The 106,824-nt window shown below is 46.3% G+C and overlaps 1 protein-coding gene across 1 annotated transcript; it reads left to right on the top strand.

The window, feature by feature from the left end:
* The first annotated feature begins 40,468 nt into the window (after positions 1-40,468).
* On the top strand, positions 40,469-92,536 carry LOC142574737 (uncharacterized). The gene is made up of 9 exons (XM_075683760.1): positions 40,469-40,515; positions 42,397-42,604; positions 47,147-47,677; positions 51,394-51,714; positions 55,198-55,363; positions 64,823-64,939; positions 68,313-68,554; positions 89,386-89,523; positions 92,049-92,536. Exons 1-9 carry the CDS (start codon positions 40,469-40,471, stop codon positions 92,382-92,384), a joined length of 2,106 nt encoding a protein of 701 aa, XP_075539875.1. The 3' UTR covers positions 92,385-92,536.
* The last annotated feature ends 14,288 nt before the right edge of the window (positions 92,537-106,824 follow it).

Here is a 106,824-nt window from a genome sequence, read left to right as displayed (position 1 = left end):
TCAGTAATATGCTGCCTTTCCTCAACGGGCGCTCGAATAACGCTACAACAATTGGCAGCTTAATAAATTGCTGCTGAAGTAGAGCGACAAGCGACTTTGTCGAAATTATGTGGTGCAGTCTTATACAGTAACCGATTTGCGAGGGCGAATTAGAAAGTTTTGTCCCTATTTTGTGGCCAAATTGCGGCTGTAAATTCGAAGTCAACATATCCATTCCCAGCAGTGCACCTTTTTTGGACCGGCCCGGTTTTATCTGTCGGTAGGTCCGCGGCAAGGCGCTGCTGTCAGTTGAAGATGGCGGTTGTGCTTCACACGTCCACGGCGTGCAAGCAACAAAGTGTGATTCGTTTTCTATGGAGCAAGGGACGAACGCTCATCGAAATCAACAGGTAATTGCAGCCAACGTATGGGAAAAGGTGTCACACTTTGAGAAGTGTCAGGTGGTGGTGTTGTGAGTTTCGCAAAAGGCGGTGAAGACTTGCACGACAATCAGCGTTCTGGGAGGCCGCGAGCGTCCCTGACAGACTACAACATTTCCTGCGTAGATTTAATGGCGAAAGCGGATCGGCGTGTTGCACCTGAAGGACATTTTCTGGGAGCTTGGCGTTCCGTATGGGAGTGCATGCGACATCGTTCATGGATGCTCAAGGTACTGGAAGGTCTCATAACGGTGGTTGCCTAAGCTGTTGGATGACATGATGAAAGGCTGGAGAATGATTGCTTCTCTGAAACATCTGCAACGGTATGCCGAGGAGGGTGAAAGTTCCCTATACCGCATTGTTACTGACCAGGAAACGTGGACTCTGCATTACACGCGGGAATCGAAGCCGCAGAGCATGGTGTGGAAACATCCGGGTTTGCCTCCAACGAAAAAAATCCCTTCAGTGCCCTTTGTTGGGAAAATGATGTTAATAATCTTCTGAGATCGCCGAGGACTGTTCCTACTAGATTTCATGCCACAAGATGCAACCATCAATGCCGACAGTTATCGTTCCACACGGTCACGTCTGCTGGCTGCCATCAGGGGAAACCGCCTGGGTATTCTTGATGCGAACAATGCGGTTATCCTCGAAGACAAAGCGAGGCCACATGTGGAAATCAGAACCACCGACAAGCTCCGGTTATTTCAATGGGAGAGTCTCGACCACCCACCATATAAACCGGGCATCCCATCTAGTCATTTCCAGGTTTTCGGTCCCCTGAAGAAGTTCCTGGCAAGACAGCGATTCGCGTGCAACGATAAAGCCAAGAGAGTACACCGACGACGGTTCCACATTCAGCCGTGAAAATTCTACCAAAGGAAAATGCCAAAAGTAATGCTGCGATGGGACAGATGTCTGAACCGGTGTAGAAAGTGTGTTGTAAAATAGTGTAACGTACGTAGAATAGTACGCATATTCATAATTACGTGTATGTTCCTTATTTCGGCTAAACCAAAATAGGGGCAAAAATTTTCTTATTCGCACTCGTAAAAGTGCTTCGTCAAGTGACTGGCTCCAAATAGTACATTGCAATCGGCGCTCTTAAGCAATTTATTTTAAGTTCAGTTAAAGAAGTCTTCTTAACCGATAAATTAACCATTTCGGTTCCTCGTTATAGAAATTTCAAGCTCTTCCTCCAATGCAGAATGCGAAGTAAAATTCTGCAACCTGGAATAGGCTCGTTCAGTTTACTATTTGGGCATGTTGATACGACATGGATGCAGCGTTTTGCACACACTGTTGTAAGCCTTCTGTCGTGTGTCTGTGCTTCTTCTCTGCCGTCGTATTGTGCGCAACAAGCTGCACTGATGGCATAGCCTGTACTGAATACGTTTCTGTCATTTACAAAATAAAAAAAACGCCTCGTATATTATACCAGAATTGTTTGCTCTTGCGCACCTAATATTCACCCCCGTCGCCAGCTGTAGATGCCGCGCGCATTGGCCTGCACATTGGCCGCATTGAGCTGCACGTTCGATGACGAGCAAGCATAGAAAGCCTTGTTGAGCGATGACTGACGTTCAGGGCGCAGTAAGGAGAAACTGGGCGTTATCGCGGTTGTCGTTTCGTTCTTTCCACCAGTACCAGCATTACCCTGTAGAAGACTGTCACTATAGTATCGCCGCCAATTATTGGCCTGCATTCACAAAAATATCTTAAACTAGAAATGTTAAAGAAATTATGGGGTTTTATGAGCCAAAACCATGATCTGATTATGAGGCTCGCCGTAGTGGGGGGACTCTGGAAAATTAGACCACCTGTGGTTGTTTAGCAAGCACCTAAATCTAAGCAGACGGGTGTCTTCGTATTTTGCCCCCATCAAAATGCGGCCGCCGTGGCCGGGATCCGACCCCGCGACCTCGTACCTAGCAGCCCAACACTATAGCTACTAGGCGACCCCGGCGGTGTGCTAACATTGTTCGCAAGGGAAAATTCCAGCCAATGCAGATGCTTGACATATCATTGACGAAGGTCGCCTGTCAGTGGCAAAGATGATTTCCGGAAGAGAAGCTTTTTCAATTCGCCATCTGGTCTATATAGTTAGCCTGTTTAACCTCAGGAAGATTGAGAGCGAGAAAACATTCTACAGAATGCAGACGTCATACAGTGTCAAAAAACATTTGCCGTTAGGATGCTACGCATAAACTTGCTGCTCAGCGCACGTGCAGATGAGATTTCAAAATATATTGACGTCATTGTAGATTCTGCGCGTCTGTTATAAGCTAAAAACACGTGTGACAAGCTGTAGAAGCAACACCGTAGCTATGCGGCAGATCTGTTGACGCACGGCAGCCTTTTCTTGCAGCATGGCTACCTTCGACCATTGATTGGCTACGCCTTAATTGACCCTCCTATTGACGAACGCCTAGAAGCTATAATAAATGGGAATAAACTGAGAGCAGATACGTTCGTTCCATTAGGTAGACATGCATTGAATGTAAGCTGCAACATGGCGCCCGGGATCGAAGGGACTCCAGGTCTGCTGGGCGGTGTCCGCATATGAAAGATTGGTTTAATGAGTACCAGCAACTGGAACGTGGAACGCTGTTTAGATCTCCAATTTGTCGTATTACGGCGACGCCGTGCAGTCTTGAAACCCCCGTGAACACGGGCTCCGTGTTGTAGTGCATGTTAAACGCAACTATACATGACAATGCGCACAAAATTCGCTGTGAAAACAGCGAATATTGCGGAAAGAGTGTAAGATATCTTGTTATTATATTTTTCAGACATGGCTATACAAGCTACCAGCGAAGCTTGTTGCAGGCACGCTACCACCTAATCGACTACTTTAGCTTCATGCCTTGTCTACCTTAATGTAAACTTATAAACGGTCTTAGCTCTTTGAGATTTGTTGATTGCAAAATGCAATCAACACCGCTTGCAATTACGAAAAAAAGGTGTTAGGTAGCAACTGGAAAACTTGCTAGCAAAAAATTTACGGCCGAGTACTCGATGTTAACGGCGGATGTTTACCCTGTGTAGGTAATTGTGTTCAACCCATTTGACCACGTAGACCAATTGTTATTCGCTGCTAATCCCAACTGTGTACTATTGCTCACTCGCAATGGAAACAGGCATTTTTATTCAGATACCCTAAAGGCCCTTGCTAGCATTACAACGGATGGGGGGGATAACAACAAGATATTTCAAACACAATTGCAGGGGAAAGGCAATATAGAACACCGTAATAAAGCTTTCTGAGCACGACAAAAAGTTAAGAAGAAAGAAAAAGAAACAAATGCATACAAGATGAAAAAAAGAAGAAACTTGGTGCAAAATACGTAAATGCACTTACAATTGGTCAAAAGCACAAAATCCTGTGTTTACGTGACATACGTATGTAAACTACGCTTCAAATGGCTTACAAATGAGTCATGATCATGTATAGAAGCAATTTCTTTGGGCAACTTGTTCCAGTGACGAATTTATGCATATTGCGCGCATACGACTTTTAGTCGTACGCTACAATCACATCAGGCATAGGGTCTTCGTATGGCTCCGTTCAAGAGCGCTTTCTGGTTGTTGGAGATCAGGATGCCGCCTTCTTACGGTTTTGTTCTGCGTCGCACAGATACCGATTTGCGCTGGCGACAAGAAAACAAACCCAGTCCCAGGCAACGTGGAGGAAGTACTCGTTTTAGTAAAAATATAAGAAAGTCCCTTGATAAATTTCAGAAACAAACGTCAATTAAGTTGAAAGATTTTCAGACGACTCTCACAGATCTCAAACGGCGACTGTCGGAAATAAAATAGTGGCTTGATGTTGTAGACATCTTGCGCAAATGCGTTACCAACATGAACGAAGTCTTACAGAAATCACACGCCCGGTTTAAAAGCCTTCAGGTGTAAAAGACAAAGCAACCAGATCTACTAGTCGATGACGTCAATAACTGATTGCGAAGGGCTAACGTAGTTTTCAAGGTTATTCCAGAGAAGCCAGCAGAAAATGGCAGGACACAGAAAGAATAATCAGTTCATTTGCAACACAGCATCTTGGCATTGAACAGGATGAAATTGAATGTGCCCGCAAGTATAGGACGGGAGACGGAACCATGTTCGCCCGAGTGTCATAAAATGTTTGTTTGAATTTTAAGGATAAGTGTAACACTTTCAGAAACGGCAGCAAGCTGCAGAAATTATGTTTACCTCGAGTATGCATCGAAGGGGACTTTTCGCCCAGGACATAGATGATATGAAAAACTTTGCGACTTTGTAAAAGTTGAACGGAAGCCTGGTGAATAGTATAAGCTGCTTTTTGATAAGCTTCTCCGGGGAAACAGTCTGTACGGATTTGAACATACAAACGACACCATGATTGTCCAAATAAAAAGGCGCGAACCACGTTCCAGGAATGAATGACGCGGCAATCGTTGCGCGGATATATTGTCTATTGTATCAAATTTTCGAAGTGTTCTCAACAAACAAGACCAACCTTGCACGTTCACCTAATGCTGTAGCGCTCACTTAGTTTTCGGTACAGAGACGTCGTTGAACCGTGTTGTCTCTAACAGTGAGCAAACGCTGTCTACTGATTTCAATATGTTTAGGAAGGACAGGTCAGATAACGTGGTGGTGGCGTCGTGAAGTCTGTAAAAAGTAATTTGCAGGCATAACTTTTAGACACGAACAAACATTTATAGCTTTTGTTGTCTGTATTGCAACTGTCACTAGATGCAGCAACTTGTATCGACGGAGTGTGCTAGCGTCGGCCAGAAGCTTCTATTGAATTTGTCAATAATTTGAACAATTCACTTAGTTGTGTTGAGTAAAAAACATCTGACATTACCAACAATATTAGCTGGGGATCTTAATTATTCAGGAGTAGACTACCGGGCATGGACACTTGTGGAAGGTACGAGAAGAAATGATTCTACGAAATTCATTGATACAATTTCATAGTTCAACTTGATGCAAATAGGAGTAGACTACCGGGCATGGACACTTGTGGAAGGTACGAGAAGAAATGATTCTACGAAATTCATTGATACAATTTCATAGTTCAACTTGATGCAAATAGTTTCTCTCCCAACATGTAGAAATTCTGTTTTTGATTTAATGCTTACAACACAAGCAGAGAATATGCACGTTCATGTAATGGGATGTATTAGTGACCACAATGCTTTGTAGTGCGACGTCATGATAAATGTGAAAAAGCCAGAAAAAGTACTATACGACTACAAACGGGCGGACGTGGAGCCCCTTCTATCCGAGTTGTCAGCTTTCTCAGATCATTTTCTTTTTCCAGCTTCAGTAATCGAAATACTAAAGAAAACTGGCGAAAGGTTCTCGAGAAACTCTTACGACTAAAGCACCAGTCGATTCCTAAAATCACAATGACGTCTTCCTGTCATAGCTCATAGTTCAGCTCGCATGTAAAGTCGTGCATCCACAAGAAAAATCGCTTGTATTCAATAGCAAGGTTCTGAGACTCTTATGGCAATTGGGAAAATTATCAAAAAACAAGTTTGTGCAATGAAGAAATAGCAATAGCTCAATACCATTCTTTAATTATATGCTTTGTTAAGAAACAATGCGAAAAATTTTGGAGAGTAATTAATCCTCGGATTTCCTCTGAAAATTCCACCCTTTAACTAAGGATGGTGCGATTTTGTATGCATTGGAGGCTGTAGGAGTGTTAAACTTATCCTTTAATTTCGTTTTTACTGAGCAGGTCATTCCTGCTGATCGAAAATTTGACCCTATTAACGCCACTAAGAATGACGTCGTGATCACTCACGAAGGAATCCAATCAGCTGTGGAACGTGTCAAAAATAAGTCATCACGTGGTCCAGATGGTATATGCCCTAAATTATTTGAAGTTACTAAGCCGGTCCTATCACAGGTTTTGGCAGCTATATTTGAGCAATCTATTGATACAGAATGTGTACCCGAAGCCTGGAAAATTACTTGCGTGAGACCCTTATTGAACTTACGAGATCCCTCCATGCCATCAAATTGCACGCCCATTTTCCTAACCAGTAAACCTTGAGAACACATGACATCACTCGCTGTAATGAATTATTTAACTGAGCAGAACTATTTTGTTTCTAACCAACATGGTTTCCTGAGTGGTCGTCCACGTGAAATACAGTCATTGGAATTGACTACGAACCTCACTCATGCTGTTCACTCGTCCATAATAATTGATGTCATACTTATTGATTTTGCTAAAGCACTGGATATTTTCCCTTACATCCGTCTGATAGTGACAATAATGGTAATATTGATGATAATAATGATAATAATATTGTTCGTATTCATTCATTTAAGTTAAATGCGGGGTACCACAAGGCTCAGCACTTGAAACGATGCTCTTATCTACATTAACGGCATTATTACCCACCTGACATCTACTGCTCGCGTATTTGCAGACGACTACGTGATTTATAGAGATATTACTGACTGCGACGACAAAACAGCCTTAAAAAACACCTTGACAGCAATTTTACATTGTGTGATGAATGACAAGCGAAAATTAACGCTCTTAAAACCGACGTTATAAATTTTGTAACTGCTACTAACCCTTGACGCAAACCCTACACGATTAACGCAATGTCTGTAGGACACGTTTCTTTGAAAGCACTTAGGCATGCACCTATATGCCAACCTAACATGCAGTGGCGTAGCTAGGTCGTCCGGCACCCAGGGCCGATGGGTCTTCTGTTAGCCCTCCTCCTACCCTCTTCCCAGGTGTAGTCAGGAAGGCAAGGATACCAAAATTTCCGGGAAGGGGGGGGGGGTGTGATGTTTCAGCTCGAGCTAGCGGCCTTGGAGCCGCCTCCCCCCATCACTTTCGCTCCCAGAGGTCGTTAATGCAGCATGTATAGTGGATGTTTTATTTTCTGCCCCACAAAGCACAGCGTGCTGCACTGATAACTTGTGACAAGCGCATTTGCACATCTGCTGTCAGACTGTAAGGCTTGTCAGCCAATAAAAACAAAGTTTTAATTGGCGATTTTAGAGGCAATATTGTATTTGCAAAATTGAAGCTCAACAGTCATATGTCGCCCAACAACAACTTCAGAAATATCGTCATAGGTGGTACGACATGCACTATTTTGGCTGAGGCCAGCCCTGAAACCAAACAAAAGTAAATAGCGTGTCAGTGACGCTGATCTCGCCACCGTATCAGAAAACACCACCTACTTCCTTGCTGTGCAGACGCGAATGCTATGATGATTACAAGTTCTCTTCATTCTGATCCATAAAGCCCTTCTTTATTTGCTGCTGTTAGCAAATGAAGTCATCCGAGCTGTCGTACCACCACAAAATTGGAAACTGAATGAATCGCGCTCCGCGATGGTTCCTAGCCTCACCATGAAAAAAAAGCGAGAAGGCCGCGATGAAGTCCGTGCCTGCGAAAGCTTGCGCTACTGTCGGTATGCACTTGCAATGCACACGGCAAAGATGTGGACGTCAGTGGTGCACTATTTCATATTTTTTCGGTAGTGCCATTCCGTGCCGCCTGCAGTGCCAATGTACTGCAGGCACTAGCACCCGAGACCATTTTGTTTAGAGAAGTTCTTGTTCAGTTGGTAATATAAGTTTGGGTCCTCAATTCCCAAATTACAACGTTTCCTCTATAATTGGTAATTCAGTAGTAATATAAGATATCCTTATTAATTATGTGCCATATTTTCTACAGTATCGTGTTCATAGTGGTCACAAATACACATAAGCTGATAGAATATCGGGAAACATCCTCGCAAAATTCACCTTTTCGCAAAATATCGCGTAGCTGAAACAGGACACTATATGTGGGACGTGAAGTCACACAACAACAACAGGAGGAGGAAAAGAATGAAGAACAGGTAGAACAGTCAACGAGGCACACGTCCGCTTTGCTACCTTACACAGGGGTAGGGGCTTAAGGGAGGAGAATATAGGAGAGGGAAGGAAGAAGATACTATCAGTGTGAATACGTGCGGTTGTCCCTAACTCTACGCCTATAGTAGGTCACTGTAGCCAGTCGATTTCATGAAGCGTAGCAGTGCCCGCGTCGCTTTGTAAGCCTGCAATGCGTGAGGCCATGGTGCGATAATGTTAGTCTCTGAAAATGGCGTGCTATATAATCGATTTAACAACCTCCGAAGAACGTCGAGTTCCATCTGATAGAGAATGCAGAAACACAACACGTGCTCGATCCTTTCAACATTTGCACGAGTCACAAATCGGTGTGTCTGACATTCCAGTAACAAATGAGAAGTCTTTCGTAAAAGTCATCCCTAACAAGAGGCGCTACTGTAATGTTCCATCACGGCGGGAGAAGTTCGATGGAATATGCAGCTTCAATGTAGGATCCAGCAGGTGGAGACGGCAGTTGTAGAAAATCGGGGTCTTCCACAAAGTGTCAGTCTTGGTTTGAGCAAATAAACGAAGGCCCCTCGCAGCGTCTGTCCTTGATAATGCTATGGGAAGTGTTAGGGTTTGTTTATGGAATGACCGGGTGGCATCATCAACAAGGTCATTTCCGACGATGCCACAATGCCCCGGAAGCCACTGGAAGATGATGTCATGTCCGTTTATAAGGGCTTGATGGAGATCCTCTTTGGTCTCAAACACAGTTGTTCATGGGTCTCGCGTCGTAAGGGTGACTGCAGATTCGGGAGGGCTGCCTTGAAGTCACAAAGGCGACCCACTTTCGAGGTTTTACTTGTGCGATATAATTAACAGTTGCCCGTAGTGCGGCAAGTTGTCTTGCCATAGAGGTCATTGTATGGAGTACTTTGACCGTCATTGTGACTTGTAAGGCCGGGATGACAACAGTGCCTGATGAGGTGGTGGCGGAGACAGATCCATTGGTGCAACTGCGCTTTCATTGTTCATATGGCTCGCTCAGAAATGAGAATGTGAACTGACGTAGAACCACTGTTGAATGAGGGGTGTTCTTCGTAATTACTGGAATCATGATGCGTACTTGTGGCCGTCGTAGGCACCAGAGGCATAACAGTGGTCTTGCTGTTGGTGTAAAGCCCGACGGAAGATAGCCTTGATGAGTCGCAAAAATTTTGGAAAATGTGGCTCTTTGTGCTGGCAAAGCAGCAATATAATGACTGGGTACCCGTCACAGATGTAGAATGCGTGGCCTAAGGTTGTCGATTGTTACATATGTGTGAACTAAGTAGTCTCTAGCAATCATGATTGTTGCATGAGTAGGGGTGCATCGTGGTTGTACGAGACATATCCGTAGAGCCTAGCCTTGCAAACTTTCGAGGGTACGAATGTTTGCTTTACATGTGTTCACCAAAACAGGCAAGCTGTACCGTAAAAAGCCCAGAAACAGTGATCTCTACAACTGCAGCATGGACCGTACCGACGGGCCCCAGGGCGTTTCCGCATAGAAACTTCGTTATATGTGCAATTTAAGTTTGTCTGCACTTCAGGTAGATGCAGTGGGCGCTCCATGAAAGGTCCCTGTCAACAACCACATCTAAACAGCGGCAAGACTTCTGGCTTCTAGGTTTGCGCGTAAATGCGATTAACGCGCATTTTACAATGGACAGACTGAGGCCTTGTTTGCGGAGATACTGAAAGTTCCGGTGGCTACCCATTGAATTCTTGCGCGCACTTGAAGACATGCCACCGCAGACGACCAAAGGCAAATATCATCAGCGTACATTTATAGGTGAATTGTCTTGGGTAATATTTCAGCAAGGCCAACCATAGTTAGGCTAGAGAGAATAGGGCTCAATACCTTGCCCATTGGGACGCCACCGTAACAACAATAAAATGACAACGATATGGTAAGCTAGGACTAAGAAACAGTGCTTCTATTCAACACCGCGAAACTGATACAAAACTAATACAAACGATACAAAACTGATAAATGGAACAAAGTATACATACTGACGACACACAAATCATGGTGAAACATCAGCGCACCGCACGAGCGCCCGGCACATGAAACGTTCCGCTAAGGCGAGTTGTTTAGCGACCATTTGGCGAATTGAATTTTTCAGCCCGCACATTCGTGCAATTATTACGTAGGATGTTGACAAAACTGCAGGCAGCAATTCTGCGGCACTACACATATGGTGCATCGGGTACATGAACTCGGGCTGCTGGTTACGGAAGCATTCTTTGCCATTTACGCCCAATCAAGCCGGCGGAAGAAGGGGGTCTTCACACATATATGACACCCCCCACCTGACACCTTGCGCCCGGGGCCCATGGAGCCCCCCCCCCCCCTACCTTTAATACGCGTCTGCTGATATGGAATACCTAGATTGACGCAATCACTTCTAAAACGTCCAAAACACGCGGATTCATCAGACCTCGCTCACAGCAAGCTAACTCAAAGACAAAACTTATTGCGTACACCTCTCTGGTCACCCGCCGCGGTTGCTCAGTGGCTATGGTGTTAGGCTGCTGAGCACGAGGTCGCGGGATCGAATCCCGGCCACGGCGGCCGCATTTCGATGGCGGCGGAATGCGAAAACACCCGCGTACTTAGATTTAGGTGCACGTTCAAGAACCCCAGGTAGTCGAAATTTCCGGAGTCCTCCACTACGGCGTGCCTCATAATCAGAAAGTGGTTTTGGCACGTAAAACCCCATAATTTTTTACTTCTCTGTTTCGCTCCAAAATAGAACATGGCTTATTCATTTGCAAGTTACATTAAATGTATTCAATTAATAAACTAGAGTCTATCCAGAATAAAGCTGCCCGTTTTATAACAAGAAATTACGTCATTCAAGCGTCAATAATATCAAATTGTAACTAAACATTCCAACACTAGAGAAAAGAAGACTGCTGGCGCTGTTATCTCACTTTCACAGGTTTCACCAAAATAATGCGACATTTGCGGCCCTTTACATAGAGCCTATCCATTGCATTTTGCCGCGCTTAGATCACCCTTTCATAGTTGTAATCCAGATTACACGTACAAACCTCGTAAATAATTCGCCACTTTTTTATGTGATCCGTCATTGGAATAATCTAGCACGGGATGTCGAGTCTATAATATACTACGATTCATTTGTACATAAGCTGAATAGTTCTGTTCGTATAGTATGACATTTGTGTCTGAATCCTTATGACTACATCGTTGTTATATTTGTGTATACGCGAGTGCCTGTTTCATTGATGTCGCTGTTAATGACTAGTCAGCTGTTTCACTGTTACCCGCAATGTTTACTGTAACCCGGAGGGGCATTGAGGGTATTTAAGTGAGTGAACAGTATTGAAGATGTCCGTCGATTTAGGCGAAGTAGGGCCACAAGCACCCCAGCCTTAGTGACGGTCTCGAGTCCTTCGACACGTATGGCTTCCTCGGCGTGCCGGGCGGCCTACAGTTGATCGGCGAGGTTGTGGCTCAGCAGGGTCGCCTCCCATCAGGCTCCGCGGGGACTTTTGTGCTCGCTACCGGTTCCACAGTATGTGCTGCTGCATCGCTCTGGCTCCGCACGCTTTACACTCGTCAGATGAATAAAGCTCTGGGTAGCAGAGGCGAAGGATCCCCGGGCTCAGATACTTGTGGGTCTGCAATTGCCGCCAGGCAACCGCCTGCTTCCCGTTTAGTTTTGCGTGCGGTGGTGGGCATTTGCATGAGCTCAATCTGTTGTGTTGCGTGACGTCTGAATGAAACAAAGTTCAGCAATCCTGCTAATGAAAAGCGTATACCGCTCATGGCATTTATCTAACATTTATTTATTTATTTAGTTATTTATTTATTTATTTATTTATTTATTAGTACTGTCAATCGCATCAAGGAAGAAAGAATGGGACGGTTATCTTCACAAAAATATTCATTCGCTTGTAAAAATTATACAGGCTACAAATTATTGGGTATTATAAAGTTTACTGCGTTAAGAATACATAGCAAGGTATAAAAGATGGTAGGTTTCCCGACAGCAAGTGAAGATTCAAAAATAAAACCTCAAACGTGAGATGTAAGATAATCTCATTTATAAAATCCCTATGTCTTACCATGCTTAGATATCTTTTTCGTAGGATTCGTACCAAAAGGATGCGAATATATAGCCAGTTTATATCAATTTCTTGCAACTAATGTTAAACATGTATTGTTCAGCTACACTGTAGTATACATGTCGCCTGGCCCATCTAACTGGAGCCAACCTTAAAAAATATCCATATGCCACGTTGCTATACAGGGCCAAGGCAATGTACTTTGCCGTCGCTTGGAGGTACTCAGATTATCGTTTACATTCCGCCTAATTACACAATTAGTCCTCATTATATATTGAAGTTGTCAAATAGTATAACTGCGTGGAAAGTGTCAATGAGAAAATTGTAGAGCAACATGGAAAACTCCTGATGGAGCTTTCTTTTGCTCGATAGTGCTGCATAAAAATGTTTTTCCAACCATGAAAGAAGCCCGCAAAAACACGAGATATTGCCGCGCCACTGGCCGCTCCGGGCACTTTGCTTCTTTTCGCGGGATTCTCTCATGCTTGGAAAAACACGTTTACGTGGGACGTATTAATCAACACAGAGCTGTATCGCGAGTTTTTCGTGTTGCTCTACAATTTTATCAATAAGGCTTTTCATCTAATCATATTTTACGAGTTGATTACTTAATTAATACTTATTATTTAATTACACGGATTGCGCAAGAATAGTCTCAGCATCTCGAAGCCATGGCAAACAACGTTACCTTCGTTTGGTCCAGCTACGTGGCATTTGCATATATTTAAGTATATACAGGCAGGCTGTATTTGGTGTGTGTGTGTGTGTGTGTGTGTGTGTATGTGTGTGTGTGTGTGTGTGTGTGTGTGTGTGTGTGTGTGTGTGTAGCAACACACACACACACACAAATGAAGCGAAACTTCAAAGCAACTGCAGTAGTGAGCGGAGCCAGGGAGATTACATCAAATTTTTATCAAATGCATGGGTAATTTCTTAATGCGTCCTGTTACATTCCAGAGAAATCAGTGGTGGTCCCGTCAGTCCTATGGCGGACTTCTGTATTCGACGACGAGCCTGCATAATAATTAGGAGGGGTCGATCTCGCTGCCGAAATGACGCTAGCGTTCACGAATATTCCGATAAAGCAATCGCTGCTGGCATGTGCGAGTGCGATCACTCGATACCAGGGAAACTTCTAAGAACTCGATCGCCAGTCAGAAGCAGAGAGGCGAACTGTTTGGGTGAAGGCAAATGGTAAATAAACCTGCATAAGGTATCTAAAGGCATCACAGCTGCCGGATTCCAGACCCCGGATATGTAATGAATGTGAAGAAAGGACACCGAGGTGCCCGATTTTCATTAGTTTACGTAGCCGTGACGCGTGCGACAAAGAGACGTTCCACATCCGCTGACAAGGCGTCCAGTGGTGGCGCTGCCTTGACACTCCCGTGGCCAGTTGTAGTAGATAAATATAAATATCATGGAGTGTTGGACGGGCAAACTGCGCCACGGTAGCTCATTTGGCGAGAGCATCGCATGCGTAATGCGAAGACGTGGGTTGGTATCCCGCCTGCGGTCAATTGTTTTTTCATTCGCTTTTATTTCTACTTATTTATTGTTTCTTTAGGTCAATTTAGGTTATTGCCACTTCATCTTAAAGTCAACAATTATAAATAAGCCAAATACACATAACCTAAATTTCAAGCCACATACATAAATGACACATTGACTTCTTATGTCAAAACACGTGACTACATTAAAGTTGGTGCACAGAAGAAAGCACGGAATAGGATCAAAGAAAGCGACATGAAGTCACGAAGACAATGTGACAAAAGCAGGTGTTACTAGTGTTAAATACAGCGGTGTTTCAGATGCACCCATTCCCTACAACAAGGGCTTATGTCAAATAATCTACTATATTTCGCTTCAGTGTTGTAAGCCAAATGTTTCCGGAAATATTCGCTGTCAAGCTTGACACAGGAAGAAGTGCCTAAAGAAGGCAAATCCACTAAGACATCTGCCTTATTCAGCAGAAAAAAAAAGGCACAGCTTTCCGAGTCAACATCGAAAGTGCAGCTGCTCCCGGCTGTGCCCGACACGTGTAGATTGACGTGCTATATGGAAATATGTACGTAGCGCACCCGCTTTGTCTTCCAGTGTGTCGGTACTCCCGCCTAAGGAGGCGAAATTAACATTCTGAGCATCAAATATGATGGTGAATATTTCAGAAGAGAAGCAGTTGAGGTAAATCGAACATCTTGAAGTGGTCTTAAAATACAACGATTTTGAAGCCTGTAATATAAACGCTGACAGAAATTGCTAAGTTTAAACTAAAATTAGCAAAAGTTCATTAACTATGTATGCTCGCGAAAACTGCGTCCGCCTAACACCGTAAAGCACCAATGCAAGCACCTTTCCCCTATCACCCATAGCGTTATCATTAAAAGTACTGACGCTTCAACTTGAAGGATATTCTTGATGTAATTTATATATATATATATATATATATATATATATATATATATATATATATATACACACCTTTGCCGTTACGACAACGAAAGACTGAACTAAGAGCTTGTGGCAGTATACAAAGCCAATGCACGCCCCATTTACTAAAGGCTGCAAGCACGTGCGCTACAATTACGACGTAAAAACTCTTCCACTACCCGTTACACAGTTAGGCATAATAATATACCGGCGAAGCCTTCAGGCAGCTGAAGGCACCGCTCTGTTTCGTCGATGTCAAGAAAGCGAACAAGGTCGAGACTTTGGTGTCCTTGAACGTCTACTGTTTAGCACTGACTTAATATGCTTAAAATGTAAAAAGTGTGAAAGGGTATTGCGCTGACGCTACAAGAAGTTTCAACAAACTTGAGCACAGACGGTAAATTTAATTAAAGCAAAATAAAAGGCAATAGGCGCTTGACTGGATAGAAATGGCCGCCTCTGTGTTAGAAAGCCTTGCCCGATATCTGGCTTCAACAGGATCACAGAGTTGCTGAATTCTTTGCTTGTATACAGAGTCAAATATGTTCGCATTTCTTCGAAGTAGGGCGATAAGCACGTTACTTAAGCAAACTTGCCAGCGGTACCTAAAAAGTCTGTCAGTGGATAGGTCTTATATGAACGTGGGCCAAGATTTAGCATAAGACAAAGTGTATTAACCTTTGGCCGGGGAAAGGGCGCGTAAGCCAAGGACAATGAACGATCAGCAAACAGATGCACTAACATTGCTGGCTTTATTGCAACCAGTTAATATATAGAACCGGCACAGCCTCCTGCATGCGTCGAGCACACCGTCCCCCCCCCCCCAAAAAAAAAGAAATTCGACAAGAAGCTTTATGCAAAAGGGTCAATAAAAGACTTGTCCCTCAGAAACAGTCTACAGTGCACTTTCTAAGAATGCGATGTTTTTTTTTTTTGCTTATAGATATTGAAGTAGTCCTGACACATGCATTGCCTCCTTTGTTAATCGCATGTGCTCTGGCAATTAAACGCGCGTAAATTTGGAAGTATCTGCCGATAATCTTACATGCGCGAAAGTCCGGGTGAAAACACGTTTGCGACAATGTGGCGCCAAATTGCTTCCTTGCTTCTGGCGAAGGTTGTTTTCGTGTTCTCCAAGCCGAAAACTCAGGCACTGTCTGGTATGGCCTATGTACGCCTTCTTGTAGGACAGTGAAATTTTGTACACGACTCCGATTGTAGAGTTCACGTGCGCTATCGTGTGCCTGTTATCACGTTCATCGTTTTTCGTTCCTGCGGGGTTGACATGTCTGCAGAGCCGGCCTAACTTGTTTGGGGCTGAAGAAAAGACAGCAACTTGAAGTCGGGAGGCATTGCGTTAAAGGGTGCAGGCGGCACATGAAAAGCCGTCCTCCGTGAATTCATATGCACCTGCAGAAAAGAAATTTTGTTTAGTTCTTGTTTAGTAGCGAAATTCAATCAGCTCAATCGGCTGCCCGTTACGTATTTTCACAGTGCAACAGTTTACCTCTCACCCCGGCATGCATTCCCCGCATGCGTTCGTTCCAAGAAGGGGGAGCCTGGGCGGCTTGCGTCCTCATCCTGTACAGGAATGCGAGCTCAGCTTGACTAGGGGCTGTTGAAAAAAAAAGCAAGAAAAATTCTAGGAATGGTCTACTAATGCGTAAGCATTCCTTGGCTCCGGAAAAAGCGACGGGTGCAGATGCATAAGCTAGCAACATATGTAAACAAAAGCGCAGTAACAGCAGAGCCACAGAATGCTTATGCATTAGCAGAGAATTCTAAGAATTTGTGTAGGATATTATTGGGGGCTTAAGTCATTTCCTTATCCTGGTGTCCGCATACCCTCAGCGGTGAGTGCACAACATTTCATGTATCAAATTGCGGCTGCACCTCCAGTACAGCCTACCTGATCTTTTTTTTAACGTGCTGCGCCCGCTACGGGCTGCATCAAGCCTTTACGGGCTAAGAATGCACTGCAGCTCGACGCTCGACTGTCGCTGCTCAAGTAACGCGACCTTCAGAGACTGTCCCGCTGACAATTAGCGGTAAAAAACGCATACATGTGCATAGCGCACGGGGCGCTGAGCCGTTTAGAGAGCTTCATAATTCCAACATATAATCGGCACACAAGCGTAGAAAACGATGAATGTCACTTTTCTTTAGCTGTTAACGTCTGTATGCATATAAGTGCAAAATAAATGGGTTTTCTTAGCCTGGTAATTCATGACAGCAAGTGTATCCTTTTGCGCCGCAATTTCGAGAGTTTTCACTAAAGCTAAAACGCCTGCCCACCCGGAGGATCTCTTTAGAATTACAGATCGCTAACTATTTCCAAGCTTGTTATAGTGCAAACCATTGCAAGATTATGGGAAAATTGAGGGTCATCGTCTTTTCTTTACTTCAAGGAGACAATATATTACTAAATGCACGTGCCGTCCGATGACGCACATCTTCCATCGTGGGTAGGAGCCACACGTGTGACAGGCTACAACAACAACAACAGCTTATATGCTTTCAGCGTTGTAATTTACTTTCTATTTCATCATCTGACCAACAAAGGCAGAAAGTTGCTTAAAACCGCGTTCTGTTACAACGGTGCTTGAGCGCCGGTAACAAATATATCTCATAGCAAAAATAAAGTCTAATGACTCAATGTTGTCGCTTCCCTGCGAGAAATGGCCTTTAGCGATGTTGTATAATAAGGAATGGGATAAATACTACATGATACAATATATACTGGAATATGATTCCAAAAACAAAGCTTCGGGTCCACATCGGCCGTCTACATGGACGTGGTCGTGTTCCAAACAGCCAGTGCCAGAGCTTGCTCCGCCCAATCATCCGTCGCCTCTTGGGATGATTTTGTCTGCAGTGACTGCGTTTCACTATTCTCTTCATTCTCTGCGTCGCTGTCGATGGCGGCTTCATTGTCACCAGTAGCTACCTGCAGACACAATTGTTGCAATGAAGTCGCATGGCTACAGTGTCATGATAACGTTCGCCGGTTCTTTCACGCACCAATGTAAAGGCTTATGCCATTTCCTAATTTCAAACTGAATAATGACAGCAACATCCTTCGGGCCAACTACATAGCCATAGGAAAGAAGAAGGGCGAGGAGTTTAACCAGGCTGATGTCCGGTTGGTAACCCGGCACGGGGGTTAGAGAATAAGAGCCTGAAAAAAAAAAGAAATTGGCGGGACCCCAATATTTAGAGGGGAATGGATTACCAGCGAAGCTGTTTAAGCTGCACATATGGGCCGCATATTATTTGGAATCATAGTTTTTCATACAGCACCACACTACGCCGATACATCTGTCACCGCGATCACCGCACCTGCTGTGCATCTGCTGCAACTGCGGCTGCAGCCGCGCCAACATACCTGACGCGCGTGACGTTATAAGCAGAGAAGCGCAGGCCACGTGCACAAGAGCTGCTGCCACACTCTTTCCCCCTCCCCACTACCCGCCTCCATTCCAGCAGCGGCGGTACCTCCAACACGCGTGACGTTATAACGACAGATACGCAGGCCACGTACACAGGCGCCGTCGCCACACTCTTTCCCCCTCTCCCCCAAACGGTCGTCTGAGCCAACAGCCCCTAGTCAAGCTGAGCTCGCATTCCTGTACACGATGAAGACTCAAGCCGCCCAGGCTCCCCCTTCTTGGAACGAACGCATGCGGGGAATGCATGCCGGGGTGAGAGGTAAACTGCTGCACTGTGAAAATACGTACCGGGCAGCCGATTGAGCTGATTGAATTTCGCTTCTAAACAAGAACTAAACAAAATTTCTTTTCTGCAGGTGGATATGAATTCACGGAGGACGGCTTTTCATGTGCCGCCTGCACCCTTTAACGCAATGCCTCCCGACTTCAAGTTCAAGAGAGAGTTGGAAGCATGCCATTATTATACTAATCCATATGGAGGGAGAGGTTCGAGATCTGACGAATTATGGGCACATTAGCTAGCTTTCAGTATTCTTTAAAATATTCACCAAGCTATGTTCCCATAGAATCAGGGTAAGACGACTTCAACCAACGATGAGAACATGCTGGGATATTCTTGAATGGATCACATCCATATATAACGTAATTGAGAAATCTGGGGAGTACAATCAATTTCTCTACATGGCTTTCATAGATTATGAAAAGGCATTTGATTTGCTAGCGATAGTAGCGGTCCTGCAGGAATTGCGTAATAAAGGAGTAAAGGGGGCACATGGAAATATAATGGGAAATAGCGATTCCACAGCTACAATGATTCGGCACGAGAAAAATTTAAAAAAGCTAGAATAAACGCGTCAGAGAATAGCGCACAATCTCTACAATGCTGCTCAATCATGCTTAGACGTATTCAAGCCTGTATCTAGGAAAGTTCAAAAGTATCAGCGGCTAATATTTCAACAACTTTCGGTTTGTCGATATTGCCCTGTTCAACAACACTAGGGATATATTGCGGCGAGGGCTGTTCTTAACCGAGGAAATGTAGTATAGGGTTGAAGATTAATATGCAGAAGGCAAAATGAATGTTAAATAATCTGGCAAGGAAACAATTATTCATGATCGCCAGTCAGCCTCTAGAGTTTGCGTGAGAGGTCGTTTATCTAGGTCAATTACGCACAAGGGACCCTGGTCATGAGAAGGAAACTTGCGGAGGAATAAAAACGGAGTGTAGCAGATACGGAGGGCACTATCTAATCCTGACTGGGAGCTTTGCACTGTGCTTGAAAAGTGTACAGTCGTTGCAGCCTACGGGTGCTGTCACGTGAGTCAAAAACTAGCCGGTTAAAGGGACACTGAAGGCAAGTATTAAGTGAAGCTAAAGTGATCTAGATTAGTACTTGAGAACGTCTAAGGCATGAATATTATCCCAACCAGAGCTTTACTAAAGGAGAAATTGAGCGAAATGCCAGACACGATTAAGGACTCCCCCGGGACATTCAAGTACTAGATCGATGGCGAAGACACACCCCATCATGATTCTGTGGCGAGTTCTCTAGTAATAGAAATATAATTGTATTGTTTTATAAGACGAAAGAAAATGCTGCTTGTCCAGTTCTGTGTGATTTTTAGAGAAAAAAAATGACGTTACCCTTAAGGTTGACGCGGTCGATTGACAGGTTCCGTTTTCTCCACTCCGCGCCACCGGGGCTCTCACAAGTAGCTTCGTTATCGCATAGCGCTGCGTTAGTTTTGCTGGCTCGCGAAACACGTACAAACTGCCACTAGCGGAGGATACCACGTCTAGGTCATATCGCGGGATTCCAGAACGGACCATGCCACTTGACCAAGAGCAGCTGCAGCGCCGAATCCAACGCTCTGTCTTGGTTCGGTTTCTCCGTAGCCGCGCGCTTGCGTTTTGCGCAGAAAACTGTAGCGCCGTCTGACGGACGCCGTTTTACTCACCAATGGCACTAAACATCGCTGATGGCGTATGCAACGTCACCGCTCCCCTATCATGGGCGGGCTATTTGATTGGCGCTACAGGTATGATGACCCTCCAGGCGCAATTATCTCATGAACATGAAGCACTGCTAGATTTCAGGAATTATATTTTAGCAGTGCACGCCGACTTACTATTTACTTTTTAGTGCTCGTATAGCAAGGAATCTTCAGAACACGATAAGCGGCGCTATAACGCAAAACTATTCAAAACTTTTCTATTCCAATTCTGCAATCAGCCACCGCGATTGGTCAAAAACTTTTTTGGACCCCCCCCCGTTCACTTGTCTGTCATGCGACGTCACGAAAACTGCGATGGCTCCCCATCTGATATGACGTGTACACATTGGTTATGCATGCTTTGACCGAAAAAAACGGAAATTGTTATTTCTAATTCGGCGCCTTTTTGCCAATAGCCCTAGGCTATTCGTCAAAAGTTTTCGGGCTGTACCCATTTCACCTGCCTCTCACACGACGTCACAAAACCGCCAAAACTCCACGCGTCAAAGTGACGGGTACGCGACAAAGATGCATTAATATGCCGCACAAAACTGAATTTTCTTGTGAATGACCGCAGGCTGCCCCGTTCCGAAAGGAATAAAATATGGCTGCCGCTGATCGCTCCATCACTGGCTACTCGCCCCTAACCCAGAGCATGGGTTTATTTGCTTGTAATAAAACTTTTTGCGTGGCCGTGTAACGTTTTCGATAACTTTCGGCACATTTATGACCTCGTTCTACCAACTCTTCTTTGCTCAGGATCCGTTTTAGCGTCATTCTTAAGCTTTCGTAGCATGCCGCCGCGATTGTCGACGAGCCACTGCAAGCTTAGTAAGAGAAAGCGGACCAATCGCCGACGCCGGCACCACCTTCTTCACCCGGTTATCGATATTCAGTGCAGTGGCTCGGCCCCATCGAATCCCTTTCCACTTGAGCATGCTCCTCGCCTCTTGTGAGCCAATTAGATAAGACAAGCCGCTCAGTGCAGGCAATGTTATTCGTTTTTCAAGCAAACAAGAGTGACCTCCAATGAACAAGGAGATCGTTTGATTGGTTTGTTCAGACAACCCTGCGGGTGACTGCCCGATACTTGCGACCGTGGTTACGCAAATTTGACGTCAGGAAATTGGAATAAAAACATATTGGAATAGTTTTACGTTATACGGCCCAAGGATCGCGCAGGGAGCGGTGGAACAAAAGAAATGTTAGTCGTAAAGTTAATAAACACGCAGAAAGAGGTGGCTATCACAGAGCAAACGATAGTCGATATATATTCTAGTTCACATTAACAGAAAAAAAAATGGAGCTTGGCAGGCCATGCAATGCGTAGGGCAGGTAACTGGTGCGCCATTAGCGTTGCAGAATGGGTGCCAAGAGAAGGGAAGCGCATGAATGACAGTAGAAAATGTGGTGTGGTGATGTAGTTCAAAAATTTGCAGGTCAATATAAGAATCAACTAGCGCAAGACATCAGTAATTAGAGATCGCTGTGGGAGGCCTCCATCCTGCAGTGAACATAGAAATATAGAAGTGCTAATAATGATGCACATGATGGACAGGCTGAAAGCACTGATTGTAGGTTTTGACAAATGGAAAGCTAACGTATGATGCATTGGTGATTCACAAACAATAGGTGGATTATTATGAGCCCGCATGCACTCGACTGCCTTTATATCGAAGTGCTTGGGACCTCCGAAATCATTCGTTATACAGGTGACTTTACTGTAAAGATTGCGCTCCGAACAGCTAACAATATAAACGTGACAGAATTATTCCTTAACTATACAGATCATTTCGTTGGAGAGGCACGAAGATGTATACGTAAACAGTGAGCACATACAGTTCACTGCATACATTATAAAACATCCAATTCATTTTCAACATTCCGGCCGTATATATAATTATGACCGGCCTTGGCCAGGTGTCACATGCCTGTAATCACCGACTTTCACTGTCTGTCTGTCCACCAAGACTGGCGGGAAATCAAGCCAAGCTTTCACGTAAAAATCACGTGTTCCAGATAAGTAGCCCGTCATTCTACAACGACGTCTGCTACAAACCACGCAATACGTTTACCTTTGAGCCCAATCAATCGATCAATCGATCATTCAGCAAATCAATCAAGTTAATGTTCCATCCTAATTTGTATTGTAGCCACAGAGTACGCCCCGACCTGCTTTCCGCGTGCTGACTCGTCCGGGCGCATATTCACAACCGCCTCACGCGGTCTCTGCGCAGGGGTTGATGTGTGGGTCGTGACTGGTATGCGACTCGGCTCCTGACCATGTACGCGAATGGAAGGGAAGGCACCATAGCGGGCGAGTCCGGTAATGACTACGAGGAGCGCCAACAGCACCAGCAGCACACCGAGCGCCATGTAGCCAAAGCGCAAGGTGCGCTCCGCCTCCACTGCCATGTGGTCCTGGATTGTCGACTCGAGCATCGTGATGGGCAACACACCCTCGTATTCCGGCGAAGGCTCGTACGGGCCCAGTGCTGCATCCTCGACGGCTGGCGATGGTGCAGCAACTTGGCTTTGCTTCCCTGCCGGCCCCTTCCTATGCTTCAGGAAGCCGAGGACGCGCTTCCGTAGGGGCGGTCGCTCCGCCTTAAACTGTGCCGCATGCAACTTGCTGGGTTTCAGCACCGTTCGTGTCAAAGCTTGCTCGGCTTCTTCTTCTTCTAGTGCTACTCGTGCAGGCAATGATCCAGCCTCATCGATGCCCCTACCCACTGTGGATGAAAGGCGCAGGTAAATACGACAGCTGACTTCTGCTACCCTGCAGTATCACAACCCAATTTCCAGCGAAGCTACTTCTTCAGTGCAGTTACAATAACAAATCCAGTAAATCACATTCTTTCGTAATCACACAAATTAAAACGTTGCCCTTATATACATGGTCTGTTCGGAGCCTTGCTAGCATGAAACACCTTCTAGCACTTGTGGAATTTTTACGAAGGCAATGACTCATTGCCACAAGAGTTATTTCACCATAGCAGTGGCCACAGTGGAATAAATACGTCTGATGCCAACTTCTGTATATGGCTACGTGCAACTGTGTATGGGCCGCTCATCAATGAGCATCTCTGGCGCCAACGTAGCTCGAAAGATGATAACTACTGGGTATGCGCCGCTCTTGATAAAACATATTTCTGCACACTTGGTTCACTGGGTATGTGTCCCTGGGCATGTGCCAGCTCATACTATCGTTATATGTAACCCTCACAGATACTGCTAATTGCATTAATGTCGCTAATCATCTCGATAGGATGGATGACTGGCAGTCTTTTAGTTCACCGGAGAAACAAATTACGATCACCGCATAATACATAAATAAAGAAAACAAGGGATCATGAATTCGTTGCAAGGTTTCAAATCTGGCAAGGAACACTAATCTGTCGTCACACATTGTAGTTAAAGAGACCCCCTAGTTCCGCAAAACATTCACTTAGTATAGAATGGAGTTAGTTATTAATTTCTCAAACAGAGTTGATTAATTGCGAGTGACTTTGCTTAATTAGTAGGAAGTGTAAGGATTGAGTCATCCAGGAATGAGCGTGTGTATAGTAAAGAGCGTGTCACGCTCCGATTGACCGGTCCCGGCCACTACGTCAGAAGACGCGCTCACACTTCGTCGACATTGCCCAGACGCGCTGGGTCCCCAGAGAGCTTTCGGCAGCATTTTGCCGGCGAAACTATGGCCTTCACGTAGCTGCATAAAGCATAAATCTCGTTTCTTCAGTCCACAGCACGTAGCAAGCTTCAGCCTACAGCATGCATGGTGCGGTAACAGAGGAGGACACTTTTAAATATCTTAAAAAGAGTCTTCTCATGAACCTTGTAGTAGGGCAGACTGAAATTTGTCACAATTGATGGGGGTGGGGGAGGGGCTTAGGCGGAATACATCCGGAATAAAAAGGCCAAATAATAAAAACTACCGATATCGGCGAAATCTTAAAGCCAACTTTTTTGCTCTGCATGATTCACGTGCAGACTCTGTAAGATACGTGGGCGAGTGCTGCGTTCGGAAACCTCTCATTCTAGCTAATTATGAAGGAGGGCCCATAGACCTAATCATCGCCAATTCTACAAATCTTGAAGTTGACTACAACAACAACAGGTGCTTTAGCAGGTGGGCGAATTAGACAATAAAGTCAAGGAGAACACACTAAGCCATGAAGACCTTGAAAGAAGAATACGCAAGGTTGAGTTTGGCTCGCGCAAGCGGGTCGACGACGAGAGCAGCAACCCATGTATCAAGGCGTAAAGGCGCATAAACAACACGGGTGACGTCAGGGACGCCGACACTGCGACGGCGGTGGCATGAACGTCAGCAATGGCTAACACCGCACGCAGCGCACCCGACCACCTCGAGATCTGGCAGTGTAATTGTCGCTCGTTCATCAAGAAGGCAAGTTCACTCCACCTCTTCAACCAAAATCACCTATAACCCCCCCCCCCCCCGATGTCAACTGCCTTCATAAGGTCGGGAACCAGCCGATCAGGCTACGGGGTTACTGCGTAATTAAACGCGCGGGATCACCGAAGGTCGCGGTTTTAGTTCACAAAATGGTGACGGCCGTGAGACAACATTATCAGCATCATGACATTAATCACCTTCTAGGGGAAGTCCTCCCGCAGAAGAGGGGTAGACGTAGCACTTTCATCCTGAATTTGTACAGTCCGTCGAGGGCTGAGAAAGACGACTTCCGCAACATCATTTACGACAGCGTAAGAGCCGCTGGCTGCAACCAGCTGTTAGTGGTGGGAGACATGAACGCTAGACACACGACTTGGGGCTACCAACAAGACACGCAAAAGGGAAGGTCGCTCCTCGATGCGGTTGACCAAATGGGCCTTGAATTGATAACCAACCTCCTCCAACCAACCCGAGTAGGCAACAGTGTAAGTCGAGACACGTTTCCGGAACTGTCATTTGTCAAAAACGTACGGGAATACTCATGGGCGCACCTGGGCGAAACATTGGCAGCGATCACTACATCCTCAGCATCTCAGTATCCACGCCGAAACCCAAGAGAATAATTCGCGAAATTAGGCTTACGGACTGGGAGGCATTCAGCCAGTACCCCCCGCCCGAAAACGGCATAACGGGCATAGCGAAATGGATGCAGCACCTCCGGAACGCCCACATCCACACCACTAAAACTATCCAGCGCACGGTCGAGACGCCCGAAGTCGACCGCCGGCTTTTACACCTGTGGGAAGCCCGTGAGGGCCTCTTCAAACGGTGGAAGCGACAGCGGCTAAACCGGAAACTACTTCTACGAATCGAGAAAATAACAGACGAAGCCAGAAATTACGCAAACGAGCTGACGCAGCAAAATTGGGTACAGTTTTGCACCTTGCTCAAGGGTACCCTGAGTACGGCGCAGACGCGGGCCATCCTAGGTTGCCTGATCGAGCCCGACAAGGCGAAATAGACAACCAGTCGGACGCTTCTAGAAATCCCTCACAAGTTCCCCGGAAACGAGCAGGATCTGATTGACACCCTAAAAACCAGATACCTGGGTAGTGACCCCATACAACCCTGCCTGCTAAAATATGAAGGAGAACCAAGACCAGAACGAGAGGTGTATGCCGCGTCACGAGCCTCACATCGCAACACTACTCCCGGAGTCGACAAAATCACCAATGCCATGATTAGAAACCTGAGCCCGATGCACATCCAGGACTTGACCGAATACCTAAACGAGGAACTCTGGAGCAAGGGCCACGTACCGAACGAGTGGAAACACGCGGAAATCGTGACCATTCCCAAACCCGGCAAGAAGCCCGAGATCGACGCCCTGCGTCCCATCTCGCTCACTTCGTGCCTCGGCAAGCTGTACGAGAGGGTAATCGAAACCCGCCTCCAACATTACGTAGAGGACGGTGACCTCTTCCCGCACACCATGCTTGGCTTCAGGCCGGGACTATCTGCGGATGATGCGTTCCTAATCCTAAGGGAAGAAGTTCTCAAGGGCATCCCGAAGGGAGGAGAACACCTCCTGCTCGCACTCGACCTAAAAGGGACCTTCGATAACATCTCTCACGAGGCCATTCTCAAAGGACTGAACGACATCAGCTGCGGGGAGCGCATCTTTAATTACGTTAAATCGTTCCTGACGGGCCTGACGGCAACCATCGGAATAGGCCAGACTCTATCAGATACGATCGACGTGCCGAACAAAGGAACACCGCAAGGGGCGATAATCTCCCCGATTTTCTTCAACGTCGCGATGCTAGAGCTGACCAAAGAGCTGCGGAAGATCCCCGACCTAGGTTACGCTCTGTAGGGAGAGGACATCACGCTCTGGGCCACCAAGGGCTCCCTAGCGCGAAAAGAGGCGACCCCTCAAGAGGCCGCGACGGCCGTGGAGAGATTTGTGGCAGCGAGCGGGATGCGCTGCGCGCCCGAGAAGTCCGAGGTGATCCGGGTGCACGGAGGAGGAATCTACAAGTCCCTCGGCCCTATCGACCTCTATCTTGAGGGCCAGATGATCACGGAGGGCAATAAGACTCGGATTCTTGGTTTCTGGATCCAGAGGAACCTGAAAGCCTCCAACACCATCCAAACTCTAAGGTCTGCCACCCCAGATCTCGCGGATCATAAAACGAAGTACAAGAAGCCGCAAGGGCATGCGAGAAGAGGACACGCTTCGCCTCGTCGAGGCTCTGGTGATCAGCAGAATAACGTATAGCATGCCGTATCACTACTACTCGCTAAACAAACGCGACCAAGGACAAGTTGATGCCATCATCAGAGGCGCGTACAAAACGCCCCTGGGTCTCCCTGTCACCACCTCAAACGAGAAGTTAGCGGCCCTCGGGATCCACAATACCTTCGCTGAGCTGTCGGACGCGGTTATGGCTTCGCAAAAGGCCAGACTACAGAACACGGCGGCGGGCAGAGCCATCCTCCACCGGACCGGAACGGCAACGGAGCTCCGCGCCCTCGATGGGCAACGATCACTCCCGCCCGAGGTCAGATGCAAGATCAAGGCGAACCCGATACCGCAGCACATGAGTCATGAACTCCATGAAGGACGACGCAAGGCTCGCGTGGACAGAAAGCGCGTACAATTCAACGGTGACCCGTATGTAACGTCAATGGACGTGGCGGCGTACCCTGTAGGGGGCCCCTTCGTGGTAGCCGCCGTGCATGAGAAAGACAACTCCTTGGCCCTCGCGGCCTCCGTAAGGGCAGAGACCCCAGCTGCGGCTGAGACCATAGCCGCGGCGCTGGTAATAAAGCAAGAAGACAGGGTAGGCAAAGAATTCCATATCGCTACCGACTCACAGCAGGCCTGCCGTAACTTTGCCAACGGACGAACACCGCTGCTGGCGGCTCAGATTCTAGGTCCGAGGCTGCAAGAATACCATCAAATAGCGTGAACGCCGGGCCACGTGGGTCCGGAGGGGAACGAAAGGGCAAACGCCCTAGCTCGAGCGCTAATAAACAGAGCGGGGCAAGATCAATCGTCTCATCAATCCGCGCCCTTTACCTTCATGCCCCTGCCGTCCAATTACTGCGACCGACTCGAGATCCAGCGACTCAACCGCAAGATTTATCCTCCGCCTCAGAGAAAGCTCAGCACTGAAGATGCCGTAGCTCTTCGACTTATTCAGACCAACACATTTCCAAACCTACACAGATACAGTAAAATGCTCCCAAATACATATCGCGGCATCTGCCCCTGGTGCGGCGATAGACGCCCTAAACTCTTTCACATATCGTGGGGGTGCGGGTGCAAACCTTAACACTTAAAGATGCCTAGCACGTCATTTGAGCGGTGGGAGGTACAGCTGACCGGCGATACCCTGGTGGGACAAGAAGCTCTCGTCCAGCAAGTACGTCAAGCAGCCATGGCCAGTGGAGTCCTGGAATGAGGACACCACCCGCTCGACCTCAAGAGCAACCACCTCGATGGTACGAATAAATGTTTTCTCCCTCTCTCTCTCTCTCTCTTGAATTTGAGGAAATCAATGTTTATATACCTGGCGTAACACACGGTATTTCGACAGCGGAGCAGCCGGAAAGCTTTATCTCGGTTCTTTAGCCTTAAGGTAGAAATGTGGAGTTCCTTACACAGGAAGATCCGCCGTCTCCACCACTGCTTAGTTAGTAATGGCTCTGAAAATGGTCTTTTTTGTCAACTTAAAGGACCCCAGACGCTCAAAGTGAAGCTGCGAGGAGAGTTACACCTCAATAATGGCCTCTACATGGGCACAAAGGGGTCCATGACCAAACCGCAGTTTCTGAGCAGCAGGTGTGAACTCGAAAGTGGGAACATTTCCGAAACTGTAGATGTATTAGTGCGGAGACTAATGCGCCATTAGCTTCGTCTTTTGCGACAACCATTCACGTCGATCTGCGTACACAGTATCACGAGTGATTATTTGATCTGGGTGCCAGGAAGGAGCTGGGTAGTGCACAAAATCTGAGCCGAAAACTGGAAAAAGTCTTATTTTTTCTCTAACTATAACTGAATCGGAATGTTACAATTTCTTCCCTGCTGAGCGAAACCGCAAAAAAAATGGTTTGAATTCATGTTGGCCAGTTTTCCGGGAGCCTTTCATCCATGCATGGCCGGCACTTGGGATTCAATCGTGCTACCTGATTTCTAAATACACACTATGGGTGCTATAACGTAAAGCTGGGCCCTGTAACGTAAAACTATTCCCCTATATGTTTTTATTCCAATTTACCGACGTCAAATTTGCTTAACCGCCGACGCAAGCATCGAGCGGTGACCCGCAGCTTTGCCTCCACAGCCCAATCAAACGCTCTCCTACTAAATAGGAGGTTAGTTTTCATTGCTTTCAAAACCAATAACATTGCCTACATTGAGTGGTTTTTCGTTTTTAATTGGTTGCCAGGAGGCGAGGAGCATGCTCAAGTGGAAAGGGTTTCAATGGGACCGAGCCAGTGCACTGAAAATAGATCACCGAATGAAGAGGGTGGTGCCGGCGTCTGCGAGTGGTCCACTTTCCCTTACTTAGCTTGCGGTGGCTTGCCAAAAATCGCGCCGGCGTGCAAGGGACGGCTGACACTGCCGCCAAAACACATTCTCAGCAAAGAATAGTTGGCACAGCGAAGTCGTAGACGTGCCGAAAGTGCTCGAAAACGCTACAGGACCACGGAGAAAGGTTTATTATACGCAAATAAACTCATGCTCTCCGGCTGGTGCAAGTAGCCAGTGCCGGAGCGATCGCCGGCAACCACCTTTTGTTACTTTCGGAACGGGGCAACCTACGGCTATTCAGAAAAAAAAATTCAGTTTGGTTCGGCATATTAGTGCATATATAACGCGTTCACCTCACTTTGAGGCGGTGAGCTTTTGCAGTTTGGCGACGTCGCGCGACAGGCAGGTGAATTGGGTGCAGCCCGAAAAGTTCTGCCCAATAGCCGAGGGCTAATGGCGAAAAGGCGTCGAATGAGAAATAAAGGGTTTTTTATCGTTCATTGTTCTTTGACCGAACAAACCGAATCTTGTAGTACTGAATGTTGACCAATAAAAAATGGAAGTGATGACGCCTATGTTCTGTATAATAAAGCTATGAAGGACTACATCAACCTGGTATTTATATTATGGTTTCACAGGAATCTCCAAATAAATGAACCTGCTAAATACAACGAAATATATTTAATGGCGTCATTATGTTTATTCATTCTTCAATATCTGGTGCACGTACTTAGGAAGTCTAGGGCCAGTGAGGGTGCGTATATTCTGTATTTAAAAAATGCTAGCGACGTACAATGTTCCAATATAGTGATAAACAGTTGTATAAAAAGCAATGTCGCTGTAGCCAATGTCTCTACAACGGGGCGGGTTTTCATCAGCTTCGGGCTTAATTTACGCTGTCAGGGATTTCTAAAGCACGTGTACCTCTCAATGGATAGTGCATGGTTATCAACGACTTCGTTGATTTTATTAAATTTATTTGAACTACCCATGCGCGTGTATATTCCGCTATCTATGAGCCCATTATTGAACAGTACGCCAGGTTGAGTGTGTGAACTGCAACAGAACCACTATACATATCCTTAAATGTATTTGCATACTATGCGCGGTACTTACCTGTACATACACATTATCACCAATCTTCTCACTACAAATACTGTAAATCGCCTCAGTTCGCGCGACGTCACTCTGTCCACATTAAACAGAGTTATATCATGTGGATCACAATTCGAAATATAGCCTTTATTGAACCACTTCACTAAAGCTGCAAGTACTTCAATGCGTCATGACGCAAAACTATTACTATATTCCAGCTCTGGGTGTTTCGGAAGTCCATCCTATAGCTGAACTAAAATACCAGGTAAATCTGAACTCTGTCAACGGCATTCGGATGATCTCGCGGATTTAACTGCAAAAATGACCTCATTCGACGATAAGTAAAAGAGAACGAGAACTAAAAGGCGACCACACGAGGGCATGCTAACAACTAAAGGTTTATTGAGGGCCATGACAGGAAATATAGGAAAGCGAACAAAAGCACTTGGTCAAAATAGGAGGAACAGGCACAATGCAAAAATGTTACCACAGTATAAAGACCGGATAGTACGAGAAGGCACCTAAGCATTCTTTGTAAAATATCTCTTGATAAGCATGTAGTCAAGCCTTCAGCTGCTTCACACAAGGCATAGGTAGGCTTTCTAAAAGCACACCTTCACTCACCCTTGGGTTTCACTGATATTGCGTTGTATATTGTGTTGTCGCCTTCTCGTTCTCGTCTTTGATCTTTAGCGCTCTTTTATTTGTCATGCATTACCGAGGTCGCCCAGCAGTGTATCCTAATTAACCTAATGACGAAATACTTGTCCCCATTGTATTCTGAAGCCTAGTGTGTGATGGCTTTCAAACCGAGGCTATGTGGAAAGCCATGTCAGAGAAGAGCGTCAGAAGTTCATTGTGCACGGTGGGCGGCGAGCCTGAGGCGAGAAGGGCGATGGCCGATGAGCTGCTGACGAACGGGGCTGGTGACGGCGGAGTAACGACGAGAAACTGTTCCATGTAGCAGTTACGTCAGCGTTGGGCAGTTGCTTGTCCGATGGAGGCTGGAAACGGCGTGGAGTCAGTCTGGAACGGTATTGCCCATAAGTCGGCCGTGGCAGTGAAGAAGAGATACGGTTGCGGCAAAGGCGGGCAATGTGACCGATTCGACGGCAGCGAAAGCAGTTTGGTCAATCATCTGCAGCTCTTCATTCCGCAGGGTTTCGATAGTCTGGAGGTTACCGCTGCCTAGGTGAAGGACAAGCTCCATCAGAGCGCTGTGAAATTCTAATACAGCAGATGCAATGAACTCCGACATTTTGGAGTGCTTCGCGGACTATTGCTTGAGCAAGGGGCACCGTGGACAAGCTGCTGGGATCACCGACGCGTGGACCAAGGGTGCCAAGTGACATTTCTTCAATTTCGTCCCGAAAAGTTCGTGTCATGTCTTCTGAAGTCGATGGTCGCGGTATTCTGCTGCCTTCGCATGAGGAAGTCGCAGCTGTGTTCGGAATGTGGGCGAACGACGTCGAAATGCGCCGACTCTTTTCCTGCTCAAAGCGTTGGCCCTCCTCGATAATATCGCCGACTATTGCACAATTCTTACACATAAACAAGTTGAAAGTATCGTCAGCGATTCCCTTCAAAACATGGCCGACCTTGTCCGACCTACCCATGTCACTGTCAGTCTTCACTGACGGAGCAAGCACGTCCAGGCTGTAAGCGGCGTATGATTCCATGGATTACGCGCACAAGTCGCTAGATCTTTCTTAGAGGCGTTCTAGAGCCCGAATGGATGGCCAAACAAGTCCAGCTTCTGCATACAAGTTTGCCAGTAGGTAAGTTCCTCTTCGTGGTAGTGAAACCACACCTTCGCCGTGCCTTGCAAGAAGAATATCAGGTTGATCAACATTAAGGTTGTATTCCATCTGTTATGGCTACTCACACGCTCATACATGGCGATTCAATGTTCTACGTCGACGTTGTCAGTGCTGCAGTACGTTCCTGGATTTTTCGGACACGGCAGGAGAACGACTGGGATTGTCGTCGCTGACGCAGGCCCCGCCTCCTCCGTCATGATGTTAATACCGAGGTGACGACCGCTGCGGAGGTCCATGATCTTTCGTGGCTACCCCGCACCTCAAAGAAATTGCCACGGGCATAGTTATTGAAGCGCAGGTATATTTACAAGTATACAAAAGTTTCAGCCACAGTAAATGCACATGATGAAACCCTGAACGAGCTATCCGCAGCAGGCGTCATTGCTATCTACCGTTGCAATCGACTGGCAAATAACCAGAGGGTTCCGACAGAATCTGTAATTGCAACGTTTGTGGGCACATCATGTCCATCTGAAATAAAGGTGTGGCCTCTTGTGCTCCGTGTAGAGCCGCTTGCGTCACGTCCAATCCAGTGTAAGAATTGTTGGAAATTCTGGCACAGCGCAGGAGGATGTAAGTCTAGCTTGCGTTGCTGCACCTGTGGCGATGGTCATTCTTCAAGTAAATGCTCTACTCAATCTCAAAAGTGCTGCCTCTGTGGGGGAGAACAACCAGCAGACTATTCGAACTGCTCAGCTCACGCTCAAGAAATACAAATTCTTGAAATAATCGACCGCCATAGCTGCTCCCGAAGAGATGCAATTTCAGATATCAAAGACAGGGCCTTCGGATACTCTGGCGTTACATCGCGCAACACTCGAAGCATGTATCTTAATCGCTCAGAAGCAATTGACTCTGCCGTGGAAAAAGCAATGGCTAAAGCTATGGATAAATCGACATCCAGTCTCTCTGATTGCTTAGCGCAAATCGTTTCCAGCCACATGATGCAAATAATGCAGACCACTAAGACACCAATGCAGTCCCCAGTATCTAACGCTACACCTCGAATGACTAGCAACGAGGTACAGACGCCTTCTACATTTGCAGAACATTCCACCGACACTACTTCGCTAGTCAAAGCACGCGAGGATGAGCCCTCTTATTCAGACACTGTTAGTGTCACAGATATGGAACCTGACACTCGAGCTCCCAAACGCTTGGGGTCCTTTTAAAAAATATGAAACAAAAATCAAAGAAGAGTCAACCAACTCCTGTGCTTACAGAAAGTATTCTAAAGGCGGCATTTGCCGCTGCTCTGCGTTCAACACCATTGGACAGTTGAAAGTGCTGCAGTGGAACTGTCGTTCTATATTTTCAGCTTTAACAGATTTATCTTGCCTATCTATTCACTTTAATCCCGATATCTTACTTCTTCAGGAAACGTGGCTTTCACCAGAGAAAAATTTTCATTTAAAAGGTTTTCGGTCTTTCCGATTAGGTCGAGAGTCGCGAGGTGGAGGATTAATGATACTTGTTTTCAATAAAATCTGTCTCAAGACAAAAATTTCTTTTCAAATCATGGACCGAGACTGCGAAATTTTGGCCATAGATTTATGTCCCCCAGGATACCGTTCATTCTCAATTATAAATGCTTATTTCCCCACCGGTGTGCAAAGTACACGTCAACTTGATAGGGCTGTGGCTGCCTGTAGAAAAGAAATTTTGTTTGTAGGGGATTGTATTTCGCATCACGTGTCGTGGGGGCTAAAAACAGATTTGTGTGGTAAGCGACTTTGGGAGTGGACTACTGATAGTCACCTTTCATGTCAGAACACAGGACAAGTAACGTTTGCTAGAGAACCCTTTCGTTCAGTGTTAGATTTGACATTTTGTGGCGCTGGCATCAAGGTTTTGTCGTGGGTAGCGGTTGACTTCGCAACCAACAGTGATTATCTTCCTGTGTCATTTGAAATCAATTATCCAATAACATCTTTAGAATACCAGGCATGCACATTTGTGGACCATACGAAATTTAAGACTTTCTTGCGTTCTGCCGTTTCGAAACTTGCCAACGCCAATGATAGGGAAAAAGGCCGCTTGGAAAATGCTTCTGCAATCAGCGCCCGACAAATTGGAAAAATCAGTTTCACGCTGGTGTATTTAGGCGTGCTGTTAATCGAGCCAAAGAGGAATACGATATTAGACATTACGATTATCTATCTAATTCAAAAAATAGGGTGCTTTATTTGCATTCGTTCCTGCTAGGAAGGTGCTTCCAACACCCTTAACATTAGACTCAATTGTTTTGACCCCGCAGGAACTGAGCGCCTCCCTAAAAGAGATTGCCGAAGGCTTAGAAAATCGATTTACGGCCAGGCTTCCGGCTATTCCTTCTACATTAGATCCTTGGGATGGCTTTACTCCTATTTCTTTAGCTGACCTAAATGAGACTGCGCTATGTTTACCGAATTCAGCCCCTGGCCCTGATTGTGTCGCAAATTCAATGTTAAAAATATTGTTACAGGAATCGCCTAACGTTCTTTTAGACCTGGTGAATAATTCAATTGAATATGCTTGGATTCCGTTGCACTGGAAGCTTGCCAAAGTAATATTGATGCTTAAGCAACAAGAAGGACGGTATGTTTTGGAGAACATTAGGCCCATTGCGCTTACATCAAACGTAGTAAAATTCATTGAGAGACTTCTTCACCCTCGTATCATGAAATTTATTAATGATAATTCCATTCTTAGTCCCTGTCAGATTGGTTTCAGGGCCGGTTTCTCCATCTGGCATGCCCACGTCGTCTTAGAAAGCGGAATACAACGCGCTCGACGTCATGAGCAATACGCTGCCTTAGTGACGCTCGATATCGCTAAAGCATACATCACTGTGGAGCACACATCAATCGGTTAACTTCCTGTGGTGCTCCTAGGATTATAATAGCTTGGATTCAGTCATTCTTAGGTGAAAGAGAATTCTATTGCTAGGAAAGCGGCGTTTCTTCTTCTAAACACAAACAAACGAGAGGCGTACCGCAGGGCTCAGTTCTTTCCCCGGTGTTCTTTTAATATTCTCATGAGCACACTACCTTGTCATCAAGAAATAACTACTTATGTTTATGCAGACGTTATTGCATTTTTTGCATCTGCAAACGACGTCTACATGCTATGCCAACAACTGCAAACTTACCTTTATGATCTGGAGAGGTGGTTAGATGTTAGTCACTTTACACTCAATGACAGCAAATTTGCTGTTTTCGTTTTTGCGATACGTGACATGGTGCACATTTCATTGTCTTACCACCTTCAAGACATACCACAGGTGGAATCTGTTAAATACCTCGCAATTATTTATAACGGCTCTCTCAACTGGCGCTCACACATCGATCATGTGACTGGGAAAGGTACCATGCAATTGGCATAATGCGTAGGCTGAGCAGTCGTCGAATACGATTGAGAAGAGATACACTCCTAATGATATATCGTATGTACGTTCGCCCTGTATTAGAATTTGGTTGCGCGCTCTTCTCTGGAGCTCCAGCCTACATCTCCCGTTCTCCAATCCTCTTAAAAAAAGAAGCATTACGTCTGTGTCTAGGTCTTCCTAAATTTGTTGCAAATTCTATTCTTTATCTAGAATCCCGTGTCCCTCCACTTTCGTGCAGGTTCCGGCTTTTGACGGTGCAGACGTTCTTAAGTATTTATGAATCACCGCTGCGTCATCCCTAGACAATCTTTATTTCACAACCTGCATTGTTTTTCGGTGTCATGTGGCCGCGACTACATACGCCGCAAATTATATACGTGCAAAAATAACTTGACTCGTCGGGCGTGCGCATAAGCGATGTACTTCCTATTCCCGACAGAGCTGTTGCGACGGATATTCAATTCGATGACATTTTTCCTAATAATGCAAAATTACTTCCACACCGTATTCTAGACGGTATATTGCAAGATCATCTGCAAAACCTTCAAACAAACGTTGTAATTGCTACAGATGCTTCACAATGTGAAGAAAAGTCAGGTGTAGGAATATTTTCCCCGATTCTCGATTGGACATATTTTCTTCGGCTTCGAGATTTCATACCTATCTTTTTAGCCGAATGAATGGCCGTGGTGCTGGCATTACGCAAATTAGGATTAGTCACTGATTCGTTATCATTGTGCTCATCCCTTACTGCTTCTAGTGATTCTCCGTGATGAGGACATTTCATTCATTGGAACCTGATTACTTGAGAAGCGTGCGTTTGATTTGGGTGCCTGGCCATAAAGGACTAATCATTAATGAAATTGCAGACTCTCTAGCCAAGGCATTGATAAGTGGCCTATAAGCCTGCTCCATCGTTTCTCTAGCTTTACGGCAGCAAGTACATGCTTATGCTTCCTTCTTCTATCTCGCTCTATAGGTGCGTCTTCTAAGGCATCCTGATCTGGCTTAGAAAGGTATTGAGCTTCCCTTTGAGTTATCATAAATTGTTTCTTTCCTGATTTCATTTTTTCCTCTTAAGTAGTTACTTATAGTAGGTTTCTTTTCATTGCCGCCACCATGAGAATATTTCAGCCTCTCTGACTTTCCACTTGATGTTCTTTGTTCCTCTGTTGCTCACCCTACAGGCCGCATACTTGCTGGTAAGCTTTCTAGTTCTTTTCCTCCACTATGAATCAATGTTTTTCTTGTATAAATACCTCAACACTCTCCCAGCCCATTTACTTTCTTCCATATTCCCTCAGCCGTTCTTCATACTCAATTTTACTGCGAAATCCCCTCACTTCAAAACTATTCCAGCCCATATCTCCCTGAACAGCTTCATTTGTGGTCTTCCCGTGAGTGCCCAATGCGAGGCGTCCCACTGACCTTTGGTTGCCATTGAGTCCTGATTATACCCCTGATTTCAAGCAAATAACCGCATTTCCAATAGTAAGTCCTGGAACCATTACACCTTTCCACATACCCCGGAGCACCTCGTGCCTATTGTATCTCCATAGCGCTCTGTGATATATAATGGCTGCATTTGTCTTCACTAATGACACTCGACACCATCTAGTGGCGCCACAGCAAAGCCTGCGTATGGCCTCCGAAATCCACTGCACACCTGTGCGGGCGAACGCTGAGAAACGCGTCATGCGGACGCTGGGTTCCGCACCCGTTTCTTTCTAAATACGCTGCGCCATGTAGTGGCGCTGCCGAGAAGTTCGCGTGTTGCCACCGCAACGCGAAACGCAGCGCTTGTGCGTGCGAAAGCTGAGAGAAAAAGATATCAATTTATTTACAGAAAGGTAAAGAGGCCAGCTTGAGCTATAACTTGCTCTGGCCTGGTCCTATACTTGAAGAAGAAACGATGCTAAAGAGACGAGTAGGAAAAGAAGAACATGCTGAACATTGTAAACGTCCCAAATGCCGTCCGTACCTTCCTGATACCAACATTCTGGCACGTTCTGGAGATGGACTAGAAAGGGAAATAATAGAAGCGTTTTAAATTCCTGGGCCCGAGGGCAGGCACCTCCATTAGTTGCCCTTGAGCGGCAGTTGCCGACAAAGAGATCGCATTTCTAATCCGATAGACTTCTTGACATCACGGTGGTACTATTCGTTATCCGTGTATATAAATCTTGTTTCTTCCAATAAAACTTAGTTGGAAGTTTAGCGACTGTCCGTCGTACAGGTATTTCTTTTCGTCCTCATCTCTACAGCGCTGTTTTTCTTCAAGCGGGTTGCACGAACTCGCCCACACCAAGCTCCTGCTGCTGCTCTACACTGGGAAAAAGGGACAAGGACGAAAAGGAAAGGGCTGATGAATGACGACCATGCTATAAGGAGGAGGTGCGTATATACATGTTCAGAACGTTGTGGCAGCTCTAAAGCCGTGCGTCCAGCTCAGTGACCTGTAGAAAGGTTATAGCGGCGTTTGTTATCAAGGCTGCGCTGTTCAGAACATGCCTAGAATAAGCTCGCCTGATAGCAGCCTCTTATCGACATCATTAATAGTAGAGACAAACCAGTTTCTGTCGTTCTTGTGAATACGCGGTACAAACGCGAAATATAAGATCAAGTGTTCTCGGCAGCTTACAGTATTCAAAATTTGGGCTAGTTCCCCTGCAACCTATCAGTTGTCTATAGCGCTGGGCGAATGCTACACCAAGGCGAACCGGGGCACCATGCTTGTTTGACTTCTTTGGAGCTGGTGAGGCATACAAAATTTTATTTCTGGGTCCCGTATATGCACTCGCTTGTGTCATCGATCTGGTTGGGTCCAGTGCTCCAAGGCACGGCTGCGTATTACACAACGAAGTACGGCGTTTGTGTCCTTTCGTGAGAACCGAATGCGTATGGCAGAGGCATTATAGAAGGCAATTTTCGCTTCAGCATCTGGCTGTTCATTCCCTATCACGCCACAGGGGGAAAGGATCAACTGAAAAGTGATATTATGGCCATTTGTATTTGGATGATCAAGTTGCTCAGTAATTTCTGTAGTCATTGAATTACACGAGCCACACCTGAGGACAAACTCAATTTGAAGGGCTACATTGGAATCGCAGCATAACGTCCATGCACGAGAAGGCTCCTCGGAGAGAAATCCAAGTTTCTCCTGGATAGCAGCAAGTTCTGCTGCCGTTGATGTTCATTTATGTTCCAGTTTAAACTACCGTGCCATGATCATATGTGATATGACGAAAATTGCGGTGGAGGCATAGGGGGTAATAGATCCGTCTGTATACACCTGCTGAGTATCTCTACATTATGCATAAATGAGAGAGGGTAAGTTGCTTGAGGCTTATGGATGCAACGGACGACATTGTTGTAATTCCAGGGATCTGCAGATAAACGAAAGGCTTATGCAGGACACACGGTTGTATTTTCAAGGTACAGGTGGGAGAAAATCTTGGCGGTAGAATACTCTGATGAAGTGATAGAGTTCTTGAAAGCTGCAACCTGGAGTGGGTGGCCGGGAGCGATGACAAAAGATGGTGTCTTTGTTGGGTCAGCGAGCCAAGATACATTCGAGGAGGTTCACAGAGCAAGTATACAGCAATAGGACAAGCAACTGCAATAGGCAAGCACTATTGTTCCACTGGTTGACGTGCATCACGGGAGCCCCAAACATGTGCGCAATACTTGAGCTTGAATGTTCTCCAGCGTGGGCATACGGCTAGATCACAGGCCTAACACAGTGGCCATGCCGTACCGTACGTAGCCCACGAATAGTGCTTGGTACAATTAGAGTAGTGACAACCTCCTCACTTGACGCACAACCAGTGGCACATACACAGTGAGATAAGTTAGTGATAACTTCATGAAAAGGCTGCACATAGCCAGTGCATTCATATAGCAGCTCGCCGCTAAGGCACTGGCGTCAAAGACGCTCCTTGAAGAGCGGCAAATGCTCCGTGCATTTGTAGCGCCACCTGTTAAAGTATCGGGTTGCTGGCCTTGAGCAAACAGCGTGAACTGGGTTCGATTCCGCCCAGCATGAGAACAGTCTGAGGATTGTTTTTTTTTTGTCATTGTAGAGCGGCACACACCTCCGGGCCACACCTCGTGCCCCAAGTTGGGATTAAAGTTGTTCATTTAAGACCGGCAGACACACCGATCGTCACATGCCCTGTGCTCCAAATCGGCCTCAAAGCGTTTCATCGAAGAGCGGTACATTACCAGTCCGGCATTTACAGCGATCGAAGTCGACAGAAAAAGAATATTTGTTGAAGATCGGTCCATTTGTACACCTGCTACATACTCAGTTACTCAAATTGGTCCAAAGGCAGGTATCGAAGCGTGTGGCCTCAGCACAGCCAACCCGATACTCCAACCATTCGCCCCTGGTCTAGCCAGTGACCCAGGTTGGCAGAAAAACGGTTAGATAGATAGATAGATAGATAGATAGATAGATAGATAGATAGATAGATAGATAGATAGATAGATAGATAGATAGATAGATAGATAGATAGATAGATAGATAGATAGATAGATAGATAGATAGATAGAGTTCGCTGCGCGCAGTTGCTGATAATGTCCTTAAACTGTCCATAAGCTACCATATATAGGTATAACTCATCTTATTCGTGCTTTGCTCGTGTCAGTGTAACTATTCTCAATTTTACATCCTGTATATTTGTTGAGCTGGTTTTACAGACCGCTTTTAAACATAATAACGCTGACATTTTCCCTGCTCACGCCGAAGGATTCTTGGCTGATGCCCCACAGTGGGTATAAGCCAAAGTATCTGCTCCGCCAACACCACGATCATCTTGTCATCATTATCAATAAAAAGAAGAAGAAGCCGATCGTCCTGGTAAACGCCAGCCGGCAGCAAAACTCCTGCTGTGCCGTATTCTGCCACGAAATTTCTCTCGCTACACCAAGGATGTCTCTTGGCAAAAGATACCTACGCGATCACCCCGACACGACAAGGTGAGAAGTAATTTCATCGTATTCGTTACCGTATGCACTACAAAATTGGAACTAGTACTAGAACTAGTTGATGTGCTTTTGGCATAAACGACGTTTCCGGGACCTATAAGAAGTCCCTTGTTTGAGCACTTCTTTCTCGCAGAGTATATATATACATATGAGAAGCACAACGTCGCGGTTTTCTTTGGTTACGTACCCAATAGCTTCGGTCGGTGGACCGACCTTTTCGGTCAACAGAAAGAAACTGGTGGGTAAATAAAGCAAAGATAACCACGAAATCGTGCTTCTCATTTTTCTAAATGAGTTTGGCACATGGAAACGTCTAGTTATATAATATATATATATATATATATATATATATATATATATATATATATATATATATATATATATATATATATATGTGTGTGTGTGTGTGTGTGTGTGTGTGTGTGCAGCATTGCTCAAGCTTAATAAAATGCAATGATCATCTGTATGTAAAAAAGTTACCGGCGTTAGTTTGTACGCGACATGTGTCTGTTCCTCATCAGCTTTCTTTGGAACAGTGCATCAGCTAATTACTTCAGTGTACTGATGTTGAATTTTCGATAATAAATATGTCGGATAAAAAAGTGACGTTTTCGATAGAGTTTTATAAGAGGTGCATTGATGGGAGCACCCATTTCCATTGCAATCAGTCTCCAAACAGCGCACAACTGTTAACTCATAATCACTCAGTGTTGAGCAAGTTGGTACGCAATTATGGTACTGAAAAGCCGGCGTGCAAACGCTGACACAGGAGTCAATGAAAAGGACAACAAAATCTTTTTAAATAAGTTACGAACGCTGCATTTGTAAGCGTGTTCTCCTCCAGTGTTAATGTTTTGTTGGCTCTCCACCAGTTTTCTCAGGTGACACAACGGCATTTCCCTATTGCCTGTTTGGGAACACTGCTCGCTGATTTGTGCATGGACGCTGAACCCGAGCATTGTGAAGTATTAATGGCATTTGATTTCGCAAACCACTCTACGGCACCACTTAGCTGCTGCTGGTGCACTGCTTCACAGCCAAGAAGCCGACACGTGGTGACGTCGCTCATCACGTTTCAGATTAACCGACGGATTAAGTTTTGGCAAGAAACACACGCTCCGAATTCGGTAGTTTGTAGCCACTCGTATTTCACTCTTTTCAAATTTTTCTTATTGCTTTGGACTACGCAACTTGCCGTTAGCTATAACAGAAAACACTCCGTGTGGTGGTTGGTAACAAAAGATGAGTGTGAAATGAAGTGCATCTGTACAAATTCGCTGCTTCACGCTAATCGCAAGGACGAATAACACATTTCTGGGCAATAAAGTTAATGGTAATTGCCAGCAAGAATCCTTGCTGTAGGACTAAGCGCTCTCGTGGGTAACATATTTAAGGTGTCCTCAAGGTAAATGACATCACATAGGATTGCGCTTGAAAGAAAAGTGTCTAATAATGCATTATAACTACGAAAGATGATGGTGGTATAAATCAAGGCAGAAAGTTCTTTGGTATTACGTGCACAAACAAGAACAGAAAACGGAAATACAGGGAAAAGAACGAACTAACAGGCTCATAATATTAACAGCACTTAGATACGCTAATAACCTTGCGGAAGGCAAATGAAGGCTTCAGGGGTGTGCCTCACCGCGGGGTACATGATAGTACATTCACTCAGAAGGTAAGAAAAACAGTTCGCAGCAGAGAAAACGTCAAGAAGATTTTCTTTCACAGCTTTCTTATCACTCAAAGAAAACGTGTGCAGATACATCAACACACAGGCAAAATAATTGGTCGTTGAGCTCAAATGGAGGAAATTCACGGGCGGCTGCAAGCCTGATAAGCTTATCTCTGACGAGTTCCTTTGGCTCACAGGCGATCACCGCGTGGGTCGTGGCCGCAGATGGTAATCAAAGGTGGAGCTGGCTCTTCCAATCTGGCCTCCTCCGGCGAAAGCATCTCCTCTTCCGGTGTCGCTGGGACGGATGGAGCGACGGCCACGTTCGGAAGCTGCATCTGCTGCCTCGGAGTTCTGCTAGTCGCCGTCGTCATCGTCGTCCACTTGGCCCTCGGTCCGCGCTCGGTATGTAAGAGGTTACTCTGGTGCCGCCGGCCTCCACGGCTATGCTACCTAAAGAAAAGTATGCAGGTGTCGTAGAGTTTGCTGCAAGATTTACTTGGGCAAACTCTGACACTAGTGTCTACGGCAGCTGCAAGAGTGATCGTTGAGCCAGCGTTGGAATGATGGTTAGTGCGAAATATGTCTAAACTGCGCTTTTCTCGCTTCAAGTTGCTTTGTTACATTGTAAATGATCATCATCACCGAAGTATTGCGTTATGTATGCGCGATTCGCAAAGATTATCTGTGTGCGCAGAATCTTATTCCCTTGCTCTTTGCACAAAACTCAGTCGTCGGGAATCTAAGGAGACAAGGCGTAATAAATGGCAACAAACGAACGTTTCAAGCCAAAAGTGTGAATATAAGACAAGGCGAAGGTAAGTGAGCGGTGGCAGCGCCACAGTTACCTCTGCACACGAGCCACCACCGTGCAAGCAAGTTCACTAAAAGGCACTGCAGCACCACGCGAATGCCGGAGTATAGAACGTTCCAGTATTCTTGGAAATCGATTGGCCCGAATCATGGCCATAACTGTTCAAGCGTTTCCTTCTTTCTTTCTTTTTGGTCGAATCTAGCTTTTACAAGTTTTGTACTGGCTTAATGCATTCTCACAGATGTGCATTCTCTTATAACTAGTAAACGATAAAAGCGCACGTGAATAATTAATCCTAGGTGTGCGTTTTCATGGATCCAACCAATGCTATTCGCTATAAGAAATATAGTGAACTATATATCCTGGGACCGTGATTCCCGTTACCTGCGAGTATTGTTAATTGTGCGGGAAGTGGTATCAACCCTTTTTTGTGTTTCTCATTCAGTAGCATGCCTTTTACGAATTAGCTGCAGACATGCCCTTCGTTAACACCCTGAAGCGTGCCCTTTCACTTTCTTCAGGCGTTACTGAATCCCCCCGCTGATCAGCTGGAACCCCTCACTGCCTTGACGTTCGACCGCCGGCAGCCAAGAAACACGGCGAGTATATTGCGCTCTTTTTGCTTTATAGAGGAACTGGGATCCTAGTTTTATACAGTTATATTAAATATATTTAAGCCGTGGTTCGGTAACACAGGAAGGGCACGCTCTTTACTCATGAAAGCACGTGTTCCTAGTTTACTCTAGTTTTGTTGCGATAGCAGCTGTATGGACACTGCAGCTACATTTTTGCCATTGGGGTCGGCGTCGCGGTGATGTTCCGTATTAAGTCCAAGGGCGATGAAATCGCCGCCGCGTGCCGTATGTTACATGTTCGAGTTAAAGCGTGCGAGTGTGAGCCGGCGATCGCGGATCAATCTCGCGCACGCAGTGGCAAAAAGCGAGGAGGAAGCGCGCCGTCTTCCGTCGCGTGCATGGCTTCGGAGGTAGGGTATGGGAGGGGAGGGGGGGGCGCGTTCTACTCCGAGTGGCCTCGGTGGCCACACACGTCCGGTCGGGCCGCTGTATCTTGAAAGCCATTTGCGACGGTTACACTGTGTTTTTGACGCTTAGTTCGCGCTGATGCGAGCGGCAGCAGGAAGGTTAATTCTCTCGCTCCTTCGCCTTTCGGGTGAAACTCCGATGCCTTTTAGAGATTAATATAGTTTAACGAAGCTATCGTCTGCTGGTCGTAAAGCCCACGTTCACAGAAATATCTCATGTCTTATGATACCACAAATTTAAATCTAGCCAACAGAGGAGTTGTCGCACTCTTCCTTGAACGGACCCTCCTGAAATGTTGTGTGCATGCGATGGAGACCAGTTTTGATAAGCAAGCGGCGAGGCTCCTTCCAGCCGGCAATCCATAATCGGTCTTGGAAGCGATGTCGGATAGTCTGCTGAAAAATGTAAAGGGCACCAGACATAGGCGAACGTCTCACCGCGGGATATATGAGGGCGGATGTGGTGCCCTAAGTCCATATGATGTCCCATAACGCATAGAAGCTGGTGAGCCAGTATGGCGCACCAGTAGTTCTTTCTGCGCAGCGTAAGGTCAGTGGCCTGGGCTCCAGTATTCCATGCGAAAGCAGCAGGCGCGTAAGCCAGAAGAAGCACGCCACACTGCATGTGAAATGAGCAGTGACGTGGTTTACTTAGTGCCGCTGTCGTGTGTGGAGGCGTATGTATTGGTCCTACTGGACGGCGAGTTAACGATCGAGCAGTGTAGCACGAGCTTTCCTTTGCGAATAAAGGTAATGCATATCTACCTACACATTCCTTGGTTTCCAAATGTCAACCAAGTTTCACGAGATTAGGATTCTGGACACAAGTAAAAGAAAAACACCGCCACTGAACTTTTGTAGGTTTTCCATATCAGGAAAACAGACAAACGGATCATACATTGCCACGTTCCCTTATTTTGAAATGTTTTACAGCCAAGCTCTCGAAGCCTCGTTCCCCAGGATCGTGTCCATGTGTCGACACAAAACTCGGGCCTCTCCTCCGCCGTCCGCGTCAGACGCCACCTTAGTTTGTGTCGTCGAGTACGCGCCGTGGTTGACGCGGTCCTACTAGAATCAAACGTCATTAAGTGGTCCATTCCCGAAAATAGTGAAAACCAGACCGACCCGCGAGGCAGGTGAAGCAGCAGTTGAGCGCACCCCATACTTGCGCCAATATCGAAGATAGCGCTCTACCGGACCGACCCGCGGCGCAGGTGAAGCAGGCGTCAAGCACCCCCCATACGTGCGCCAGTCCCGAAAATAGTGCAATGCCAGGCCGACCCGAAGTGGAGGTGCTGCTCGCCATTAAATAGCCCACACACACAGCTTTGCTTGTCAGCCTTCTTCACAGAGTAGAAGGGCACTGAGTTTTTTCGATTCTTTTACCTTGCATTTCTGAAACTGCACGCGTGTGCATTATTTGCTGCTTTCTCTTATGGTGGGCCAGGGTACTGCAATTATTATTAGTAGTAGTAGCAGTAGTAGTATTTGAAGAGACTGTCGATCCCTGGTGGGATTGTAACAGGGTTGTGTACAATAATATGTTGGTCCACAGTTTGGATAAAACAAATATGCCAGGAGACAGAGCGGCCCAATCGACTGCTCAAAATATTTACAGTGCAAGTCCGAGGATAGTCGCAAAAAATAGGCAAACAGTAGAATTGTTAATGTGTATCAACGTACGTACATTACACAAGCGGTACAATTAGGCGCTTGATATTCATGCAGAACAAAATGTGACAGTACACACTAAAAAGGAGGTATCAATGCGAAAGTGACGTCATATCAGAAAAAATAATAATTGTGCGTTTGGCCAGAGTAGTAATAATTCATTTGTGAGTGTAGTGCCGACGTTGCCAGATTCACAGATTTTTTTTTTCAGTTCGATTGCGCTACAATTGTTTCACCGAGGCAGGGATAATGTAAGACTATTGCAAGCTGTTTTTATTTCAAATACGCCACTGACCTTCCGTGATAGGTCAGAATGGCTCAGCCTGCGGCTATATGGGCAGCGGCCGCACCCGCATAGGCGAGGCTTGTGCCATCCTGAACTATTTCGGAGTGTTAATGGTGGATTTGGAATAAAAAAAGATTGCGATAGGTTTACCTTATTCCAGCTCAAATATCAATAAACTTGTCCAAGAGACAGTTATATATACAGGCTGTCTTTTATTAGCTGCATAATTCTTTTTTTAAAGATTGCCTATGGCAGATAACACGATTCTAACCTTTGATGTAAACTACTCGATGAGGCGGCCATTCCTTCTACGAGAAATCAAAGTGTTGAATTTAATTAATAACGTACTTACGCAAATTAACGTTTTAATTAATGACTTTACGCCACGTATTTCAATCTACGAATTATAGCAGCTGAGTTTGCACGGCGTGTCCACTTGCAACGAATTCTCTGGACAGCACCAATTCCGAGATATTATTTATTTATTATTTACTTAACAATATTGTTGGCCTTCGGCCAACAGTATTGTTAAATACGGTTGTGTCCGACGAAATCCATTGTCCTTTCAGTTACTTTATTAAGAATCCACTGTTTTATGCATTGAAGGACAAATGTAACTGGAACACCAATGCATTGCTAGGGACACTTTGAAAATTAATATCTCGGAACTGGTGCCGTACAGAGAATTCGTTCCAAGTGGACACGCCGTGCGAACTCAGCGGCTTTAAATCGTGCATTGAAATATGCGGGCCAAATAAATAATGCAGCAAGTAATTATCGTAATTACAGTAATTACTGAATGGAACATTTTGTTTTCTTGTAGTAGTGGCCGAATTATTGAGTAATTTAGATCATGGGCTAGTATTGTGCTATCTGCCATATGCAATCTTTAAAAAAAGTTGGTGCTGCTAAAAAAAAAGGGGAACACCCTGTTTACTCGACTAAATTGTGGAATTGATTCCGAGGATTTTTTTTTTCCAAACTGTGAGTGAGGTTCTGACGTGTAAATGCTGACAAGCATTCATATTGCAGTTTGGAGCTCCCCAACGCGAGTTTCCGTCTATTATGATGAACTTATGTTTACTTTCTTTCTTCGTTTTCGTTCCACACATTGCGACCTGCTTCCACAAGCAGGCAGGCGCAACGTCACCGGAACCACCGGCGGTTGGCTCGGACACTTCTGCTAGCGCTGAGGGTGACAGATGCACCAGCAATGACCAAACGGCCAGCAGTGTAAAGTACACGCGAGCGTCTTCCAGCACGTCCGAACTGACGACCTCGGAAACGTCGACATCCGTGTCGACAAAGCAGGTGAAGACAACGGCGCCGATGACGCCGGAGAGGACGACGTCTACTGCTCAGCCGACCGCCACGGTGACAACGACATTCACGGCGGAGACAGCGCCGACGACAATCTCCGTGACAGAAACGACGACAGCTCCTCCTCTTACGACGACGAGCATGGCAACAAATGCTACAGCTACCCCTTTGGAAATAACGCCGAAGCCGTACGAGTGTGCTACACGGGACTGCAAAGCAATCAGCACGCGTCTGGTGGGGATGATTCGGCGCCAGGCGGATCCCTGCAGGTTCTACAACACCTACGTCTGTGACCCATCCGAGGCCGATTTCGCGCTGTCTCAGCCGTCTGTGCCAGTGGTGCAGGTTAGTGCCATATCTCAGAAATTAGGAAAAAACTCATTTGAGATTACGCAGTAATCCGAGAATATGTTTATTGGTGCCATGGGAGACAATGAACAAACATCGGAAAGATTGTCGTGTTGCGAGGCAACATAAAGTACGCGGGCCTACTATTTACGTTGAACAAATTAAAAGAAATGTAAGCAATAAAAATAGTTATATACTTGGAAGATAGTTTCAGTAATTAGGTTTTTCTTTTTCCTGGACGCGGGGGGGGGGGGAGGGGCGAGGAGCTGTCTGACTAGTAGGGACTGCTATTCGACAGCTGGCGTGTCCCAGCACACTGTTTTGCAAGCGAAAGCGACTGTTGTATTTTAAAATTTGACTTCAGCATTTACTTTTGCCACGATCTTCTCGCTTCAGCAGCGGTTGCGTCGGCTCAGTAAGGCATACATAGTTCAACGCAACGGATACTGAATGAGTAAGAGCAGGTTCGGTAATCTGCACTTCGAGTATTCACCCACTGCATTGCCAACTCGCATCCGCTGTTAATGCGCCAGAGGCTTATGTTCTGCCGCAGCGCGCGTAGCACGTAGCGAGCGCTCTCTTGATTTTCAAGCGCGTCCATCTGTATAACGCATTCCAGTGATGCACGAGGGCAGCGCAAGTAAGGATAGAGGCAGAACATTTCTAAATATTTGCGCCACCCGCGAGTAGGCAGGTTCCATTTTGTGTGTGTGTTTGTCGCTCACGAGAAATTGGAAATCTGAGACGAAGGACTCGTAACGTGAGTGCGCATTAGCGTTCCGCACGTTAGAAAAGTACCTCGTAATCTCGTTTCTGATCCGAACAAAGTTGAGGTTAATAAAGGGAAAATGACACATCCATCCAAACGCAGCAAAGTGCTACAAGGGAAACCTAAATGGATTCCTCGAAAGAAATAGCCTCGCAGTTGAAGAAAAATTTGTTCTGATCAGGGACTCGAACCGGGGACCACTGCCTTTCCGGAGCAGTAGTCCGGCAAAGCAGAGGAAGTGGTTTAGCGCTCTACCATCTGAGCTAACCAGGCGGCTAGCAGATGGCAGGGCGAAGTTGAATTCATCAACAACTCGAAGCAAAGTAGGAGCTTGACGTAATAATTTTGCAGAAACCTGCAAGGTAGAGAGGTGTAATTAATAAAGGGAAAATGAGACATCCGCCCCAAGCAAAGCAAATTGCCAGTAAGGAAACCCAAACGGGTTCTTCAACTGCGAGGATTTTTTATTTCGGGGAACCCTAACTTTCGTCTACCCTTTGTGATTATGGTACCAAGCACGCCAGCGGCAAAGCAGTCATCCTTTGACACATGAATCAAATAAGAAGTCACTATGAGAAATCCATCAATAGACAATGCATCAGGAGCGCTCGTGTGAGGGATAAACCAAAACACAACTGCTTCTCTAAAGACGACGCCAGACCACCAAAGAAAGCAGTCTCTAACCACGTTCCTGCCAACTTGCGTCACTTGCAGCGTGTAGTCAGTGGTTGAGCAGGTAGCATTAGGAGGCTGCCCCACAAATGCACTGGGTATTTGCTGCTTTTCAATGAACGCCTTTCACGCCAACGCTTTAGCGAACTGCGCTATGAATGCACTCGGTATGATCCCTCTTCAATAAGCCTCTCGACAACTTGGATCACTGAGTATGTGCCACTGAGTGTTCGGCAAGCGAGGTAACAATTATCACCGTTCGCAGGCTTCTCGTCTCAGAATCCACACGCTAACTTCTCGCCAGTGCCACTAGATGGCGCAGCGCGTCCAAAAAGCAGCGTGGAAGAAGCGTACAGTTCCCTCATGACGCGTTTCTCAGCGTTGGCACACACCGGCGCGATGTGGGCCCCACGTCGCATAATATCCGGCGTCGGTGTCGGCGCCGGTGCCCGCGGCAGAGAAAATCATCCCGAACCACGCAGGCCCACCGCGTTGGGCATAGGGGTTACCGAACTAACTAAATTTCTCAAAATAAAATGCGTTAGAAAATTCGTCAAGAACGCCTTACGCGCAAACTGCAGACACGTGATAGCGCCGTTGAGTGCAGTTTGAATATACGAGAAAACATTATTATATTACGCGGAAGCTCAAACACAGCCACATCTTGTAGCTGCCGTTTGAGGTCTGTCTCAACAGCAGTGGTGCGGCCAACTCAGTTCCTTGCACCGCCATTAAAGAAAAAGGAAGAGAAAACGCGACTTCGTACATAGCGTTCGCTGCCAGCCTTTCCAGGAAGTCATTACAATTACACAAGCTGCAGTTTCCGAGAAGCGTGAGAGGCAGTCAGGGAACTTTGAATGCTGTCATGTTTCACTCAAAAGGCGATGCTTAAGATGAAGCCTTACCTTGAGCCCAACTGCGACTCTGTGCACTCAAGCACATCTAAAACGCAGAAACGCTTTTCTGAGGTAACCCTTGAACCGATCTTAATGGAAATGGTTGCATTTTAGAGGAAAGAGTAAATGCTAGTGAATTCTGAAAGCGGAACTTTGATTTAGTGCGTAGATAGTGTACAACAATTCTCAAAAGATTGAAAAAGATAGAAGCACGAAGTTGACTCATTATTAGCTCTTCAGCAAAAACAGATATCGCGGTTCTGTCAACGGCATTTATTAGACCCTTCAAAGCGGAAAAATGTGGATATGTCAATTTATATCTTACACGAATTCGTTATGTTGCGTACAAAGGTTCTGATATAGCCGTATTTTCTTATTGCTACATACCTAGATATTCATGCGTAACATATCAATTTTGTCCACTTTGTATTAACTATTAGATGTTTTTCATGTAATAGTGATATCAATTTTAATTGGTGAGTTACAGAGTTATAAATTCGATGGTATCGTTTTCTGAAAAATTTCGATTTTTGCCAACCTTCAACAAAAAATTGGCGATCTAAATAAAAATTCGAAACAGTCACTTGATTATAAGTTTTCTTTTAAATGCAACAAACCTCGTCATATATGGCACAGTAGTTGCCAAGAAAAACGAATTCTCCTTCTACACGTATTTAGACAGAAGCACCCGAGCTAACGCTTCCTCTTAAGCGTCCTTCGACCTTTTTTTTTTTTTTTCGAAGGCCACGTGCCGGCTTGACGGCCCCGAGTTTTCCTAAGGATGAGCGAACCAGAAATTCCGCTGTAGTTCACGCTTCCTATATATCCTTTCGACTGTGGCAATACGTTGTGTCCATATAATGATTCAATGCTAACGCATTACCGTCGCTAGTAAGCATGAAATGGGTTCTCTTGCAATTTAGAGTGCGGTTCTTTGGCGCCCGCTCCTACGACGAGCGTTGGTGTCAACTGTAACCGAGCGAACCGGTGCAGCGAAATATGAGAGGGAGCGCGGCGTGCAGCGGGGGGTTAAAAAATTGGCAGAGCTAAGATGCGCAAGGAGGAAAATGGAGAGGAGGGTGCAGCGGAACCATGAGGCGGAAAGCGGAGGAGTGTATGGCAAAAGGGTGAGGAGGAAAGCGGAGTTCAGGCGGCGACCAGTATTTCACTCGCTTGCCCACGAGCAGATCAAAACTCGAAGCACCGCTCAGCGGCGTTCAAGTCGACATGAATGCTATTACATTCACAACTAATAAAGAGTGCTTAGGTGTCTTGGGATTCTTTTTTTTTTCTTGTCTTCGTGCCCAGCTTTTTTTCAGCTATTGCCTTTCTGAAATTTAATCGCCTCTTTGTCCTACCGTACGCTTCACAACTAGATCGGCAACTCCAACACCTCTTCGGAAGGCGGCAGTAGGGCCAAATCAGCTGGCGCGGCTAGTGGGGACACGAAGACGACGTACGGAGCTCTGAAAGACCTGTGCCTGGCCTACGGTGACGTGGACGACGCTGAGATAGGCGATGCACTCGCCTTCCTGTCGGTTCTGAAGCTGAACCTGACCGGCATGCGCGACAACGCCGAGGAGGATCCCTTGCATCGGGCCATGCAGCTGTCGCTCGAGTTCGGTGTCCACTCACTGCTGAACTTCCAGAGGGTGTTCGAGTACGTCGTCGACGCGTCGGAGCCATTTCGCCTGGAGGTGACGGGCACGAGTTAATCTCTTGTGTTCAAGCACTTTGACAGATAGCAGTGCGCTCTGCTATTTATCATAGGTGTCATTGAAGTATTCAGGTATTGAGGTTTTAAAATACGAGTCATAGAAGTATATAGATCAGTAGAGAGATGATTTGGCAGGAAATGTTGAATGAGGGTTCGTTCGCCAGGAAGCGTACTCAACGGAAAACGTAAAATCAGAAGTCTTCAGGCAGCAGAATTAGTATGAGATCCATGCACACAAATGGTCGAACGATCTTCATGTATATCGTTTGGGGACATGTTACCTGGTGAGTTAGGATCACGTACATTGTATTCACTTTGTTGTTAATGTCTTCAAGTTCGCATGTAGGTAAGATATTGTTTCAAATCGTTGTGTTCCTACTTAGGCATTCAATGTTTGAAACATCTTCTAAATATGGTTATCTTTTGCTATAATTTCTGCCTATATCTCGAAATGTGTGTTTTTTTATCCCACAACTCTCCATTGTCTAGTGAGCAATGAACTCATCCCCTGACTACTTACACTTAGGAGGTCTACCTGACAGTTTTCACTTTGCGCCCTATGATTGCACGCTCATCCTGAACAAGTACTGTGTGTTTCAGCTAACTTGGGCCAAATATTATAAAAGAACATAAGCGCTACGCGTGTCGAATTGACGCAATATTGTTCTGAGTCGTGTGGAGTACGTAGTGATCTTTCTTTTTCAATCCACCAAGCCTGGTAATGAAGAAAGATAGCTTAATTACGTTTTTCAATAGTAAGACTAGCGAACGATCTTTCGTAGAAACGTTGTAGCGCTTCTTCAGCAGGATCAGATTATTTCATCTAAGCTAACATTTATGCCCTGTTAAAATTTTTCCAAGCCTTTCTTTAAGGTGCGGGAGATTTTCAAGATCACCAAATGACTCCCGGCTAACGCGCCGCGCGTTTGGTGTCCTCAAATGTACATTGAACGAATTAGCGAAGGCTGCTCCGCGCACTGATGTCGAATGAACACGCTATCAGTAACTGCGATGGACTACGATGGACCAAAGGCAGCATGGATTTTATCACACTGTCAGCCTCGGCCCCTACGTCGTCTCTCTTGATTAGTACGAAAAGAAATACATGCTCTGCGACAAATGTCTCCGGTCCCATATCACATTCGTACGTGGCGGCCGCTTTTCCGTTAAAAAATTTTGTTCTTAAACCGGTACTCGCAGTTCGTCACTTAACGTCCATCGCTGTCACCGACAGCCTGTTCAATCGATCTCTGCGCGCGGAGTAGCTTTTGCTAATTCGTTCAACTTACATTTGAGGGCAATAAAGCGCGGCGCGTTAACCGGCAGTCACATGGTATTTTTTGTAAATTCCGCGCACTTTAAAGAAAAGCTGGAAAAAAACAGTGCAACTATCTTAGTATAGACAAAATAATACGATGTCTCTGAACAAGCGCTACAATTAACTTTTGCATTGAAGGTATTTTGCTAAATTATATTTAAAAGAATAATTAGACAATCTTTGTTCATTACCCAGCTTGTCGGGTTGAAACAAAATATCAGGACGTGCTCCATGAGGCTCAGAATAATACTGCGGCAATTCAACAGGCGTAGGGCCTATGTCTCTTTTTTAATACTTGGCCCAAGTTAACTGAAACATCCTGTATATTTGCAAATTGCGGATTAATAAACCTTGATGATGATGATGATGATGAAAAAAGAAGCTCTGCCAGATGATTGTATGGAGAGAATATTATAAAACAAGGTGGGCGTAGAACAACCGCAATGACCCAAGAAAATGGTTGTTTCTAGAAAGCTTGCAAGGCGATTTTTGCAAGAGAGGAATTACGCTTGTGATGACACTGAGAATTGTGTGACTGCGCTGTGGTAAGTGTGCTATATATTCCGGCGGATGCAGGTTCTAAGGTTTCTCAGTTGACAAATGTTGTACCATTTGATCGCCCATCAGGCTTTGCGACGCCCTGATTAATCAGAGGTGCATAAGCGGTAGCCTTTCACGCAAGCTACGTACCTACAAGCAAATTTACGGCTAGCTGCTCACAGCAGCCCACGTTGGTGGCTCACTACATTATGAGAATCATTCGCATGGCTATACATTTATTTGTGACACCGCAGATTTGAGGGGAGTGAAATGCCGAAATAGTTCTCTGAGAAAACAAGTGCCGAATGCGATGGCAGAAGACCAGCTTGGTGGTACAGCCAGCTTATATCCCTTGCTTTGGTGACACCATTGCAGCAATAGCTCTCAAGGTTAATTCAAGCAGAAATTCTGGCGTCTGGCATCTGCTGTTTGAGTGTGTACTGAAATCGCGCTTTCTTGGCGTTAGCACGAAAAGCAAAGCTCCATTTCTGCAAGGCTACGCCCCCCCTCCCCCCCCGTTCTCGTCCCAAACTCCAATGAAATAATGGGTTCTCAATGACTGAGGCGCCGTGACGTGATTGTCATGCGGTCATCTTGTCGTCCGCCGCCATCGTTTGTCGTGACGTCGTCCTCGTGGTTGTCGCGTCCCCTGTTTTTATGCGGCATTTGTGTATTTGTTGTCATCGTGCCGCTACCCTTGTTCTCGTCACTGGATTAGGGATAAACACAGATAAGTGCGGAGCTTGAGCTACCGTGAAATCATGGCCGTGCATGTCTGCGGTGGCGTCTACATGAAATTCCAGTAACCACCACTTGCTCCACCACGGGAAATCACAGGTGTGGCTCGTGTCAAGGGTACATCGGCTGAGCGCGCGAAGAGCGCATCCTGTTCCTCGCTCCTTAGGGCGAACGGAGGACGTGACTCCTCCGCGTTTACGTACACCCTGCTAGTGTTGCGGGTCTACCTCGGGCTGATGCAGCGTGCTCCGTCCAGTTGAGCGGGCTCAGCCTAATTCAAGCCGTGCACAGACCGCAGGCTGACATTTTCCTGTTGCTTTCAAATGCGACAAAAGTATCTCAGAGTTTCAATCGGGTTTCTTTTTATTTTGGGGCATTACAGTGACGCGATATTATTGAAAAGCACGAGCAGAACAAGCGCAATGAAAGCAGTTAGAAAACAGTTGCAAAGCGGAAGGACATAACAGCGATGACCCAAATGGACGATTGGACGTTACGTACATGACTTCTTGCGGCAGTAGGTTCAACTGTTCGATAAGTATAAAGAAGAAAAAATTCTCGAACAAATCTGCTCTGCATGACAACCCCTCGATCTTAAAGATGTGGTCCCTCGAAACAATAGAAAGATGGTTAAACAAGTTTAACTCTGCACTATCTTACGGTGAAACATAATTGACTGGTGTCTGACGCATACTTTATGGTTGTTTCTTACGCTGCGAAACAGCGTCACGCGTCCCGCAGTTGATGGCTATGTCGAGCGCATCAAGTTTATTACAAGATCTCTCTTATTTCAAACGTATCACAAGCATCACTGCCTCCTGAAACTAACCATCTTTGTTTTCTTTTTCCTCCACCATCTTTTAACAGATAAGCGTATCCGCGCATGTGCGGGATTTTGTAGCCGACTGGGTACAGGTCAACCGGGATGTATGGCCAAAGTTCTTCGAGTATTGCCTTTCACTCTGCGGCCTGCCTATTGGTTCACCGCTCAACAAAAATCTCAGGGACCAGCTGATCTCTCTTGACGATGAAGGTGGGTCTCATCGCAGCTCTCCTTAGCGAATATAATTTGTCTTGCAGATGTTTACAATACAATTTCATTTTGACAACGGAGACAAAGTTTTCAGGGGACCTGACGTGAAGGCAAACAAGTGCCTAACAGAGCGTCAATATCCCTCCCCCCACATGACACTACTCAGCTCGGCAAAGAAAGAAAAAAAAAAGCATGATAACGACATTCGTGCGATTTGCGACAGAACGCAATATCAATGCGTTTCACACGTATGCATTTCATATGAAAACCTATCCTTAAATAAATTGAACGTCGCAAAGCATTGAAGTAATGCGGCAATACATTTATTGCACACACTCAAACGTTGTTTAAATTGTGCCTGTCCGATAGCAGACGCAAACTAATTTTCATAGTCAATGACTTCAATAGCTGGGAAGAGCTAGGGGTACAAGAGAAGCTCCATTTCAATGCCTCAAACTGTAGTTGTTCGAGTTGCTGGGGACAGTGCAGATGGGCCATTTACTACGAAGCCCTAGTTTATATACCTCAGATTATGTTGTAGCGATTCCGTAGGTCCGGCAACAATTTATTGCACCTCCTGCCCTTTATATGAAAATTTTTCTGTCTTTCAGCCAAAATGCCTGAAAGAATGTAAGTTTGAGCACGCTGGTATTCCGCTTCAGCCTTTTAGCGCAAGAAATGTAGAAGGACAGTTAGCAGAGTTATTACAGCAGACGGTATAGCAGACGACATCTGATATATTGGCCCTGTGTGTCTTTCGCGTTCTAATGTGCTAAAATGACCCACCTGTTTCTTTGCGCTGCTCATCTAGCACTGGTGGGATAGTTGGAAAAATTATGTATATAAATTGAATTTGCCTTCAGCGATCTGTGGTCGCTAATCCGTGCGTGTTTTTCTTTGAAATGTTTTAGCCTGTCCCTGATCGTATTCATATCTGAAAACACTCCCGATTTGCCCAGGAAACTGCTGCATTGCGAGCAATCCTCCTTGCTGTGCGGCGCAGCCAAAAATCTGTGGAAGACCAGCCCCAACCGCCCCGCAGAAAAAAAAAGTAAATAGAAACAAAAACCAGCAAGAACATTGCAGCAGATCCAACGTGCCCTGTCGGAATCTATACACAACAAAGTTTACAAGGCAGTCTTTATACAATCACCCTCTCATCTGGCTCAAGGATGCCACCTTCCATGAAATGTACCTTTGAACGTAACCAGCATTATAATGGTTGAAAGAGGCAAGCTGGCTTTTTGTGCCAATTGTTTGGGGTACTATCCGCTTGGAGGTGCCAATGCGAGAGTCCACGCCGTGGGCAGGCGGCGCAGCGCACGGGCAACGTGGCGCTATCTCCTCCGGTGTCCTCTCTACCCTCTCAACGCGGCTCTCCGCGTCTCGATGCCTCGCCCTCTCCACCAGTGGCCAACGAGCCGGCTGCATCCGCATGCCGGCTTTCTCGCTCTACTTAGAATTGCTGCGGGCAAAGTAGTGTGAGCGGTCGCTCCTAGGTGGCGCCACCATCCCGCATTCTCGTGGGTGGCGGCAATGGAAAAGAAACCTGCCATGAGTAACTACTTAAGAGGAAAAAAGGAAATCAAGAAAGAAACAATTTATGATGACTCAAAGGGAAGCTCATTACGTTGCGAAGCGAGATCGGGATACCTTAGAGCGCCCACCTATAGAGCGAGGTATAAGACGGTAGATGAAGCATGTGCTTACTGCGCTAAAGCTAGGGAGACTATGGAGCATGTTTTATTAGAATGTGAAGACGTCTACCCAGCGGTCAATTTAGGCGCCACTAGCCTCCTGGAAGCACTTCGGTTCAGCGAGAGCAGTGGAAAAGTAAACATGTCCGCAATAGGCATTAGTAAGAGGCGATTAGAGGATTGGTGGAAGAAAAGTAGGGAAACCACAAAGAACGGAGACGTACAAAAGCACAGTTCTAAATTGGGGATCAGAAAATTTGGGTGGGGTAGCTTAAGGTGTTTTTTTTTTCACTTTTTTATTGTTTAACCTAGGTAGGACATTAGGCAGTATAATAGCAACAGCTTGGTTGCGCAACCCACCGCCCTATTCCAAAGGGGACGCTCGTAACATCCATCCATCCATCCGAGTATGAGCTATTTGACAAGTCGGCACTTGCAGGTGGCAGCCACTGTCAGCAGAGGAGCTGAGATTGGCAAAGAGAACTTTGCTTTAAAAACGTGTCGCGCAGCACAGCCCTATCGTAATTACTGTTATGGGCTAGATAGCCATCTGAAGTCAAATTTAAATCCAAGGTATTTATATGTAAGCAGTGTAGGCCTAATTGATTTCCGTTCAGATCGAAACACGCGTTGAGAATTGCCTGTCAGGCAAAGGTGCAGTCATTATTATCGTATCTTTATGCTCACTGGAGTGCGAAGGCCTCTCGCAGCGATCTCCAATTATCCTTGTCTTGCGCTAGCTGATTCCAATTTGCGCCTGCAAGTTTCCTAGCTTCATCACCCAACCTGATTTACGGCCGTCCTCGACTGCGCATCCGTGCTGACAAAACTTTAATCAGGAGTGCAAAGACATCAAGAAAGACGCGGCGATCACATCAGTGAATTTGTGAAAACCAGCAATGCTTTGGTCCCCTCGAATTCTGCTGCATCTATGTCGATGACTGTGGTTCCCAAGCCAGCCTTCGAAATAAACCAAAGCCGTCCCATGCGTAAAAAGAAACAGCTCAAAAGTCCCCTCCTTTAATAAAAGGACTGCATTTTATCTTTATCAAAGCTTCGATAAACGAAAATTGCCAAGTTTCACATAGTAACCGAAGATTACACTCGGCCACTCTCTCAGAGCCCGTACCGTGCTTCGACCTTAGACGGAGAAGCCATAAAGGAAGAAGTAGATAATGTACTGCACGACGAAATTATCTAGCCTTCTAATAAGCGCGGGCGTCTCCTGCGGCCTAGTGAAGAAGAGCCGTGGAAATCTCGGTCTCTGTATCGATTATTTCATTTCATTTATTTTCTTGAATACACTGCGGCCCAAATATGGACCATAGCAGGAGTGGAATAATGCAAAGTTCAAAACAATGTAGTAAGAAAAAGGTAATGCAATAAAATAAAGCGTGCAGCGCTAACAGTCAATGTACTTTATAAACTGTTCAAGTGGCAATTTGCGAACACCGCCACGCAACAGATTCCAGTGGTTTATACTGAACCGCAAAAAACTAATTAAAAAACTTGGAGGACGCTTAAGCTTCGCCTTCAAGAGTGGAACGCAATGGCGTTATCGCACCCCGTTCGCACCGCCCACTCATTCGCTTGGCCTGCTCTTGAGTCACAGAAAGACGAAACGTGCGCCTGAGCAACTGGAACGAATCAAAGAATTCAGTGTCCCGCCTCGGACGCTGCACCTAGGAATCACGCTGTGAACGGAAAGAGGAGCCGCGTCGCCTAAACACGAGGGTTGGAAGGGGAGATAGCGAAAGAGAAACACAAGGGGAAGTTGGAAGAGGAGATAGCGAGAAACCTTATTAAACGCAAGGGGATTGGGGCATCCTAGCACCAGTCCCTGCACGGCCCCATGCGCTCAAACGAGACGAAGGGGAGAAGCGGGCGAGTGGCGCGCCACCTGTTGGGGCAGCGCCGTACATTGCGAGGAGGGGGTCTTCTGTGTTTGCCGCAAGATGGCTCTGCGTGTGCGCCAAGCGTAGAAGAAATGTAGCGGAAACGTACTTCGCTACGGGTTTAACTGCAACTTCTGTAATTTACATGCTCATAATTACCGATATACCCCGCAGTATTACTTTCTACGGCACGCTTCTAAGGCAACACCGCATTCACCAGAGGCGCTTTTGTCCCGTTTTCACCATCGAACTCATGGCTGAGTGGTAGCGTCTCCGCTCACATTCCGGAGACCCTTGTTCGATTCCCACCCAGCCCACCTTGCGAGTTCTCTTTATTGATGAATTGCCTTCCGCCATTTTTCGCTCGCGGTCAACGCCGCCGACACCGACGACACCGACGACACCGGCTTTTCTGCGACACGAGCTCCTTAACGCTATCGCGTTAAAAGGACTTGTCCCCTTTGCAATTCTTATGTGTAAATGGCTGTCATCTTGCTGTTCTGGCAACTTGTAGCGGGGCCGGACATCAAGTTGTTCGAGCTTTTAGTCCAGTACTCCTCCTTTTCAAAGGAAACAGAACATGATTGATTGATTGCGTCTGTACGTGGTCGGTCCTGAGCAATAGAAGACAGCTGCTATTGCAAACGTTCCGCAGCCCCTCGACGGAAAGGCAGTGCACCGGTTTCTTTGTATGTGGGCCTACTACAGGCGATTTGTCAAGGACTCCTGTCGCACAATCGTGCCTCTGACTTCTCAAATATTCCGGCGTCTAGCTTATGTAAGAAACACCGCAAGTCGAGGTATTTGAAGGAACGAAAAGATGCTTGCCCAGTGATCCCCGGAGCTCCCACACTTCGGCTAAGAGGCCAAACTGAAATAGGCACCGAGGACAGTAACTTAGGCATTAGGCGATCTGCTTGTGCAGAAAAAAGACGGATTTAAATGCGTCATATCGTACGATATCGGTCGCTGTAGAAAGCAGAAGCGAAATATCCTACGACGGAAAAGGCGTGCCTCACTGTGATCTAGGTTACGTCTAAATTTCGGCCTTATTCACACGGTCATTTCTTGTGCCGATGTCATCCAGTCTCGAAATTCTGTGGGCCAGCGTAACATTTCCCCAATCGAATACAATTTATGGTGTATGCTACAGCCCACCCGATAGCTCCTACAATTTCCTTTCCGAATTACACGATAACATTACGTCTATTCGATCCAAATATAACAAAGCTGATATTTTTCTTCTTGGTGACTTTAACTTTCCAGACATTGACTGGCAAAACTTGCGAGGCCGATCACGTGCATCTTGTGAGTTCGTTCAACTAACACTTCATTTTTCACTTGTGCAATTAATAAACCAGCCAACTCGTATCAATAATATTTTAGATCTTGTTCTATCATCCGCGCCCGAGAGGGTTAACGCTATCACTTTTACGGATGGGTTCAGTGACCACCGGTTGTTACAATTCACAGTTCATACACATTCACGCTCACGCCACCTGAAAACTAAACAGGTATTTGATTAGCAAATAAAAAAAAGAGCAAACGTCAGCGCTATAAACAATGGTATGGAAACCTTCACGTCCTCATTCTTAGCAACTTTTTCTGAGCGGACAGTGAACGAGAACTGGTGCCTGTACAAAGAAAAGTTAATGGAATTAGCACATGCGCATATACCAAAGGTTTCATTTCGCGTTAACTCATCGAAACCATGGTTCACTAAAGCTCTTCTTACTCTAAAGAATAAAAAGAAGCGTCTTTACAGGACGGCCAAACGTGTTGACACACCTGCGTCTTGGAGCAAACATAAGTCTTGTGATGCAGCCTACTGTAATGCCCTGCGTCAAGCCAAGCAAAAGTATTTCTCTTGCGATCTGCAATCACTGCTTCAAAACAACCCAAAAAAAATTTGGAAAACGATCTCTCCCGTTAAAGATTCCGACATTTCACAACTACTTGATAGCTATGGCTTGCCGATTGCACGAGAGCTTTCAGCATCTATCTTTAACAATTACTTCACGTTCGTATTTACAAAGGAAGACCATTCAAATATACCAACACCCATCGAACTCGATTGTACATACATGGCCCCCATCAATATAACAATCACTGGTGTTGCTGAGCTGATCAACAACCTCAAGATGTCAACTTCTTCCGGCATGGACGGTATAAACTCAAAAATCTTAAAATATACTGTAGTTTCCTCTAGCACAGTCCTTTCCTGCTTGTTTCAACAGTCCCTCTCAACAGGGGAAGTTCCGTATGACTGGAAGGTCGGTAAAGTTATACCTTTCTTTAAATCTGGCGATAAAAGCGCTGTTAACAATTACCGCCCAATATCACTAACAAGCGTTCCCGGTAAGTTACTAGAACACATAATCTTTTCAAACGTAGCATATCACTTGGAAACTAACAGTTCTTTTTTAAACATCAGCATGGTTTTAGAAAAGGACTATCATGTGAAACGCAACTATTCGAATTGACTGCGGATATTTTCCTAAACATGGATAAGGGCATACAAACAGATTCCATTTTCATAGACTTCGCTAAGGCTTTCGATCGCGTTGCTCATTGCCGTCTCATAGCTAAACTCTCATGCTTAAACATCGATTCCATAACAGTATCTTGGATAAGAAATTTCTTGTCATTCCGTAAGCAATTCACCGTCGTCGATAACTTTATTTCCAGTATCAGCGATGTAACATCTGGTGTCCCACAAGGAAGCGTACTCGGACCATTACTTTTTCTTATCCATATTAACGACCTTCCATCCGAAATAACGTCATCCATTCGCTTGTTCGCAGACGATTGTGTGATCTATCGTGAAATCTGCTCACCTTCCGATCACGTCGCTCTCCAACGAGATCTTGACCGTATTACTAACTGGTGCTCTTCTTGGCAAATGACTATAAACACTGATAAATGCAAACTAATAACATTCACCCGCAAAAAGACATTTTCCGCTTTCGATTACTCACTTGATAACAACCCCGTCACACGCACCAACTCATACAAGTACCTCGGCATTCTCCTTACACCTAACCTGTCATGGTTTGCGCACATCGAAAAAATAACTGCCAAAGCTTCACGTACGCTCGGCTATCTTAAACGCAACCTTCGTGATGCTCCTGTCCTCACCAGACAAATCGCTTATCAGACTTTTGTAAGGCCACAACTGGAATTCGCAGCCCCTATCTGGTCACCTCGCCAAGCTTACTTAATCGCATCTCTCGTATCGGTCCAAAACCGCGCCACCCGCTTCATTGTCAAGAGATTATCACCGTGACTCTAGCGTGACTATCATTAAGTCATCTTTATCTCTCTCATCTTTTGAATCACCAAGAACCATAGGATTGCTTTGTCTATTTCACGAGATAATCCATAGCACGCGCCCGTCCACTCTGCCGCTCACTCGTCCATCTCGTACATCTCGGCGTTTGCATAATCATCTCAGTTTCCAGCGTATCTTTGGCCGAATAAATGCTTTCAATTCTTCCGCGTTACCACGTGCCATTCAACAATGGAATAACCTACCAAACGACATAGTTGAAATTCTTGACCCAGTATCCTTCAAAGCACGCTTATGCATATTATTTCCATAATTCGTCACAACTAAACCATACTGCGCACCTAAGTAAATACTTGTAGCGAAGTTGTATAGGTTTTTCTTTTTGTTTTGTTTGAATGTTTGTTTTGGATTGCTTTAACACTATTACAGACTTGTTCTTTCACCTTCACCTGTTACCATTTGTATAATTTCTTGGTACTCCTTTTTGTTACTTCACACAGTCGTTTGTTTCATTTATCCCGTTATTTATATTGTTAGATATTTGTTCTTTCATGTTTACTCGCTAACAATGTATAATTTCTTTTTACTCTTTTTTTTTTTGCTAATTCCCTGTATCCTCCCCTCACGCAATACTCCTTCGGGAGCCTGTGAGGTAAATGAATAAATAAATAAATAAATAAATAAATCAGATGGCAGTGACGTCAAGATCATAGGCTGCTATGTGCGAATGTTTGAATTTCTTTAGTGTCTGGCATTCTGACCACTACGCCAGCAGTTATATTTCTTTCGAGGCTGAGGCGAGCTTGAGGACTCGCCTTAACTGAAGCGCCAGCGTCTCATTAAATTATAGGAGTGGCGTACCTCTTAATATGAACATAATTAGGCTGTAATTCTTGGCAATCGCTCCAGTAGGAAGGTGAGCGAATAGGACATAAATAAATGATAATGCCACAGAGGTTTCAAGAGCAACTTCAATTTTATTCGTCTAGAATACTGTAACCATTATAAGAAATTGAATAAAACATGTTTCAATGAATGAAAAGTATTATTGCCTACACACAGTCGTAATATGTAGCAACATATCCGAACCCTTTTCACAGAGTCATTAGCAATTCCATGCGACACCATGTATTCACATCCAACATATATCAGAGAAGACTACATTTTCCCGCCTTATCATTTAGAAAGCATTCGACACTTACTAATTTCTCTGCCCGTTGGACACTCACTGCCTGTGTTACGGAGAGTGAACAAACATAGCGCGACGTTTATTCGCGGAGCATTCCGCATTTATTGACATGAAGAGATAAAGGACGTCGGAGGCCGTAGCGTGAACTTGCGGGATAAAAAAAAAAGAAACTGTAATCACACTTTTCGCCAACGAATGCCTTGCGTTAGGTGAGACAAAATTGGAAGTGAAATGCGCGTCACACTTTGAACAAACATGCAAAGAAATTAAAAACAACACTCGGATGAAACTACCGCGCTTAAGTTACGAATGCCATTCCGCACGACATAATATCTCGTTTGCACAGTCTTACATGGTCTTGCACCAGAATCACAGGTTGGTAGGGGTCACTAAGAATGAACTAATAAAGTGTGAAATAAAAAAACATTTATTGTCATTTGTTGTTTTAGTAAACCAAAAATATTTTAAATGGCACTTTTACTCGTATTACAGTATTCTGACTAAAAACTTTCGAACATTTATTTTTCGGGTAGGTTTTCTAGTGTCAGTGTTTGTCCCCCCCTCACCTAGTCACGCCTCAATTGCGTACCACTAATATCTCTGACGATAGGTTCTGGTGCGCTTTTCGTTCCAAGCTTCAATAACTATTTTGATCGAACTTGGTTTATTCAATACCGGATAGAATTAGTGCGCACAGAAGCGCCGATGGCGCGATCTTGTTACGTTGAAGTGAACTAAAACGCGCAGAACTGTACCTGTGAACACCAATGTTCTACTCATCTCCGGGTGCAAAGCTGTCGGCAGCAACGATCGTAGGCGTACGTTACTTTCCTTTCTTCTCTCTCTGTTAGAGCAAGAAATCAACTCAAAGGCGTTCCTCTGGCCCTGTGGCTTAAAAGACCTTTATAAGCCAGTTTGTAGTATTAGGACATTACGCGTCGTACTATCGTTTTAATAAACACCTCTATCTCAAGTGCACCGCCTGCAACTTCACCGATCATGATACATGACTTCCGTAAAGAAATCAAAGCAGAACGTGCGAGAATCCCTACTGAAAGTGCGCCATGTAAGGAAAAAAAGGAAAGCACAAAAAAGGGCTGCGGGGCTTCTGACGTAGCATTACATTGTCCCTCGGCTCCGGTATGGGAAAAGGTAGGGAAGAAAGGTCGCTTGGCTATGCTAGTCGAGCCTAAAGGAGAGTATATCAATGTTGGCGGTCAACCTCGTAGAGAGTCTTTGCACCATGGTGATATAAGTTTGCGATTTCTTCTATCTCCTGTTAAAAAGAACCAACTTGCAAAATAGTTGCGGCTGTCTGCTGATAACATTATAGTTGCGACAAAAAAGTTTTCATGCTCTATGGGTGTGTATAAAAATTATTATACGCAGTTGCGTACATCTTGTCGGCCCGCACGGATCCGGTCACCAAGGAAGCGTTCCTGGATTCCCCGTCTGCCGTTACAATCGACGAACTGGCAGCTTACACTGAGAACACAGTCTCTCCGGGTGAGTAAATGCCTATGGTTAGATGTGTAGCATCGTGAGTAGAAAAAAAAGGAGAAATGGCACCCGCCACGGTGGCTTAGCGGTTATGGCATCGCGCAGCTAACCACGAAGTCGCGGGATCGAATCCTGGCTGCCGCAGCCGCATTTGAATGGTGGCGAAATGCAAAAACGCCCATGTCCCGTGCATTGGGGGCAGGTTAAATATTCCTTCGAGGTCAGAATGAATTCGGAATCTCCCACTACGACGTGCCTCATCTTCAAATGGTGGCTTTGGCACGCAAAACGCCAGACTTGAATTTCAAATCAGAAAAAAAGCGGCAGTTTCGCCCGCAAAACGAAGCACAGGCTCCGGTACCAAGGTTTAACGTTTCGCTGGAACTTCTCGGTCAGTGTCCGAAATATGCGCGGGTCCGGCTAAAGCAGACGTGGCATAAGTTGGTGCGGTAAATTTTTTGGAGCAAGCTGTGACACTGGGCTAGTTGCGTTCCATAATGAAATAACCAGCGCGTAAGTTATAGACACGGAACATAAAAAGAAGCGACAAAGGCAAGCGCTGGCTTCCAACTGGCGTTAATTAGTGAGAAACATTAATATATAACCTCGCGCACGGGATCACAACAACATATATTTGTACAAGTTATCAAGAACACTACAAATCAACAGGAACACACTTAGGACAAAGGCGGCTGGCTGCCCGCGTGCCCTTGACCCTAAGTAAGCTCATTCTTTATGAAAGATTTAGCGATACAGTTGCCTCCTGCAATGGCTGCTGCCTGAATGCCAAGTCTTGTATTGGGATGTGCGTTTCTTGCTAGTGCTGCTGTTTTGTCAAAAAAGTGGACGACAACCACATTGAGAGCAATGTGTTCCAGGAAAACCATCCCCCTCCCTTTTTGGCACTTTCTGGCTATGCTCCTCCCATCTCACGGAGTAATTGCGGGAGGCTATCTTCAGGAGGCAACGACAGCAGTAGGCGCATTTAAGTATTACTAAGCAACGACCTTGTTAACTTAGAAATGTCGTCCCTATCTTTACAGACATGTTCTAAGCGGCATGGCTTTTAAACACATAGTGCATTCAATGAAGAGCAAATAAGTAGTTTTGTCTCCCAAATGTAAAGCTTGGCCGTGAGTGTTACGTGGGGGGGGGGGGGGGTTTACGTTCATATATGTCGTATAACCACGTGCACACTTTTTCATTGGAACACCGTAGTAATATTGCGGACGTTGTGAGAAATCGAACACAGTGAATGCAGAACCTTTCAAAAAACACAGAATGTAAGAAATTTCAATCCATCAATTAGTGTGGAAACCGTACAAGTTGAGCGATGTGGTTGGGTTTTAGGGACAGTAAGAAAAACATAATCGAGACTTCTGTGGAGACTATAGTGAAAAATAGGTGCAACAATGCGAGTGCAAGGAAGCGACAACACGGCATGCAGCGAATTTCGAACAGTGTATAATGTACCCTAGAGTACCCTAGGTCTGCTCATTCCCCGTGTACACGGTTCGGAGTACGACAACGCTGCACTGCATTCCACAATGTAACCGTCATCACGGCTCGGCCAAGGTGTGCAGTGCACCGCGCCACTCATTCGAATGGGGGGCACGTCAGAAAATAAGCACACGGGCTTCGTGCTGTCTTACAGTTTCACCGTCGTGTCACGCTTTTGTCGCCTCCGACTATACCACGTGCAGCCGCCAGTGAGAATTTCGTTTTTGCGTTTTTTGCCCACCTAGCATCTCCATGCCGCTCGTTCACATGAATACGATCGTTCGTAGAAACCACGCAATCGTCCTTACTGTCGGTGACGTCTTGTTGCTGTCGTCACACGCACGCATTGTCGCATTAATTCAGGTTCACTGTGCTTGCGTAGCACGCAAACACTGGAATTGCGCAAACACAGTCGTCAAACCGGCGATAGTTTGCAGCTCCGCAAACAAAGCTGCATAAGCAGCTGCCTTCAAAATACATCGCATAACGTCGATTCCCACAGTGCGTGGATCTGCACAGCTTTTCTTTTATTATCATGCTCAGCAACAGAAAACCTTTGCTGATGAGCTAAAAAGGCCGGTTCTGTGTTATTGGCTTTACTAATCTTTTTTTTCGCTTGCAATGCACAAATGTGCACCCTAAAGGACACCTATGTCGAATTCCCATTGCGAAGGGCATTTGGTTAGACGAAGCGCATGGGAAATTGGAATGCACGCAGCGCAATGTCTGTATCTGTGCCTTCTGTGCGCTTCGCTTGGGCATTGGGTCTTATGATTGTAATTTTAAGTACGCCAGTCGACTCAAGCTTTTACATTTTTGAACCCATGTTAAACTTGTCAGCGCGTGCTCTCAGTGGTGTGGTGTGAGATAAGGGCGGCAAGTGTGACTGGTGCGAAAGAAAATTACGCTGTTGGTATACATTCCCAATTACAATTTAAAAAGCCCTCTGGCGAAGGCCTCATTCTTCAGTCCTTGTCGATGAGAGACCACAGCGGAAGCTGCAGGATAAAACAGCCGAGGCGATAGAGTCTCTGCCTAATGCTATATGTGCACAAACTCTCTCTCCGGAAGGCTTTACGTGTAGTCCCAGTTTATAAAAACTAACCAGGTAACGTCTGCAGGCGAGACACTTCAGGGTAAGTCGACAATGATAAAGCTAACTGTGCAACTCACCAGTTCTAATTCATATTTTCTTGATAGGTTTTTTATGCTCCCGCTGGCTATATTTTTGCTGCGCTTTACAATATGCAACACAAAGCATTCATTTTTTCTTCGTGCGTGCGACTTCTCAGTAAGGCTGAATAATAATAAAAAGGAGCATTCGTGCTTTATGTGCGTTAAGCTTTTTAACCAAGTAGACTGACCAGAAAGAGTCACGAGCAAAATAATAAGGCCTTGTTTCTCGCTTATGACTTCCTACGGTCAGGTAACGTGCTTCCGTCTCAGTTTTGATTAACTCCCTGATTAATTCATCCATGAGATTCAGTGTGTGAAAGACTCAGTTTTGATAGAGTCAATGATTAATTCATTCATGAGGTTCAATGTGTAAAAGCGACACTAGTTTTTTTTACAGACGACGTACGCGGGAAGGGAGGGGGCTCTGGATAAGTTTTAACCGCCCTCTTGCATTTACCTTTCGCATAAATTCAAGTACGCGAGCACCCTGCCATTCTTCCCTCCAAGGAATGTGACTGGCATTTGCACCTTGTTCGCAGCATCAGAACACGTTCGCAACAGAGCCGCCATTTCTCTTCTTGAAGTTTTTGTGAACACTACGGCAGGAAATGTCAGTGCACGATAAGAATTAAGTTCAACGGTCAAACTGTGACAGCACGCCATCAGTCTTACCATTGCACGACGTGCCGGCGCGTCAACGCAGACCGCTGGCGCCAGCTGCTGACCGAGCACGCCCGTGCTGAGTTCATGGTACACGAGAGTGTGCTTGCCTACCCTCGCGCCCTTAAGCTGGCGGATCTGCTGTCGCACCCTCGCCGGCGGTTCGCCATGCGTCGTCTTGTGGCCTGGCACTTGCTGCTCTTGCTGCTTGGACCCAAGAGGGCGGTGCTGCAGGCCTACCAGGACGCCACCTATGACGCCATCAAAATGCCGGGACACCTACCGGTTAGTAGGCGAGCGTGGCAAACGTAGTGAAGGGCAAACTTCAAACCATACGCTCTTTCTGTCGGAACCATGTTTGCGATTCTGTGGTAGGTACGTCGACCGGTGAGTCTGTCGGCGTAGACGCCCTGCACACTGTCAGGTGGGGTCACGGTCGGCTACCACAGAGCGCCACTACACGCACGTATTGGTGTTTGTTGGGACGTTCACACCGAGATTGAGTTCACACCGAACTCGGTGGAAATGGTCAGGGAATGGAGAGGGCGACTCCGCCGAGAAGTTGAAAATCACCCCGCCAGGCTGCTGCAGAGCTCGCTATGGCAACAAACAGTGCGCGTGTAATAGTCGGGTGATAATTCATAGAATTGGAAGACAAGGACGCGTTCGTTCGCAGAGCTTGAAGGTAAAGCTCATTTACACCAAACCCCATCTACAAAGTCGGTGAGGTGGTTATGAAATTACCAGGACATGTGTTCGCAAAACAATAATCAACGCAGTGAGAAGGTACAAATTTATTATCGAACTTACACAGCAGCATGCACGTCGGAGTCTCCTTTTGCCGTCGACCCGGCAGAGTTCGAGCGACTGTCGCGTCTGTGCCGCGTGAAAGTGTTGACTGCAGTTGTTGTGCTGCACGCTCATGAGCTAATGTTCAACTCGAGCAGAAATCAGTTACACGCTTGAAGTGTTCTTTCGTCATAAGCATAAGCGCACAACTGTCAGAAGCCTAAAGGAGAATTTAGTAAAGTTCGAACGGCTTGGTGGCTGGCCACGCTTTTTAACAAAACTTGTCTTCACTGTTGTGCCAACCGCTCTAAGTTTGGGAATACCGAATCACTGTTACACGATGTGCTCCTTGCAGAAACGAACGACGTTTCACACAAACTCATTAATTACTTGATATTGTTGACGATGAGAAAGTGTTGCTCTTGAAATGAAAAAAAAACGAGATTCTAAATTTTATTGACCGTGAAGCAGGAGAAACCACGATGCGAAAGTTCTCGTCCGCAGCGAATCGGATTATATGGCTAGGCTGATTTTCTGTTCCTGATCACGTTTGGACAACCGTCGTTAAGAGTAACCCTATGTGCACAGTTAGCTTGTGTCCATTCAATATGGTTCAACCTATACCTTTTTATATTAGGTGAAGCTTAATAAAGCCCATTCGTCACTTTCACACGCGCCCCTCAGCCTTTGCGAACATCGTATTTTGGTTTGAAAAGCGCAGTAGCAAGCGTAGTAGTTCGTCATGTGTGCAAGTAAGTGCTTGGCAGATGATCAAGGACACATATTTTGGAGTCCGTGCTCTTGTTATTGCGTAAAAAATATTACAAAAGAGTATATAAAATGGGACAGCAACCTTTCAGCTCAACGCCACATGCTCGTGTTGGCTTATTCTAAGGTATTATAAAATAATTAACGCCTAGGAAATGCAGCTAAGGCAATGTAGCGGAGCATGCATATCTGCTAGCTTAAATTACTGTTTGAGCACGGTTTTAGCACGCGAATGCCATTCAGCAGCTGCTAGCGTTCGAATTTTCTTTCAGACACATTGCACATCTTACGCTTGGTCTTCCCGAACAAAAGCTCAACTTATTGGCAAAGATGCGAACTGAACGTAACTCCATCGTGCGCCCGTTAGTCATCAGAACAAGTTCATCGAAAATACCGATCATGTAGCTGACTTTCTTCAACGAACCAGCTGGATGCAGAATTTGAGCCCTTGCTTCTCCGATATCCATGCCTGGAGAAAGCTTCTTACCTGGAACACTGTTGTAAACACTCTTGCACCCGAAAGCACAGCAGGGCTTGCGGCTTGGACGCGCACTTATTGTCGTTAACGTCGGGAACCTCGGTTTTCAGTTAAAAGCAGGGGCGTAGCCAGGGGGGTGACTTATGGGGCTTCCGCCCCCCCCCCCCCCTGAAATTTTTTCGTGCTGCCATGCGCCGCCGACCAAAACAACTCCCTGCGCCGGAAATCATGCTCGATTTTGTCTAGAATGTCTTTTTCACGCTCGAAAAGACATTTTAGCGGGCTGGATTTCGCGGCATCGCCCATGCATCGGGAGTCACTTCTCGTAACGCAAGGCGCCCCACCGAGCACAAGGTTTCAAGGGCATTTTAATGGCGAGCGGGCTCATCTCGGCATCTCGCGGAGGCCGCGGTATCTACGGAGCATTTGGATTTCAATTCTGAAACTTTATGGGTATAAAGTTCTGATGGCTTTTTGATACGAAAGGTGCACTGACATTTTCAAAGCCGGGCTTTAGATTTTCAACGCTGTGGGTTTAATGTTGTTATAAACATTTGACCCCAAATTGCATGAATTTTTCGAAAGTCGTACATCGGACCATACAAAGAGACAAGCGAAATCAACACACTATCAGACAAGCTGACAAAGCACGCCGCGAGGTCCGATGAGACGAAACATTGTGGTGGTTCATTTGTTCCGTCATGTCACAGAAAAGAATACAAACATTTTTTTTCACCTGCGCCAAAGCATCTATGTCCTGGCACTAGAGCTAGCAAAGGTAACTAAGTTCTTATTTATTTTTCTGGTTGCACATTTGTTCGCGAGTACACATTGAGCCTCTTTTTCTTTTCTTTTTTTGTTCTCACTACCTGCGGGCTGGCGATCCAGCCAGAGTGCATGCGTTTTTCTCATGCTGCATCGACCACCTCACGGTAGACTTCGATGCGCGTTCGTTTTTCTTTGGCCGACTGGATTATAGCCTGGTTGAGGTTTGGACGCTTTCTGGCTAGCAGACGAGAAAACGAAACAATGCATAGTCACTCGCCACTAGCACTGCGGGGACTCGACGAATTGCAACGCGTTCGCTTGAGCGCAACCTCACCGGAAAATCTTGTCTCGCTGGTGCAGGATACCGAGCAGCATGCGTATGGTTCTCTGTGGACCAAGCGTCTCGCGTTTTCTGCGATATTCCTTCAGTAGCTACACTCGGTGGCCAAAGTAGGCATTCGATTGTAACCAACCCGCTTTCCTTTGCGTTATTTCATTTCGGCGCTCCCCGCCGCACAAAAGAAGAAATAAGACATTCTGGCGGCGAAGCGAATTGTCGCATGGCGAAAGTTAGATTTTCTTACTTCTTTTGATCAAAGTAATGGGCCACGGGACACTTCAATTGCCAGATAGTCTTACTATATTATTGCGATAGCAGCAATATGGAGACTCCAGGCGCATTCCGGCAGTAGCTGTCGCCCATATGTTCCTTATAAGTAATGTCCAAGGGCGATAACATTGTGACCGCGTGCCGCATGCTGTATATGAATCTTAAAGCGTAAAGGGGGGAGGGGGGGCACGGGTGAGCCAATGATTGTGACTCAGTCTTGTGTGCACAAGGGAGAAAAGCGGGGAGGAAGCGCGTCGCCTTCCGTCGCTCATGATACATCGGGGGAGTGGAGGGAGGAGGGTCTGTGATCTGTAAATCTGTGGTTGCGCAACATGTTTATTTGCCTTCTTGAACGCATCATATAGTGACTTTTTCTTAGATACGTTGATTAATAGGAGACATATGTATATTTAAATATTTTGTTGCGAGGTTTTGCGTAATATGCGCAGTCAACTTTGTTTCCAGTGAGTTTTCTGCCCTTTATCAAAATCTATCTTCACATTTGTATATTAAATTGTAGCATCGCATTTTTAATGTACGAAGGCGAATCAAATGAAAGTGAGCCAACCCGCCCCACGCAATAATGGTTCGGTTCATAGTTTGCGGGGCTTGCGCATAGCACCATAGGCATCTAATTTACAAAACTGACATTCAGGGGACCCGCCGTGTTTGCTCAGTGGCTATTGTGTTGGGCTGCTGAGCACCAGGTCGCGGGATCGAATCCCGGCCACGGCGGCCTCCTTTCGATAGGGGCGAAATGCGAAAACACCCGTGCACTGAGATTTAGATGCACGCTAAAGATCCCCAGGTGGTCGAAATTTCCGGAGTCTCCCACTACAGCGCGCCTCATAATCAGAAAGTGGTTTTGGCACGTAAAATCCCATAATTTAATTTTTAACATGCAAGAATGAGGATAAATGTTCTTTAATGCACCGATAAACTGGGTTGAATATGGTTGCGTAACATAAACAACACTACAAAAGTTGAACAGCGTTGTGTGGTGAGGTTTTTGACAGATAAAGATATTTCTAAAAAAAGAAATTAGTCGCCGTATGGCTGCTGTGTGAGTTGAACATTGCATTTCATTAGCCACTGTGAAGCGTTGTAGCAATCGGTTCAGAGAAGGACATGAAAGTTGCGAAGACGATCCATGACCGGGCCAAAGCCGCCATGCAATCACCCCCAACACAACTGCAAAGGCTGATTAGACAAGAACGGAGGATAAGCATCGATGAATTGGCAGGGCGTGTGAACATCAGTCATGGTTCATGTCACACCATAATTAATGAATATCTCGGTTATCGGCTCTCGTGTGAGCAATGAATGCCCAAGATTTTGAACCAACGCAAGAAGACGGAGAAGTTGGGCGCTGCCTTGACTCGTCAAATCGGGTATCACGATGACGGTGACGACTTTTTGTCGGCCATTGTGACCGAGGACGAATCATGGTGCCACTACTACTAGCCTGAAATACTTTGGCAAAGCTTACAGTGGAAGCATTTGAATTCACCACTCTTAAGGAAAGCAAAGACAGTCATTTTTGCCGGAAAGGTGTTGTTGACTTTTTTCGATCATCAGGGGCCATTATTGATCGAATTTGCTAAACCTCGAGAGGCTATAAATTGTTTCCGATATTGCGAAACCTCAGATGGGCTGCGTGTCGCAATCAAGAACAAACGACGTGAAAAATTGAGCAATGAGATTATCTTGCTCCACGACATTTCCCGTCCCCACATTGCTGATGTATTTAATGCAAAACTGGGAAAGTTTGAGTGGGAAACGCTGCAACATTCGCCATACAATCCAGACCTGTCGCTTTGCGACTTCCACATTTGGGAGCATTTGAAAAAACTGATCGAGGGAACCAGATTTGTTTCGGACGATGACGTAGAGTCAGTTACACATTTTTGAAACAGCAACCCAAGGAGTTTTATGAGACGGGAATTACGCGACTCGTTAGTCAGTGGTACAAATGTCTAAATGATCATGGCGACTACTTTTAAATGGAGTATTCCGTTTGTCACATATTCGCATTGGCTCACTTTCATTTTACTCGCGCTCGTATATTTTGCAGAACTTCTGCTTTATATATGTGCTCTCTGTTGCGGCCATAATTTTGGAGCAATTTCTCGCAATACAAGACTGGTGCCAGCTGCTCCTGTGCAATACATTCTAAGAAAGGACAGCGTCATTGGCAGTTTTTCCTGGTCGTTGAATATGTACAAAAATGTAAACAAGGTTGTTGAATGACAGAGAGAAAGAGAGAAAGAGATATGCAAATGAGAGAAAGGCCGGGGGGCTAACAAATCTTCATTAAAAAATTTGTCCTCAATTTGTACATTTCATGGCTTTTACATGTTTCATACCAGCGGCATGCACTGCTTTGCTGGTTTAAAACGGATATATTTCTAAAGTTCCTGTGACTTTCCTTCGCTTATTAAATATAGAGAAAACATGGAAGCATTGATATCGGTTATGTCAGGCACAATTTTCAGGCATAACGAGTGTATTCTTTTATGAAAGAATACGTACTTAACTTGTCTTGAATTCGTTTGCAGCATCTGTTGGAAAGGCAACGCAGTTATCATTAACAATTAATGTTTTTGATTCCTCGACTATTTCTATAAGGAGGTGGCCGAGCTGCAAAGTGAGCCCCTCTCCCCGAACGAAATTTCTGGCTACGGCACTACCGGCATTGCTTCCCGACTTCAGCCTCTTTCGTTTTTTTTCAGTCGGTGCTTGCAATTTTTAGAAATCGCAAATTTTTCATTGCGGGGTGCTAACACTGTACATCATCATTACTTTTCGGCATTGGTGGCTCATACAGTTTCACAGTAAAAGCTAATTGTTTAATTAAGGAGGAAGCACGAAGAATAAATGCCGATTTACGGTGCCTAACCCGACTCCTGAGGCTCGACATACGCCATCGAGTACATTCCATTTCGCAGGAGACCACACTGCGGAGGTGCGAAACGATGCTAGTTCACACCAAGGGAATTCATGGAGTGGTGCTCTCATTTTTTGACGGTGAGTAGCAAATGCCGAGATCTGCTGCTTCATCATTTCCTCGTTTGGAAGCAGCTCTATAATAGAATCCAGATACAAAAAAAATGGAATTGCACAAACCCTGTCATAGGGAGATTACATGCGAGGACACGCGTGCAGTTGTTGAAGTCAGAATAATCAAGGTATGTCCTGGTATGTCCTTGCAGCACAGCATTTTAGGCACACCATTATGTGCTACATAAATGAATGGCACGAGGTCAGGTGCGATGATTTAGTTAGCGTGCGTGTGCGACATGAAAGCATCTCGGCACGCATTGCAACAGCCGTTCTCGACATGCCAGTTCACTTCAGTAGAAAAACTATGCATGTTTGATGTCTCGTCTTTGGTGGCTCTATATACGTAATAAAAGGAAAGTGCATTTCATGCATCCAAGTGCATTAAGCATTCTCTTAAAATTGGCAGAGTGAAAAAGAAAAAGCATGAACAAGCAAGTGCAAGCATGTGAGCAAGCTGTACTCGGAGCCTCACACGCGTGCTCAGTGGTAGAGAGGTGCGTCTTGGCGACCTACGCAGCTGTATTCCGCGACAGCTGTGCGTGTGTTCCGTATTTTTGCCAGCTGTCACTAGCACTACAGGAACTGCGCCATCGCGCCGAACACGGGGATTTCGGACCAATCGCTTCCGGCGACACTATCACTTTCGCGTGACGTAGAACGCATCACGTTGGGCAATTCGAGAGATTTTGCTCAACCAGCCAAGGCAGCGCACACTCAAAGTAATCGTCCGAGTATACGTCGCATGCTGCGACATGATACGATTGCAATAGATCTTTAAGAGGTGGTGCAGATAAGATGACTGTGCAGTGTTTTGAAGAAGGATGACGGTGCCCATGCAACACATGCGGTTCAAGAACAGAATTTGGCAGCATAGTGTCGCATCTTCACAGTGACGCGGAAACTTGAAATATCTTCAAGAATATGCTAGTGTCGTCGGCTGCAGTGCCTCCTCTACGTAAAGGCTGCGATGTCTGCTGTCAAAGGTTGTCAACCTGCTGCCAACCTTGAACACCTTTGCTCTGCCGAACGGTTGCCAGCTGTCAACCGGTCGCGTCGCCCAATAAGAGTGCGCACGCGATCCGCTCGTGCGGATTGAGCGTGCATCGAATTTTGCGACACCATCCGCCCTTTGGGCGTCCGCACACGGGCGGCCTAGGGCGGAACGGACGGGCGGATTGACCATGTATGGGCCCTTACAGGAGTCCTGGAGTCGTGGGGAATCCCACCGCATGTGGCGCGTATTGGGCGGCGGTCCATCTTGGCTTGTCGAGCACGTGACCCTCGGTGGTTGCGATTGCGTGGCATAAATTTATATCTGACGTACTGCCCTCTTCGACGCGCTAAAAGAAATACATACGACTGCGAGTGCTCTATACAGGCCTTCGTCGAAGTTGTCCCCTGCGGAACGTCCAATTCCATAATGTAGACTGAAAACGCCTTGTGAAATGGGGAAGTGTTTATTTTACTCTATCAAAATGGTTGCTCTAGAATTTTTGCTGCGTTCTTCCATTGTCGTGGCGCCACAGTACACAGCAATACTCCCTGCACTAAGCTCCACCGGACGCCATCAGCTGAAGAACGTACGAGGGCGAATGAGAAAGTCCTAATGGCCGCTATTTTTTATTAACCGAAATAAGGTACGTGTAGCTAGTTACAAATATGCGTAATATTGTACGTACCTCAGACTATTTTTCCACATAGTCCCCACACCGGCTCAGACATTTGTTTCATCCCAGCCCAGCACTAACTTTGAGATGCCCCTGTCGTCAGTCAGTGAAGCACGCCGCCTCTCGGAACGCTCATTGTCATTGAAATCTTCACGGCATTTTGCCAACTCTCAACACGACCACCTCACACTTCTCTAAGCGAGACACCTTTCCCCATAGATGGTCTACATTTCCCTGTGGATTTTGATGGGCGTTCATTCTTTGCTCCATAAAAAACGAATGACAACTCGTTGCTCGTACGCCGTGGACATGTGAAGCAGAACCGGCATCTTCAACATCTGACAGCAGCGCCGTGCCGCGGAGCTAGCGGCAGATAAGGTCCGGCCGGTCGAACAATGGTGCGCCGCTGGGAATGGATTGCTGCTATGTTAACGTCGCATTTGCAGCCGTAACGTGGCAAAAAAAAAAAAATAAAGGCAAAGACCTTCTTATTGGGCCTCGTAAATCACATGCATATGTCAATCTGATATTTAAACCTTAACGGCGGCGAGGACTTGCGGTGTCGCCATCTGTCGCAAGCGCCTCGCTTGTGTAGTATGAGGTACAACACGGCGCGCCCTTCATAGGTTTGGCTGTCGGCGCCCAATAAACGCACCACGCGGGAGCTCTCCTGGACATTTGTGTAAGTACTCTCCGAAAGACGTTAGTTTATTGCTGACAAAATAATAATCTTGGGAAAACGAAAAGCAAAAATTGTCGTCTGTATAATTAAATTGAACATAACAGAATGAAGCCTCAATGCAGCGATCGCACGGGTTCGCGGTGACCCACTGGCCGTCTGCATGCATGACCGCGCACAATGTTTTGCTTTCACTGCGAGCGCGTTTTCGCATCGTGCCGTGAGCTTTAGGAAGAAGCATATGACCATTTGACCATACCCAAGCAACTAATGTAGCTTGGACACTTTGAGATCTGTTCAAAATTAATTTCGTTATAAACATTTAGATGCCTATACGGCGGCTTGTGATGTGCCGTTGCGTCGGCTCAATATTTCTCTTTTTATTCTTTTCTAAGTTCTTCGACTTTTCAATAAAATTATCGCTAAAATTGCATCGCACTGTATATTTATCGGTCTTCTCAGTGTGCAATTTCCCGCTGCTTTTTTTCTTAATCCCATACATTCATTGTTTGGTGCTAACGCAAACATGAGCACGTGCCATGCCTTTTTTTAACGTGCTTCTTACCATTCCCTTTGCTTTCCAGTGAACTTGCCAGAATCTAGCACCAATAAGTTAATAGACAAAGCTTCATGGCATTATAGGGGCAGCGTGCACGGGCGAGCGCCTTAGTGCGCGCTTTCTGCTACTCACCGAACATCGCAGCCTCGCCGCCGTAGCAGAAATCTTCCTCATGGAAGTACTTGCTGCACACATGAGTTGTAGCCGATGGCTACTTGCCTGTTCTAAGTTTTGCTCTCCAGGCTTCACGCAGCTTCTTGCCCTACTCACCCGCCGTGGTTGCTCAGTGGCTATGGTGTTGGGCTGCTGAGCACGAGGTCGCGGGATCGAATCCCGGCCACGGCGGCCGCATTTCGATGGGGGCGAAATGCGAAAACACCCGTGTGCTTAGATTTAGGTGCACGTTAAAGAACCCCAGGTGGTCGAAATTTCTGGAGCCCTCCACTACGGCGTGCCTCATAATCAGAAAGTGGTTTTGGCACGTAAAACCCCAAATATTATTATTATTATTCTTGCCCTACTTGTGAAGGCTGACACCGGCCAACGTTGCGCACCTCCGGCACTACGGCAACGAGCAGCAGCCTGCCATATCTTGCACGCCTTCTAAGGCAGCCACTACCTATTATAGCGATTTCAAGTGTTGCCAAGCAGACACCAAAAACGAGAAAGCCTCCTCACTTATTCGAAGTCGCAGCGCAGGTGGGACTTTAAACTTTCCTTTTCAGCTTTTTTCTCCGCTTGCGAAGCAGCCGACGCGGCCACTGTGCCCACGTGATCCCCCATAACAAGTCACGCGGACTGCTGCGCCAGCATTTTTGCTGGTGGAGCTCGCCCCCAATAGGAAAACTGTGTGTAGTGGCGAAACATGTGAAATGGGCGATTGATAGAGATTACGAACGACTATTCACCAAGCATGTCCTATTCCCGGGCCGTATTTCCTACTCGTTATACGTACAAATATGCGGGTGACTGCGTGTTTTCTTTAAGACAATTTGGCCTCAGCATACGCGATGAGGCCCCACTTATGCAAAGGTGACCACGCCCAGGCACCCAGCAAGACGCTCGCAGAATGCCTTTGACATACACCCAAAACCAATGGGTGGATACGAAGCGTGTTGCTAGTTGTTCTCAAGACGAAATTTTTTACGTACAAGTTTCTTCATTTTGAGCTCCTACGTGTTAGCTTTCGTTGGGCGTTCTGCCAGAGCAAGCGAGAGCCGGCAATGTTATCAATCCTAGCAGTGGCGCTAAGCATTTTCGAGAAGCATCAGTGCCAAAGGTATTTAAATGTTGTTGGGGGGCAATAGATACTGTCACAAGCTCCTCCGCGCCAACCTACCTGCATCAGAGCGGCTGGTTCAGCGAGGGTTCTCTAAATAGTTTGAAGCGCAGCGTACTCTCCTAAACAAACAAAAAAAATTCTCATCTTGCCGTTCAGATGCCGCAGGAGTGACACGTCGAAGCGCAGCAGGGACGCAAACATATGCCGTAAGAGCACAGTTACATGCACACAAAAACAAACATAGCAAATAGAGGACGCCGAACCACGGTGATGTCAGCTCATATGGCCCCCAGATAAACGCGAATTGCGTAACGAGTGCCACGTTTCTTCCGGGTGTCTGGTAGGCCATGCTTCCAAGAAAAGAAAATGAACAAGGATCAAGCCCGCAGTTATGGCAACGGTTTTGTTGAGGCACCAGCAAAAGACGCCATATTGCTTACCGTTTGCGACGCGCCCGACGAGTGCACGATTTTCTCAGCAGATGCAAGAGGCAACGAGTTGTGTTTGCGGTTGCAGTCTGTTTTGTTGTCATTTTCACCCTCTTTCTTCTTGTAATGACGATTCTTTGCCTGTGTGTAGTTGTTGACGCAATAAATAAGCGCCAACAGCGCATCGGTGTTTCCTAATCTCATCTTCGGCTGCTCGTTTCAGAGCACTGTAGGCCACTCTCGTAAGCACTGTTGTCATTGGTTGGGCTGGTTCTTTTCGATCGCTCTTCTTCTACCTCGAGGGCTCTGGGGCCATCCGAGCCCTGTCGATGGAGCAGTCCTCGAGATTCACAGCTTTTTCGCCGCGTCATCACAACACAGCGTCGCCGCTAGTGCCGATGGTCCACATAACCAAGCCAACCTGGGTCACTGTATGCCGGCCCGTCTGAACCAGCACTCGAAACACCGGCGCATGCGCCATTTTTTCCGGCATCGACGGCACCCATTTAGCCATGGTAGCGCCGAGAGCTTTGGCTATGCAAAATCGGACGTTAGCTGCAGTCACGTAGTTTTGCATCTGCCATTTCGTCATGCGAGAACGAGGCCCACGTTCGGCTTCGGTGCTTGTCTTCGGCCTCCGAGTTCGAGGAACGCAAGATCTGCCCGAGTCTAATTTGGAGGATGGAGCCGACTACTCGAAGACAGCACACAATTGTACCCCATTACCTTCAGGATATGACAACCATCACGCCATATAGCGTGGCTACTGCGTTTCAGGACCACATTAATAGGCGGATAGATGTAGTTTATTTCAAATGTTTATTAGCAAGTGTTGCACCAGCAATAGATGAAATGAACAAACAATATTGCAGAGCTAAATATCTTGTATCCACAATACAAAACACATTTTATAGGCGCATTCGGGCATGTTATGCTTCTTAAAATTGTCTTTTTTTTAGAGCGCAACTGTAAAAAGCAACGCGCTTAGGCTGCGTGCTTAGAAACTAGAGCAAAAAATTGAATTATTATTTTAATGTTAAAGCCTGGATTGCACAGCATGCCTTCCATACAACTAGACTGTCCCACCTTTATAGAAGAGCCTAATAGAATCGCAGACGAGTAATCTGATCCTGATAACGCATCTTGCACGGGGTTTGAAGTATGTGAAGAGATCGCGAAAGCAAAGAGGTGGGAAATGCCAATTGAAAATGAAGCGCTAGTGGCAAAGCCACCAAAAATTAAATGTAAAATTTAATAGGGCTAGCGTACTTTATATCCACAACAGTAAATGAGTGCTAATCTGCACTAAGGCAACAAGCACGTATGTTTATGTTCTGCTGTTTCATTTCGCGTACATCTGTGCCTGCTGCAACATTCTTGGGAAATCTGCTCTAATATCTCATGTTGACGAATTAATGAATAATGCTTAATCTCCAAATGGAGCACGACCTTGAAAGAAGCTGTTGCGAGATAGTACCACTTTCATTCACCTGGTTAGGAAGGTCTAATATTCAGGCCTCATTTCCCGCACGTGCGGGTAATGAGGCCTGAATGCGGTAATGAGTGTGGAAATGAGGCCTGAATTGTGGAATTTGGGAGAACTGAACGTACAGTGTGACATGGCTGGAACGGTGTTCTTTTTTTCTGCCTGCGCGATTCCGTCCTCGCTTTACACCAACAAACTACTTCGCACATGCTTACTTCTTACGCGGCGGTTTTTGTTTGCAGGAGTGGACCATGCGAAAAACGGTTCTTCCGACTCCCGCCGCAATATTAAACCCCTGAGAACATCCAGTTTAATGCGCATCCAAACACGAGCATGACGCCTGCTCTGCGACTCGGCGCAGGCACATCCAACATCACGTACGGGGGCATCGTGAAGGCTGGCAACCTGATGGCGTCCATTCAGGACGCAGCCGTACAGGTGCTGCAACCCAATGGGTCGGCGTCTACGCTGCGCCAGTTTCCCGTGAGCCGCATCACAGGCTTCCCGCAGTCCGTCTGGTCGTCGGGGCAATTTGCACCCTTCTGGGTGCTCGAGGAGTTGGGCGCGGGATTCCTGCGCGACTGGCTGTCCACGCTGCGCAGCTGGCACGCCCTGCCGCCAATTGTACAGGCGCATCTGCTCCTACTAGCCGGTGTTGTGCCGGTGGACGCGTACTTCTACAAGTACTTCCAGCCACCGAACTTCTACGAGGACGGTCTTGCCGCGTACAACTTCGCTTCTTTGGGACAAGTGCGTCGACGCGCATCATGCTTACGTCATTGCTTCACTTGCCTTTGAGAACTCAACGCAATATTGCGTGACCTAACATGCGTATGCTGATTTATTTGCACAAACGTTTTGAGTAAACCCCATAACTGCTTCAGGAGGGAGATATTTCTTGATTTTCGGGACATACCTGTGCCGTATGGGCTGCGCGACATCGACAACTAGAGTTTCCCAGTCTATGCATCGTTGTGGGGCTAGAGCAGTTACAGCGCTGGGGAAAGTCGCCAGTTATATTTTCATTAGTATTAGATACCAGAGGAGATAAAATGATATAGTTACATTATCAGTACGCTACCGTAAAGGAGAATTTGAAGTCATTTTATTACTACAATTACTTTAGTAAGTACGCGGAAGGCCCTACTTTCATTCTAGCAGTGAAGTTGTGCGCAGACGCTGCGTAACCGCGTTCATGAGGACGAGCCCTTGCTATGGGAAACTCTGCAGAAATTTCGTCCAAAGAAGATTCTCTTCGATAATTTTCTACCGGACGCTATCCCTTCTAGTATTTCTGTGACTCCGGATCACGGTCAGTCTAGGAACTCTCCAGACATATGCATGATGACGTCCAAAGAAAAGTACCTGTAGAAGGACAGGTTTACTTACAGCTGGCTGCAAGCAACAGGTTCTCGTGACACCTGTCGAGACATACTCTGGAAGTATTTTTATGAAGCATTCGTGTTCCCCATGTCCATAGATGGGAGAGTCAGGTGGCTCTTGACTCGGCCAATCAGAGCGGTCGAACTCGTTTTAATACTCCTCCCACATTGGTGCACCTTCGTTCCCGCCTACAAAGTGATGAAAGCGACAATCGGGAGGCAAGGGTCACTGCCCTTTCCACATTAGTTGAGGTCAGCTATCATTATCTCTGGCACCATAAAGAAATTAGAGTAACCAAGCTTGCCACTTGATGCCGCTTACATAGCAGACGCCAGTCGTTCGCATCTTGAACAATTAGTGGAGCCAAACATCCGGAGTCGATACCCCTTCACAGATATCGACCTTGTCAATGATGACTTGTAGTGACAGTAGTTACTAGGACCTTACTTGGACCTGCACTGCCTGGCCGACGTCGAAACGCCGTGAGCGTGGGTCAGTTCGCGCTAGGCGCAAGTCGAATGTCACTGTCATTTTGAAACGCGAAGTACTCTCTCATAAGTGCACTATGACACTGTGCTCACCAGTGCTATCCGAATGCTATAGCCGGGACCTATACAGTACGTGCCTTCGGCTTTGGATTCTGATTATTGTTGTTACCAAAGGCCTCCAAAGGAAAAGGGACTTGCTGTAACACAACCGTCCTCCTTTATGGTGAAGTGGAGATCGATCCACCTGTGGTGTTTTATCTTAACGTGCCGCTTTAGTCAACGAATTCCTTTGCTTCCGCCTTCTTTGTCCATGAGCTTTAACCCGCAGCAAAGAAGATATCGGTGCTCCTGTTACAGACGAGGTCACATGTTAATTCGCTTTCCTTCTTCTGCATTCCTCTAATAAAGCGAGGCCGAAGGAGGTGGTGTAGCACATGGCGGATATTAAAGCTGCACAGTACTAACAAGGAAGCTGGTTCTGCTTACGAGTGAAGCGAATCTGCTTGAAAAGTTGACGCAGAAACTCCTGTGGGAGCTGTTTAAGTTTGCGTAAGCGTTGTGCCACTTGCTGATCTCCACGCATCCCGGTGTCATTTTCGATGTCATGAAGCTTGATCCGATCAGTATAAACGACAGCAATCCGGTGACACCAATTGATGCGGGTGGCAGCATAAGGTGAATTGATGACGTTCTGATCATTTTAAGCCGTTATCACTCTTTAGTGCCTTATTCATCCGCGTTGAACCATTATCAACCGCGATGATTGCCTATTCCGGCGGCAGCTGTGTATCGCGCGGCCAGGCGGGCCCTCGCTTAGAGGATATCTGCGACGGGCACATATCGTCACGTGGTGGTGACGTTGAAAAACACAGTAGCAATACTGTGAAAGACAAAACTAACTTTTATTGGGCGAACCTGTTGCCACAAAAATAGGCGACACTTGTAGCACAGCGATAGCGGCGAACACGGTTGGCGATCGTCCAAAATCTTATCAGCGGGTCAAGCGCGTCCCCTTTTATACATCAGTCGTCGAATGTTCCAGAATAATCGCTGGGAACCGCGTGACTTATACAAAGTTCTACATTATTCCCGTCGCGCACACATGCGATCAGATTATACAAGTTTCGGTCAATGACAGCGGATGAAAGCATCGATAACATTCCAGAAACTTCCGATACATGCAGGCGCGTCCTGCGCTGTACGATAACATTTGTTAGGCGGTGAAACGTGTGGCGCGATAAAGACAAACTAGTACACGTGTCAATACCCCCACTCTTAAAAAGCATCGACCCGATGCTGCAAACAAACGAAACTAATAAAGAAAAGCACTCGTAGCAAACAAAACAACAAAATAAGGAAAGTTCGTCAGCGTCCGAAAAAGGGTTTAAGAAGTACCATGTGGACCACTTCAGATCATGTGCGGCGCCGCTGTGAATGCGAAATGCCGTCTGGCACGACTTCATAGTCCAGTGCGCCAATACGTCGGATGACCTTGTAGGGTCCGAAATAGCGTGGCAATAGTTTCTCACTCAGTCCTCGTCGGCGTATCGGGGTCCATACCCAAACACGGTCGCCGGGCTGGTATTCGACGAAGCGTCATCGGGGATGCCCGCGGCAGGGGATGCCCACGGGCTTTTCGACGGCTGGATGATGTCGTCGCGCAGCATTTCGTCGACTTGTTCTCTTATAGCTTCACGTTCTTGCGGTGAAACTCGGTAAGGGCTCTGGCGGAGTGGTCGAGAGCACTCCTCGGTGATTATGCGATGCTTGGCGACTGGTGCTTGTCGAATCCTTGATGACGTCGAAAAGCGGCCCTTGTATCGTTGGAGCAGACTTCTGAGCTGCTGTTGCTTAATAACGGGGAGACTTGGATTAATGTCGTAGTCTGGTTCGGGAACCATGGTCGTCGGGGTAGATGCAGCGGTATTCGAGAGGACAAACGCATTGCTGGTTTCCAGAATTTCCTCGACGTACGCGATCGTCATGCCCTTGTTGATGTGCTTGAACTCCTGGCTGAAGTTTGTCAGCAACACTTCAGTTTTCCCTCCGTGCAGTCGAGCGATCCCTCTTGCGAAGCAAATTTCACGGTCTAGCAGTAGACATTGGTCGCCTTCGATGACGCCTTCTACGTCAGCGGTTGTCTCGGTGCCGACCGAAATAATGCTGGAGCGAGGCGGGATGCTCACTTGATCTTCGAGCACACTCAAGGCGTGGTGACTACGAGGGCTCTCCGACGGTATCGCTTTATCTTGCGACAGCGTTATTCACTTCGACTTAAGGTCGATGATTGCGCCGTGTTGGTTCAGGAAGTCCATACCGAGAATGACGTCTCGTGAACACTGTTGGAGGATAACGAAGGTGGCAGGGTAAGTCCGGTCATGAATTGTTATTCTTGCCGTGCAGATTCCAGTCGGCGTGATGAGGTGTCCTCCAGCGGTCCGAATTTGAGGGCCTTCCCATGCAGTTTTACATTTCTTCAACTTGGCGGCGATGTGTCCACTCATTACTGAGTAATCGGCCCCTGTGTCCACTAAGGCGGTAACTGAGTGGCCGTCAAGATGCACGTCGAGGTCGGTGGTTCTTTGTCTGGCATTGCAGTTAGGTCTTGGCGTCGAATCACGGCTGCGTCGTGTTGAACTGAAGCTGGAACATCGCGTCGTCAAGTCGTCTTTCGTCGGTGTAGTCTTGGCCTCCAGACTTCATCGGGACGGCGGCGTGTCGTTATGTCGTCGAGGTAGTTTCTTCGTCGTCTTCGTCGGCGGCGGAGGAGCTTCGTCAGTTCGACGAGCACCAACCGCACCTCCATCGGTTGCTGCTTTTAGTTTTCCGGATTTGGGTTCGCAGACCCGCCCCGGGCTGGGCCAGTGTATGGTCGGTGCTGCGGTGACAGGTAGCGGCCTGGTGACGGCGAACGGGACGGTTGTCGAGCGCTCCACTGAGTGGCGGCGAGGTAGTCGGCGATATCGCGAGGTCGTTCGCGAAGTGGTGGTCGCGGCGCGTTAACGGCGAGCCCTCGGATTCCAATCTCCCGGTATGGGCATCGGTGGTAGATGTGGCCGGCTTCTCCGCAGTGATAGCAAAGCGGACGGTGGTCGGGGGCGCGCCAAACGTCAGTCTTCCTTGGAATGCCGCAGGGGGGACGGGTTGGCGTGCTGGCGGTGGGGGTGGTGGTGGACGACGGAACTGTGTCGTCACTGGGCCCTGCCGTGGGCGCCGAGGGGGAACGTGGCGGCGGGCTACAGCGGCGTACGTCATCGCTTGCGGCTGAGGCTGCGGCGATTCAGGGGCTACTCCGAGTTGTTGGAGCTCCTCCCGTACGGCGTCGGCAATCGAAGCCACTTGAGGCTGTGATGACGGGAACAGCTTCTGTAGCGCCTCCCGCACGACCGCTCCGATAGTCTCGTGCAAATGGTCGGTGGCCAGCGATTGAACTCCGGCGTAGCTTGTCGAGTTCATGCGGCGGTTGAATTGCCGGTTCCGCATTTCCAGTGTCTTCTCGATGCTTGTGGCCTCGCGAAGAAACTCGTCGACAGTCTTCGGTGGGCTTCGTACCATTCTGGCGAAAAGTTCCTCCTTTACATCACGCATCACTAGACGGACTTTCTTCTCTTCGGACATATCGGGGTCCGCATTGCGGAACAGGCGGCTCATTTCTTCCGTAAAGATGGCAACGTTCTCGTTAGGTAGCTGCACTCAGACGTCGAGCATAGCTTAAGCCCTTTCCTTGCCCACGACGCTAGTAAAGGTGCGCAGGAAGCCACTACGGAACAGGTCCCATGTTGTCATGGTCGACTCCCTGTTCTCAAACCACCTTCTGGCGGCACCTTCTAATGCGAAGTATACATGCCGCAGCTTGTCGTCGGAGTCCTACTTGGTGAAAGTCGCGATTCGTTCGTAGGTCTGCAGCCAGGATTGTGGGTCTTCAGTAGCTGCTCCATGAAAGGTCGGTGGGTCGCGAGGTTGTTGCAGGATAACGGGGGACGCAGAGGCAACCATTAGGATTGTCTTGGCCACGATCTTCTTTGTCGTTTCAGGTAGAAGTCCGCGCTCTGGGGGCAGTCCTTGCAGTCGGCGGCTAGCACGCTGGTCTTGGGCGATGTTGGTGTTGTCCTCGGGCTTCGGGCTTGGATCGCGGCTTTGCGGGGGCGTTAGGTACATGAACGCACAAGCACCTCCACCAGATGTCACGTGGTGATGACATTGAATAACACAGTAGCAATACTGTGAAAGACAAAAGTATTATTGGACGAACCTGTGCCCACAAAAATAGGCTACACTTATAGCACAACGATAGCGGCGAACACGGTCCGCGATCGTCGAAAATCTGATCAGCGGGTCAAGCGCGTCCCCTTTTATACATCAGTCGTCGAATGTTTCAGAGCAATCGCTGGGACCCGCGTGGCTTTACAAAGCTCTACATTATTCGCGTCGCGCACACATGCGATCAGATTATACAAGTTTCTGTCAAAGACAGCGGACGAAAGCATCGATAACATTCCAGAAACTTCCGATACATGCAGGCGCGTCCTGCGCTGTACGATAACATTTGTTAGGCGGTGAAACGTGTCGTGCGATAAAGACAAACAAGTACACGTGTCAGTATTGTGCTGAGAGCTCATAGCTTCGCGTGCGCTGTCTTCTCGCCGCTTAGATGGCGTTGGAGCGAGAGGCAGCACGAAGGTCAATACGATCGCTGGTGCGAGCCCTAGCTTGAAAACGATCGTCTTACGTGACGGACGGACGGGTTTCCTCGTTGGGTCGGCATTTACGCATTTAAAATTCTGTGTTTTACCCACGGAACACGTTGTACGCGAATGTGCACGCACATGTTTTTGTTACACTTTCCTAGTTCGCTATAGCATAAAGCTAGTTCAACCTTTTTTATTCCAATATTACAATCTGGCCTCCATGATTGGTAAAAAAATTTCGGGACACCCCCATTTCGCCTGTCCGTCACGCGTTTTCACGAAAACTGGCAAAACGCCCAAACTGATGTGATGTGTGCACACTGATTATGCATGATTAGAATTACAGAAAGATCTTATATTTTCTGATTCGGTAGCTTTTTATTGTTATCCCTCCGCTATTGGTCAAACATTTTTGGCTGCGCTCACTTCTTCTGTCTGTCACGGGACGTCGCAAAACCGTAAAAGCGCACCGCGTCAAAGTGACGTGTAGGGGTAAAGACGCATTATTATACCGAACGAAGCTTCATTTTTTACTGAATAGTCGGCGACTGCCCCGTTCCGAATAGAATAGAAGATAGCTGCCTGCTGAATGGTCTGGTACTAGCAACTCGGAGCTGCCAGGGAGCATGGATTTATTTGCACATAATAAGCGTGTTATCGTGGTAGTATACACTTGTCGAGCCCTTTGGGCACGTGTACATCGTTTTGCCAACTCTGCTTAGTATCCGCTTAGCGGCATTTTCAAGCTTCCGTTGCACGCCAACGCGAGTTTCGACCAGCCACCGAGTTTCGATCAGCTACCTAAGGCGAAACGGATCAATCGCAGACGCCGGCACCACCCTCTTCATTCGGTTATCTATTTTCACAGTGCCGTTTCGGCTGGGCGAAACCCTCTGCACTTGAGCCTACTCTCCGCCTCTTGGCAGCTAATTCGATTTTTTTTTTTTAAATCTGCTAAATGTAGGCAATTCAATGCGCTTTGAAAGTAAAAAAAAAATGACCTCCTATAAACAAGGAGCGCGTTTGATTGGGCTTTTGAAACACAACTGCGGTGTACTGCCCGATGCTTTCGTCGGCGGTTACGCAAATTTGACGTCAGGAGATTTGAATAGTTTAATATTATTGGGCCCCTATTTTTGTTTTCACTGTTCTCTACAATAAATTAACGTTTGAAATCAGCGCTCATCCCGTGCTCTCTTACGTCAGGTTCTTTCTTGCCTGCGCTCTGCAGGTTTATTGTTGAAGCTCACAAACTTGTCTACGGTTGCGTTCAGCACATGATGTCGTGGTATTGACAGCATTCTCGGCCTTTATGAGGTATTTTCAAGGTCCGCTAGAGTTGTTTTCAGGCAAGAGAAGGCTCACGCTGATGAAATATGGCGAAAAGATAATAGAGGTGTATGACGCGAGGAGCAGACTGCCTCGTCTCATGATGCATTGGAGGTGCGCATTGTCGTGGCCACAAGCGACACTGTCAGACAACTATGAACACGCTACTATAGCAAGAACGGAAAATAAATACCAATACTATGTGCCACCTAGTGCGAGCTTGTACTGTTTCGCACGGAGTAACATTATACGAACACGACACCCGTGGGCGTAGCTTAGCCAAAGTTCAAGTAAGGTAATTATTTGGATAAAACAACATCCTTGTAGAGCCCTGATGGTACGTAGATGCAGAGGAAAGAGCGTCATTCTATTACTGATGAACTGCAACTGTCGGGAGTAGTGATACTTTCAACTCAATTATATATAAATAAGGACCTGTCCTTAGAGCTGCCATGACAACTCTTGCCTGATCAGTATGTCTTAGGCTTACCTTCTGACTTCCGGCACTTGCTTTTCTAGCCTCTTCTTATTGCGAAGTGGCCGTGTAGGTTCAACTTTATTTTGAGCAAGGACATAAACAAATTGAACATTTCTCGTTTGATGAAATGAACTACGCAACATAATAATAGCCGTGCTTTATTCATGCCCCAGATTGTTGCTCACGGCTTCGCCCGCCACGTCGTCCAGGATTTGCCCGAGGCGTACATGGAGAAATGGGACAGATACTGGGCCCAATATGACATGACCAGCATCAACTACATGTACTGCTTGCACGCCACCAACAACAGCGTAAGGGAAATTAATGCTACTGACGTTCTAATCGCGTATGCTCTCATTGGCGCACGTAGATTACGTAATTTGTGTATCTGGACTTCTTCCTTTCAGAAATTGCGGATGATTCCTTTTTCATTCAAACTTATACATAATACGCGGCCGTCACCCAAAGGAAAACGTACGCGGCAGCTGTCAAACATGAAAACTGCGTACCGCTATGGCTGCATTGGTTGGGACACTCGAAGAAAATTGCATCACTCGTTTAGGACAGTAGCCAATAGAGCTGGAATGAGGGTCACACTCATTGAAGACCGTAATCTCAGAGCACGCGGCACCACGAAAAAGCGCGCAGTCACCAAGAGAACCCACATACCGTGATAGAAAGACGGATGGAAGAAATAATATTTTGTTGATCTTCTTCGAAACGTAGTGGTGACTGGTATCACTGGGGTCGTAATTTTATTGCGATAGCAATTATATGAACACTCCATGCGCATTTCTGCGGTAGCCGTGATGTTCCAAATAAAGTCTAAGGACGATAACACCGTCGTCGCGCGTCCTACGCTGTATGTGCGAGTGAAAGCACGCGAGGGAAGCCTACGATTGCAGCTCAATCTCGCGCGCACTAAGGAACAATGCGGATAGCAAACGAGCCGTCTTCCGTCGCGCGAAAGACAGGAGTACGAGCGCGGGAGGGGGGCGGGCGAGCCAAAGCCCCTTAAGCCACAGAACCTTTAACTTCTTAAAGTAGAGACACTCTCCTCCGCCGCCTTCACTCATTCTCGTTTCTTTTCTCTCTTTCACGCTCCCTCCCCTACCGTGGCGCCACCTCTACTACTCGAGCGTAGCAACGGCTCCAACATGAGTTTCTCGCCCCTCCCTAGACACTACTGTAGCGAAAATGGCGCTGAAGCACGGCGCGAGGGCACATCTCACGCTATTAAGCGAATAGCGACGCGGCGTCGGCCTCGGCCAGAGCGAGCGAGGAGCAGGCGGCATTCTTCAAAGCGTAGCATTCTTTACGAAGTTCAAGGGGTTTCAGGGCGGCCTTGTGCTCCAGCAGCAAGTGTGCATTTCTCGACCAGGCCGAAAGGGAACTGACGATCACGGCTCATTCTCGCGCGTCATATGCTGAGGAATGAGGAAAGGAAGCACGGGAGGGAGGGGGACGGTTTGATTCCGCCATCGAGTGCTTACTTTGCACGGTCGCGCTCGCCGTATCTAGCATTGGAGTGGCAGACAGCTCATACGCCTTTGTGCGTGCTGTGTTTTCGCCGCTGTTGCGTTGAAGCGATAGACCGCACAAATGCCACTTCGCTCGCTGCTGCCGCGCATCTTCACACCAGCGTTTTAACAACGAGTGTCTGCGCACATCGAGTGTGGTGTGTTCATGGTTGCTTGTGCGCGCTGACGCCATGCTACTTAATTCACTTAGTAAGCGAATATTTCCATGTTTATAAGGCCGATAAAGCAGCTATCGTTACTACGTATAACTGTCTACTAATTTGCTATCGCAGTCAACCTTACACCTTTTCAGCGAAACTACGACTTTCAGCCCCCTTGCTGCTTCATTTGCTCCCTTCACTTGAGATTCGTTGCTCCCGCTTCACTCTACCACCAAATTTCAAGAAATTATTTATGTTTAGAAATCTCCTTTTCACCCTGCGCTTTTCGCACCTTCGTACCATCGTGGCTCTAGTGGGCTCCACAACCGATTCACTCACTTCTACTGTATCACCAGTAAAGGTCAATGCAGAATAACTACGTCTTCATTTATATCTGCATGAATTTACCATTGCTTACTTTCCTGTCGAAGAATGGGCTCTGCAACCGCAAGCGTCGAACATCTATACTTTCACCAGCGCGATGCTATCGCTTTGTCGCAGATTTACATTTTTTTTTATACGGACTAGCCAGTTTACCAGTTGAGCAGAATTAGGTCCAACTTTGCATTGTCTAGAGTGAGAAGTTGTCTTAAAACAACGCCGTTATTTGATCGGAGTACCTCAAGTTGCAGAGCAGATCACGCTGCTCGTTTTCATTCTATTGCAATAGAAGTATTTTCCTATATTTACAATATATCTGTGCGCAATGCACACAGTGAAATGCAGGCTTCAAGTGTTCAACAATGGGCGAACATAGGATCGCTCAGCCTTTGGAGGGCGTGGGTTTTGGTTGGCACCGGTGGCTGGTTGTCTTTTCGTCCACTTTCAGTTCCCCTTTTGCCGTATAATTAGTACACTTCATGTGGAAACAGCAAGTCACATCTTCTGTGCTTTTCGTTGCTTCATTTATGGTTTGCCTCATATCGTTGCGACTAAGCGAAAATCGAGCCCCTGGGTTTCTCTTCTGCTAGTTCAACTTCGGGCCAGTGTCTCTACCAGGTGACTTGTCTTCCTCGATGCAAGTACAAGCCGTCTTGTCGTAACGTTGGCTGTTGGCTTGGGCTTGCCCTGCTTGCGCACTTTATAGCTATGTACCACTAGTTATTACTACAAAGAGCCTGTTATTCAGCCTGAATGCCGTCGTACCGCGAGCAGGTGGACGTGGTGCCACCCATAGCGCGGCTGCAGGAACGCGCACTGAAGGGCAGCGTACTCGAGCACCTGGTGGCCACGCGCCTGGCCTTCCTGGCGTTCAACGAGAGCCCCAAGGGCAGTCAGGACCAGCTGCTGCCGCACATCGACCTCCCACCCGCGGTGCTGTTCTTCGTGTTCCACTGTTCGTACAGCTGCCGGCGCGGCGACTCCGCGCAGCTGTACCCGCGAGGCGAGGACTGCATGGTGGTGTTCCGGTGGACCTCGCGGTTCACTGACCTCATCCCCTGCGGCCATGACACCAGCCGGCAGAGTCGCGCGCAGTGCCGATACCTGTAGGCACGTGGAACGATACCTATACGCATCCTGAGTCCTGATGCTATTAGTGACAGAGTTTCGGAAAATGCCTTTCTTCCTTCCTTTCTTATTTGGCTGCTTACTAAGCAGCACGTCAATTTTGTATTCTATCGAAGTGTAGATTCTCCTGGTAATTTTTTCGCTGTCTCGCAGTTTGAGCAAGAATTACGTGCAGAAGTTAGTGAAAGGAAGGACAATACGCAGTCGTAGTATGTGTTGGTCTGATCATTAACCCATGTACAGATATGTATCGCTGACTAAAGAATCGACGCTTTTCCTGTTGTCCGTAGTATTATTAAGTGCGTACGCGGAAACATTAGTAAGCAGAGCTCCCCAAAAAATCTCCCTGCCTCCACAAAAGAAAATGTTCATGTTGTTCTTAGATAAGAGCACGGCACAACGAAATAGAATAGAGACTTCGGGTCGATACGTTTGTTTGGACACCTGAAAAACGCGGTGATACTGCGTGATGTATTGATCTGTGTGGCAGTCCTCAGTAAATTGCCCTGTTGATACTTCATTCTTGACAGGTACGTAAAGCGTGACGAAGTGATTAGAGCAAGGAACACAGCTAACCATCCTCGACACGCTATAAAAATTACAAGCGGCATTACAAATGCAGTGCTGCATTATACCGCGTCCCACATAGAGCGATGGCCCAAAATTATAAAAAAAATTCATCGTTCTTCTCGAGCCAAATGAATCTATTGCAATTTCTAAGCTTTATTTCTTCTTTTTCTTTAGGTGGTACGCGCAACCTCAGTATAAGATGATTGCCAGTTTGAAAGTTTTTTCTGATATTTTTTACAGCTCGCATTGGTTCTGGAGCAGTTGCGAATTGCATAAATTTGATGTCAATCATGTCAAATTCTCGGAAAAGCCGCTGAAATGAGAACGCCAAAATAAAGGTTGCACCAGGAAATGCTAGAGAACGTGGGAAATTTTCCTGTGTTGTCGTTCATACAGGTTATAGTGCAAATGCTGATGTTTACAGAACTGTAGAGTCTGCCTGTTCTTGTTTTCAGTGGAACAATCTAAACATATACATGACGCAGTCGAGAAAGACAAATGCGAAAAGAATCACCGTCTAAGCACTCCGCACGGATGGCTAACAAGCGAAGCTGAAATGTGCGACCCAGGTGTTTATCATTGGCTTAATCCCGACAGTTGATTAAACGATGGCATATTAGGCTGCCGGATCCTCGGTACACAGTTGCTGCTTGCGCTAGGCTCCACGAGCCTATTCTTGCCCCTGGGCTGCAGCATCGGCACCGCGTAGACGAGCTCGTTCCCGCTTCTGCTCCTGGCGTTGGTGATCGAAAGCTGCCTGCTCCTCAGGAATAGGTATGACGCGTTGCCCACCTATTTCGGAGCTGGAGAGAAACGGCTGGGTGCGCGCTCGGCTGCGACGGAGAGCAACGACGTCACTAATGCCGCAGCCAATCGCGCGCCTCTCTTTCTCTTTTGTTTTGCGCATGCGCATGTGTTTGCGATGGAGAACTTTCGGCGTACAGGCGAATGAAAAAAAAATAAATTATGGGGTGTTACGTGCCAAAACCACTTTCTGATGATGAGGCACGCCGTAGTGAAGGACTCTGGAAATTTCGACCACCTGGGGTTCTTTAACGTGCACCTAAATCAAAGTACACGGGTGTTTGCGCCCCCATCAAAAGGCTGCCGCCGTGGCCGGGATTCAATTCGGCGACCTAGTGCTCAGCAGCCCAACACCGTAGCCACTGAGCAACCACGGCGGGTGAGAGACGCATGGATAGACGAATCTGCTAGCCATATATAGCTTCGCTGTAAAAATTATTTACGCCCGTAACGCTAAACAGCGACGCGATAGCTGGCGAAATGTAGTGCGCAGTAAGGCTAAGACTGCTTCGTGCAGGATTTGATATAGTAAAAATTTGCAGGTGGGCGCAAGCAGTCTTCATTCCAGAAATAAAAGTGTGTGACGTATATGTTTGTAGAAGTTGCGCCTCCCTGTGGTTAAACGGCGAAAATTGGCGTTTTTTTTTCTTCTCCTCCTTCCTATCCGAACTCTGCCGCTGGTCCCTATTAGCAACGCTTTCTCCTCTTACTGTCAGATTTGTCCGGCTTTTGCCAACCTATATTTGGGCTACCGCACTATTAAACATCGGGCTAACGTTGAAGAAAAGACAATGTCAGTGCCATCCAATAAGCAAGAGATAAAGCTGACCGGTAGACGAATACTAATGAGTGGCATTACATGTAGAAGAAGAAACGTAAAGTTAGAACCACCTCCGCAAATTAGACGGCGACATGCTTGAGCACGAAGAAGGTGCGGATGCCAGATCTGTGCAGTACACGGACGTTGAGTGAGCGCTAGCCTACCATGACAGCTGCTGGTACGATCGCGTTCTCCAGGATCAGTGTTCTCCACTGCCGTAGCGTCGGCAGAATAGGCGAGGGGCAGAATGCCGGACGTAGGCCAATCTAAGTGAAGTAAATGATAGACGCACAGCATAGCGAACTTAAATTTTAACGGGATAGCGCTAAGGAGCTGATGTCGCCGAAAATCCGGCGTCTCGCGTCTACGTCCAGCGTCGGACCACAGAACGCCTATATTAGCTTAGGTATAAAGTTTGTAAACATGGATAAGGTGCCTCAGAAAGGCTGGCCGACGTTTCGATAGGAGGACTTATCTTCGTCAAAGGCGGCCTCGTCATCCTCGGCATATTAGTTTTAAAGGTTTAGTACAGTGACGTCAAGTGCGGGTTTTGTCACTGGCGGCTGCTTTTAAAGGGAGAGACTTCAGAGGTAACGAGTGTTGTCGTGCGACGTCTGTGAGCTTCGTTCCTAAGACGAGGGGACAGGAGTGAGAGAGTGGGAACGCGGGGAGAAAATAAAATCAAGAAAAGCAGAAAAAACAACAAGAAGGAAAAGAATTTAAGAAAGACGGGGGCTAGGGGGGAGGCGAGAGATTAGGAAGCATTCAGGAGTGTCGTTGGCGGCATGTTCTTGTGGCATTAGAAGAGCCGGTTAGGCGGTGAGTGCGCGAGTAACACTCAAAACAAAAAAGGAAGAAAAAAAGTAAGCAAAAGAAAGAAAGGAAAGACAGAAAAAGAAAAGAGAAAAGGAAAGAAAAAGAAACATGAGTTGATTGACTTGAGTTGACGTGACGTGACGTCACTGTACTAAACCTTTAAAACTAACATGCCGAGGATGACAATGCCGTTTTTGACGAAGATACGTCCTTCTATCGAAACGTTGGCCAGCCTTTCTGAGGCACCTTATCCCTGTTTACAAACTTTATACCACAGTGTGCTATTCGATCTGTCCGGCCCCTTTTTGATTTTGGACTTATATAAATTTAGAAAAGAGAAACTGTACCTTCCGCACTGCGACGGAAATAATAGTAGCGGTGGTGTTGTGAACTAAAGTATGCGACGGAAAGATGGCGCCCAAAAAATCAAAACTATTATCATCATTATTACGTAGTAAGCACTATGGCCGCTGCGGGAGCGGCTGGTGGAGCTCGTCAAGCTGCTCGCTCGATGGTTTTAGGTGCTTTGTTACCGCTTTCGGGTTCGTATTCGTGTGTACTGTACTTTAACATGACTACAGATATCTGTATTATGTCGCCAGGTGGCTGAGAGGCCTCAAGCGGCAAAAAAAAGAACACTTCAAAGAAGTAAGCTTACCGCGTGTATTGTCATGGTGAATGAAGCAGTACATGCTACAATTGTCGTACTGGTCAGGTGGAGTTAGTGCTAACAGTCACTGAGTTTACAACGTACAGAAACACAGATAGCCACTTATATAGTGATATTGAAACTGAAACACAGTTTTCTCATCATGTTCGGTCAAAGCAGGGAGGACGGAGATTCAGAAAAGGATATTTATACTGGGATGCCCTCGTAGTTGTATTGCGTACAGTGCTTCTTGACATGTTTCATAGTATATTGCCTCCGTTCAACAATTTCAGCAATATTAAAAAAAGATACTTTAAAAGTGCTCGGCAAAGATGTGCTTACCGCAAGATAAGCACGGGCTGCAATGTCCCGTGGTTTTCATAACAGAATGGCGAGCGCAACGAAGTGTAGGGGCAAAAATACGTTGTGTTAAATTTTACGTCACACATTGTCTGCTCTTGATATTTCTGCTGCAGATTTAGTGTTCCGGTGCGGCAAGTAAGGCTTCGACACAGGTAGAGTACTCGCATGAAAGCGAGCAACGTTGTGGAGACAACAGTGCTTACAAGGACCTTTGAAAATCTTGTGTGAATAAGCAAGGACACTAAATAAACATATAAGGCTAATTATGGCTCAGGGATTCTTGTAAAATGCAATTGACGGTTTAATGTTGAAAAAACATCTCGGTTTGTGTATTCGAACAAGTCAAAGAGGCTGCAAGGAGATGAACATTTCAATTGAATAACAGAGGTAAGCAAGGAAAGCCTCAGCCTGGAGCCAACGTTTCCACAAGCAAACACATTTTTAAGGGCAGTGACGAAGACAAGTTCCCACTCTGAGGCTTCCCTTGCGCGTCCACTGTTGATTTGCTGCATGTTAAGCCAAATTTACTCCCAAGTATATATCAAAGTTTTTAGGAACACAATGCTCTTGTTTGTCATCTGCTGTATGAAGAGAAAGAAAAATAGTTTTTAGTGATTTGTCAAGTTTGAGAAGTGTGGAGTAGGCCGGCTGTGTGCATTTGCCTGTTCTAGCTATTTCTTATAGTGCAGGGCTAGCTTCGTTGTTCATTTCATGTAAACTGTACATGAGCCTTTTCTAGTTAACAAACGTACAGTAATGAACGTATCCAGATCTAATTGTAATCCCAGCCTTTACCATCTGAGCAACGTTCTGTTAGATTCCATCATGCCATATAAATATTTGGCTGTACACAATACAAAGAACTTAAATTGGACGTCAATATAAACTGCGTAATTAGCTATGCTAATCAGATTCTCGGGTACTTATGGCGCAACATTTCCAAAGCACCGCCTACTTCAAAACTACAGCTTTACAAGACTTTAATATGCCCGAAACTCGAATATGCACCTGCAATATGGGATCCTAGTAACGTTGATTCACTCTACTTGTTTCATTCTTTCACATTATAACCGTACCATGAGTAGGTTAATGAAAACTAACTTAGCCCTTATTCCACTACCTAACCACCGCAATGTCGCCAGCCTTTCGCTATTTCATAAAGGTTTCCATCTCACCACACTTCACGACGACTTCATACTGCGACCTTGGTACATTTCAAACCGCGTTGATCATCGCAGTAAGGTAGAGATTTATTCATGTTACACAAAGTTTTTCATTTAATCTTCCATCATCCGTACATCGCAGGGATGGGACCACCTTCCTTAAAATATGTTAGCCATCACCAATAGCGCAACTTTTGCAAAACATTAGCTAACATTGCATAGTCAGGAGAATCATTACGTTACTAGAACTCCTTGTACTTCTATGCGCGTTTGCTTTACTCTACTACTTTGTAACCACTTCCCATTTTATTGCCATATGGGCCTGAGGATACATTAAATAAAATATAGAATAATACACTGAAAAGTGAATTCCAAGTTATAAATCAACGGAAAGTACAAAATCTTCAAAATTGCATTGAGCGTTTTTGAATGTCTTAAAATCATTCGCAGTTTCATGCAACAAATTAACGTTGTGAGGGACCATGTGATACTTGGTCGTATTGCCCGTCAAACTGATTTGCAAAAAGCTGATGCCATAGTTTGTGAATTGGAAAGCAGGAGCGTGAATAAGCAAGAAGGAGCTTGCTGAATTGTTTATATTCAGGTTGTCACGGCTATAACGACTTGAAAATAAACATGTTGGAACTCAACATATTACTTCTCCCGTTGTCATAAAGCGCCCTTAAATGCAAGTAAGCTTCTATGCAAAATTTTAGCATTACCACTCGGTATGATACAAAGCTGTAGACTGCAGCTTTCCTGAAGCTCACACCCCTCTATTTGGTGAAGTTGCAAATATTTCATGGTGAGCTACTTTGTCCAAGAGCAGGTGTTGTCATTATGGTGATTGTTGAGCTTCTTATGGCTTGGCGTGGGCAGCTTACAGAACAATAATCTCATTTTTGGTCTGTCTTCCTGAAAAAACAAATGATGGAGCCGTGACAAACATGCAAGAAAAAAATGGTGAAACAAAAGTTAATCAAATAAGTGAACAAATCACGGTTCTAGGTGAAGAGTTCAGGAACATACGCTGTGAGGATTCTGGCCCAGTGGTGACACATTCACTGTTGCCTTGTGCGTCCAGCGACAATAGAGTCCGAAGGGGTGAACAAATATGAGCAGCGTCTTGGAGGCTGTAGTAGAAATCAAAAAAGAGCCTCAGTGACTAATAGGTATTTAGTTGGATGTCATTGCGTGCATGAAGCTTCAGAAGCAGGACAGTGGCCGCAAAAATGATGCGAAATTTGCTTTAACGTGATTATGGATATTTTTTTTGGGGGGAAGGCAGGGGGGAGGGGTTCAGTCCTAAAAGGCTTGGGGCTTCGGTGTAATGCATATTCCGCGCATTTATTACCTGGGCTATAGAAATTTCATTCCTGCTTGAAAGAGAACAATTTTTTCTAGTTTTTCGTGCTCTCGAGAGAGATATATTTTTATTGACTACTGTAGAAGTGAGCGTAGCCAAGGGTTGGCTTGAAATTTATGAATGATTGCTGACGGCAACGGACGAGTAGATTAAGAGATGGGAAGGTGATGCTGTCTCTGTGATTTATTCAGTGTAGCCCATCGAATGCATTCAATTAGTGCCTCAGACGCCCGCGGTGATGCAATATTCAGCGCTGTAAAGGACGATAAGAAAGGATTTAGCCATTCTGTGACTGGGTCGGTTTCAAGGAAACAATTCGTACTATTTTCGAAACACAGAGCTTAAGAATCTGACGTTATTTTGATAGCATAACTATATATAAATTGTAAAGATTTCATCTATGGCGAATGAAAGTCAGCCTTAAAAGGCATCTCTGCTGACTCGCTCCTCACGTGCCGCTAGACCTCGGAATCGCGGTAGACTTTCACAGTCGCGGCGGTCACACGAAGGCCTTCATCGCTCTAAAGATCCATAGCAGGCAAGAAGATGCGCAAAGCTTATTTGCGCGAAGTTTTGGTACTCCTTTGCACATTATTCTTCCAATCTGTAGCATTAATGACTCTCCCAGATGTCATTCCTTTTGCAATTTGCCAATAAAGCTGTTTCGTAAGAGCTGGAAAAGCTGCCAGCCGCAGCCATTACCATAGGTCTGAGAGGGCGGCAGGGTTTTGCCAGTTTTTTCAGCTACTTACAGAAAACATCGTGCCACCCCAACACAAATTTCAGACGCAGAGTACAGGTCTGGAGCATAGAATACACAGCCGCTGTGACACACCAGCACATATCTGGCCAGATGCAATTTTTATTGCAGGTGACTACTGAAACGTTACACGGAAAGCACACAAAACATCCAGGATGGCACACACTTCGGAAAATAAAAATATTTATATAAACCCCTGGTTAGAATTAGCATAAGCTCGAACCCAGTAACATGAAACATTGCATGGTGTTAGCCTCCACACGATATGCGTGAAAAAGGAACAAATATTATTCAGAGTAGCGCACCAGATGCAACATTAAATTCTACAACATAACATAACTGAAGGAATCGAAGCAGCTGCTTTGTATGCTCACAAAGTTTTGGGGAGGTGGTACAACAAAAAGCCGTGCGATAACACTCATCTACAGCAAATAAAATAAACAAGATTATCACGCAAAGAATTCGAATATATATACAAATACGACATATATTACTAGAATACATTTAGGCAACACAGAAAAGCATTCAAGTCTGTTAAGAAATGAAAGCGTCATATGAATATAATATTAGGTCCCTTAAAGTAGAAATGCAACGAATCGGCCCAAGGACAGCGAATGCGCGTAAATCCTTGTATATGCTGCCTTTATTACTTGTAGAAGCCTGGCTGATGACACGCGCTGTATTGCTGCCATATGCACCAGTAGCAAAGGTTCAAATATTTTACCGTATTCCGGATACCGCAGCATGCATGCCGACACTTTTGCTTCCACACTTGCTACTGGTAACGGTAGGTGCCCTCACAGAAGCCTCAGTTCGAACAAATATTTGCTAATATTTGGGGTTTTACGTGCCAAAACCACTTTCTGAAACAAATATTTGCATTCGCACTCTTAAGCACTCTTAAGTTTATGCACCAATCAATGCACAGTACCTCGCAGAGGACAGTGTGATTCGTCAGAGTGAAGTCCTTACGTTCGATGTTGTGAATCCACTTTTTTCTGCGACTAATGTCGTTCTTCCCTCGAGGAGTGGTGAAAAGCATGAAGCCATTTTCACGCCGGCTTTTGCACTGAAATGCGCAGCAACCCGGCATAACGCGGTGCGAAATGCAGAGTTCGAATTAGCTGAATAAAGGCCGCCCCACATTCAGCGTTTCTACCGGCGTTTTTTGGTGTTGCGTCTCCCGGCGTGGTCGCATGAACGGCGCCAGAGAGGGCGCCCAGCCACACGAGCGGCACGCGGACCAGCGCCAGCGCAGCGTCGCACAATGTGACCAGATTTATTTTACCAGATACCTCCTAAGCTAATTGTGTAATATCAATGAAAAGAGCTGTCATAAGTATTCTTCAATGCAATACTTATGCCTTTTGCATAGTTTTACGCTAAATAAAATATTCAGGGCTGTGTAGAAAAATTACACAAGGCTAAGCTTCAGAAAACTGGCAGCAATATCGGCTTGAACATCACGAGCGGTCGGCGCGTCGGCGTGCGAAGCTGAGCATCGAGGATTCTTTATTCTATGATAGAGGGGGAAGTAGGTGCTTTTTATTGCTAGACGCCATACGCCACATCACGGAAAGAAGGCAGCAGCTTTTGCTGCTAAAAAAGAAGCTCCTGCTTCTCATTTGGTACACCCGGCAGGACGATGGCGGCGACTTCAATCCACAAAACGTTTAACACGATTCTTGTGTTCCTTGTGTTTGGTCTGCCACAATATCGGCCTTGCTTCTACAATGGCTATGAGAAGCTCGTTATCGATGTTCGCCGGTAGCATGATTGAAGCAACCAAACAAACAGCAATGGCGGCGCGAACTGCGAATCTGCGGAAGTTTCTTGCAAGAGTTGCCAGCAGCGCGGCCACGCCCTGCCATGCGCTGATTGGTCGGCGCTGTCGAGCCGCTTCCGACGGCGGCGGCGAGATCTGGTGTCCCTTGAGCACGACGTTTTGGCTTGGCGCCAGCCTCAGCGTCGACGCCGAGCGACGCCGGGTGACAAAACGCCAGAAAACGCCGGGAAAACGCTGAATGTGGGGCGGCCTTAAAGCTCAACCCGCGACAGAGAAACACGGCCTGCCCATGGCGTCGAAGAAAAACTCCACAAGCAAAGCGACGCTTTCGCGCGCGTTTCCAAGGCGACGGCTGGGTCCGGTCGGAGCGGCCAATCATCGGTCAGAAAAGGGCCGAGTGGAGAGGCGGGCGAGGAGGATGTGCGAGGGTTGGCGGCGCGGCGGCAAAGTTCACAGAATGGCGCTACTTTCAAATTATCAAGGGGCTTTACCACATCGGGGCTCATGCAAGAGGCCGCGTTTCGACCAGAAAGCCTGCTTTCGTGCATCGAGTTCGCCGCGAGCCTTTCCCAGTAAGCATTACGGTTACATACGCTGCAGTTGTCGGAAATCGTGAAAAGCTACCAGGGACCTTTGCATGCTATCGCGTTCCACTCTTAAAGGCGTAGCTTAATCGTTCTCACTTGTTGATTATTATTATTATTATTGTTGTCGTTATTATTATTATTATTATTATTATTATTATTATTATTATTATTATTATTATTATTATTATTATTATTATATTGTGAATTTGTTGTTCATTTGTTTGAATTTGATCATTTATTGGAGAAGAAATAAACGAGTCATACAAAATGGAAAGTAATAATGTTTTAATTTTTGCACGTCGCAGAGGTAATTGGCTCTGCATAGTACGACTGGCGGGGGTTTCTTTAAGCTTCATCAACATCATACTATTTTACTGCTATGCAAGGGAAAGGCCACTCTATGAGGCCTAATAATTATTGTCTTTGTTTTACCCTGATAAATGAAATCTTCCGTAAATTTTTTTACTGCAATTTCTCTGTTCAATTCTCCTCGGCACGTCAATTGGTTTCTGTTCCATTAAGTCTTACTTTGTCCAGCTCTCATGCGGCTGCCAGGCTGTTTTGGCTGTAGCTGAGCTTCGAGCAACAAAAGTGGGTCCTATTTTTTGAAGCTTTGTAAGAACTACTGAAACTTGAACAGCTTCAACGTATGTTCATGTCCGTGGGTTTATCTGCCTTTATGTATTCGTGGGATCATTCAGATATCATATTTCTTACATGATACACGAGCAAGACCAACATCTCCAGCGTCTTTTATCTTAATAAGCATCTGCTTTCATATGCGCTGATTAACTCCAGTCTTCACTCTTAATGTGAGCTAGAATATTATCAATGATTGTATAAGGTCTGACCCATGCGACGTTCTATTAAACAGTTTTAGAATAGCGTTTGTCGCCTTACGTGCGTTAAACGTAATCACCTTTGCAGGACGTTACGCTGCGCCTCTTTAGTTTAGCGCGCGGGAACGCAAACGTAAGGAAGACGTTATAAACCTGGGCGCCGTCTGGTGCCTCTTGCGAAACCTATCTAAGCCAAGACAATCCATTAGCAGTCATCCCATTGTTGCTATGCCAACGCGTCTCTTTAGCTGTACGGATGCCGGAATCGCCGAACGATCTCAGAAATTGGACGCGCTATGCGTTCATCACTAACTGTTCAGGTGAGTTTAGAAAAAGCAAAAGCTAATTTCAATAGTTATGGGCGATTAACGCGAGTCAGAGCGTACCCATCACGAGAAATCACGCTGAAGCGGGAGCCACGGGTGCCGCCATGTTCAATAACGCTATTTCTTATTGTACGTAAACATTCGAACGTTAAACTAGCCTAAGAACGACGTTATCATAGCGCACGTAAACCTCAGAAACCCAATAACGTTCAGAGCATACGTAGGGATCACAACGATATTTTTTCACGTATGTAATGTGTATACATTTGGTTTCAAACACTAAACTAAAACAGTCTATTGTCAATTAACATTAACGCTACGGCCGTTGAATTAATTTTCATTGTTCCTTCTGCCGCGACCATTATTAGTACTGCAAAAGCAGGTAGGATGTTAAAAGAAACATAACAAAAATGCACTCTTTTCTTCCATGCCTCCTCTTCAAAGAGAGTGAAAATGCATCATACGCTCTTGAGTGAGCCACTGCCCCTCGTTCATTGTGCCGGTTTGCGTTTTGGTTGGACAGTACACAGCGCATTGCAGTCCCTGGGACGGATGGAGATGCGCGACAGCACGCAGAAATACACCGTCCGGTGGACGATGATGTAAGCAGTACAGACTGCTGTATACTTCCGCAATCAGTTAGCAGCTTTTCTGACTGTCGTCAAGCCCTCGCTCTCGTTGACGCAATATATTACAACTGTTGTCAAGAGCCTTTCTTCTTCGAATAACACGCGGCAGCTGCTTACCTCACAACAGCTGCTTCCTGCCAACCCGACTAAAGTGCGTAGTACGCTAGGACCGTGCAACTTATGTGGATGGCAGTCGAAATATATTTCTCGTGGCAGCGATCGCCACAAATTTCGAACAGTGCCCCAAACAGTACTACTTTCAGCGCAGTGAGGCAAATACAATTAATAAATAAACAAACCTGTCCACTTGTTGACTTGTTTGCTGGTGCGACAACAGATTTTCCGGCTGGGAACATTGTAACTTTTTTAACGCGTATACTTGAACTAATTCTGCGGCTCGAGTGCCGAAAGCACAAGGCATTCTCTCCAAGTTTTCTTCCGAAGCAGTGGCAATCACAGTGCTGCTTTGCGTCGGTTTTTGGGTGAGATAGGCGTCGACCACGCTATACCTTCTCGCTTATAAGGCGTCGTGCCGAAGGGGCACTGCAGACAAACGTAGTCTGAGCTGTATTATTAAATGTGCCTTTCACGATACAAGAAAGCCACTTTCGCCGCGAGGAAAGGTTAAAGGTAAGCCTAAAATTAGCAAAAAGAAAAAAAAAGACTTAAAACGGGTGGCATCGGCGCCTTGAAGTTCCCGAGCTAGCTTGCCGGAAACGCTGTCTTATGATGGCGTCCACTGGAGGGCGGAGATGATTTTGAATGTGTAGAATTTGACTACACTCTATTTTAAAAGTTCCAAAGTCTGAACTTAGCAAATTGCGAAAATTTTCACTAAGTCGCAGCGGGTCAAAGACAAAAAAATAAAAATAAATTTGCAAATCATGACGTCATGCTGACTTAGCGGCGCTGGGGTTATCGCGCAGAATGAGGAAAATGAAATTCGTGATTCACCTTCTTTTTAATAATCAACATATTACTGCAATATTACCGATGATGGAGTTGGGAAAGGTGGCTTTATCGGTCTACACTGATATCCTATCTCTCTTTGGTGTCCCCTTTTAGTGGTGATTGCAAAAGCCAAACAAATTGTGGGGTGTTACTTGAGAAAACAACCATCTGATTATGAGGCATGCCTCAGTGAGGGACTCCGGCTTAATTTTGAGCGCCTGGGATTCTTTACCGTGCACCCAATGCATGGAACACAGCAAGTTTTTCATTTCGGCCCCATTGAAATGTGACCTCAGTGGTGGTGATATTATCTCACGATCTCGTGCTCAGAAGCGCAAAGCCATGTCCACCAGGCCAACACGGTGCATTCATGTTGTGACTGGGACATGTTTTCACTGGTGTGTGTAGAACACACCAAGGCTGCTGCCACCTATTAATGGCCACCACAAGTCGAAACGTTCCTCGTTTTCCGGGCCGAACGGCATATCACGTGACTTGGAAACACCGCAACATGTCATGCACTGCTAGTGGCGGCGTCTAGTTGTGCGCGATGAGCGCGCGAGCTAGATTCCGAGGTATTTCTCAGACCAGAATCCTGGCTGTCCTGTAGCTCGTATTTAGCCTGAAGTGCCTTGTAAGTCCGGCAACTTTCCTTTCGCCAACACGACCATTGTCCATGCAACATATACCCACTATCGCCCGATTATGACAAAAAACCATGGATGGCGACGAACCTTCCATTTTTCCACGACTTAATTGCGTCTTGACACTGCTCTCAAAGCAGACAACCGCTAGCGTTCGCTGACAATGCGGGATAAGTATGACTAATACTTTTCGGTTGTGTCGTCCATTCACCTCGACCGTCTTGTGGATCTTCTTTCGCAGCTGGGAGGCTATTCTGGGCACAGGCAGATATTGTAATGTTAGATTCTGGCATTCTGATGTTTTCAGGCAAACAGAGAGGCTATAGAGGCCCAGTGAGCCGATAATAACGGACATGATTGCAAATATGACAATATGCTTGAGTTTGAAAATGCTGGTTATGACATTCCCATACTGGATACATAATTATTAAATCCAATCTTTCTGATCCTGCTAAGCGAAATGAAAGGCAAGGTTTCGAAGGACTAAGTGTTTCTAAGTGTTTCTAAGTGTTTCTCAGGTTCAACTCTACGTCTTGTGCTTGACCCTTTCTTAGGTAGTTCGGGTCCTTCAAAAATATTGTTCTCGAAAGTGGCTGCAAATTATGTTAAATTAGCGTATTTACATTTGTCGGGCACTGCGTCAGGTGGAACAGTTCACACGGTAATCACTTTTGACGCCGACGTCGACCTCAGGACACTACGAAGCGGTGCTCAGTGTTGCACCCGCTTCTGTTTGTCATTACGTACGGTGCAGGACAGATGTCGAGTTGCCCGCTTCGTTCGCTGGGCCGCAATGCCGTTTAATCTTCATCTTTTCTTGTTACAGAAAAACAGGCTGTTTCGACAGCCTGCGTTGTTCTCTAGAAAGAAACCTTTCATGCACTCCTCAAACGTAAGTAAATTTTCTAGCGAACTGCCGCAAAGTATTTGGTGCTTTCAATAGTCTTCTCCCACGAATTTGTATATAACTATATAATTACGATTACCTTTCATAACGTGTACTAACTGCCGCTTCCACGTGTGCACCCCTCTATGCATGCAGTCGAGTCAGAGTCACCATCTTTGTCGCAAAAATAGCGCTTTCGCCTTGCCAGTATAAAAGTGACACTTTAAGACAGCAAATACGCTCTGCGAACAAACACAGTGCGTTAAATATTTCACCGACGATTACGATACTCCCTACTGCGAAATTTGAGCGTAGCCCTAAACGTGTTTTCTTTTCGCGATATATAGGCTGGCGCGAACAATCCATCTCATGCGATCGCGAGAGGCAGCGCGTGGGTGTCACGTGGGCGCGACTCACAGAAGCCGCCGCGGACTGACTCGCGCTCAAGCAGCGCTTTGTTTTC

The sequence above is a fragment of the Dermacentor variabilis genome, chromosome 3 (genome assembly GCF_050947875.1).
Source record: "Dermacentor variabilis isolate Ectoservices chromosome 3, ASM5094787v1, whole genome shotgun sequence".
Lineage (NCBI taxonomy): Eukaryota > Metazoa > Arthropoda > Arachnida > Ixodida > Ixodidae > Dermacentor > Dermacentor variabilis.
Note: the sequence above shows the minus strand (reverse complement) of the source record. Positions and strands in the feature narration are given on the sequence as shown.

Excerpts from the sequence above, each read along its gene's own strand:
- LOC142574737 (XM_075683760.1), top strand. The coding sequence starts at position 40,469 with ATGTCTCTTGGCAAAAGATACCTACGCGATCACCCCGACACGACAAG. Across the intron at positions 42,605-47,146 it reads TGGCCCTCGGTCCGCGCTCG|GCAGGCGCAACGTCACCGGA; the intron begins GTATGTAAGAGG and ends TTCCACAAGCAG. Across the intron at positions 64,940-68,312 it reads TGAGAACACAGTCTCTCCGG|ACCGCTGGCGCCAGCTGCTG; the intron begins GTGAGTAAATGC and ends GCGTCAACGCAG.